Below are 114,156 nucleotides of genomic sequence, written 5' to 3' on the forward strand. Positions count from 1 at the left end.
CTCACTTGCACTTTGCAGACGGAGGATCACAGTGAGGGAAGAGGTGCTAATGATTTCCATTCAGTTTGGCCCCGGGGCTCGGGGATATACGTCCTGGATAAACCCTCAGATTTATGACATTAACATTTTATCTTCCTCTACGTGCGGGACGACAAAGAAAGAGGGCAGCTTGTGCCAACTTTGGCACCCCCAGCAGCTCAAATTACAGATGGAAATCACCGGCCGACTATAACAGCGATTTAAAGATGCAGCTCAGCTTCGGCAGCCTCACCTCTCTCTACCTCCCCTCATTTCTCTCCCTTACCACGCTTACACCCCCCTCTCTAAAGTGAGTGCTTTAAAAGGAGTGATCACACATCCAGTGTCAGCATGGAGACAATTAGCAGGCAGGTGCAGAAAATTGCTCTTTTCATAATGAGGGTTATTTATACATGACCCCTCACAGAGCTGGACATGCTGCCTCATTGTCACCTAGCAAACACTGACGGCTCCTTTTCTCCTCCGGTCTCTCACTTTCTTTCTTTGTGTTGTCACACGCACGCACACACGCACACACACACACACACACACACACACACAATGTGCACGCGCAGACACCCGTACTTAAAAGCCACAAATATAAAGTTGGAGCCTGTGGCTGTAAAAAGAAATCTGACATCAGCTCAGATGTCAGTTCAGACTGAGACATCAGTGATTCTCAATCCAATTACATTAATCAACCATAGTAAATCCATACTCAGGGTTGATGAACAATCTTTCCTGGCAAATTACAGGGATGGCATCATAATTGAAGCTGGTTGTGGCTGTCACCATTCGCCTGATGAATGATTTTGTTGAACTACCCCTCTGACCGTGCTCATGACGGACACGATTATCTGATATATTAATAAAATATTGTGCTTTATTCCCTGGATAATCCCACTCGTCGCCAGCATGGTTATCATCGATTCAATGTGTGAAAATATTTTTGCGCATAATAGACGAGGGGAGAGATCGAGTCAAGGACGATGACAAGAGGAAGAAGTGAGATGTAGACGATGCTCACCATGATTCGCAAGGCGGTTCACTGACCCCACGAGCACTGAAGACATTGAAGGTCATGTGTTTTTCAGCAGAGGGAAACTCACAGGAAACAGCTTCAGAACATCCACACTTCACAGCAGCTCTCACTTTGTGCAGCACGTTTAATTCCGTCCGCAAGGTCGAAGAGGTCACTGTACAAAGTGTTGCTCATCTCATCTGACTAACGTGCCTCATGCTGCTCTACATGCAGCTCGCCTCCAACACACAGAGCGCTACTGCTCTCTACTGACGGCCGCATGACACTGACCAGCAGAAAGGATGCTCTCTTATCAAGGTGTACCTCATCACCAACAATGAAAATGACAGGAAATGGGCGGCGAGGCCATGATTCCTTCCCGTGTTTCGCACTGGACGAAATATCTGGAGGATCTGATCTTTTATTTTCATGGTTTTGCAGAGTTGCAGCTGTTGCAATGAGGATACAATCACAACTTGTCACTGTCCATATCATGGGGGATGTAATCCCCAGTGAACTGTGCAGGGTCTTATCATTATAAGATACACATCATCCTCACAGTAAATGGGTTTCTGAATGTTCGACCGTCACGAAGCCTCCAGACATGTCCCCCTCTCAGACAACCGTGTACATCCTGCAGAACCTGCGTCTGGTAGATGTTTGATGAATAAGTTGTTAAAGGATCATTCAGCTTGTGAAGTGTGTTACATTATTATGTTTCGGTTCTCTGGTTGATGAATAAAACAGCCCTTAATGTTTTAAGTAACACCATGACTGGCAAGTACATGTATGTTGTGTTGTCACCATCTGGTGGTACCTGGTGGCATTACATGATTTTATCTTATGTATTTGGCTTTTTTATCTAATGTATTTGGCTTTTTTTTTGTCAATTTGGTCAAGTACAACTCTTCATATTCATATCTTTACATTTCATATTTGCTACTACTTACTTGGTTCCCCAAGGTGTACAGGGTTATAATTGTCTGGCTGTGTAAAAGCTGAACTTTAATCACAAGTTTAAGTCACGCACGAAAGTTGTATTTGATATAATACGGTCTAACTGCATTGCACATTCATTATCTATATGTTTCTATTTGTATATGATGATTTTACCTTATTATTATTTTTAATGTGTTGCGAGGAGACCACGGAAATATAAGTAGTCCTTTATTGTAAAAATGAATTGTGATGGTCAATCCAATGGGATTTTCTGTGCATCATGTTAAGATGTTCACAGTTGCTTGAGCATCCATTACAGACTGTAAGTGATTATCCAGTGCTGACGGCTCTAGAGGCCCTGGTGGAAGTCTTTTCTCTTCCTCTAATGGACTGGGTCCATACAGCCTACTTCACCATCTGCCATATGGTGTGCTGGTACAAGAAAAGAGCACACGTGTAACTGCATTTTTAGCCTGTCGTACATGAAGAAGGATGGCCCATTAGAAGAAGAAAAAAACACTTCTTTTTCAAGATGGATCAAGGACTCTAAAGGATTGATAGAAGATGAGCAATATGCTCGTTTTACAAAACTAAAAAAATCCATTTCTATCTATTCCACAGCTCGAGTTTCCTCTGTTAGTGATGAGTTCTCAGCATATTTTACATTAGCTTTCAGAAGTAAGGGAGCAGAATGCTCCCCATTCACATTGTTATAGGCCATTACATTATACATGACATTGTATAAAACCAATGTGTTGATTTCCACCACTGGTCTTACAATAACTACAAAAATAAAACATAAAATGTAAGAAGTATTGCTCTTGTGTTGTTTTGACATTGTGTAATTAGGACAAGGTTAGATACACTTGAAGTATTGTGCAAGTGGAAAAGGCCCAAATTTAAAAACAAAATCAAATTTGAATCAACTTTTGTTTGAGTGTTAAAGGTGCACAAGTACATTTCGACCAAGGTAAAAATCGCTTTTGGTATTGATTTAAGTTCCTAATTACTGATTATTGCAGATGTTTTGTAAGACTTGGTCCCGAAGATGTTCAGTTTACAGTGGGTGTCTGGTAACTCCTGTGACCAGTGGAGCAGATTTGACTTTAAGATCTGCTTCACTGTCCCCCTGAAGCTGTTTAACCCTTGAGGGGCCCCACCTCTTCCCCTTTGCGTCACGTGTTTAAAATCGGCCCCCTGCCGAGGCTTGACCTCAAGCATCGCGACGTCTCCCTCCACTTCAGTGGGGCGCTGTGCAGCTAGTTCTGAAGTAAGAAGCATTGTAAATGAACACGTTCTCTTCATTTTAGGTCTGCGAACGCAGCACAGGGTCCAGCTCAGTGCTGGCCCTTCTGTAAGAGAGAAGAGCCTCCCCTTCATCAATTAGCCTGTTCGCACAGATAACGTTCACTTAATGAACCATTACTTCAACCACAATATTACTTCCCTTTTCCCAAATTAATGAGGCCGCTAATTGTTCTAATTTGCGTCTGAAACCCCGGCTTTTAAGATGTCTCTCTTTGCTCTCCAGAACCACCTCCATTGCTTGGGGTGTGTGGGGATAATTACAGAGTAGACTGCTCCCGACATCAAGAGGTTCACTGTTCCTGGTGCACGATTGTGTGACAAAGAAAGAAAAGAAAAGGAAACGCTCTATTGTTAGCAAATGAAAGAGCCTTTAATTACAACACAAGAGAAACAGTGGATCACTAGATAGTCCACTCAGGCCTACTCGGTAGGTGGGGAGGGAAATCCTCCTCCGAGTGTCATGGAAGGGTTAAAATCGTGTGGAGCCGGATTTTTTTTATTGTACAGCCTATTTTATTTACTTTGGTCAAAACCATCTAAAAGGGTGGGAATGATAAGCTACAGGGGGTGGACACCCAGGGAATACATGTGAATATATTTGAAATTAAAATGCACCATAAGACACACAAGAATATGTGTGTTATTCTTGATTTATCACTAGCCATACTGTCTTTGTGAAGCTCACATGTGGCCTGTAATATCCTAATAATTCCCTGAAAAGAAACAATGATACGCTAATTACACAAATACAGTCAAAAATATAGACAAGTATATAAATACAGACACTGATCAGTTTCCAAGTAATAAATTCCAATAACCAAAGTTATTTATAGTCAATGCACTGTCAGCGTGCCGATGTCAGATTTGTCTAGAGGCAAACATACAAATCAACATCTAAATGGAGCCTTTCTTTTGACAAAAAAAGAAATTCATATTTTCCTAATAATGACTCCCAACTTACCATTGTCTTTTCAAGGGAACCTCCTCCATGGAAATTAGAAAACAGAGAGTGTTGCTGTACTTTTGCAGCCATATGTGGCATGTGTTGATGTATTATAGTTGTAGTAGAGTGTTACAACAGGTGGACAATGAAACAGAGACACAGCACTTCAAAGCAAGGCTTTCGAAAATGGCGTTGAATTAATTATAGATTGCTTGAGGCCACGGTTCCACAACTGTGGTTCCCCAGGGACAAGTGAGGAGGTTTTAAGGCGTCCCCAGTGAAAAGGGGACTGGTTTAATTTTACTATTAGGTCTGCTTCATTTACTAGAAATTAGAACAATGACACAATATATTAATATTGGAACAACTCCCTCTCTCTCTCACACACACACTCTCCCTCTCTGTATAATCAGCCCATGAGTAATGAGGAAAATTGAGCAGAAAAACCTGGAAAGATTATTTTTGCAACGTTTTAATTTGCAAAAAAACAGTAAGACTGGTTGAGAGGCATTTTCTGCTTAACAGTTGGAACCACGGACAGTGTGTAGTGTGCAAGATGGTTATTAAATATCTGCGTATGCCACAGAAGTTATGTCGACACAAGTAGTTGCTGCTGTGGTTGTCGGGATGCGTTCAAGGTTTGAATGGTCGTAGGTCAAGATAAGTAGAGAAGGAGTCGGAACAGTCTTCCGTCATGTGACAGCTGTAGTTGACTGTATTACTCAAGATGCCGAGTTGGTGACATGTTGTAAAACTATTATTGGTTATAAGGTCAGTTGAGAGATTGTTGTGGTGTTTTGTGCAAACCACAGTAACGATAAAATATTGTGTTGTAACGTGTCATAATATTATTTGTTATGTATCCAAATGTGAAGTGTCACCAGTGCATTAATTTGACACTAAACAGAACATACAAGGCACCATAATGTTTTTATGATTATGTTTTTACAGTTACTGAGTTGTATACATTCATAGTCTCTCTGTGAATTATCTGGAGCTTATAGTTGCTGTGCATATTTTCCACATGGAAAAGTTCACTACTGATTAACACTAATCCTAAATTATTTTACCAGCATATTAAGTGCTACTGTCTTCAGATAGCGTTTAAAAAATACCCTGAAATGAATCAGAATCTTCACAGACTTATACCAGCACAGATTCCTCAGATGCTGTGTTGTCTGTTGTCTGCTGCCTCTTTTTATTATCACTTATCTGTGGTGATGGAAAGTAACTATAGGTACATTTAGCCAAGTACCTCACTTAGGTATGATTTATGGTACTCGTACTTTATTTGGGTATTTCCAGTTTATTCAAAATATAGGACTTGTACTTCTACTTCACTCCATTTGTAATGTAAATACTGCACTTTGCATTGTGAATCAGTTGCATTGCAGATTTAATATATGGCTACAAATAGAATGAGGCAGCTTGTAAAACTTTGGGACTCAACAATATTTTTAAATAAATAGCACCACTTTCACCAACCAATACATTAAAATGTTATATACACATCAATGCATCAGTATCAATGCATTTGTATGAGATGTCTTTACGCTCAAAGGGAAAATGTGTGCTTTTGATTTTCATCCGATGGAACATTTTGCATATGATATTCTCACTCGAGTCAAAAAGTGTGTGAAAGGTTATTTATTTAATTTATTCTGCATACATGGCCTCCAACAAGACTCGGACCAGCCCTGAGAGTTACCATAACTTGGCAGTTGACTGTGTGTGTGTGTGTGTGTGTGTGTGTGTGTGTGTGTGTGTGTGTGTGTGTGTGTGTGTCTGTGCGCCTCTCCTTGCCTGCTGGGTGGGAGACATCAGTGCAATACATCCGTGGACACATCAGCCTCTCTCTGGCTGGCAGGTCAGTGGAAGTTGACCTCCAATGTTCCTCGCACCTCCTCGGCCACTGCTGCCACTCCCCCGCCCCCGCCCCGCACCAGATGGGAAGTGTGGCTGCATGTTTAGAGCCTCGCGCGCAGGGTTGCAGGCTGTTGCGCCGGCAGTGGGGCTGAAGGAATGAAATATTCATGCAGCCCCCCCCTAGACAAAAAATGAATGGACACCCCATGGACGGAGAGCGTGCCGATTTATTCAACTAGACCAGGCCTCATTAAACTGCTGGCGGCGAGGCAGGTCACGGTGATTTTCTTTACCAGCGCTCAAACCCCGACTGTCACACACACACAAAAACACTGGGACGGGACGGGACGGGACGGGGGGGGGGGGGGGGGTGTTGCTGGTGCTGAATGCAAAACGTGTCCATGTCACCATCACTACAAACACCTCAGATCTCCCAGCGGAGAGGTCGTCAGTGATGCTGAAGAGCCCCCCCTCCTCCTCCCCTCGTAATGGACGGCCTAATGAGTGATTAGCTCTTGTGTCGGAGCAGTGCGCGTCAGTGGGAGTGGAAGCTGAGTTGTCGCCGTGCGCAGCATATGGGAGACGTGGGTGACACTGGCTGTGACAGAGGTGTGCGGTGCGCGGGGGGTGCCAGGGGACACCAGCTGATGGGCACAGGGCAGGGGCCGCGCGGGGCTCCAAATAGCTGCAGTCCAACTCATCCTTTCTCGGTTTGGCACTTAACCTTAATACTATAACCAATAATACCAAGGTTGTGAATAGTGCTACGACCAATAATAATGCATGCAATGTTTTTTTTCTATCATGGCTCGTGTACGTGTGGATCGGTGCTCCTTCCTAAATGATTCATGAATTGCCTCCAGACTTTATCAGTTGTCATATGGCTCCGCGGTAGACAGGTGTGTCCCAAGCCGTGTCTCCCACCTGTTCGTTTTATTGTTCTTCTGCAAATAGTCCGCGAGAGATCGTCCACGTTTTACTGTTTGTTTGAGAGCAAACCTCAGATCCTTGAAGGGTGAGACCAAACACCAGGAGTCAGTTCCCCTTGCCCATGAGAAACATGTCCATGTTCGTTTTCCCTGGACTGATGAATTTGATGATGATTATGATTATGATGAAGATCCAGCCTTTAATTATGTGTAAAAAAAATGATGTGGGGGGGGTAGATCAGAACAATCGTCAAGCCTAATCTAAAAAGTTGCTCACTGATAGATGCAAGAGCATTGTTGGCATGAGCACTTATTACTTTATCCATATAGGCTATTTCTGGAAGATTTAAAGGGTCAAGCCAATAGACGTGCAGCTCAGAAGTGCATAAATTAATCAGACCATATTTTATATAGGCTCAAGAAACGTTTAGGCCACGCTCTTAAATGATGAATACTCTCGGTCCCCCTCGGTGTGAGGATAATAACGAGGTCGTGATTGAGTTACAAAGCACAATAGAAGAAGAAAAGTCGAGCATTGTCTAATTGTTCTTCGACGGGGTCGAGGGGGACTGTGCGATTGGCTGCCGCCTCCTGAGGCTGCGGGGCTGTCAGGGCCGTCGGAGGGCAGGGAGTGACACCAAGGTGACTGAGGGGAGGCTGTATAAAATGCTGGCGCCGCGCAGCCCACTCCAAAGACGAGGACAGCAGCCGGAGTCGTCCGTGTGCCCATCCCCTGCCGCGCACGACCACAGGCCGGCGCAGTGATGACTGCGAGAGCAGAGATTGCGAGCTGGCCAGAGTACCCCGAGGACTTCGGCCTGCAGCAGCAGCAGCAGCAGCAGCAGCCGCAGCGCAGCCTGGCCCACATCCACTCCAAAAGTTGGATTTCTTCGAACTCGGTCCGCGCGTTCTCGAGGAGGGACGCGCACGGAGCTGCGGACGCGGGCATCTCGCTGGAGCGACTCGTGCCAACGCGCACACTGCCCGAGTGCCTGTCGTCTGCAGGCGCCACAGAGGCCGACTGCGAGCAGGCAGCCGCGGGGGGCCAGGTGGGCCACTTCGGCCCCCACAAGCACCGGCGCGTCGCCGCCAACGCCCGGGAGAGGAGGAGGATGCACGGCCTGAACAAGGCGTTCGACGAGCTGCGGAGCGTCATCCCTTCAATGGAGAACGAGAAGAAGTTGTCCAAGTACGACACCCTCCAAATGGCGCAGATTTACATCACCGAGCTGTCGGAGCTCCTGGACGACGTGGTTGAGTCGGAGTGCTCGGCGGACAAGACCTCCAGGAGGAGTCTGGTCCACTCCGGAGAGCCGCGGGACCCCAACGCCTCCCTGGGCCACCTCATCATATACGGACCCACGTCTGACCTGGGGTCAAACACTTCCACGGCCTCTTACTCACTCAACAGCAGTGATGGGGAATCGTCACATCTCAGTGACGTGGAGGAGAGTCAGAACGGGAGACAGTGACACAGAAGAGAACCAAATGTCTCAGCTCATATGATAGTCCTGCATATATTCTCCTGTCTTGATTGATTAGATGTTGCACTGCCAAATGAAAAAAAAAAAGCCCGACCTTTATTTTTTTACTTCCTAAAGCCCTTTATGCACTTTATATGTCTTGAACATCACCAATGGAGTTTTCAGTGTCATTGGTGATATTTGTCTAAATTAATTAACAGTTATTTTGATATTTATGTTTAGCTATGGGGTATTTTGTGTCTGCATTGTTTTGCTACAATAAAGATATTGTTAAGAAATGAGTCTGCATTTTCAATTGTTTTTCTTATATTTTAGTCAGCGGAACATTGTTGTATACAGACTACATTGCATTTCAATATTTCTACCGCGTGAAACAGACTGAAGCATTTATGTATACAAAAAGCAATATTCAAAGCAATATTCTGTCCCCATTGCTGCAAAACTCTTGATTAATAAGCACCCCCCCCCCCCCATTCTCTTGGAGAAAGAGAAAATACAAGAACAACCATAATCTAGAGGAAGAGAGTAACATAATTTTTTTTACACAGCCGTTTCCATAATTAAACAGTCCAATAACCAGGCATTCTTTCAGCTTACTGATGGACCCGGAGCGTCTCTAACATTCCAGCAGTGAAGAACAACACTAATTAAATCCTGTTATTTCAAAAACAATCCACAGAATTAAACGGCAGACTCCACAGATAAACATATGAACATCTGCGAGGAAAAAAAAAAATGTTGCCTCCATCCCAATGGATGGAGATTTTAAAGAAACTTAAAGATACATATGCCTCGTGACAATCCATCATGGTTCAAATTGCTCCTCCTCGTCTGTCTGTTAACTTGTAGCCTACTGAGAAAATGTGGGGCCGTCGCCCACCTTGGGGGGAAGACGAGGCTGGAACTTTGCCAGCTCCTTAGAAAGGATTCCTGCCAGCTTCTGTTTAAAACTGCTGGGGGCCTCTGTGGGGGTGACATGGGTGGAGGAGCTGATGGCCTCCTCCTCCTCCATCTCCTTCATGCCATCCACAGCATGTGCCAGAGTACTGAACCCCGGCTGGCGCTGGTACCTGGGCTTTGGGTCGAGGGGAGAGCGGGGAAGGGTGCAGGGGGAAAGCTGGGGAACGCGTTGATGGAATGGTGAGGAGACAGGCTGAAACTGGGAGTGTGAGGGAGATTCGGCGTTTTTCACATTGGCACAGGTGCACTCTGACTGGTCGATCTCGGGTTTAAGCTGATCTCTTCTGGTCAGAGGAGGAGTGGACTTCCTCAAGTTGTAATAAATACAGTTGCCCACGTCACCATCCAGGCTTAGAGACTCCAGAGAATGACACTGCTCATCTTCATGCTCACCTTCATCTCCCACGGCCTCCTTGCTACTAGAGAGGTAAAGTTCGCCAAAAGACAGCTGCTTAAGATTGAGCGCAGAGGCGTCACTGATGGTAGAGTAGTCGTCCTCAGGAGCGCCGGCGGGTTGGTTGGCCGAAGTTGGGAGGATGACGGGAGACACGTGTTCGCATGGTGAACTTCCTTCGATGCCGAGCGGCTGAACAGAGGTGCTCCTCTCCACGGAGCACTGCTCTGATATGGCCCGGAAGATCTCAGTGCCGTAAGTGGACAGGAAGATGAACACTCCTTTTCCTGACTGACAGCGACGACCGGCTTCAATGCTGAATCCCCCCTGGAATCACAGCCACGAATGAATACGCATTCTGAACGAAGGAGTTTAAGAAACAGGAGAAAGAAGGCCAGAAAACATGTTGTCTGTTGTGTCCTTTCCAGTTTTGTGGGAAATCAGTGAGTTTACCTCAACATGTCCGAATTTGCGCAAGAGTCTGTACGGCCAGCAGTAGACGATGTGGCCAGTATTGCAGGCCAGCAGTATCACAGCTTCCTTTTCTGGGGAGACCAGATACTTCCCAGCCAGTTTGCACCTCCTGGATGCTTCTGTGCTCTGGACAGACACTTGGTACTGGTTTGGAGGTAGTGTCGGATCTAAACATGGCAAGATAAGAAAATACGAATTCAAAATCACAACATCACAGACCAGTGCAGCATGACTGCACATTAAAGCCCCCAGATGATGCATATGAGGTATACGCAGAAATACATTGAATAAATGTACGGCAAGTACATAGAGAAAGCGGCTGATATAAAGTTGCTTGCATTCTTCTAATCGCTCCATGCAACAGCCTTGAATTATAAGCAGACGTGTAATCCATTAGGGAAAATTATAGAAATACATTTGTGGAAGTCAAAGCTTGCCGACGCTAATACATTCTGGTGTTCAAATTGTATTACATTAACGTTGAATCAGGAAGCGGATTGTTAAGCCATGGTGATGTTTACATTGGCTTGTCTGAATCAAGTCCGATTATCCGACTGCTTGTGTTTTCTTGCCCCACGTGACGTCTTTTTTTTAGGGATTGCTCAAAAACTAATGAGGTGGTGAGGGAAGCAAAACTTTATATTTCACTACATGTCAAAATTATATAATAATATAATATAAATTGGTACAAGATGTTCAATCATATACAAAAAAAAAATCACTTCAGCAGCATTTTTTTCTGAACTGTTATTTTCGAGTGCTCGTTGAATCGATCAGCTGTCCGCCCTTGTTACCAGTTTTCCAAGATGAGTAAAGGTCGTTGTTCTCCATGGTCAGGCCGCTTCCTCTCTCCAAACAGCCTTTGTCTGATTCTTCAGGATCCTTCTGTGAACACAGTGGCATGGTAAATATTGCACACAGTAAATATCACCCTCTTATCACTGTTTTATGACTTCACAGTGGTAAGATGCAAGAGGGAGCATTGCTTGTACAAGCACAAGAATTGGAGAAGTGAAGGGAGAGAAGTTGCAGATACTGTATCGACTTCCTCATTGTGCGCCTTCTCTCTCCTCTCTCTCTCTCTCTCTGAATGTGGATATGGTTTATTTATTGCCACCTTTTTACAAATCCTAACACAAATCCTGATGAGGGGAAAAGTTGTACTGGTGAAGAGGAGACGTGTGTGTGTGTGTGTGTGTCTGTGTGATACCTGGAAGGCGATAAGACAGAGGGCACTCAGCCAGTCCTGGCTTGTTGTAGAGGCCAGGGTGTAGGTGCACTGTGTGGTGTTTAAGTAGAAGGCTGTGCACCCTTGGGGGCAGGACTCCTCTGGAGCGAGGGTGACACTGAAGCAGTCACTGAGGCGAACGACCTTTCTGTCCGGAGCTTTCTGCCGACCGGCCTTCTTCTGGCTCCTGATGGTATTGTTGTCAAGTACAGTGTAGAGCTCCAACCGGCCAACCCCTGTGGAACTGGGTTTGATGAGCATCAGCCATATTTTCCGCCACGTTCTCTGTTGTAAATGGAAAGGGGGGTAAAAAGAAATGGGTTCTCTGGCACAGTCGTCAAATGGTTTAGGTGTTTATTTCTCTCTACATGCTGTTGTGCCATGAGGTCATAATCATTTCTGCTACCAAGGGGCCAACTCTGAGGCTGAGAAATGAAGCCCATGCGGAAGTGCTGTAAACTGCAGTTCACTAGATGCCAGCTGCAGAAAGGAGCAAATCCCCATAGAGCCCCATGTTAAAATGCCCAAATTTACAGCATAATTAAACATGTTTACAGCCTTGTTCAAAAAACGGTTTTGATCCCAATGGCTAATCCCCCCCTTTGTGACAACTTTGGGGGGGGACGAATTTTTTTTAGAACTCGCCCCTTTTATATTATATTACTGTTTGAAATTCTGCATAATTAGGGGCGTGGTCTATTTGATTGACAGTCGGTGCTGGCTGCTCAGCGTTCACCAAAAAAAACCAACAAGACTATAAATTCACTAATACTAACCACACATAACTCCTCGTAAATTATATTTGCATTAACTTATTAGAGTTAAAATATAGTGGTGCAAACTACAACCATTATACATTATAAGAAATTGGAGGCATTTTTAAGATAGTGTAGTTCAATTTTAGTAACATAAATCGTATGTTCATGTCTTTTCTACCACTTGTAACGTTGGCTGGGACGACCGACTGTTACCACTCCCAAACCGTGTGCAGCATCAGGGCCACGGTCCTCCACCTGGTGGGTGTGTTTCAGCGACCGGCCTGCATTGGGCTCACCCACTCTCCACCTCTTTGTCCATATTTGGATTAGCCGGGTAAGGGAGGAGTCGTGGCCTGCCAACATGGCGACGGCTGAGCCGCTGCGGAAGCGCCCACTTTGGGCTTCAAAACCGGCCTGCAGAAACCAATGGGTGACGTCACGGACGCCACGTCCATGTTTGCGTACAGTCCATGTCTGCTACGCATGATGTTCTGAGCCTAGGTGACCACTCTGTTCTTTTCTTAGCCTTAGTACACTGGAGGTTATTTTAGCTGGGGACTTCAACTTTCCACATTAACATTCAGAGCAACACCACATCCTCTACCACTCAAAGAGCATGCAAGGTTACAGGACATTTGAGAAAAACATGTTTTTGATTAAATTTATACATGTCTTGATTACTGCAATGTATTACTACTGTATTTTTAATTAACCTACTGTTACTAAGATCTCTTAATTAGATGCCTGCAAGGTGAGAATTGTTTCAAGATGCTTCTTGGTATAAATCTTAAATCTATTTTGCCTTTGCCTGTGGAATATTTAATGTGTGACTCATTGGCTAAATTTTTTGTTATTTATGCATTATTATACCATTTCTGTTTCCTTTTTTTTTCTTTTTGCTGTAGTTGTTCATCTTCATCTAGACATCCTTGTGAAGCCCATGATGTATCTTTTTGTTTGACATGTGCCATATGCAAAGTTATTCCTCTTGATTATTATTGTTACATCTTTTGAACAAAAATACATTATTGTTAGTGGTGCATTTTGTAAAAGGTATACTGAAGAAAGATCATTTTTGCACAATTAATGTCATTGTTGCTTAAAAAAATGTCTGTGTGGGGGCAGTAATAAGAAACTGGATTGTTTTCTATCTAACGCAAGTCATAGTGATCCATTATAACCACAACCACCATGTATAGATATTTAAAGAACTGTATCATCATCTGACCGTATAACACTTTGTTCGTAAAGTGTTGTGTGTTTGTAAAAGGGCATAGAGATGGAAGGTGGAAATTAAATATTTGTGGCTTATTCCAGATTTGGCCCTAAATAAGAGTTCCACTCCCACAGACGTGTGCTGTAGCTCTGGACTCAAATTCATGTGCAGGATTCCTTTTCACACAGGTTAGTAACCCCTAAATGCACACTGATAGGAATTACGATGATTGTTGACTTGATTCTCCATCAACCAAAATGAACATCTTACTGAATATTTTAAAGGGAGAGGGTACAGAGTAAATACTGTCATTTCTTAAAATCAGCTAAACTTTTTCATTGTTGTTCAACCTGACATAGTTTCATTTTCAATTAAAAAAGTGCTTTTGAACTTGCATTTTAAAAAATCTTACATGTAACAGTTTGTTATCACTGGACAAAACCATTTGCATAGTTTTTACTAGATGCTATCCAAACCGTTTTAGTGTTGCACTCTTGACGATACTGTATTGTTGACTCGTGTGATATTCTGAGCTGGCAGTTTCTCATACACAACATTCTTTTTCACAAACAAGATGAATATGAAATTCTTGACAACTTACTTTTCCAAACTTTACTCCTTGAAGATACAACAGTCCCTCCTTGAAGATAACATCCATGCTTGCAAGCTTCAGATGTTTCACTGCAGTATACAGCACTCGATGCTCTGTGGTTGACAAGCTTAAATCAGGTTTCCTACGCAGCAGTCATTTCCTTTACATCACCAGTGGCTTTCAATCTCGCATCTATTAGTGTGCGTCCACTGGGGCGACATGTCGACATGTCTCTGATCTGCAATTTAGTCGTTGCAAAAGAGAGGCTACACAAGTTTGTGTGCGTTGCTTTTTTTAAGACAAACTTCCCTTTGCATTGTGCTGCTTTTGTTTTAGCAACTTCCTCACCGTACAAAACCAGCACCACACCTTTCTATTTTTTCCCAGATAAGAACAGAAATATCATCAACAGATACATTACACTGTGATTTTATTTACAATTATCAGTATCAAAATGTATGTTACAAAGGCTACACATACACAACAAGAAAGAACTGTGGGGTTAAAGGAACCAATCATTATACCTGATGATAAATAAACAAAGGAATCCCCACAGAAAATAAATTTCTGCATTATGTTCAGTGACATTATGCCTTTCAGTTCCGTTTAGCTTTAGAGAATCCTCCACCTGATGAAACTCTCTTAGAAGTCCATTGAGCTATGAGCCAGGTAGTCTTTCCGCCCGATGTTGGTGACCTGCTTGGTCTGCATGGCCTCCAACTTTGGACAGTCTGTGATACGATGGCCAAGACCTCCGCAGAAAGTACAGCCCCTTTCTCCTGTGAAAACACAAAAGTCAGGTCCGTCAGAAAGGGTTTGCAAACACTCCACCCTTACGTCTGTGGATTTTAAGATGAGATGATCACAACAGATGAAACCAATCGGTAAGAGCACTGTGGACCCTGAGAAAAACAATGAGACCTAGATGTGGAATGAAAGACTCACCTCCGATGTCCAGCATGGTCTCGTCTCCCGTCTGGAGAACCTGGAGGACTGGCGGAACCTTCTGCTTGGCTTCAACTAGCAGGGCTTTCAGGTCCATCAATACAGACTCATCTATGAGGAAAGAAAAGACATATACTTACTGTTATCGTTAGTCAACGTCATCAACTAAATTCACTATAATACACCACAAATATTCTCACAATTACTACTCCTATACGGAAATAAATGTGATTATTGTCTTGATTGATATTTTTCCTCACCGCAGCCTTTGTTGATGAATGTGGTGGCAATACCGGTCTTGCCCGATCGCCCAGTTCTTCCAATTCTGTGGACTGAAATGGGAAAAGTTCATCGAAATAGCTCGGAACAATTCTAGGAAAACCGAGGCTTATATATTCTACTGATTTTGAGGAGACCAGGCCACAGACTTATCCTCTTACCATAATTTTCAATCTCCTCAGGCATGTCGTAGTTCACCACATGCTGTATGGCAGGGAAATCCAGACCTTTGGAGGCAACGTCTGTGGCAACTAAGACATCTTTCTTTCCTTCTTTGAATGCCTCTATGGCTTTTGTTCTTTCCTCTTGATCTGAAAAACAATCAAGACATATCTCATTAGCGAAATAGCATTTGAAAAGACAAAGAGGGAAACGTCTGCAATGTTTTAAACTATAAGGGAGAATTGGGAAATTTGGAAGCAATCAGGGTGGCATCTAGTGGGCATGATGAGCAACTACATCTTGGCTGAAAATGAAGCCTGGACTGTACTTAATACTGGGCTGGACCGGTTTCCAGATACAGTAATCCTCCGCAGGCACTATTACAATGTAGTGAATGCTGTGTACGTTAATGATTAGAACATAGTACATACCTTTGCCTCCATGGATGGCCACCGCCTCCACTCCTTTAAGCAGCAGATACTCATGGATGGCATCTACATCGGCCTTCTTCTCAGCAAATATGAGCACCTGTCATACGAAGAAAAACTTTTGTAACTTCTGACATGTTTGTGCTGTGTATTAAAGGTAAAAGTCGTAATTCTACGTGTACTGACAGGAGGTGGTGTTTTCTGCAGGCACTCTAGCAGGTACACCATCTTGGCTTCTTCTTTGACATATTCTACTTCCTGCACACACACGCACACAAAAGCATTTAAGTCCGGTTCATGCATCAGTTGCTTTTTAAATTGAATCCAACGAAAGCCCGAGTCAGACAGCATGTGTTACAGAGACAGATGAACACACCTGGATGACATCCAAGCTGGCAGCGCCAGCCCGACCCACGTTAATAGTGATGGGTTTCACTAGCGCACTCTTTGCAAAGTTCTGGATCTTCTTGGGCATCGTGGCACTGAAAAGCAGGGTTTGCCTTTGTCCCTTGAAAACGAAAAAAAATAACACATCTTAGGACTAATTTTGCCTCATTAATTTAGTTATTCAGTTATTTAGAAATGCAAACCCAATGTTTGATTTTGATAATCAGAACAGGCCAATTACAGCCGTGACAGGAATACATTTATAACCAGTTAAAGAAGGAATTCATGTTCATGTCTGAATTTAGCAGACTTTTCAATCATCTAGTGTACACTCTCCGTACAATGATCTCTATGACAAATATTACTGCGTTGTTGAAAACAGTTGCTGTCTTTGGGAGTTGACCTCACCTTGAAATAGGAGAAGATGGTCCTGATGTCTTCCTCGAAGCCCATGTCAATCATCCTGTCAGCCTCATCCAGAGCCAAGTAGCGGCAGATGTCCAGACTCACCATCTTCTTCTGCAGCAGGTCCATTAGTCTGCCAGGGGTGGCAACCATCATGTGGACACCACTGTAATCAAGACGATACACAGATTCAGACACAAGGCACTACCGTACTGAATGCTGGAATGTGTTTTTTATGGTTTGAAACTGCAAATTCGGAATAAAACACAGCCATGAAATATTTCACACTAACTTTCCCTCTTACTTACTGTTTGACCACCTCCATCTGATCCTTGACAGACATTCCTCCGATGCAGAGCGCAGTGCGCAGCTGAGGCGCTCCCTCCTCTTCCAGCAGTTTGCAGTAATACTCGATGATGCTGTGCGTCTGCCTCGCCAACTCTCGCTGGAGTAACGAAATATGTGTTAAAATCAGATATGCTTTGTTGCAAAAAGAAATATCAAGCTTAATATTTATTTTGGCCTTTGATGGTCACTCAGTTTTTGTAAATCTAATTAAATGTACATGCACTATGAAGCTATCAAATAAAAAACACTGATGTACACAACTGAACATTCTAATTTAAGACAATATTCAATTCACCTATTAAGTATCCCATCACTGATTTTTTTTAAAACATATAAAAAGGCAACATAATACATTTCTAGCTTTTTTATCAATGAAATAGGTTTTGTCTTACTGAAGGACAGATGATAAGTCCATAAGGCCCCTCTCTCTTAAAGAAAGGCAGCCTTTTCTCCTGTTCCAGGGAAAACATGATGATGGGCAGGGTGAAGACCAAAGTCTTTCCTGATCCAGTGAAAGCAATGCCAATCATGTCCCGACCTGACAGACTACAGACAAGGAAACTCAGTTATTGAAGAGTTTACATTTACATTTACGTATCACGTAAATAAAAATAGCGCTTGTATTCTACTGTGCCATATACTGAACTCACACTGTGGGGATTCCTTGGATTTGAATCGGTGTGGGGTGCACAATACCCTTCTTTTTCAAACCCTTTAGAATAGCTGCAAACAAAATAAACATTTGTTGTTGCCAGTGTCACTACTAAAGGCCTTGTACATAAATACATAGAGGGATTTTCGTGTGATAGAGAGAAAGTGGGTTGGAACCTGGTGGAAGCTTCATCTCCCTGAAGCTTTTGATTGGAGGAGGGATACCATCTCCGTCGACCAGGATGTGAAACTTCTTCCTGACGCGCTCGTTTCGGGTGGCTGGCATATTCAGGATGTAGCGTGGTGCTTTCCAGCTGAAAAGAATACCCAGGTTACATGAAAAGTAACAAGAAAATAAACATGCAAACAATTTTGCTTTATACAATTCAATGATTAAAAGGAACTCACCTAGTTTTTATCGGATCATCATATATGATACCTTTAGCCATTTCCTTCACAGACATCAGAGCTGAAATAGGAGAGTTGAGAGTCCCCCAAATTAGTTAAGCAAATTATAATAATTTTGAAGCAACTGTTTTATCAAAGTAAATTTGATTAACAATTCAACATAGCTGATTTTACCTCTGCCCTCTGCAACACTCTCAAGAATCTTCTCCTCCTCTTTCAGCTGCTTCTCCTTGGCTGACTCCTTTCGGGCTGCAGATACAAAAGCACATCATGAAACCAATACGGTCATGGTGAGCAATGAAAAGAAAAAGACAGACAACAACAACAGACGATTCTTAAATCCAGATTGGGCGTTGTTTGAAATGGATACCTTCGGCTTTTTCTTTGAGGTGCTGATGCTGATCGAGCAGACTGACGTTGGAGCGCGGACCGAGACCTTCGTCCTCGTCCCTCTGCTCCTCCCCATTGTCCTTCAAGTCCTCGTCCACCGCCTTTCCTCGCAGACGTAACATTTTCTGCAGCTGTGAGGTAGACATGCAATTCACTATGGTAACTTTTTACATTGATGTACAGGGCATATAGTTAATTAAGTGCATTTTTTTATATGTCACTTTCACAGTGCTGTGGCTTAATGAATGTGTCCAATTTTGAAAAAAAACTATTTAATATAGATTGCTCAATCCATGAATCAGCTAGTAAAGTCAAACACAACGGTTCACAATAACTTACCATTTGGTGTTTTCTTATTTTGACTGGAACGTATGGAACATAATCGTCATCCTCTGATCCTTCTGAGCCAGACCGTTCATCCTCCCCATGGTCTCTCTGCACAAACAAAGGAAGTTTTTGCTTTCTCCAGTACAACATGTCCATACAGTACACCATGAAGACACAACAACTGCTATACACAAAATGCACTGACATTATTGAAATGTGATCGATCTTTATAACCCAGCTGAAAAGCAATAGTTACTGGTTGGAGAGAGGGCCTACTCTCACTTACTGCTCGTCAACAACGGTTTACCACTGAAAACCCTGTTGTCATATGTTAACCAAGTAAAAAAGTGATCTTCATCTTCAGTCATGAAAGTTAACATAACGTCATCAGGTGATCCAACAACATCCTCGACACTGATCAACACTTTCATTATGCCGTTTTCAGCTGCTCGGCCTTCATCTTATGAATTCAAGTTATGGATAAGTAACGGATAATTCAAGTCCTCTAAAAACAAATCCACTTCGTTTCATTTTGAGGCGTTTTACTTTCAAAACAAACGTCGCATGTACGCATGGACCGTGGATGTTGACGTAGTATTGTGACTAGTTCATCGTGGGGCTTTACACAACCATATTAACTCCTAATGAAACTCCCATATCATTCGGACAAGTTACTGTAGCGTTAGCCGGTGGCCTGTTCCAACATTTTAACCACACAATGGATAATAAAAGCCTAACATATCTAGAAGATGAAGTGCTATAACGCTCGGCAAGCTAGCTCACGTTAGCTAGCGTTAGCTAGTGTAGCCTGTTCATTATGTGAACGGTAACTCTCGTTTGACTTACCTTTTTGGGTCGACTTTCCGTCTCCATTTTATTTACGAATACAGCTAAGTCCTCCAGTAACCTAAGACAAGGGGTTATTGGCTGAATAGACTCCAGACAGTTCAGTAAATGCAGCTAGTCCACATGTTTACACAACAAGAGACGTTTAGCATAGAGACTGTACGGAACGCTGCAAGGGTCAAACCTCATCGCGAAAGTCAGTCTGCGAGCGTGCGGATAAGAGACCCGGAAACCAATCTTTAAAAAAAAGAGATTAACTTAGAAAACAAACACCACACTTAATTTTTTTTCAAAACTGTATTGTTTTTAATCTTTCTGAACGAAAGATTTTTCACAGTATCAAAAGTGAATTAAAAAAAGAAAGAAGAAACAAGCCAACATACACTTGGCTATTATTGGTATAGTATAAATCTACATTCGAAACATTAAGATAATCTTCTCTAATTGAATATAACCTGAAAAGCGTCAGAGATGTCATGTGAAAACAAAATCTCAGCACAGATTCAGGAAAGAAATCATCCATCTCAATGAAAGCCATCAGCTAAAAACATGATTACTGGTGTAAATCCCAAGGCCCTTGTCCCAAAGGTTTCAAGTCTTCTGGATACTTCTCATCAAAAGATAATCAAGACTTGGACTTCAGATAAGCTAGCTGAGGTGGAGGGTGCCAACAAGGTCACAGTACAGGGGAGAGAAAAACATAGTATGGTTGAAAACATATCGCAGAGACAACCTTCAGAAATGAATGGCAAAGGCTCAAAAGGGCCCAAAATAATCACTCGGTATGTACAAGCATCATAATCCACTGCATAAAACAAGGGGTGATGGTTCCAACATTAAAATGGACATTGCACACTGTTGTACCTGTAACTGCTTGGATATAGGAGTTGACAACAGTTTAAGGGTGCGGAAACCGTGTAAAGGGCTTCTTCTTTTTTCTTTTTACAGAGGGCAGAGTGTATATTGGTTATCACTAAAAAAATATTTGTTCGAAGGACTTTCCGGACAGTATTTATATTTTTCTGTTCTACACGTTATGCATGGATACCCAATTGGAGTTCTAACTTCTTTTCTTTTTTTAAAGATCCATCCAGTGAGCCAAGTGTTATACACAGTAAATTGATATTTTGTTGTTGGTGTACTGAAAACTGTCAAACATTTCATGTTTCTGTTTCATTCAGTTCATACAAATAGGTAAGACTGTGGAAGGGAGGTCACCAAGTGCTCGCCAGTTCATTTTTCCAATCACTGATTCCAATTGTGAAGTACGAACAACCACCAAATGCACTGCAGTCTGCCCGCCAGTAAAACCAATGTAATCGTTGCCTGTGTCGCTCTCTGCAGAAGTGTTTTTACCTAAAATTAGGTCCAAATCTGGTCTTGTGCTGCTTCTCGTCAGTCGTACAGTATCAGACAAAAGGTCTGTAGTTTCCTACAGAGACTTGTGTAGAAGGTCGTATTGTCATGGAAGTTGGGCACCGAATCAAACAGATTGGAATTCAGAAGTTTACAACGTTAAAATGTCTCAGATTTCTGATAAAAACATTTATTTCATGTAAGGTAATAGTTTACATACTACATACGTAAGCACATGGATGCAGTGGATTCAGACTTTTTTCCATTTTTGCATCTCTCATTTAGGGAACATTGCAATAAGAGCAAAAGGTAGAGTGGGCCTTGAGAATGATTCCCGGCTTGTTAGCCACAAGTTCTGCTTCAGTCTTCTGAATGGAGAATGATTTTGAACCAGGGTCCCTTGGCTTGGTAAGGAAGAGAAGAAAACAGGGAATGAGAGAAGGCCTCAGGCCAAATAGGGCTCTATTCAAAGACAGTGTGGTGTGAAGTCGTTTTTCTCCTTGTTCTGGCACGCATCCAAGTTATTGAGCTGCATTGGAAGGAACCTTTTTGAGGCTGAAGTTTGACCAATTCACTGCTACCTTCTGGCGAGTTTGTTTTGCAGAATCAAGGCAAAACCTGCAGGGAACAGAGACAGACAAAAATAAACGGAGGAAGAGAGGAAGAAATAATACTTAGTTTTTTTGTGAGGCATTTAATGTTTAGCTCTTTTTCCCCTTAGAAACACCTGATCCACTGCTGTAATGCTGCATTACCTTTTGAAGTATTCCACTTCCCGATCAGTCTCGTCCAATTCTGTTGGATCCACGTCTTTAGGGAGAAAAACATCGTCTAAAGGAAAAAAATAATGATTCAAAATCAGATGGAAAGAGAAACAATCACAACAATCACAATTACGCACGCCGTATTGTAAATACAGATATATTTACGTACCGATACCGCTGCCTGATTTTTCACCCTTGTTCTTGTTCTTCTTATTTTTCCCCTTGGATTGTTGCTGCTGCTGTTGTCCATTTGCTGGAATGGTGGGATGAGCTCTGCTCTCCGCGTCCTGCTCAGATCGACCTCCCCGAGTCTCTGTGTCACCTTTCCCCCTTTGTGCATTCAATAGGCCACCATTTGCTCCATTTGTTGCCTGTTTGGAGGATCTGCCCTCCTCAGCTTTCTTAAGCCCATTTCTCTGGTCTGAGTGCTGCGGTGGTTTGCCCCCAACTTTTGAGCCATTAGAAGCCATTTCTTTAGACTCGCTGGGTTTTTGCGTTTCATTCCCAATGGCAGCTTTGAATGGTTTGCTGGAATTTTGCTCCGGCACAAATTGCTCCAGTTTTTGCTGCTGCTTTTTGTTTTTCTTTGCCTTTGCACCGCTGTTTCCAGCTGCTGTGTTCTTGGGATCAGGCATGTCCTCCTTTGATTTAGCTGTTGCCAGGGCTGGCACCTGTGGCAAATTGTCAGATCCAGCAGACGTGCACCTTTCTGGGGAGCGAACCCTTATGAGTTTGGAGAGACTGGGGGTTGTGTGCAACCGCTGAATGTCCTTTGATCCAACAGTGACTCCTGATGCTGTGGTGGTGGTATTAGGAGACGAGACAGCAGTTGTGTCCTCCCATCCATTAACCAGGTCAAGGTGGCTCTTAAAGGAACCCAGTGAAAGAGGGGCGAGGTCGAGGTCTATCTGCTGCAGGTCAGAGGACCCGTTGAGATGGGACAGTAAGTGGTTGCCCTCCAACGTGGCTGCCTTCTTTGGGAAGTCATTGACATCCAGATTGAGGTCATACATGCTAAACGAGGCCCGGATTGAGTCTTTGATGGTGTTCTTAATCTCTTCCAGCCGACTGGTGAGAAAACTGTTCACACGCTCGAGCTCCAGCTGAGGCCAGTCCAGCAACCGGCTTGCTTCAGAACCGTCAGGGATGGGCTCGTCGACAGGCTCAGATGGATCGGAGTGGGGGTCACTGCCTGCAGCACCCATGATGCCCTGCTGAGCTTTTTCCTGAAACACACACGGTACAGGCACGAGACCATGAACAAGCACATACACATGAAATATAATGTTAAAGTTATTTCCTTTTGCTGCTGATGCTGCTAGGATAAAACATTTTTTAGGGATAATAGCTTTAAATGTATCCAATTTTAGCCTGTTGAGGCAAGGTTCATGTAGATGTGCTTGTGTTAACCATTACAGAATGTTGGCATCATTTTTTGAAAAGAAAATATTATACAGGGTAGTGTAGTTTCATAAGTATTAAAATCTTTATCATAACCAGACCTATGCATTATTCTAAACGTATCGTACCTTCTTCTTCTGTTTGTGTCGAGCCCGTTTGGCAGCCTTGGCACTGTTAACAGGTTTGGGCTCAGAACTGTTTATGAAGTCTAGCAACTCGTCCACATCTCGGTTGTCAATGACACCAGCCACCGTCAGTTCTGAATCTGGACGCTGAGGCAGCTCCTCCTTGCGTCGGGTCAGACGTGAGCGGAGTTTCTCTCGGATCTCCGCATAGTTTCGGCTCGTCGGTGCAGCTGGAGGCTGTGGTGAAATGATAAATTACAATATTGATATGTTGTCACGTTTGTCAGGTTTACCCGACAGAGGGCCCGTCATGTCTGAAAACCCTTTTGGAAAATTTGGTCCGGACATTTTCTGGAGTTTGCCGTTCAAATATGAAGAATGCAGCAGGAAATAGTCCGACTCAGACGTGTTCACACCAACAGGAAAATTTCCAGAAAACTCTGTGGTGTCTGGGTAGAGCATGCAGGCAGAGCATGCTTTACAGTCATTGAAACTCTAAATTTTCTGGAGATTTTCCTGCTGTTTTCTCACATCATCTCTTTCAGACATTTTCCTGAAATTTTACACGGATAAAGTTCCGGACAACATTTGGGGACATTTGTGTTCTCAATCACAGCCCCTCCGGAAACTTTCAGGAAAATGTCCACACTTCAGTGCATGTCTGAAAGCAGACATAGGAACTACTTCAAACGAGGAGACAACAAAAAGTTTCAAAGTACCGCATTGTGTCCAAAGAACTCGCAGTAGCAGCAGTCGCAGTATTTCCCATCCTTCTGGTTGGTGGACGAAGAGGCGCAGGAGCTCCTCTCAGAGCTGCTGTCTTCATCTTCCCCCTCCTCCAGCTCAGATGGAGGATGACACAACGTCCCGTTTGTCATTTTGTGCCCCTTACATGCCTGGTCCCTACAAACAACAATGAATTGAAATGATGATATTTATGTCCAAATGGCATCTGTACACTGAATCAACACAGATACAAAGCCATGTCAGTTTTATAAGCACTCACCTGCAGGCCCCAGCTGTCAGATGACCTACATTGGAAGTAGCCACTGTTCCCTGACTGTGTCCATTACAGGGGTGGTTACAGCCTATTAGAGATGGGCCCAGTTTGCTGTGTTGCGTGTTCACAGCAGGAATGTGGGAGTTTTTGCACGGGCTGGGCTTATGGACAGATGTTGGGCTATCCGGACTGGGAGAATTAAGTTTGGCTGTGGGGCCGTGGAGATTTGGTACCAGCGGGGAAAAGGGAGTGTGGGCTGCATGGGGGGCATGGGGTACGACACCAGTGCCGGACGAGGAGGTTACATGACCGTGCTGCCCTGAGTTCGGCTTTGGGGGCAGGAGGGAGGAATGCTGGGATGACAGGCCGGTGGGGCTGTTGGGGGGTACCGACAAGTCTGTGTGTTGATGGTGGTCACTGGGGTGGAAGGCTTCACCTGGACAATGAAAAACATGAGTACCATTACTTATAGATCAAAGGTAATGAATTCTATGAAACTTTGTAAATTGTTCTGTACTACTGTTCTACTGGGCTCCGATTTAATAAAATGCCATTGTAATCTAAGGGTCAAAGGAATATTACCTGGTGGTGTTGGTCGACGGCACATGGTCTTGAAGTGCTTGGGAGTGGTTTTACAAAGGTCTGCTGAGGTAGACAGCGGGTTCCCAGAGGAAGATCCACCGGAATTCTGGGATGACGGATGACTGTAGGGACAGACTTTGGCCCCTGTTGTTTTAGCAGATTTCCCAGGCGCTTCATGAAGTCCTCTTTTCTCATGACAGGCTGAGCCTGGCGTTACACCTGGAGATGGAGGGGATTCAACCGATGTATAAGGACACTGATGAATCATTTTAGGCAATATGATTATTGTTACAAGAAAGGGAAACACAAATTTTCACAGACCTTGCTGGCACTAAAACTTTGTTCAGGACATCGTAATAACCATTTTTTAAATGTTGTGTTATAAAACTGTGTGAAGATTTTTGACGAGCAACTCATCAAATCTTTACTGGCCATGTCACAAAAATCCCAGAAGCACCAGAACAATTTAGCTTCTTTGGTTCTTCTATGGTTTAGATAAAATTCAGCAGAATGGGAGCATTTAATAATAATAATAATAATGAATTTCATTTTATGAGCACTTTTCATCGCTAAAAGCACATATCAAAGTGCTTGAGCAGTTGCTAAACTGGAAATACAACCACACGTGTGCACCAGCCAACATACAAAGTAGTTTGATAGGATCTAACAAGAAAAAAACTAAAGATAGCTGTCAAATTTTTTAAACAACTGTATTTCCTGCTCACTCAGATGTGTCTCACTTTCAGAATCAATTCTCCTCTCATGATACATCTGTCAGGAATTCTCCATGTAATGGCTGGACACATTTTCTAGGTAGTGCACCTGGTGTATTTTGCATTGAAAGAACATAGAAATAAATTATTTAATAGAAATACTATCAAATATTCTTTATATGTGTTAACTGTAATGTATTACAGAGTGCTGAGAAAATCGGGGTAATAATTCATGATCAAATTTGAATCTAACATGCTATGATCTGATTGCAAATGAACTCTTGGTGAAGCTTGATGTATGTCAATTTGTGTCTTCCAGAGTTTTGCTTTCTGTATGACAACAGTCATAACTGAATAATCCTTTACACATAGACATTGGTCTCTTTCTCATTTCTTAACTAGAGCAGCATGGGGATTGCTCTTTTTAAATGGGCAGTAAGCTATTCTGCAGCCCAGGCCCCGTAAATGAAAAACCCCAAAATGGTGTGGACCGCACCACACAAAACTGCGAACGCAGTTTGTAAACATCACTGTTCGACACGTAAAGAGCGTCAGACTCCCATAACGGAGGTCGAGGGAGCAGTAAATTCACAACAACAACAAACTTTATCCATTCCAAAGTGTTAAGAAGCGCCGACGTTTGAAATGTGCAATTCAATTTCCAATATTAGCTATATTTTCTAACAAATATAAAAATAATAATAATCTTTAACTGACACAAATTTGCATGACTTTCATTCAGCTCCCTCTTCCAATCTTCTTATCACTTAACTGTAGTGATACTGTATCCATACTGTAGTCTTCAAATTAAAGAGAGCAACAGAACTTATTGTTCGTGTTTTCGTGAAATTGTCTTATATGAAGGAATCTAATTAGCTGAACAAGTCCATTGAATCGGTCCAGGATATTTCATAAATGCTGACCCAAGCCATATTCTTTGATTTGATTCATCCATCTTCATTTTAAGTTTTTTATCTTATTCTTCACAATCCGAGTCAGTGCACTACAAAGTTGTGACAGCAAGCTTAAAATATCATTCCACCTTTCATAATGCTAAGCTCTTTGCACCTCAGAAAATAGAGCATTGGAAGCTTTCACAAGATGCCTCTTTGTTCTTCTAAGGCATAGTAGACCAGCACATGAACAAAGAAAACCAAAAATGAATCACACATTTATTGCTAAGCAAGTATGCTAACAAACCAGCCAGAGGGTTCAGATTCTTCTTCCAAATTCCTCTCCATTTCACAAAACTGAAACTCAGCTTAAGCGACTACTGTCGCTGTCATTAAATGTTGCCTGGAGCCACCTTCTGCCCTGTGATCACAGACCTTGTTGTGAGTGTGAAGAAGTGTTATGGTTGCAGTGTTCCCCTCCATTGGTCTGGGCAGAGTTCCAGAGACCTGACAGTTTGTGGGCTGACAGGAAGGAACTCGGGTCCCAGTCCACAGTACTTTGCTCCGGGTGACCGTTCCCACAGCTCTGGGACTTACAGGAGGAAGAGTGTGACAATGGTACCTAAAGGACGAAACAAAACCAAACAAAACACCAACACTCAATTAGTTAATCATCTGCTATATACATAGGCTTACATTTTGACGCTATAGTAGTGTCCAACAGCAAGGCTGTAGCACAGTAGTGGATTGTTACAACAAGTTTTAGCAAAATATCCAACATTTATATTTTGTGTAAAGTATTTATGTAAATACAGAAAGCAAACGTTGGTGCCCTATACATGCAACAGAGACAGAAACACAAATATAGTTGCTTTGGAAGAGCTAACGAATTGAACACATGTTCCAACTTAATTAATTCAAAGGGACATTCAGGCTGACAGATTTGTTTGGAGAGTAAGTGCATGCAGATGCTTTGCTCTGTATGGTGAATGAAGGTGATCTTATGTTGGTCGACAGAAAAAGAGATTAACTAGATTATATTAGGAAGTGGTGAACTGGACCCAGACATACGACCCCAATCAGTCCCCTTTTATATACCGGCGTCGGCTGCTCCTGGGTACTCCGTCTCTCCTCCTCTTCCACACTCTTGCAGCAGCTCTGACAGATCCACAGGGGCACCTCTCCCAACAGGGACTGAGACAGCGAGGGCACCGCATCGGCAAGCTTGCGCCCCGGCGCCTCCCGCAATAAGGCCTGGGAGAGCGCAGGCACGGCATCAGCCAACTTGGTTCCGTGGCCCCCAGGGAGTCCGTTCACAGAGCCTGCTCCCCAGTCCTTAAATTCACGGTGGCACAGGAGGCAGCAGGTGCGCATGGGCTAGGTGCAGAAACAGGAGAATGGGGAGGTTAAATATAGTGATTACAAGTCAAATGGTGATTATGTGAGACGTAAGGTTATAGGTCAATTAACACTAGAAGAAAAGCATAGGGTCTGCGGGGGCTGACGTCTCTTGGAATAATTTCTAAAATATTTGACAACGCCAATAGAATATAGTAGGCAAACAAACGGAGCATTTGTATGCATCATCGTTGCGTGTATGTGCATAGACAGTCAGTTGCCAATACAATAGGTGAACTAGCTGTAAGAATGCAAAAAGTGATGCAAAACATCTTGCACTTTTAAAAGGTTTGTCAGCTCTGTTTAGCAGATTAAACAAAACGAAAAAATCGCACCTCAATGCACCAAATAGATTTAGAGCAATGGATACATTTGACACGAAGATAAGCAGATTATAAATTAACTATGACAATTTTCTCGCAGAAATGCTCAACTATGACAACTGTTGTTATGAATCGCGTGGTATAAAGTGTAGTAACTCGAGTGCAACCAGGTCGTCAGCTGGTGCTCAGAGGTCAGACGTCAGGCTGGCTCTGCCCCTGCCCGCAGCGGACCATCATCACAACTTCTCATATGTCACTGACTCCGGTGTGTAGCCAGCGATGATTGGCTGCTCATAACTGCATGCCACGCATAAAAAAAACAAAAACTTTTGACATTAGCTGCTGCCACCCTCCCGACAGTGGGCTGGGGGTACAGAGAGGAGCAGACCCCCCCCCCCCCCCATTGTGAGCCCGTTTTTTCTCCAAGCTGATTAGCCATTAGCCGGTTAGCGCACCTCTGTTCTGAGTGGTCCGTGCGGGCGGGCGGGTTCGAGTGTAGCTCGGCAGCAAGCACGCCTGCAGCACGCTAGCTGTAGCCCGGCTAGCCGTCCCGGCTAACGCTAGCTGGGCGGATGAAGAGTTGTGATCGCGACCTGGCACAATGTCACCTGTCCGGGCACAGGGGGTGGCGTGCAGCGCTAGGCGGACGGGGGCGACCCCTGCTCGCCAAGTTGAGCTTATTATATATTTATTTCATATCCAACGACGCACAGCTTCCCATCAAAGACTACTACGTTGGGACTAACATAGCTTGCCACCCAGCAGCGCGCGTGTGTGTATGTGTACCTTCACCTCTGAAGGATCCAGCGACATCAAATAAAAGCACAATGGAGGATGCTTGGATTAGCAGACTGTTGCTAGCACCGAGGCTAGCTAGCCCGTTTAAAAAGCAGCGATTGAGTTGCAGCTAGCTACCTGGTTCGCCCTGGTAGTGGCCAGTCTATCCAGCACAGCATCTCCTCCGCCACCGCCAGCTGCATCGCCGGGAGAGACTGGGCTCTTCGGTGCGGTCTGCTGTCCGGGCACCAGCTCCTTCTGGGCGACTCCTTGCTGCTTGCTTTTCTTCCTCGCCATCGCGACAGTGTTCGTGAAGCGCTTTGGCCAAGTTTGCACCAGTTTCGGTGATTTCAGGAGCACACTTTCCCTTCTTCTCGGACCTCAAAATGTTCTCTATCTCCTCCAGTCAAGACAACAGTCAATATGGCGGAGGACTGGCACACTCGCGAGTTCAAAGGTTAAAGATAGTGCTGGCACAGAGGCTTCACTACCACGCGCAGGATACAACTGGAGCCTCGTTCAGGAAGTGAAGCCTGGCGCCGCCATTTTCAGTGGGGTCAAGCCTCTCCTCCCACTTTCTTCTGTGCGAAGCACAATGCATCTATAGTCTGCAGACAGTTAAATAGCTAAACGACTGTTTCAGCATGTTACGTATTTATTGAGCCTGCCATTATGCAAGATTAATCTGTGATAATACTGTATGTATTTTGTAATGTAAAAAAAAAGAAATTCGAGAGAAAAATGACAGGGATGTAGATTGGAGTTTTTAGACGTATAATAAGATAATCCTTTTTAATTCCCTCTATGGGGACATTTACCATGTTACAGCAGCAAAGGGCATAATAAAAAATATAAAATATCTGTCAAAAATAGTAATAAACAAGTAAAGATGCTATAAACAATTTTCTTTTTTTTTTAAACGTAGAGACGGGCGAGATTTGAGTTCCAGCAAATCCAGCAAATCTCAGTCAGGTCAATAAGACCCATCATCAATGGAGCCCAGGTAAAACCAGTCAACATACGGCAGCAGATCATTTACGAGCAGAACCATTGAAATCCAGATGAATTTGTGGCAGTGAACATTTATCTTTAAAAAGCAGCAATCAAAGAGTCATAGATGGAGAGAAAACAGTCAATAAACTAACATAGTTACATTTCATTGTACGTGGTCGACTAAATCGCATCATTGAGCAGACTTTTATTTTACCTTAATGGATCCTAGAGTGCTGAAATATCACTGTTTATTAGATAATGACCTTATATGTGTCAGTTGGGGACAAAGTTCTGCTGGCAGCAGCAGAGGGAAATGTAGATCAAACTGAAATGTAGTCCAAGTAATGGCCAATGATTATTTTTGGTGATTTGCGATGGGTTAAAACTGAGTGAATGTTCTAAAACACATTTGCATTTAATGACAATATATTTCAACATGCAGTAAGTTTAAATATAGTTATAAAATTGTTTAAACAAACTAAGACAATATGCAGCCAACTTCACCTTCAAACTACACTTGGTTTAATTTTTTAATTTTTAAATGCTATAATCTACAATATGACTAAATTAGAATAAGATAAGATAATCCTTTATTCCAGTTAGAACCCCTATGGGGACATTTGCCGTGTTATGGCAGCAAAGGGGATAGAAAAAATAAGAAATACCTATAAAAATAGTATAAACATGCAACATAAAAAAAATGAAATGAAACAATAGGAGCAACATAAACTTAAGGAAATGTTTATATTCTCAGTATATTTTTTGGATTAATAAAAATGGAAACAGCACATAGAATATATTGAAATTGGACCGACAGTAACGTCACATCATGACAAATACTTTCAAATCGATCAGTGTCTGTGACTTTCAAGCCGTTTTTTTCGTTGGGGATTTATAGGGAACTGATAACCTGACAATTGTCTTAATGTCTTCAGAGTCTCTTGTGTTTCAAAGACAGACTGTATATTTGTTTAATGGATTCTATTCTGAGGCTAAGTCGTTGGTAGGTCAGATGAATACACGTTGAGGTTTAATATATATATTTTTTTCCATATTGAATAGAGACATACTATGCTCATGTAAATATCAGTGCATTTTCGAAAAATAAAGGTGCCGCGGACGGGCTGGGGGCTTGACAACGACGTCTTACGTCGTCTCCTGATGCCTTCAATTGCTTTCGGAAAAGGTGGACATTGAAACACACTTTAATAGTGCAGTGACATTATGCATGTTAAAAACTGGTAATTTATGACTTTATTATTATATAATGGGTTTTTTTTTACACTGTCTAAACTGCATGGGTTGTTTTTTAAACCACATTTGGTGAGACACATACACCCATGTAAGTCCAATATCCGGACTGTCCAATGTCCGAGCGCACGCGGAGTACGCGAAGGCAGCGTCGGCGTTGGGCTGCTGCGGACTGAGGACGTAGCACAGACAACTTCATCTGCCCCGGGCTGCTGACGCGCGAGCCACAGTCGGTTGTTTACCCGCGTTCGCTTGTAATTTGAACAATCAACAACAACAACAACAACAACAACAACAACAATGGAAGGAACCGTGTGCAACATTCAGGTGCTTCTCCGGGCTGCCGAGTTTCTGGAGAGAAGGGAGCGAGGTATGTTTCTTTCTTTCTCTTTTGCATAGAGAACTGTCAGTCTACAGGGGGAGGAAGTTGCTCATTGTCAAACAACGAAGTGGCCAGTGAAAGCGAATCAAACACCCCCGGGGGGGAGACAACACGCCGCGATCGTTCGAGGTTTCATCGAGATTTCTTTTCCCCCTCGGAGATTATTCCAGGCGATCTTCTCCCGGCCCGACTCAGTGACCTACATGTCGGAGGCATCATTGTACTCGAAGGCGCCAATCTGGTCCACTTTCAAAATGAGTCCGAGCGCCGCCGAGCGCTCCCTGCGCTGAATGAAAGTGATTGCGGGGAGAAAACACAATCGTGCAAGTTCCTCTGAGTCCTCGCACCGTGCGGACACTCTGTCGTCTGTTTGGGACGCGTGAGGCTGCACAAAACGTTTTTTACACAATAGCGAATAGTCGGTGTGTGATGGCGCCAAAACCAGCAGATGATGCCGGTGACAGAAGCAGAATGTCTTTGTCCTGCTCATTTCACACTCCACCCCGATGGTCACTACCGAAGCAACGGGGGCCCTCACTGATCATGCATAAGAAAAATCTTTATGTTTAATGTTGTAGAATTTCAAAGCTGCACACATTGGTTTGATCCCGTGGCTATCTTCTAACACAGCTGTGATGGTGCATTTGTGTATTTCCCCCCCTGCACAGAGGCAGAACATGGGTACGCTTCAGTCCTGCCTCTCAGCCCGGGCCACTCCGATACGAGGAGCAAACAGAAGAGCAAGAAGATATCTGCTGGTGGCAATAGGTGAATACTTTACATAACCGGGCACGACTGACTGACGGGGAGGGTGTGGTTGTAGAGCCTGACTTTCAGTTTTGATAAGGCGCCCAGTGGAACACAAACGCACCACAGACTGTCACAGCTGAGCGGCAGCAACTGTTCTTATCACCCAAATGTATTTCACAAACTCATCAGTCCCGTCTCTCCCCGTCCGCTGCAGGTCGGTTCACAACGAGCTGGAAAAAAACAGGTAATTGATGTTTGTTTTTTTGTGGTAGAAATAAATAAGAAGCACATCAAGGTCAGTGTCAAAAGCTCCTGCTGACACATGCGTGGACTAACCTTGTCTTGTTGTTGTTGTTGTTGTTGTTGTTGTTGTTGTTGTTGTGCTCTGCAGACGAGCTCAGCTGAGGCACTGCCTGGAGCAGCTCAAGGAACAAGTCCCGCTCTCATCCGACTCGATGAGGAACACCACGCTCAACTTGCTGAGACGAGCCCAGCTCCACATAAAGGTAGACACAACAGCCCCGCACTGTGCTGGTGAGCAGTTGCACGTGAAGCTCACAGCGTCGGGACGGTGAAATGAACCCCCGTCGTGTTGTTGTCCATGTTCGCCCCGTGCTGCTCTACTTCAGTGACCCTGCTATTGTGCACATCCCGACTTCGCTGTGTCCTGGAGGTGTCGGTCCACGGCTCACCCGTGTCTCTCGCTGGCCTTCATTTCTCTTCTCCGCCTCCTCATTTTCAGAAGCTGCAGGAGCAGGACGAGCGCGCGGAGCAGCTGAAGGGCCGCCTGCGCTGGGAGCAGAGGGAGCTGCGGGTTCGGCTCGAGCAGCTGCAGAGAGGCTCGGAGAGGATGAGGAACAACAGCCAGGGGTCGACCATGTCCTCGGAGAGGTCGGACTCCGACAGAGGTTGGTCTCTCAGGCGCAAGGAGCCTCTCACCTCGGCCCTTTGGTCATTGCGACGCCCTGTCGTATAGCAACGATTGGAAAAAATAAATTGTCAGGTCGCCATAAGACAGCTTTTGTTGACTGTAATCACTCTTTCTTCCTTCTTAGTATGATTCAAAAGGCAGAATTAAATGGTGCACAAGAATACATTTTTTAAGGAAATGTTTTAAGAAATGATTAAAAAGATGGAGAGTCGAGGAGCCGTGGTCTGAGGATCTGAGCCCCAGTTTAACCCAAACCACACAGCAGGTGAATGTCCTCCGTATTTCCCCTCTGCTCATGGATTTGATCTTTGGTTGCCTTACAGAGGACGTGGAGGTTGACGTGGAGGGCATCCTGTTCGACTGTGTGGACTCTGACGGACTGAGCATTGCACACACTGACGCAGACCACTGTTACTCAAACATGGACAAGGCCTGGCTATGACGGCATGTGATCCTGCACTAACTCACGTGCCGTCGACGGATGGAAAAGGAAGAGGAGAAAACATTCCAAAAAAAAACAAGCAAATGGAGGACGAGGGACAATTGGGTGGGGGGGGGGGGGGGGGGGGGTTGACTCTATAGCTGAACACTTTCTTTTTTTTAACAGAGGGAGTAACTTTTGATGTTCTCCTTTCAAATGATGTCAGACTACAAGCTAAACAATAATGTTGGGTATGAATGAGCTGTGTCCATTTGCACTGAAACGCAGTTAAAATCACTGGGCTGAGATGGATGTAACCTTGCGCATATATATCTCTTTGGCATCAACCACTGATGGGTGATCTTTTTTTCTTTCTTTTTTTCAAAGCCACGAGGTCTTTGTAACAATGATTCAAACAGTTTCTTCACCTTTTTAAGGGCTCTTCTAAATCCAAATAAGGGCTTTTTATTCAAAACTCGTAACTTATTCTTTACTACAGTATGTCTGTACTGAATTCTGCCTTAAATCAGATCCGGTCTAGTATTCTATACAGCTTGTCTTTAGCACTAAGTTTATTTTTCTGTAATGTCACGTGTAGCACGCACTTAAACATTAATCTGTGCTTTGTTTTGTACTATTGTCCGAATATGTAAGCTCAGTCATGTATTTTGTTCTTTTTTTCCTCTGTTGCACAAAACGATCAGAAGTTCCACTTGTTTTAACTTGGAAAGATTGTGGGTTTATCAACATGAAAAAACAGTGAAGAGAAATTAACCGGTCATGTTTGCACATTGATATCTGGCTATTACGTACCTGTTCCAAATTTGGTGTATTTTTTTCCCAGTCTGTCATGACGTGTGAGCATTTCTGTGCCTGAGAAAGAGACATTGTTGAGCATTGAGGCGCCTCCTTGCACATAGATCTAATGACAGTTACAGGTTAATCCACTGCTAATATTAACTGATGTTCCTTAGTGTCCATTTTCACAACTGTACACTTCGCTGCTTGTGCATATGTCAATTAAAATGTTAATTTTGCATGCAACAAACTTACCACTCAGGCAGGTAGTTTCCACTTGTAATGAAAACGCAATTAACGCTGCGTTACAAGTGTCTATCCTATTCATTGCTATATATTTAATGACAGAAGGTGCTTTTTCCTTCACTTTTGTATATGCAAGATGCCTTATTAGCTTTTAATAGTATGTATACATTCATCTGTCTCTCCGCCCAGTAATATTATGTAGCATTTTGTACTGGTGTAATCTTTTTTTTTTATATATAAATAAATATTTTCTATATTTATATTTTGTTTATGGTTATTTTGCAAGATTTTAATCTCCATAGCTCCTTTCTTACCAATCCTTTAAGTCCTCCGATTTGTCCTGGGTGTCCCATTCCTCAGTTTGGGTAGCACCGATCTAATTTGTGGAGATATCACTTATTGTACATAGTCATCACAACACCGCGGTTAGAAATTAACTCAATTTATTGACAAGTTGATATTTAATTGGTACAATGAGAAAAAACTGTTGCATGGGTTGTATCATCAGATCTAAGCTGAATGTACAAATAAAAGCATAATTTTTGTCTTTGTACACATGTTGAATTGAAGATGCAGGTAACCACTGCAACCAGATCTTACCACAATATCACTAGTGCCAAGTGTTTCTTATCGAGCGATGACTGCCAACAATATGAACTCTTCTTCAGTCAATGAACTTCAACCCGAAGCCGTAAGCCTTGGTATTATGGTTGAGGTGGGTGGTTGAACTAAACTAAAACATAACATGATTGCAACTGAACAACTTAGGTAAATCACAAATTTGCATTAATCAGACATTCGGTGACATGTCAATCTTCGCTTCTTGGACAGGAAGCTGATAATAATGTGACACCTCATTACAAAACAATATGAGACTCTTAAAAGAACAGAGTAAAACTTTAACGGCGACGGGCACAGAGGTTGAGCCAAGGTCTAAGGAACAGTATCGGGGTTGGCAAAGTGCTATCCTCATTGTTACGGCAACCAGAGCCATATTCCACCATTCCTTTCTAAGATCTCCATCTCTGGTAAATAGTGAGATGATCTGGTATGGAAAAGGTACAACATGGCACGGCCGGGGAAGCGGGAACAGGCTCTTGAACCCAGCTCAGTCCTTTTATGGTCCACCCACCATTTAATTTGGATGCTTCCTCACAGAGGTGTCTACCCATGACCGGGATCAGTCTGTCTTACCCTGATGCTTGACCTGAACAATGAGAGGGGGGGTAAAGATAAATCTGTCCCAGTGTCGGTGGCTGCACAACCAGGGATTCAAGTAGCTCGTCACACATATTGTTTCTTCTGGGCGTGTGAGGCGAAGTCTTTGGCTTTCTCCTTAGCTGCCAGCGCCGTCTCTCTAGCTCGCTCTGTAGCCGTTTCTGCCAAGGTTCTTGATGGAGTTTCACCTGCAGAAGAAATGAAATGTTGACCTGAATTTGGCTGATCTATACCGGTGCTATTCCATAACAGTTAAGTCACACACATAAGTCAGTCATCAGGGTTTCAACAGGTTACAGGTGGTGGTGGATACAGACGCATTTGCAACAGCAGGAATATTTCCAGAACATTCAGGCGAGAGGTGTGTGCCTGGGTAGAGCGCCTACTTGCTCGCTGAGAATCCTTTTTCCTGCTGTATTCTTCCCTCATGGGACATTTGGACATTTACCAGAAATTTCACAAGGGGGCTGGCGGGAAAAGTTGCGGAAAACTTCCAGAGCAACATTGGCCGACATTTGCGTTCTCACATACAGCCCCTCGGGCAGAGTTGAGGAAAGTCCGGACTGCAGTGCATGTCTCATAGCAGCTTATGTATTATGTGCCTTTTCATTTGTTTTGACAGAATCACCACAAGTGACGGTAAAGTTGCGAAAGATTTCAAATGTTTTTTACGTTTCAGATTTGACCAATTTTACCACAGTAAGTTGTCTCATATGGTTTATCTGTTCTTCAGCTACTGATTTCAGCTGCAGATTTTTTCTGAGAATGACTTAAAAAAATATAAAAACCACCATCTGCTCACATGAATGTGAAATTAGTGCAATGCAATGCACTAATTATTGCTGTCATTATTAACACCCAGCCCCCATTTGGAAACTAATTGCAGACATGTTTTAACTTCATCAGATATAAAAGTTAATGTAAATATAGACGAATAAGGAATTAGTAATTTAATCAGAATTTACCTTGCATTTTGGCCAGCACATATTCAAACCCCTTCATGGTCTTTGTAACACTAGTCTTAAACCTTGCGAGGCCAAATTCCTGTAAAGAGAAGACAGACAGTCAATCAGCAATTTATTGTATAACCCATATCGTCACGTCTACTAACATGCACTCTCGGAGCTTGATAACAAAAAATAAATAAATCGCACCGGTGTCATAAATCATTCAGCAACCCAAGTCTTGTCAGATAACTCAGCTGTTGTATCTTAACAATGATTATGATGTTATCGATTACAGATGTCAGATCGCTGGGCGAGTCTCCATTTCAGATGCTCCACACCACTGTCCTGGTCTGTTATGTAGTGTGGTGCTCCACTTCACTCTACTGACCTGAATAGCTCTTGAGAGCCCATAGACATTAGAAGAGATCCAAGCTTCTCTTTTCATCTCTGTCCAGCTGCTGTTCTCAGGGTTAATTTGGTACTCGCACCGCTCCTCCACAGACTGGGGCAGAGAGCGAAAAACAAACAAAAAAGATCAACATGAGGCCATGTTACCACTCCGCACAATGCCGAGTGCAAATACATCCCAGCACCAAGTTACCAAGAGGCGAGCATGGCTGATGTTCCATGTGAGTGTGGTCATGGTCCTTTTCTGGGGGTCCACAATGGAGTCCTCGATGATGTACGCCGAGCTGGCCATGTGCTTCGGAAGGTACCGTTCCATCCAGCGAGGCGCTCGGCTAACTTTGGTCAACAGACGCCTAGAAATCAGGCAGTTGGTTGGTGTAACCTCTCGGAATATTATGTCCTCAGTCAAAACATGGTTACTGTGGGAAAGAGGGAAAAGCTATGGATTAAGACATTTAACAAATTATTATTTTCATTCAATAGAATTGCAACTAGCAGTTACGTACATTTTTGTGATTTTGTGAAAATTATGAAATTACAACTTCCCAAAACCCATGTTAACTCGCTTGTTTTGTCTAATGAGCCTTTCTAAACCCAAAGATCACGGTTCGATCAACTATTGAATCACTAAGAAAAGCCACTATTCACACTGAGAACATGGGACCATTTTCAGCACTTATCAAAAAAAAAAAAAGACTTAAAAGTCAATCAGTTAAGCAATAAACTGATGTAAATTTATCAATGGACTATAATGTCAACCACACGGCTGCAGTATGGAGAAATACCGTGCTTTACCTCAGTGGTGGAATCTGTTGTGAGAACTTTGACTGAGTAAAAGTAGTAACACCCTAATACAAAATGCTCTGTTACAGGTAAAGTCCTGCAATCAATTAATTGCGAAAGACGTATAAAATATATATGATATATAATATAATATAAAAGCATAAAAATGTGGTTAAATAATAAAAAGTAAAAGTACCCACCGGGTGACAGAGTGGACTGTCAGAATCGTTGTGTTATTGCATAATCATTGCTCATGCAATAAGGCAGCTTTTTGAGGTTTTAGCTGAATAAGGTGAAACTAATTTTAACAACCGTACTGATGGACCATTGTGTCACTCAATCATATCAGTCCATTGGTTTTACAATCATAAACTCCAAAGTAAGTCGCAGATAAATACATGTAAGTGATGTAAGAAAAAGCACAATAATCGCATCTTGGAAACAGTGGTATTTGCAAAGGTGTGTCAGAAAATGGAAAGGGGTAAAGTGCCCTGCTTGAGTACACGGAGAGGTGTATTACAATATAGCTATTATTCATTCTCAGTACACATTTTAAGTAAAAATCCCAACGCTTCACACAGTGCAGATTGAATAAACACATCAACTGCTCTCTCTCTCTCTCACACACACACACACACACACACACCCACACACACACACACACCTGAAGGGGTTGGGATACCGTTGCCAGAAAGCAATGCACACTTGGTCCCAGGTGCTTTTGAGTAAACCTGCGCAGCAGAAATATTTCACCATTGTTCCCTCGGTTGACTCAGGCAGCACCCTGCGCAGATAAAGGGCGAAAGAAATAAAAGGTTAGTTTTTCACTTTTTTTTCAGCCAGCTTTTCTAGTCAAACTGTGTCAACGAGCAACACATGTGACTTACAGAAAGACTGTCACATGAGAATGATTTAGGTTTGTTTAGATTTGCCACACACCTAACAAGTCAATAGTCGTTCACGCTACATGACAGCTGTCAGTAAAATACGTGGAAAACACCACGTAAATGTCATAATCACTCCACTGCTGTGACTGTGTTTCCAACATTACAACCACAAGCTGATGAATAGATATGTTATAAATACGCTGACATCAAGTATAACGATGCTGTGACGTCTGTCACGTCCGCACGGCTTAGCTTCCTCGTTAGCACGAGCTAGCCTAGCATGAGGCGAACCGCACGAATGAATGGCTACGCCGGGACCCGGAAATGTCTTTGACCCACAGCATTCCACCGAGCGAAAACTCAAGTCGGAGGCGAAGACGGTTACCTGTGCGGCGACGACATTCAATAGATAACTATTAGCAGTTGACGTTGCTGTCGGGATGGAGCTCGCCGTGCGCCGCGCTGGCCCCCGACACAGATCATGTCAACCGGGGCTGGAACTACAGGGAAGGTCAAACGTCACGTCACATCCGGTAGTTGGTGCCGCTGTAAGGCTCATTTCTGAACACTAGGTGGCACCAGGTGACCGTAGAAATGCCCAGAGGACAAGAACAGCTATTACCTGAATATAGAATTTCCATAAGAGTTTTTTTGTTCATATGTCTCCTCATTTTGTTAAAACAAATAAAAAGCTCCATAAAAGCGCACCACCTAACTATTAATATAGTTAATATGCCCTTGTCTAGCTATTTCTGGAGATAAATCCCCCCAAGCACACTTAATGGTGCAGGACAGATGGATAATTTATCTAAAATCGACCCTGAAAACATCTATGATCAGTGGCAAACTCTTCACACATTAGCTGTAATGCCTAATGGGCCGAGGCCAAATGACTAGCTGGCAGTCCCGGTAAATGTTTAGAGCTTCTATAATAATCTGCAGCACATGGAGGAATATAGACTAAGGCATGAAATCAATAATGTGGGTGTCAAACAGAACCAGTAATACAAACAATATATGTTTATTTTTCTCTGCTGTAAAATGAATCACACAGTGCATGCCACATTTGTCTGCTCCATTAAATGCTTTATTAGATGTTACTTGGACCCTCCGGTGTTTCTCCAAAATCACGCCTGAAGTTTTATCTGCAGGAATTTGTTTAAACACGCCTTTGTGTAAAAAAAAATAAAAAAATAAAAATGCTCTGATTTCTTTTACTTTCCCTCTTTTAAGATGGTCTCCCCATCTACAGAAGGATTTTTTCAGCTTTTAGGTTCAGGGAGTTGAAGTTCATTCTTCCTATATTACACTAAGTATGCAGACTACATTCATGACAGTACATGTACTAAGTAGCCTACGACACCCATACATTTTAAGTAGTCTAAGTAGGCTGTCAGTGGTTATTATTTTTTAATATGCCATGATTTTGAGTTTTATTATTCACCCAGATAATCTGATAGATATTTACATGACTTCAGTCTACTTATTCAAATCTATGTATGTTTAATTCACATGGAGGCGTGGAGCAGAACTTCTCCTGAATATCAAATTAAAGGTCACGTTGTCCTTATTAAAAGACCACCGACAAAGGACACTTCATCACCTTAGTGGAATAAATCTAAAACTGGAAGTTTTGACTTCTTCCCAATCCCTTTTTAATTTTTTTACATTTCCTAAAAGCAGTTGCCCCCATTCTCAAACAAAGACATCAAGACCTTGTCGCTCTCACTTCACACAGTTCAATGGTTTCCAATCCTATTCCTTTAGTGTCCCACTGGTCCGTCTAACAGGGAACAGCTGTTTGCCAGGTTGACACAATTAACATCCTGGTTGGACAGAAAGATCTGCGGTAGCCGGCTCTGGATTCCTTGGATGAGGGTTGAATGTTACTCTGCAAGTCACCGTCATTAATCCGAAATGCAGCATTTGGATTAATTGATGTAAAAAAATTGTTTTAACTTTTTCCCACTGTCGCATATTATAACCATCTTACCTTTAGTAAGTGTGAACACGTCAACAGGCAATGTATGCAGCATAATCAATTGGACATTACCGACCAACAGAACACATTTTACATCATGTTACTTAACACCTTAAACATCTTCAACATATACTTGAATAGGTTTGGCAAATGTATTTTCACTAGTACCATTCACAAAGTAAACAGGAGCCTTACACGCGATTTACATGCGAAGCTTTGAGCCCTCTCCAGTGACATAGATACTCAAGATCAGATAGTTCAAGTCAAAAGGCTACTTTTGAACCACAGGCTCCACAAACCAGAGGTGCGTTCAATCACTTTCTACACGTTTTTCAAAATGATGTTAATCTCATACAGCGGTGGGAGGGTGTCCACCATTCCGACCATTCAGAGTCAGCCTTCTTAAGGAGCGGGTTCTGAATGAGCCCTCAGGGTGGAAAGAATCTGGCTTATCCTCGCAACGGAAGACCATGAGGAAGCCATTGCGGTAGTTTTTATTCATCCACCCATACAGGAGAGGGTTGGTAAAAGTCGAACACATAGCCACGATGTGGAACACTGTGTATATCAGTTTGTATTCTTTAAACCTGAGCACCAGGTCCAGGTCACTGGCCAGCTGAAAGACATGGAACGGCAGCCAGCAGATGACAAACACCACCACCACGAGCGCCAACATCTTGGTGGTCTTTTTACGGCGGTTGACGCTGTCATTGCGGCTGGACGGGCTGATGTGATTCTTCAGTTTGACCCAGATGCAGATGTAGGCGTAGCTAATGATGGCTAAAGGAATAATGTACTGTAGGAGCAGCATTGAGAGGCTGTAAATGACTCCGTCCCTGCCAGTCCCATGGGGCCACTTCTCAGAACAAACGGCGATACGGAGGTTGATGGAAGGTATCTCTTCATTGCGGTACTCCCTGAAGATGGCCAAGGGTGCTGCCAAGACAGCAGACGTGGTCCAGGTGAACGCCATGATGAGAAAGCTGGAGTGCCACGTGAGGCGGCGACCAAGGTGAAAGACGATGCAGCGGTACCGCTCCAGAGCGATGACAGTCATGGTAAGGATGGACACGTGCACGCTCAGGGCCTGGGCAAAGGGCACCATGTGGCACAGCACAGCCCCAAACTTCCAGTCGTCTAACAGAGTGTAGACCAAGGTGAACGGCAAGCACAGTGTGTTCACCAAGAGGTCTGCCAGGGCCAGGTTGGCTATGAAGAAGTTGGTCACAGTTCGCATGGTTCTGTAGCGGATGATCATGTATATGACCAGCGTGTTCCCCAGCAGCCCAAGCAGAATGATCAGGGAGTACGCCGTTATCAGGGTGATCTGGACTCCAAGGTGCTTGGTGATGTCGGTGTGGAAACCAGGCGGGTGTAAACCCATACTGTTGTTAAACAAAAACAAGGGATCTGTGACAGCTTCCCCGTCGTCCTCTGTGCTGTTGGATGGGGGGATCATTTTACTGGAAGATGCCAGATTGAGGCTGTGCTGGTTCCTAGGAAGAGAAGAAAAAAAAATCAGAACATAAACTCACTGTTTGGGAGAGGCCAGGCAGTATATTTTTCATACGCACTATGAAAAGAAAATGACAAGGTTAGTCATTGTGAGAAAAAAAAAGATGTTTTAAGGTGTTTATTTTTCAAATTTCCACTGCCAACTCCACACAAATTTCCACTGCCAACTCCACATGGTGTCACCAGTCCCTTGTCTTCACCAGAAGGGTAAAACATTTGCTTGCCTTTCAACACAGAGTCAGTTATAAGTGCAGATCATTTCACGATCCCTCACCTTCTTCCCATTGCCAAAGATTACAAGGATTACAAAATTTAGACCTTCTCTTTTATACTGTACAATATTCTCCACCATTCAAAAACCCTAATGATTCACCACTGTTTCCTTTTTCTCCTCATTGCATCTGGAAATAGCGATTTGCATTATAAAGGGCATTCCGTGGTTAAAGTCGTTCAGTAATTAACTTGGGAGCAATGAGACAGTGCAGTTTGGAAGATAACAGTTCTAATGCATGCAGCCTAATTATTACAACAATTGCACAAGGTTGTATCATGGAAGGGGATGTTCTTAGGAAAATGAAATCTGCATTTCAGTAAGATGACAATCAATAGAAAATCAGCTTTCTTTGTATACACTTGTGTCAAACCCTCCCAAAAATATACAAACCATATTTCTACCCTTGAGCTATTCATATTGAAAATTGCATTGCCCATAGCTGAGGTACAAGTATGCATTGGGTTACAGCCAGCAGTGTTTCCAAGGAAAATGAACACCTGTGCCATTATAAAGGCTCAAAAGAAATGATGGAGGAAGCGATGTAATCAGGAGTCAACCCGCTCAAAGCTGCATCATTAGAGCTGCAGACATACGCAGCCTGCATATCGTGAATGGATATATTGTTTGGCGAGCAGCATTTCTGCCACAGAGAGATGGGTGTTGTCCCGTGTTACAGAACAGTATGTCCGTGAAACATGCCTTTCTTTTTAGTAGAGTTTCTGTTGTTCATTCTGGTGTCACTTCTCTCAGTAATACCTGCGAGGGACTAAGAGCTCCTGCTGAAGGCAGAGAGAGAGAGAGCACTCTCTTGCATGTATAAAAAAACTAATGTCAAAGTTGACTCTTAAATAATTGTTAAGTCTCAGACTTCTAATGAAGCAGGTGAATGCTTATTACGTCAAGTGACATAAGACTCAGCAAATCTCTATTAACAAATTCAGAATCCACTCAGAAAGTGTTGGAGGAAGTGTTAATAAATGGACACTTTTGTATTTTCTGCGTGTGCCTATGGGTCTGAATCAACTTTGATGGGGCTAATACTCAATTCCTAATGTTTCCTTTATGAATCTGTAGTGACTCAACCTGAAGACCTTTTAGTGAGAGGTCATCACTTTGGTTGCCCTGGGTCTGATCCTGTAGACTGTTTCTTGACAGATCAAAGAACAGACCATATAGTTCACTGACATCATTGTTTTTTGTCATTATTTACTTCATCATTATTTACTTTGTCATTATTACACAACATGAAAACATACTAAATGTTATTTTTGTGGGAATGTTGTGTTGCGTTGTTGTAATATCTATCTGCGTTCATCATAAATGGTAAGACTGCAAGTGTGTATGCATAAGCTTCTGTGCATTTACCAGAAATGAAAAACATTAATTCAGGCTTTGGATTCCTTAGGACATTCGACAATATAAAATGTTTCTGGTGTGAGGCCTAAAGCAGAGGAAGGAAACAAGGATACACAACACACACACAAACACACAAACACCATGGAGCAGAATCGCAGAATAAGTCAGGACCCCTGAAAACGAAGCCATGCAAACTACAGCGTTGCAGTGCCTATAAACCACAAGGCATGTATGGACTGCCTGTACCCATAGTTATCAGAGCACTCAGGGACTGGCAGCGTGAACATATCAGGCAGGCTGCAGGCGCCATGAGCACTTTACAAAGCATCAGTAATTTGTCAAAGCACCCAGCGATGGCAATCTTTGACTTTAGGCGAGGAAATCTGTTCCCACACACCTGCTGGAGCAGAAAGCACTGTACAACCCGATTCTAATGGGCTCTATGCACTGCCAAAAAAACGATGCTGAGATACCACACTCCCAATCAAATGTGCATTGATGCCGCGTTCGTGCGCAATTTGTCGCCATATCTTTAACTTAGTGAATAGGGCGCATTCAAACATCTCCACGTGAGCGCCCAAAGCTCAGTCAACCGACCAGACAGGTGCACGAATAACGCAAATAATCTCCCGTGGAACATCGTTTGTTCACGCTCCTTTTCCAATGTTTGCCTCCTATCCAAATTACGCACACACCGCGTACTTTCGGTAACTACAGGTTACGCTGTCCCAAAAGAGAAATTAGTACCTTGCACCTCAGATGTATCATTTGTTTGTCACTAACCCAGCCTCGCAATAACCACTTGAAGTAGGCAAGAACGCAGTATACGCATTCATGGACTCACCTTTCCCCCTATATCTCCTTTTGCAAACGAGTCCTCACTGGAGACTGGCGTGAAACATTAAGGGGGAAAATCCCGAAGCTCCTCCCAAGCTGTAGCACTAGTGGCGCATCTTGTGGCTCGATCGTGCGTTCCTGAGGCAGTTCTGCAGGATTCACAGTGAGCGTCCACATCAGGGGCAGGGACCGTCGCTGGGAGACCTGCGCAGGGGCTAGACCACATCTTAAAAACAGGCATCTGCGTTATTTCACTTCCACCGCATGCAATCCAACACTGAAGGTCATTGAAGGTGTTTATTATATGTTGTTATGTGTGTATGATTTACTTCATTGAAGGGTTTATTACTTAAACCCTGCTATTTCTCCCTTTTCTTTATGAGAACAATTTGGAATGAACTTTGGAACAATAACGGCTTGTAAAAACACATCCTCATATATTGCTCTATTTGAGGCTCCATGTCACAGTCACAACTGATCTAATTTCTGCAATCAGATCATAAGTATAGGCTGTTAAAACTGTGCTGCACATGACACAATTTCATATTGTTGTGCAACAAGCCATTGTTGGTTAACTGCACAAAAACGACTGTCAGATTTAGCTGATACACGCCTGAAGACAATGAACACAAATCCCTCACAAGCTCATTAATGTGAGCTCCCATGACTTCCTAAAAGCGATTGAAGTTCTTGCTGAATGCATAGTTATTTTTGGTTTCGGCAAGAGACACACATGCCAGGGCAGTTTTGGGTGCCAGATGATAAGCAGAATTTTTTTTTACTGAATCCCAGCTTTTTCTGTGAAATTCAATCAACATTTCAGTATTCAGAGTGTGTCATTCACTTGGACGGTTTTCATTCTTATTCTTTCAATATATGAGATTATATTGTAATGTGCCTTGAGCCAATTTTCTTAATATAATGTAGCAAAGCTTGGAGCAGTGTGTGAAAGGACGGTTGGATAGTTTTATAGATAATGCTGTATAGCTCTGCAGCCTATTACAGCACATTTTCAATGGTGGAAAGTAAAAATAAAATAAGGTTCAAAGCAACACTCCTTGAAAATGTTGAAGCAATACCTTGAAATACATGGGATTTAGAGTGTTGAAACCATAATAATTTACATGTGCTTGCAGCTCCCATGGCTCTGTTTGAAATTAGAGTACCATATCAGACCTGTTGCACAGAGATGTAGTGGGGATGTCATTAGATAATTTAGGGAAAGGGCCTGTAACATGATGTCACTTAAAATCAGATATAAGTATAGAGGAGCTTCAACTAGACAGAAACCATTTCCACCTTCTACGAGAATGTTTTGTGGATTGAACTGGAGCTGTTAAGAGTTGCCTGTCGACATCACAGCTGAAATTTATCATTCCAGGAGCAACACTGTATGATATCCCTGAATGCTATTGCTGGCATTCTGGATTATAATGCAATGATAGGTGCAATGATTGACACAGCAACAGAGCTTAACCTTATTGATTAGGGCAGGCTGCCTCTCCGCCTCAATTTATTCTTTCAATTATGAGGGCTGTTCCCCATCCCACTGCACTGAGTCACTCGGCCATCAAGGTTGACAGTTCTCTAAGACTTGCATGCATCACTGCTAATGTATGTCTGTCATTGCCACAAACTTTATCATCTGCAACAGGTTCTGAAAATTGTTGAGGTGGTTTTATGAAGTAGAAAGGGAGATAATTCTCGTTCTGCTCATTGTTAGTTTAACCACTTGTTTCTTTGCAGCATTATCGATTTGCCTGCGGGCTAATATCAATTGGCATAGTGAGCTCTGTAGGACAGGACCCGTCCATATGACCGGGGGTCCTGTCCTATGCTCTCAATCTGGTCAATCAGCCTACACTTGGCCTATTGTGCCAGTCAATCGTGGGCTGGGTGAACTATTGAATGTAGGAGTGGAGGACACACAAACTTGAAACATCCCATTCTCTCCTCCATTTTCCTTTTAATCTTGGAGTCTTTCAGACACACTGTAGGGCCAAACTTGACAGGTGGGGACTGTAGTCCATCTTTAATGTCATCTTCAATTTGAAATTATTCCGTGATTAAAAACACCCCCTGGTGTGATTTTTCTCTTATTCTTTGACCAGGTTAATGTATCTGGGAGAGTAAAATATGATATGGGACTGATCCTCTGTCTCTGATTAAGTTGTAAGTCCATAATCGTATGTGTGTGTGTATGTGTGTGTGTGTGTGTGTGTGTTTGTGTGTGAGACAGTCAAATTAAGTGTACGTACTAATTAATTTTCCAGGGTGCCCCATAGTGTCTCTGGTAACATTGGGGCTTGACATTATAGATAGTGGACATATATATATATATGTATAATCAGTTTCAGTTGCTGACATGTCAGACAGAAAAGCATGAAACCTGTGGCAGTTTAAAACGTGTATTTATATATTCTCTCTCTCTCTCTCTCTCTCTCTCTCTCTCTCTCTCTCCCTCTCTCTCCATCTCTCAGAAAGCTTGTGTGTGTATTATGTGAATCCAATAGTTTGAGGCCTAACTGGAGAGTAAAGGTCATGGAAATCTCTGTCTCCCCTGCTTTGATTTTGACCTTTCTTTTAAATCATATTTATATAGTTTATTGAAGTGGCGTAGGTTTACTACATTGCTGGAGTGGGCCTTCTTTAAATGAAAGGATTCATTATGTATATGCTATTTTTGAAAGCATATAATTGTGGCACTGGTTTTGATAAGATTTACAGAAAAGATTGATAGTTTGAGGATAATTGGGACTTAATTTTTCTTTCATCCTGGGTGCTACTGCACTGAACGTCTACAGAGATAGCGGGGAAAGTGGAGGGTGGGCTAAAAATGTTGCCATTATGGCCGTTCTGCAAAATTAGAAATAACTTTTGTTTTTCAGCAACTTCCCTGAACGAAACAGGGCATGAGAGAAGAGTGAAGTGGACGCCCGCATCAAAACACTTCCTGTTGTCCGTGTGCCAGACGGACTGACCAATCACACGAGGGGGCTGGCAGTTGGCACATGCGCAGTACGCGTGTACGTGCTATTCCCGCACAGCAGCCCAGGGGAGCGGAGAACAGCCGAGGACGTCCTGTACTTCTCCGAGCAACTGGCGAAACGTGAGTTGAGCAGTGTTAACTAAACTCTGAATGCCGCCACCACCGTGTCACACCTTTAAGTCGGCTCGTCTTGAGGCCGTGAGAGAGGCTGCTTGCAGGCTTGTTGTACGTAGCTGGGCGCTGCCGGTGTGACACCAAACTAACGTCGCGTTCACAACACAAATGTCGGAGCTAGCTTACCGAGTCCCGTGATGCACCAGAGGGTTTCACTAGCGCGTTCACTGCCACCGGCTGTCGCACGTGACCGAGCTGGGGAGAGGGGCTAGTGGCTCCGGCGGGTTTTGTTTGTGCGCTGGTCTTCAGAGGAGGGGCTACAGACACACAGTGATCGACGTGATGTGAGGGACCACGAGGAAACTGTTGATGTGGAGGGTGAACTTTGTTATTGATTTGATTTCATGCAGCTGTTTTGAACCTGTAAACTGTCTTCTGAAAGGGGAATCTTCACCCCTCCTCCCTCTCCTCCTCCAGGCTTTTGCTTTCATTTCCTCAGTGTGGACAGTCTCCAGAAGAAAGGAGTCCTCATCATGGCTGCTGCTGCTGCTGCTGCTGCTCCTCCGTCCACCAAAGGCAGCCTGAGAGAGGATCTGACTTGCGCCATATGCTGCGACCTGTTCCGCGAGCCCGTCATGTTGGCCTGCATGCACCACTTCTGCAAACCCTGCATCTCCAGGTACTGGAGGGGGGCGCAGGGGCCCGTGACCTGCCCCCAGTGCCGCAAGGAGTTCAGCGGCAAGCAGTTCCACACCAACTACCTGGTCGCTGCCATGGTGGAGAAGGTCCGGGCCACCACCTCGCACACGTACATCCAGAACCTGGAGGTGAGTTCACCACTCTCAGTCTGACGCCCTCTGCCCGTTTGACAAAGATCCTGTTGGCTTCCTTCCAGGACTCTATTCTTGGTCATCTGGAGATCATTTCCAACTCTTAGGCAATCATAAAACAAAAAACTTTATGCTCCAAAGTAAACCCATCTATTCGCAGGAAGCGTCTTATAACCTTTGAGTAATACAAGTTGATTACAATCGTATTCTATGTTCTAATATGCTATTCAAGTCCACAAATATGTTTATTTCCCTTATCTTCTAACGTATTGCTTGAATTGCTCAGGACAATTTTCACTCTGCGCGCCCTTTTTATATGGTCAAACTGAATACACAGCCTGAATCATGAAACCATTTGCATTTGTATGAATTTCTGCAATAAATCTTACATTGGTCCTTCTTGCTATGTGTAATTATTGATGTTTACCTCCTGTATCAGAGAACTTTTTTTGAATTAGTTTGACATTTTGTGACATATGCTCCATCACTGTCTTGCCAGTCCAAATAGTCAACAACCCAAAACAGAGGCAAAAGCAGAAGTGTAAAAATGCTTACGGGGCCTTATGATAATGAATTCAAACTTAGAGAAGATTTGAAGCAAAATGTATGAATATATTGATCAGCAGTTAAGAAATGAATCTATTCATTTAGGGACAAGAGGAGAGGCTTGAGACACAGACGCTCAGACAATGGGACACTTGTTGTGTTCATGGTCACGAATGTTCTGCAGTTTCAATTATATTATTTTCAATGACAAGTTGTTTCTGTTTTTGTCTTTGGCATACTGTCTACACACAGAACAACTCATCACCATAGCTTCCGCAGTACTGCACACAACCTTGTTCAACTCTGTTATCTCCAAACTTCCATATGAATAGAACATTCTTTTGGTGGGTGCTTCATCCTCCTTTTTTATTTATTTTAAAGGTTTGCTTTCTCCATGTAAATATTGTCACACTGCTTTTAATTAGCCTGATGGTGGCGAGCGGCCAACTGGCTGCAAGTGACAGATTTCACGCCTTCCTTGAAGAGCCGTCCCTACTCTGCCTATGATTGGCTATTTTTTGTTGTTTGGTAATGGTTATGGACAGATATTTGGATAGATAGGCTTAGACAAACAAAACTGAGTCAAACCTACAATATAACTTGAACATATAGTACAGTATATCTTGTGAAACTGCACTAATTTACATATTAATGACGGCATGCATCGTATTTGCATTCTGTCAAGTGTCAGTCGGTTTCAGCCCCTTTTCTGTTTGCACTTTACACAGACTCTGTACTCGGGAGGGGGCGGGTTAAAGTCCATTTAGTGTGCACTTCGACATTTTTCCTTCACACATTCAGCTCCTATTATGAATATTTGGAAAAGTTCGGGGTTGCTGTTCCTCCAACTCTCTGACACTCAGTGAGCTCAGTAGACACAGAGAAAGGTGAGCCTCTCACTTGCAGGAGCGTTCTGATGACTCTCCTCAATGGAAATTAAACTAAGTTTTGTCCAAAATGTTTTTTAAGGGGGGGGAAGTTGCCATAGCCGTTTGATCATGGAAACATTTTGTGCCAAGGTTTCCTTCCTGTTTTTTGTGAAACTCCGACGTGTGTGTATATAATATTTTCATTACATTTAAAACATTTATCTCAGTATTGCCGAAGCATCCAGGATAATGCAATTCAATTGTAAGATTACAAAAAAGAAATGAAATGAAATGGAAACAATTTATTTTGTCAAATAACCTAAGTACACAAATAAGAAACAGGAAAATGATCCCCTCTCTCTCTCTCTCTCCCTCTGCATTTTCAAATACATTCACCTAAAGCTTTGGAACTGAAGCTATGTTTAACATGGGCATCATGAAATTACAATAATATATACAAAAAGCATGGCTCTGTTAAGGTAGTAGTATTTTTTACTAGACAGTCAGTATTGCATAGTTGTGTAGTTGGTTCCTCTGATTTGTTTTGCATATTGCTGTACAGAAACAACTGAGAGAGACTTTGGAGAGCCATCGCCTGAAGAGGGAGAACTACGTGGACAGTATTCGCAGAGAGAAAGACAAGATGGAGACAATAAAGGTAGGCTCCTCCGGGGAACTCGGGGGACGGCAGCACTTAACAGATAAGAACGCACATGTCCCCTCTCTAATGGCTGTTTGCAATAAGTCGTTACATATTTAGTTGTGTTTACAGATGTGGAAAGTGACAGGTTGAGCTTCGATATGTAAAGCATAATGGTCTTGTGCTTGGATACACAAATACCTAACCTTTGACTTAGTTCTGTGTGAAATTCCTTATTGCCATACAGTCTGATTCTTACATGATAACCCATTAGGAGACGGACCTGTTGCACTAAACCAAGTATTTTGCCATAAGTTGCTTCAACAATTGACATGACTTGCATACATGATAAACTGCACAAGCAAGAGGGATTTGTCTGAGACAGATGGAAGATAAAGAGCTTGAGTTTATTTGCGCATGCTGTGACGGGTTGATGAACAGGAAGTCCTTCCTCGCTTTAACAGTCTGTCGTTGTTTGACACGTCGATGTCTTTGATGATAAGTGGAGCTTCATTGCCCCTTGTTTGTTTCTCTGTAGAAAAGTGTACTTGAGTGGGAGTAATTGGGCGCCCACTCAGTCATGGGGTATAACCCCTTGTTTGTAGTCACAGCGGAACGAGGCAGCCTGCTTTAAGGTGGCAAGCTTCGGGACCTTTGGTAAACCTGGTTAGTCCCAGATAAGATTAATAGATATTTTTAATATTTCAATATTATAAATACATTTGTACTCCCAAGCTTCTTTGGTGGCTTTTCTAGTTCTTAACTCTGATGTTTATAAGCTGCTTGGTTTTTGCAACAGTTCATGTAAATATTCAACATTTGACACAAAAGCCTGACCGATATACTGTATCTGTTGTCACCGCTCATGTCTACCGATATGAAATCCTTTATTGTACAGAATAAACAAAAAACACAAAAGTGCATTCATGTTAACATTATACGTAGAATAAATTATGTATATCTTCTTATTTTAAGTTCTGTATATTTGGTTGTATTTTTGTTTTCTTCTTATTTATAGTTATTTATGATTTACATTCTGCTGACAATTTAGTTCAATGCAGTCTATAACCATCGAGGCAGGTAGCATTCAGGGACTTGCCTAAGGGCCCACACTTGGATGACCTGGAATCGAACCCCGACCTTCTGTGCAAAAGTCAGCGGTGTAACCCACTATTTCAGCTGTATATGGTTAAACTAAAATATCAAGCCTTGATTACATTTCTTTGTAATAAAGGTTTAATAACAACATCTTACGAATCATTGACTGATGTCAAAATGTAATATATATATATATCGGAAATTTTGTTCTCCCTAATATGGACATTGACCCCCAAAAATCCATATTGGTCGGGCTCTACTTGAACAAATGAGCCATAATAACCCCTTAAATTTTTAACATTTTTATGACGACATTAATTCGGGCAGTTTATGAGTTAAGAGTGTGTACAAGTGGTCGGCACGTTACTAACATTTGTACTGAGCGTGTTCGATGACTACCACATTACAACACGACACAGTCATTGCAAACAAAGTGGAGGTGGGAAGGGAGAAGGTGTGCGTGGAGTTAAGAAATCCAGCCACTTGGATTCTCGGCTAACTCCTTGCAGTTGTGGGTCTTCCTTGAGAAAGCAAACGATGTCCTCTTTGCCGTAACATTGATGAACCCTCTCTTCAGAGATTGGGAGCAGATCTGCAGGCCCGTGTCAAAGGGGAATTCAGAGCTCTGCATCAGATTCTGCATGATGAGGAGACATGTATGCTGGAGCAGTTGAGGAGAGAGCAGGAGGAGGAACTGGACAAAGTCCAGCGCCACCTGGAGGCCACCAAGCGTGCTGTGAGGGAGCTGGAGGAGAATATGGGAGTCCTTCAGCAGGCTAGTGCTGCCACTGACAACATCGTGCTGACCGAGGTGAACCCTTAGCTTGAACATGTAAAAAATGCAATTCACATCTAAACTTTAAATAGCGTGTCATCTAATTTGAGCTTTGCGTCAGTTTGAAACAAAAGTTTTTAATGTAATTTTCCTCTCATTTCCTGCTGTAGCTCCCACAGATAAGGTAAGTGCTCACTTTGGTGTTATGACCAATGCTTTTGGAATTTTGCAGCTGTCATATGCTTATTTGATGTCAACATCCAATTGGGTAGAGAATAATTGATCCTAGTTAAAAGTACATTTGTCTTTTTTTTTCCTCCCACAGACCATGTGCACGGGTGGATGCGGCCACGGCTTTTGATATAAATGCTTTCAGCAGCAAATACATGGCCCCATTACAGTACATCACATGGAGAAAGATGTTCAAGTCTCTGAAGCCAGGTAATTTCCCCTCTGATGTGCTTCACACCCAAACGATTTCAGTCGAGAGCTGGTTCTGCCTCTTGAATGGGAGTAATCATGTATTGATGTTGAAGTGACAGCAATCACGCCCTTGTTCCACTGATAGTGGAATCACTGATTGTCAGTCACTTTGGACTAAAGCATCAGCTAAGAGAATGTAAGTCAATGATAGGACACATCTTTTATTTTAAACGGGACTCTCAGTTAAATTAATTTACTGAAAAAATCAATCCAATTCAATTTCATTTTTTAAAAGCCAAATCACAACATACAGGATAGTACATTGTGAGGTCAAGACCTCACAATATTCCAGAAAAAACCCAACAGTTTCCACAATGAGCAAGCACTTGACAGCGGAGAGAAAACAGGAAGAAACCTCGAGCAGAACCCTACTCGGTGTGGGCGGAACATCTGCCGCGGCCCGTTGGGGAGAGAGGAGAGATGGGGAGTAACAGTTGTGTAACCGATATAGTTGAGCACTGTCAGACTGGTGGTATTTATTGACAAATATAATATTGATACTTATAGGTGTGAAGTTGTTTGCTAATGAAAACGATGATATCACCAGTTAATAACCAGTTAATATAATAATAATCATCCTTCTTAGTTTTTAATGAACTGTTTCATCTCTAAGGTCCGTCCCCATTAACGTTTGATGTTGACACAGCGCACCCGAGCGTTAGAGTGTCCCGGGATAAAACCGTGGCCGTTGAATGTGACAGCATGACGTGGTACACGGAAAACAACAAGCGCTTCATCCAGTGCGTCAACATTCTGGCGGCCCAGGGCTTCCACTCAGGCCGGCACTACTGGGAGGTAGAAGTGGGCTCCAAACCCAAGTGGGACCTGGGCGTGGCCTCAGAGGCCGTGGATAGACACTCAAGGATCAAGCTGGGTCCCGAAAGTGGCTACTGGACTCTGCGGCTGCGCAACAGCAGCCAGTACTCAGCCGGCACCCAGCCCTGGACCAGGCTGCAGCTCGGCTCCTCCCCTCAGAGGCTCGGCGTATTCTTAGATTGCGAGGAGAGGAGGGTGTCATTTTACAATGCCGACGATATGAGTCTGCTCTACTCGTTCAATAACGGGCCGAGGGGCAAGGTGTTCCCCTTCTTCAGCCCGTGCATCAGTGCCAGCAGTCAGGAGCCGCAGCCTATCAAACTCCTCCACTACCCACCTGTCGCGCTGTCTGGCTAACATTGCCACGATCAACGAAAGTTCTTCACTATGTAAGAGCGCTCCATTCACTTGCTGACCAAAGACTGTCATCACTCGGCTGTTAAAGGACAGCGTTGCCATATTGCATGATATTTCATTTAGTCTCTTATTTTCCATGCTTTGATGATATGGGATTTCCACATGCTCTGAAATTAAACTCAAAAACCTTGAAATGGTGTGAAAATTGCCATGCTCTGCCAAAAGTAAATTCCATTTTACTATAATCATTCTGAAGAGGCTCATTCAGTTTGCTGGAGCAATCATTAGAAATACATTCAGAGGCACTATCATTTTGGGTTGAATATAGAGAAGCTCAGAAGCATCAGAAGCAAATGGCTCTACCCTTTACAAATATCAGTTTTAGATGTAGATAGTCTGACCTTTTCTAAAGATAATCAGAAGAATAATTATCTCTCACGTCAGACTGCAGGCTCACTTGTAAAGTGGTTTCTTTTTAACCACCCTTGAGTTTAAACATTATGAAAGAATCATATGGATACAATATTCTTTATAAACAAGTCTGAAATGAAACTTCTGTATGTTTTAATTTGAGATGTTGCCTGATTACACAGCTGTAACTTCACAGCACTTTATATGTTCTTTAGCAGCTGCTGTTGATTTGTCATTGCACATTCTTAATATATACATTATATGTGCCTAGATCACGTGGTATAATGCACTAAGTTGTTAATTTTTTGTAGCTTGTTACGGTTGAAGTAACTACTTCAATGTGGCTCTGCATGGACTGGTTCTATTCAGTCCATGCAGTGTATTTTACTGTGTTGTCACATCAATTACATGCTCCATTATTTCCAGATCAAACAGTCAGAACAGTTATTGTAAAGAAGTGCTGATGCAAATAATAAACCAGATCACAATTTTTCTTTCTCAAATAAACACTGTCTTTGATTCTGTACCGCAGCTGTGACACTGCACACTTCCATAACCTCACTTGAAATAATCAATCAATTACGCACCATCAAAGCGGAGCACACCACCATGAACGCTGCGCTTGATGGGAATCCAGGGCCGTTCAGCCTGAGCGACGGCCGAGGGCCGATGACTCTGCTGCACCTGGACAGAAGCCTTTGACGAGCGTTCTCAGACACTTTCAGCAGCAAGAATAGGCGGGCTCTGGGTTATCTCCACAAACACACCAGAGCACTGACGTCCTGTTTCCTGCTGTCAGGTGAAAGGTCAGATAAACAGAGTGACAGTGGTGATGCCTCTGGGCCACGGGACGGGCCTCGGGGGGCACGATGCAGCCGGACGTCGTTGCCTCCTCTGCTGAATGGAAAAATGGCACAATGAGCTGCACCCGAGGGGGACCCGTGCCTTTCCTGCACAGCAGCTACATGGGTATGGGTGCACTTACGACTCAACTAGCACACATTAGTGACTTCATTTGAATTAGAGATGCTGATTGAAATCAACAGAAGCTCCTGCATTGAATAGAGGATTGTATCCAAATACATAATACACTTTTCTTAACCTCCCAATAGTGTATTCAAAAACATTTAGTGTTGGTATGAATTCATTAAGAAGCACTAAGTCACATTATCTGTAAAGTAACATAATTCAACTATAACCTGTACTTTGATATGTTGTGAAACACAGACCACATTTGTTTAACAATGTACAAATTGCTGACATAATTAAAAGTTAAAACTGCTGATAAATATTTTTTATATTGGCCATTTAAAAAATGACTCTCAATACTTAAGGGGTTGTTTGTCATGGCAAACCCACTAAATAATTATCACCCAACTATGCAGTTCCCCTCAGCTCTGCCGAGTGCTTTAGCATCTTTCAGCCAATTGTTTTGCATTTCTGTCCCACGACTTGAATGCTTTAGTTCACTCTTGAAACTCTCGTAAGCTTAGTTTTCAGTCCAGTGGAAAAAAGCTTCAGTAAACCCCCCTGTCCTGTACCACACCGCAGAGAGTAAGCGACTAGCTAGAGAAAAAAGTGTAGCATTTACCAGACATTTTTAATCGGAAATTGGTTGAGAGCAAAACTGACTGAATAGGGCAAGAAAAATCAATTTCAAATAAATGCCAGCATTTCTCCATATCCGATCAATGTGTAAATAGGCAACTGATCAACATTATAAAGTGATAATATGTCAAATGTGCAATTGAAGCCGATTTAAGTAAATATTTGATTGAAAGTTCAACTTAAATTCTAGGACTTAAAGTCCAGGTACCATACGCTTTGAGCTGCAAAGGCTCACCGTCCCGTCATCGACCAGCCCCGTAGCTTCGTGGGTAATTAGTTGGTAAATAATTTACATGCAGACATGCTGCTGTACTGCTCCTCCCTCCAGCCAGGGAGACCGCCCTGACCGTTGACTGAAAGCGAACACGACCTACAATTGATGAGAAATTTGGGCCGCCGCAGTCAAAACATAACCAAAAAAGAAAGCCCTCTTGAATAGTGACAGCGACTTCAAAGTAGCTAGGCAGAGTGCATCGTAGTGCGAGGGCCAGTGGGTGTGAACTCGGCAGGAGAGTGAGCAGCAGGCTGCATGCGTGCTCCACATCCTTCCTACAATAGGATCCATGGAACTCTAATGTGTTTCCTGACATGAGGATGTGCCGGATAGAGTGCTGGCACTTCAAGGACGGGTCCTTGAGTCCTCAGCTGTCTCTCAGGAGACGGCAGCATTCTAAACTCAAACCTTTTCATCTGACACAGCGGCGGCAATCATGCTGTCCTGGATGAGGGTTATTGTTTGTCATCGCGGTTGTCTGAATGCTTATGTTCGCAGTTTATTATTATATTGTACACTCAAGTGTTTTCATGCATTTACGACCTTATCTGTTTTATATTTGTAATGACATTTGGCGACTCTCCGGACAAAGCTTTGTAAGACTATCAGCACAATTTAGTGTGTTTATTTTCCTCTGAAGCCCAGGGCGCTGCAGGTCTCAAACCAGGGGAACATTTTAATTACAACCATTCAATCACCACATTGTGTTTTGAGGTCACAGAGGTGGATTGCCGCAAGGGATCCGAAGGGAAACATATTCCCACAATAACACAAAATGATCCTTTGACTCCCTGTTATTCCACACACTGCTGATGTTCTTCTTCATAGCCCAGAAATCACTGAGAATAACAACATAATCATATTTTTTGGTTCATGCGTCCCATCGACAGCTGCTGTTTGAAGGGTGGACTGGTTTTCAGCACTGTGAAGGCACAGTTGGAGGAGAGAGTCTGGAGTCAGCCCGTGCTGTAATTGTTGTAATGGATTTCCAAGTGGAGATACGGCGTTGCTACAGTATTGATTTTTCTGCACACTCCTGCTGCTGGAAAGCAGGGCTGTCTGGGATTGATCAGACTGGCTTGAGGCGGCATACTGGTTCTTCTGTGGCTCAACCACTGGTCTGGTCCAGTCGTGGAGGTCAAAGTTGTGAATACTAAATTAAATCAGAATCACAAACCCATCCCCCACTCTGTGTGTGTGTGTGTGTGTGTGTGTGTGTGTGAGAGAGTGTGTGTGTGAGAGAGAGAGAGAGTGTGATCACCCAAGTGCCCACACCTTTGACTTTTCATTTCCCAGTGAATATGTGTTACATGAGTTCAATTTTAAAAATCCCTCTTTGTAATAAAACAATGCGAACAGCAGCTCACCGTTGGCCTGCTTTGCTCCTAGTACATGATTTTTCATTCACACTGGGAAGACCCCCTGAGGAGGATGGATGTGGGCACACAGGGGGAGAACAGGGCTTAGACACGGAACACTCTGCACAGTTTAGTTTGGAGTCATCACTTGACCCTTTGCGAGAATGAATGCAGACTCTTATAGAGCTGCTCCCAAGGCAGCTCTGCTCAGCTTGTTGAACGTGAGGAAGAATTTGTCTTCATTATAACAGAGGAACCTATCTGCCTGAAATTCATAACAAGTATTGGCAAGATCTAATTAAATTACATTGGCATTAATGATGTCAGAGGAGTGTGAGACTAGATATATTATTTTGTATATCAGAGACTAAAGGTAATATTTTTCTTATTTCCCTCCAGAGGCCATGTCTTTGGTGAATTTATGAACTATTAGATTCACCTGTCGAGCTATTTGGGTGTCAGGGGACATTTTGAACACTTTAAAATAATATTAAATGAAAATCGGTGTCAAACTGTTCTGTGCCAAAGCAAGTAATTGAAATTCTGCAGCTCTTTTTGCGCATCATAAATTTTTACATCATTAGGCCCCACTGTGTACCATCCTTATTATAACTATCCTTATCTTTCACATTTTATAATACGCTTATTCAGGTCGTTAACACAGAGGATGTAACGAAAAAGACCTTGCAGGAAGGAAATGTGACACCACAGTAGCCCGAGTAAAGGTTTATACCGAGCCTGGTCTCATGCCTTGTAAATTAGGGTGCAGAGAAATGTGTGATTTATATTGGTTACTTTATAATCATCTCATGCGTATTACTGCCAGCCAAGGCCTAACAAAGTGCCCCTCTGGTGCACGAGAGAGATGCACGTGTGTGTGTGTGTGTGTGTGTGTGTGTGTGTGTGTGTGTGTGTGTGTGTGTGTGTGAGTGAGTGACTGTAATCATGAAATGTATTAGTCGACCCGCACATCTCTGCTGATTCTAAGAATCACATCATGGTTCTGAAACAATGTCACTCGGCTGGCACTTTAGTGATTTTATCAGCAAGAGCTAAGTAAATGGAATCATGATTACAAAATGTAGTAAGCTTTTTAAAAAAGGCATACAAATGATATTAAAAGGTTTGGGAAAACTTTAAAGCAACTAACTGCTCTATATCTTTATTTTTATTTTTTTTATTTTGATGCCAATTCAATCTCCTGAGTTTATTAATTATCTACAGTTATGCCAACTAAATATATTTGTTCTGATCATTTATCCTTCATAATTATGAAAACATTTGGATTTCCAGTATCCCTTTTCACCTGGGTACGGGGGATTTAACCTGCATATTCCACATGTCAATGTGAAATGTGTCACTCACCATTATCAATTACATCAACAAATCACATTTTAATGGACTGTATTTATACAACGCTTTATCGTTTTATCGACCACCCGATAGACTTTACAGTACATACTAACACACTGTCAGCACATTCGTCAGGGGCAATATGGGGCGTCAGTGTCAGTACCAGAGGAGCCTGGGAATCGATCTGCCGACATTCTGGGGACTATCTCCTGAACCACAGTCACCCCAATGTGTAATAACGGTAGCAGAGACAGAGTTTGTAACTTCTCCTCAACCTTTAGGACTTCACATTTCCCTTGAAGAGGGATGAGAGGTGGCTGAGCATGTGGACACAAACCCCTGCAAAAATGATCAGTAGACCCCGTTCGTACCTTTGGTCCAATCTCACAATTTAATTATATTGTAATTGGGCTATACTTTACAAATGAGACTTAATTAAGTTATGCATGGTTTAAGCAAATGCTCTGCTTACTTTACCAATCCTTTGGATATTAATTGATTTCACTCTATCAAACAATCATAGTAGGAAGCTGAGCAATTTCAAGTTTTAGCATGTGTGTCTCTGTCTCACCAACTTTCTTTGCAGTTTTTCCAGCAGCGTTTTATTCGGTGGCATGATTGAGAATCAAGCCGGAAATTTGCGTTTTAAAATAATAAAAATGAAATCGATAGAATTCAAAATTCTCCCAGCATGATGTTCCAGGCGCCGCCTGCACAGCGGCAACGCGTGCACACGCACGCGCGCACGCGCGCACACACACCTCCAACTCAGCTTGTTTGATGAACTGGATGGAGGGGTGTGCATGCGCTCCGGTCACGAGCAGAGGAAAGGGAAATCATTGTAAATCCCATTCAGTGCCTTATGCATCCTTTTCACAAAACGGGGGGGTTCCTCCGCATTTCGACTCCGTCCTCCCCGTGCGCAGACAACAGACAGGCACCGACCGACCGACCGACCGACTGACATCCACCTGAGTTTGTTCCCCATCCGCGGACATTCATTCAAGCCACTTCTCCACCGGAGTTATAAATACAATTTAAAAAAGAATATTTTTTTTTCTTGATGTTTTTTTAATTTTAATTTTCTTTTTTTGGGGGAGGGGGGGGGGATTTGGGAATATCGCTGAAGATTTCTGCACTTCTGGAACGGAGACCTGGAGATGAAGACAGATCCCACGTTTTTCTGTCGGACTTGGATTGGAATAGCGTATGTCTCAGGTGAGGAGACTTTTAAAGTGACTCAGAAAGTTTCGAGCGCACAAGTTTTTTTTCTTTTTTTTTGACGAAGGCAGAGGTCGAGCTGACTGTTTACACTGAGTTGAAGTAAATAATTGATCCTGCGCAGGTCTTATTAGGTGTTAGAGGGATCAGAATGTTTTATGCATGTTAAGCCGAGGGCTTACACTTGAAGCTGGGTGGATCCTGAACTTACACTTTTCTGAATTTGAATAACTTGTTTTCAAATATTTTTTAAATTAGCTGTCACTTCGAGGTTATTTCAAACCCCGAATGCACATTCAATCAAAAAACATGACATCCTTTAACAAAAACAAAAAAACTCTATCAAAAAAATTAATAGAGCCTCATCCACCGTTTATCACTGAATTAATGAGCCTCTGTGGAAGTCCCCCTAGTACAGATAGGCACTAGGGGGAGGCATGCTGATACTGTGGCTGATAAAGATGCAGCTGTTAATTGGTGATGCTTACCTCAGGAGGAGTAAGCGGTGGACTCTGTCACGCCGAGGTTGACTGACTTTACTTTAAATTACAGTGAGTGTAAACCTAAGTAGGTCAGAATTTATAGTGGCAGAGTGGGAGAAGAGCTGACTCATCTGGACATGTGGAGGATAGAGAGAGGAGGAAAGCAGGGGGGGGGGGGGATTCCTTCTTTCCATGTAATCGTATTTTTGTAAAGCATGTGAAAGGTGGGAACATGCCACTCTGCATCCAAATCAACTTGTTTGATTCCTCCACATAAGCTTTTTAGTCACTCGTGTGTCCAGAAAACTCAGGAAAACAAGCCACAACTTCTGTGATACTACAGACTAATCTTTAAAGGCACACTTTTCAGTGCACCATCCAGGGCCCTCTGATCGACCATATTATCTGGGAGTATGTGGCTGAGGTCGTTTGCAGTTTTGCCCCGTGACCCAATGTGTACGTTTGAGTCGTTCATCTCTGATTTTTTGTTGAGCAGCTGTTTGTAAAGCCCAGGGAATCCATCTGAGTGGAGCAGTCACCATATGGCTACTCAAATCATAACTTCGGGCTGGAGGGATGGCGCTCATTCCTTTAATAAATATCACTGAGCTGAACTGGGCCTGGGTGGGTCAAACACTGTACATTCAGGGGAACAGATACATCACGAAATCCATTTTAGGGAAATCCGTGCGCTCAGAAACAGTAAATGTCATCAAGCCTCTACGATGACAGATTTTATAATGTGTGACAAATGGGGTTTAGTGAAAACCGTGTCTGAGGTCTCTCTTCTCTTTTCACCCTGCCCTTTGTTCATTTAAGACTCTATCCAAACCTTTGAACCCAAAGCGAGGTGAAAACTCAGAAGAAATACACACAAGAGTTTCTTATTTCTCCACAGTGTGTATCTTGTAAAGCTCTGTCCGACAGACCTGTCATCACACACACACCTGACCTATTTAGGCCACTTATAGTTTTATTTGTTGAAAGACTTATTTGCAACAATTTTAATTCCGCCACACAGGTCCCCCCACAACGGATGCTGAAAGTAGAAGAACAATACTCATTTTCTTCGATTACGGCCTCACAGTATGTACCTGTGAGACTGAGTGGCACATAGGGAGACAGAGGCCATATTCGGCCTGTGTTTGCTGCAGTGTGTGTGTTTGTGTGTGTGTGTGTGTGTGTGTCTGTGTTTCTGGCTTTAAAAAGGAACAACTTTGACATTGTTAAAAGTCTTGTAATAGATGAATAAATACCTGAGAATCTAAAATTCCCAGATACATCTTCAGTTTGAAGAGTTCCTAACCCTGCCAATTTATTTCAACAAAATATATGACATAAAAAAATAAATAACAAATAACACACTTCTGAGTGGTTTCCCATTGTTATGATCGGAAGGGAAAGATCGAAGGAGAGTGGACCGTACACTGGCCGGCCCAAAAGTCACTGTCCTTGTTGGGGGGGGGGTTTGGAGCTTCAACATTTCACCCGGAGCCATTTTCTGCCATCCTCCTGTCACGCTCCGTCTCTGGTTTGAATTAGGGTGGTTTCAAAACATTTATTACACAGCTATAGAACCTCTGCCTCATTTAAGAAAAAAAACATCCCGGTGCAGCTTCTATGGGAGAGGATACAACTGAGAGGAACCATGGGTTGATTCATCTCCTCTTGTTTTTGTTGCATTATAATTAGCTGTTAAAAACATTCCCAGTCAAAGGGCCACATGTGAAAGCGGTGAATCTTTATTTATTTTATAATTTTTTTCAAAAGCTGAGCTCTAGAGCTGAATGATCTTCAGCTTACTGTGGCTTTCGGGTACATAATGTTGATATTGCTTTTAGCAGAGTGTTTTCTGTACGCATACCTCGGCTTGATCAGATCATCCGAGAAATCTGACCCTCAACTGTGGGTATTATTCTTGTCGTCCACTTATAGTGGTTGAGTTGTTTTAGTTAACAATAGCCCCCTATTCACATGACTGATCTCAGGATTCAACCTCAGGACTCCGAGGAGCGGACCCTCTGTGTCCGTCCTTGAGTATCTTGTTCTATCAGCTGGAGAGCAGCTCGGATGAGAGAGGAATGCTGCTTCTGCTGCTCCGTGTGGGAAGTTCTCTGCAGTAAAGTCCAAATAAATAGAGAGTCCGGTGCCTCACTCATCACTGGCATGGAGTAGTTGGGCCCTTTGGGCATTTGGATGTCTGGTCACTCACTTTCTCATCATGCCAAAGAACCAACACCCCAAATATGGCTCGAGCTGAGAGATAAGCTCTTTCAACACTAGCAATCTGCAGCAGCAGCCAAATATGTCTAAGCTGGTGTGAGTAAGTTGATGAAAACCATCTGTGGTGTTTCTGACCCCTCCATGTTTTCTGCGTCCAGTATTTTAGCCATGCTGGCAGCATGGCTCTTTGGATGGCACTGCCAGTCGTTTGGTCCAAGACCAAAAAATATCCATAAGTATTGCCATTAAATACATTATATCTGTATTTTTCCAAATTGATATGCATATAAAAAAAAGTTGTGAAATAATTGCCTGATAATATCTCTACTTTGGTGCTGCAAAGACATCGTAAAATACCAGCATAGCCAACTTTCTCATTTGGGCGTCATTGGTTGTGTGTGGGTGGGTGGACTGAAGGATCTTCTTTCATTATTCTTTCATTATGTCAACAATCTAGACAGGCAGCTGGATCCAGCCAAGTGTGATATAGGTAACAATAATATTTTACTAGGAGACAGTTTAAGGAAGACAAGGAAGTCACAGGAAGTGGAATCTGGTAATTGGATGGTGGGCGATTGACGATTGTGTTGGTGCGACCAGGGGGGCAAATTCACAGTGCACAACCCAGCGAATGTCTGGGAAAATGACGAGTACGCTTGTCTGCTCTTGGGGACTACGTGCTCTGCCATCATGTAGAGACTGATGTTTGGTCTCTGGGTGAACTCTCGTCACAGCATGAAGTTTGGGTCAACGATTGTCGCAGTCTTCAACGCAATACTGAACGACACCTGCTCCATGCGCTTTGTCGTGCCGTGCTCCGTTCATTCGCAACAGCGACAGTCTTGAAACCTTTTGATCGCACCTCGTACATCAGTCTTCCCCGTCTTTACTTTTTCCACTGACACAGACAAAGATTAATTATGTCCCTGTGATGTTCAACACAAACCCAACTAACTAACCTGATCAGATTGATACAATGTGAGTAATCCACACACACAGATATACACATAAGAAATCGTCCTATTGCTCCCACATTTGGTTATGATTGGATGCCTCCTGTGTGGATCATGCAGCTAGCGTCATTCACTTGCTATTGTTATCCAATGTTGTTTGTATGTTCCCCCCAACATCTTGAAATGCACATACTGTGTATGTAAACTAGGTAAACAACAAAGTCAGACTTGCCCTTTTGAGTAATGAGTTGCATAAGGAAAGTGCCATTTTAAAGGTGTTCATTCAGAATCATCCATTCATGGTAATTTTCAGCGTCCTGACCGTACAAATGAAATGTTAACCGCAGCAGGCTCCCGTTTTCTCCAACATTTTCTCAAACCACTCTTCCACACTTGGAATAATTACCATGGTCTAACCTATTGATTTTATTTTTCTCCTTCTCACTCCTTTCCATCAAGTTTCATATTGCAGTCATCAGAGAGCACAGAATTCTTGAACTTTACTTTTACCGGTAAGATGAAATAAATGACATATCGCTTGTTGTTAATTGAGACAAAAGATTGAGGCTGGCAAAGGACTGTTCGGCTCAGCTTGATTCTTGGCAAGCGGCTACAATTTGGATTTCGTTTGGGATATAACCTTATCACCAAATTAGAGAACATCCAGAATAATTAGGGGTTTGAGTTCACAGCCACAGATAACTTCTGTCTTCTGACGTGCTGATGCAGGACTCATTTAATGAGATTCAGCAGCTGTGACGGCCATTGAAAATACATGGATTGTTAGCTGTGTTCCGCAGGTGGGAAATTGCATTGTGGCATCTATTGCCTTTATTATCTGATCACTCCACACTGAAGGCGGAAACTGGATCCTGGGAAAACATAGACTCTTACGAGGATATTTCAAGACACAGAATACCTTGTGTTGCTTAGAAACAAGCATCACTCCGAGCACCTATCAGATTAATCGTCAGAGAGCCACAATCGTTATTACGTTCAAACTGCTGCTCAAGACTCAGGCAGCTGTCTGTTGGAAGTCCGTGCAGCATTCTATTTGTCACACACACCTCTCGCCTTGACGTGGGAGGTCGCTTGAGGTTCATGGGAGAGAGACCAATGGCCAAGCCTGAGGAAATTGCCAGCTTCCTTCCTTTAGGCATTCGGCACCATAATTGTTGACCTGGCACTCCATACTTTGACCTTGTTTTCTAAAGCCTCAGTGATTTCACTCACTGGGACATCTGACATAGCAGCAGACACTTGTTTATTACCCTTATCAACAGGAATTAGGTAACAAGCACATGAATGGGGATCCTGAAAGTTTGGCCTCTGAACAGTCACAGCATGAGTTTTAGGAGCGTGCAAGCCTTCACAGCAGGCCGGAATAAAAAATAAAAAAAACAACAAAGAAAAATTAACAGCAGTGTCATCACCAGGAGCTCGACAAAGCCGTTACCAGAATATGCTTGGTTCCTTTCTCAGCAGGGGAAACAATTTTTCAGAGTTAAAAATTGATGACATGCAAAAAAAGAAAAAAGGTTTTAACCACAGAGGAAGAGTTTGGGTTGTCCGGTGTGCCTGTGAGGCAGGTACAGGAAGATTTAGTCAGGGACAGCGGTTTCAAACATAGGAAGTTTGCCCAGATGGCTTGTTGTCGCATCCTTAATTTTGGACCCCTCCTCTGGCAGGATGTTGGAAAGGCCTAACTCCTCCGCTAGTGGAGAGGACAGGGATGTCATCCTCCGCAGCAGTAACAATGAAATCAAAGCCGGGCTGCCAGTCAGTCTGTCGCCTGGCTTTGGCCTGGCCTTGTGTCCAGATGACAGAGGAAGCGAACTTAATCCCTTTCAGAGAGAGAGAGAGAGAGGTGGAGTATTTTATGGCCTCAGGCAGGCTGACTCTACATCCAGAGAGCAGGTCTGCTCCATGGCCTGCCTGGCCTCCGGTCCCTTGCCGGACACGCAGGGTGTTTCTATTTCAGAGTGTTTCAGCCTTGGCCCTTTGCCACATACTTTGTCACTAAAATAACTGTTTGGCGCTATTGTCGCCTACTCTTTGCCCCCTAGAAATGTTATTACATTCACTCTCTCATTCAAGTCAGAGCTGCACATGTGGACAAATTCAAACAGCCTTCCAGGCATTTCACTCATGTACCAGCATAGTACCACACAACAACAGCACGGGCACGTCATTACAATTACTATATCTGCGAAAATCTTTATATATTTTCAAACGACTCCCACGTCGCATCCTTTCCGCCAAACCGAGACGCTGAAAAAGGCTTTATTTGTTTACACAAGGCTCCTCTTTTCCCGTTCCTGTCACATGACTGATCAGAGACAAAACTACAGAGGAGCGAGGAAACACTAATGGCAACATCTCGTTCACTGTCCATGAAAAGGGGAAGTGGGAGAAGCGAAAAACGTGATAAAGAAAACAGGAAATTTGCTCGCAATGAAAAACATTGCGCTGCCTTTCACGCGGGCTCCAACATAGCCCCGTGTCAAACCCACGGAGAGAGGAGCGCACGTCTTCATCTGCACCTTTGATGCCTTGTATTTGTCTGCTTGTCAGAGAAGCTTTGCATTTTTAATTGGCTCAGACTGCCGTATGGAAGCAAGGCTTCTTCCAGGTGTGTGTGTGTGTGTATATGATTTATCTTTAGACGGCAGGTGTCCTCCATAGGCTGGAAAGTCCAGGCTCAGTTCTCCCTTACTGCGACAAAGCCACCGATATGAGCCTTGACGAGAGCTCAGCCAAGTAAAGACGAACATGCATATAAAGAGGCAGTGAAATGGGTAAAATATCTTCTGTGCATACCACGGCAAACCTATACTTACTTGAGCAATTAACAACATTTTAACACCCTAACAAAATGCATTTGAATAGAACCATGGCTTCTTTAAATCTTTAGCCCTACATTTAGTTTTATCTGGATTTATTTATTTCTTGTCTACAGCAAGATACGGCCACACTGGATTGACGTTTCAAAAATGAAGTGATTTGTGAGAAGCACGTTTGTCTGATATATGTATTTCTAGTGCAACTTTAAGTCTTTGTCTGAGGTTTGCCTCATTTTGATACGTATACAACAGAGAACCAGACAGGAAAGGTGAGGCCAGAGAGAGACTGGATGGTGTGGGGATGATGTTCCTGCAGGTGGAGTTGAACAGTGGACGTGCGTTTCCTGTGTGCACGTTTTTTTAGATTCATGTCACCTTCGCTGTGAATCTGCATATGTTTTGCACGATCTTGGCGATTACACTTTTCAAGTGTTATCAGTATCACATTTTCGGCATATTTTGCTTAATTGTTGCAAAACTCTTAGGTGCGGCTGTCCTCTCTGCTGCTCTTGGTATCCTGGTCCTTCACGCCTAAGTAGTGCTGAAGATGTTCCTCTGGCATGCTGTTTACACATTTCAACTGACAGGTAGGCAGTCACACATCTTTCCTCTGTGTCAATGAGGTATGTGGAGCTGACACATCAAAGAGCAGCGTGATGAACATGCTGAGTGAACAGGCACAATTGTCCTTGAAAAATTCCGACTCCTGACACTTGGCTCACATATATACGTACATCTGGCACTTCCATCATGACAGAGGCATGCAGCACAGAAAAGGCAGAACGGCCCAGCTGTGTAAAGCCATATGTCTAATGCATGCAGTCATCTCTATATGATTACTTAGTTCGCATGTCTGCTAACAGCATAAACCCAACAGTTTTGTCTCCTGAATTACATTTGACCTACCAGAGCGTTTATCATTTCCTCTCTTTTGAGACGAAAACAGCCTGAAAAGTTGTTTTAGGCCACTCGACCCTTCATGTTTGCTTGGCACATCCAGTTGGAGGTGGTGCAGGATACACACACACACACACACACACACACACACACACGACTCCCACAGTGAGAATGGATTTTCACATCAGCAAAGAAAAAACATTTCTCAAGAGCGAGAGCAAATCGCGTCTTAAGGACGTGTCCAGTGAGCTGTTTCTCTGACTCAAAACCGTACCAAATGACTGCCAATGAAGAGTTCCTTTCTTAATCTTTAGTAATTGTTGCAGTCAGAGTTTAATTACTTTGGACAATCCCCAATGATCACAGCGTCAGATATTATGAAAGCAACGAGCTGAGTCGCAAGGTTTATAAAGTCATCGGAGTCGTTGTCATTTCAATTGCCTGAAACGTAGAGAATTGGCAACAGGATTGACGCTTTATTGTTAGAGACTGTGAGAGCAGCATTTATATTTCTGTAGGATTTCACACATCTAAACGTGTGTTTATGCCTGTGTAATCATGTGATGACAGAAAAAGTGAATAAACTTTGGAAATACAAGAAAAATTCTTGTAGGTTAAAATGCAATGTTGCCCTTTTTTTGTTGGTAGAGGCTAATCACCCAAAGCTGCTGCTTATCTCTGCACCACCAGCTGGAATGCATATTTTTTTGGCTCACTGCCCCGTGTTCACATGTGTAAGGTGGTTGTCAGTGAGCCAATGGCTGTCCGTTTGCGTTTTTACGCCTGGCAGTCATTCTGAGCAGATACACGTTGATCTCAGAGGATCTCAGATGTAGCTGGCTACGGAAAAGGTGATTTCAATAATGGTCCGTAGCAGTAATTTTGCATGATTTTATCAAATCTTCAACAAATTGCACATAACCCACAGTCCTCCCAGCCAATCTGAATACAGCTCTGCCGTGTTTCAGGCTTTTAAATGTATTCTTCTGACCATCCAGGCAGCTACTGCATGGCCTCCAGTAATCCCTGCTAAGTTTGAAAATCGATTTGCCGGCTCTTTGGCACCAATGTATAATACATAAACATCAACTCTGCATCTATTTGTTACAGTTACACTGCCATTATGAGTTAATGCAGTGTGCACATTCCATATCAATCTCATTCCTGTCATCACCTCTGACAGGAATAAATGCGGACAAGCTGTTTGCTGCGATAAATAATAATCAACAAAAAACCTCAAGGACGTCTCAAGAGTTTACTAATGGAAATAAAATGAAATAAATAGAAGCCAGTGGTAGCGTGGTAAATCGGAGAGAGAATTAAAAAAGTGAAAGAGAATGAAACATGTTGTTTAAACAACAGTGCACTCTGATCTTTGTTCAACCGACCCTTTTCTTGTGGAAGCTGCAGCCTTGTGTACGGAGGGCTCTGCTTACTCACTGTCCACCTACATAACTGGTTGTGCTGACTGGCCTCCAGCTCAAACTGCTGTTCACAAACTAAGCTTGTAACAATTTACTGAGAGAGACTGTGAACATTCTTTTTTTTTTTTTGCACTTAACTATTCAGTGAGTAATAAGATAAATGAGCTAGCTGCGTGATAACAGTCGTAACAATCTGTCATGAAAGGCAGCACGAAAGGTCAAGGCGGGAAAATGTGTTTGTTATCATGACAAGATACGTTATCAGCCGTGAACTTGTATGAATGGACGTGTTTGGATTTTCTTTGGCGTCAGCTTCATAGCTGTACATCAGAGCAACGTGTGCTTCTAATTATATTTGACAGAATGCAAACAGTTACTAATGGGATTATACTTTCTCAGACCATGTATGTGGCTGACAGGCAGACGGGCCTCCGTATCTGGTGTCTCACGGTTCTGAAACATGGTGCATACATTATGCTGTATAGCACATCCATATGGAAGTTATTGACATTTGGCACCGAGCATTTTCATCATTGGGAAACACGGGGGAAAGAACCAGCAGCTCCCCGAGCATCAAGGCTGAGAGTTCGCCTACAGAATGTGAGGCGTACACATGCCCTCTTACCACCTCTCATCAATCTGCAGTGTCCAAACAGGAGATCGGTCGTGGCTGCTTTGGCCCAGAGCCGCGCGTCGCACCAGCACACATTGAGTCATGACTTTGTGCCACCTCCGTCAGCAGTTATGAGGGAGCCACTTACGATGACAAATGATGTATGAGAAACCCCCATAGTCTCGACAAGCAATGTGCTGCACATTAGCCTCAAACTCACCCTGCAAATAGACCATGTCAGGAGTGCCGAGCTCAGAGCACACATGTATTGATCATGAACTGTATCAGTTTGAATGATCTATGAAATGTTTCGCTGGACTTCAAACAGCTCTCAGCTTGACTCTGTGTGGGTGCGCTGCCTTCTATGCCCTCGGGAGTTTGACACTCCTGCTGCACTGTGATAGACCTATCAGTCAAATCTTATTGTGCGTTGGAGTATTCCAAATAGCCAAAGCTAACATCTTCCCTGGTATGGTAAATACTTCTCTTCCAGGCTTCCCCCTCCCAAATACAAACATCCTGATGTCTTGTCTCTCAGGGCATGCCAGTCATTCGTGACATTTCAAAAAGATTTACAATTTGCTGTCTGTCCGTCAATGTGCAATCTCTCAACAGATTGTGAGGGATGCATCCATCATTGAGCCTTAGCTGCAGTAGGGATTCATCACTCTCAGTCTGTAGACTGGATTCTTTTTTAATTTTCCCCCTGGTTCGCCCAGTTAGTCCTCAGAGATGTTTACTCATAATATAGTGCAGAAGAACCAGTGTCCTTGGAGTATATGTTAAATTTACACTGTCTTTTTAAATAATTCTAATGGCATAGGTTTTTTTGTTTGTAAAAAAATACAGAAAATCATATCCGTATGGGTGTTGGTATTCTATTAGGATTTTGGCAAATTCTATATAACAAAACAGGCCATTTTTCATTGCATTTAAAACAATTTTTAGAAGCATCGTCTAATACTGTTCCCATATATCAACAGGGTGACATCATTTTTAAATCATTCCAAAAAGATTTATTTAAAGGCTTTTTGATCTGCAGAAAGGTGGGAAGGCGTTGGAGGTCCAGCGCTCATCTGTATGCCTTCTTGAAGATCAAACCAGGACCCAGGAGACGGAGATGACCAGGATGTGAACTCATACGTTCTCCGCCTTTATGTGTTGAGGAAAACCGTTAAGTAGTGAACATGGGAGCTGTCCTGATACGATAAAACAGATCGCTCTCGGTGTGGGTGGACAGGCTGTGTTGGCCCCTGTGTGTGTAACTCAGACACATCCCACTGTTTGGCTCAGCAGCATTTCAGGTGCGAGGAAGAGCGGACAAAGCTCAGTTGTGCTGCAGCGGGTCGGTGATGGGACTGAGGCTGGTGGCAGGTTCACATCTGAGCTGAGACAATATGTCGGGGAAAACTTTGCTTCTCCTCTGGGGAAGAGCTGTAGAGCTCTGAAAGTTTAGGGAAGGAATACCCTGCTGTGAGCCAAGCCCGGTAGATGATTCATAGACTGCCACCGCTTCCCACGCCACAACTGCTCAATATGTTTGTTCTGTGTCAATGCGGCAATATTAGCTGTCCTACTGCGTGTTATTTTGAAGGCCCTGTTTGGTTTTAAACTTTGGCATGAAATTACTTTAAATATCTGCTCAATTAAAGAAACAGATGGCAATTAATGGTTCTGTTATGATTGGACAAAAATTCGGTCGCAGAAAAAAAAGTTGTACCGAATTCACAGGGATTGGTTCAATCTCTCAACAATTCAATCTAATTGTTGTGATTTCTACATCACCACGCCCTCGACGCACTAAACTGTAAAAGAATTAGAAATATGCTTATCTGCTTTCAGGCCAAAAGTTGAATGAAATATTGATGCCACTGTTTGTTTGTTTTTTACTGTGCAATAAATACGAAGCTACAGTCAGGAGTATGTTAGTTTAGCTTAGCAAAAAGATTGGAAACAGGAAACAGGCCAGCTGGTTCTGTCCACAGGTGACAAAAACCACTTATCGCCATGTCTAAAGTTTTTGTCATATTTTATCTAAATATTTATTAAATAAATTAAATAGAAGCTTTACGATCTTGCAACGTACAATGTTATTATAATGATGATAACTGGGTATATTTCCACTTCACTGTATTCAAGACAGAGCGAAGGGTATCTTTGACTTTCTGTGTGTTTGCAGTATTGAAGAAAACCCGGGCTTTCTCCTTCCACACTGGGACCGGCCCTTACTGTAAACACGATTGACAAAATATTTACATAAAAATAACCGTGCTCTATTGTGCTCCCTGGGCAGCAGGATGTGTTGGAGGAATGAGGTTTGTGTACAAGAATCCCAGCTGTCCAGAACTGTGAGTTTTGATTGGCGTCAGGTCACGACTGACTGTGGTGAACTGGTTCGTGCTTCTTTCTGCCGCTGGTGCTGAAGTTTGTTATCGAGCATGTGTTACACATGCTCGAAGATGTATGAGTGAATCTGATGCTCTTTTGCACATGCCAGCCCTGAGCACTACTTTCCTTTGTATGTGGAAGAAAGAAAGTATGAAAAGTATTGACTGTAGGCTTTCAGATTGTAAGGTTGCTGTTCTGTTTAACAATAATCACCCCACCGGAAGAATACAGTGCATCGAATACTGCACACATATCACAATCACTTTCAAAACAAACACTGCTCAAGTCCGTGAGGGTGAAAAATGGTTATTTTTTGCTTTCATACATGCAAAGAAATTCATTTTGCCTTCATACATCCCCTCAGTCTGTGCTGCAGTCCTGTTTGTGTTTCCATCTCTAATGATATCCAGGCGGGGTGTAGGTCATGGTGACACTTTTACATATGATAGACTGAAGGTGTGTAGTATGACTAAGCTCTAATAGCACCCTTAGGAGACTCTGGGACGGTAATGACATTCTAGACCATCCATGTTAACGGAGCAGAAGTCAGTGAAGTGAATGCATTTGGAATGAATAAGAGCAAATGGTCCTTGTGGCTATTCCAGAGGAGGAGACAAGGAGCTCAGAGCAACATCGCCTCATGAGTGGGCCATGACTGCTCCGTCTGGGTGTTCTCATCATTAGAGACCGGGTGCTTTACCTCACAGCTTGTAAATGTAATGAACAACGTGCTATCTAAGCTGCTGCCGTGTCAGATTTCAGATCCCTGATGTGTTGCAGAGATTTGACAGCCTAACCAGCAGCTCTGTCAAAACCACTAGGCCCAAACCGACCTGTGTAACATGAATCTAATGCAGTTGCCGTGTTTGCGCCCTCAGGTCTGGTGATTGGCTTTTCTATGACTCCACCCATCCTTGACAGCGGCAGAGGCGACCTAGTGATTCCAGTCTACGAAACACTCACTATTACATGCAGGTACTGTCCCTGTGTGTGTGTGTGTGTGTGTGTGTGTGTGTGTGTGGGGGGGGGGGGGGGGGGGGGGGGGGGGGGGGGGGGGTAATAACCAAGTCGACGCGAGATATGAATTCACTCATAATAATCCTTTATCCTTATGAAATCTCTGCTACACCGTCTGTGCCAAGCTGTCATTCCATTAACCTTTTTCTTTCTGCGATCACAAAAACAAATGCTGTCTTTGGAAAGCTGGTGATACCTTTGGACTTGACCCAACACAGGTCTTAAATAATTGTTTGCATTTAAACCTCACATTTTCATCAAGCCTGAGGATCTTTTGGGAGAGGAAGTCAGTTTCATTTTAGTCAATTTAGTCTCGCCAATGTACAATTTTCTGGAATCTAGATAGATGGACACTATTCCCAAGGGCTAGAAAATAGCCCAGAGACTACTTTCATTGCCCTGAGTGATTTTGAAGCTATTTCCAGTCATCACATTTTGGCTCTTTCTGCAAAATGTGGACATTTGTAGTTGGCGGAGGCAGGTGGTGAGAGCACAGCTATCAGTTTTCAGGCAGCCATTACTCAACTTCGCTCATACTGCCTCCAGGTTAACAGATCCACCCATAACTGAATTATGTGGCAAAGCACACAATGCGCGCACACACACACACACACACACACACACACACACACACACACACACGTACGTACGTACACACACACACACACACACACCATGATGCTTATCTGTATTGGTATCTGTATTACTCACAGTAACACAGATACCTAACTGCTTTTGATAGGCTAAAAATATAAGAGATATTTCTTAAAACAATAATAACAGGTGGCCCTAAAAACAGTGAAAGGTTTTTTTGCTTGATGTAATTTTGGTGTAAGACTTGATTTATTACTCATTCTTATTTCAAATATATTCAATGTGTATCTTCTCAGGGGACAGCGCACTCTGGCCTGGGCCTGGCCTGATCAGACTCTGGTGGGACAGGAGTTCACTGACCGTCAGGCCCAGCTGTCGACACCCAGGGCCCCCGGGCAGCGGGTCGCCTTGGTCAGCGAGTGTCCAGGGCAGCCTGGGTGGCCGTACTGCAAGCAGCTGGTTCTGAACAGGGCCCAGGGCAAAGACACGGGCTACTATCGCTGCTATTACAAGGATGTCAAGGCCATCATTGACGGCACAACTGCCGTCAGCGTTTATGTATTCATCAGGGGTGAGCAAAAATTACTCTTACTCTTATGCCATCAACATCTTATTTCCAACCAGGAGTTCTCTTTTCTACTCAGAAGTCATTGTAGGTTGTACTGAGTCGCAGTTTGTGAGGCACAGATTATTTTTTTCTGTTTTTAAAGAGAATATGTTTCATCTCCTGCTCTGCAGCTCTTTGGCTCGGCTATGTGGACCGTTTAGTCTTTTGTTTCTCTTTGCCTTGGGAGCCTGAAACAGATCTCCTGTTTGAATATGACTTCAATATCAAAGTGATCCTTGAGTTATTAGAACTGGAAGTTATTGACTTTGCCTCAGTAACACCCTGGAAGTTGGCAGGATCAATGTTTTCGGAATTAGAGATGCAAAGTCTCTGATAAAGGTAGGAATCAGCAGTTCATTCACTTTGTTAATTAGAGAAAGGATATGATATTCATACACGGATATAGAAACATAGCAGCATGTCTCACCAGACCTTTCGTGTGATTTGTGGGATCGTCAAATCTGATCAGAGCTGCACAATAATATGACGCCCCATGGTTTCAGTGGGTGTCATATATTAGGATTCAAAACCATCATTGCTACTTTCTCTATTTTAGGCTGCCTTTAGGCCTCTGATCTTGACTTCAAGGGACGCCTCTTTACTTGTCGTCCTTTTGCTACATGTGCTGTTGAATAGAAGTAGAAGCAGAGAGACAGATGGTTGTCATGTAGGGGAATCCTGCTGACCAATCCACTCATGTGAAATGGCTGTTTATCCCTGCTGACAAGGTGCCAAAACAGTTTCCACAGATCTAACCAGGGGACTGATCAGAAGCAGATGGAATGGCAGCCATAAATTAGGCCCAGCGTGTGGGGAGATGAGAAGGGACACATGTGGACTCAGTTAGACAGGCAGACGTCGACCGTTTGCCCCGGCTGAGCTTTAAACACTCAAACACACACATGAATTTACAGTATGATCCAAATGCACGAATGTTCTGTAAGCGTATTGGCTTACACACACACACACACACACACACACACACACACAGGCACATGCAAAATACATAAACACTTTCTCTGGCACATTTTCACCTATTCTCACACACACACACACACAAACACACAGTTAAGCTAATATCCCTCATACTCTGCAAACTCCAGGTCTCCTCCTCTGAAATCGACTGCAGTTTAATCCTTACAGGGATTTAGTGTGACAAACTCAAACTGTGAGGGGTTGTGTATATTTCTATAACCTGTTTGTATTGGACCGATTGTACGCCCCCCTTACAGCAGGTTGAAGTAATACACGTAATAATACGACGATTAACACAACAAAAAAAGGAATAAGAAAAGAGGTGGGCAGGTTGAAGTCATACAGCCTCTTTGGGTGCTGCACAAAAGTTGCTGCTGTCGACAGGAAGGCCTGAGAGATAAGCAGTGTCCGCCCATGATGTGGGATTATGTAATGATGATGACAAATTTTAAACTGGTGACAGTTTTTGTGATGTTTATCAAAGCCCTGTGCAACAGTAGCTGTGAGTCACTGACTAAATGGGACACACCAAGGTGTTAAAGGATGAAACACAGGAGAAATATTCCCACTACCAGACATCTTGGAGTGAAATTGTAACACTGTTTAGAGGAGGATTAAAGCCCCCGGCTGTCTGTCTCTCGGCTGACATGTAATAGCAGCTCTTAATGCTATTTATTGTGTGGGGACAGAGTGAGCTGCTGCATTACTGAAGCGTGGGGGGGTGTGTGGCTGTGATACTGCGATACCTCGGTAATAGCTGCCATTTTCCCGGCTGCTGCCAGGGTCACCCTTTAACAGCTCCCTGTTTCCATCTGCCTCCAGACCCAGAGAACCCCTTCCTCAGGAGAGGCAGCGAGGGCCACGGAAATGACCTGGAGACCATCTTTATCACGCACTTTTCCATGCACATCACAGTGCCTTGTCTGGTCACAGTGCCGGACCTGAACGTCACTCTCTATGCGGTTTGTCTCCACCACAGATTTCTTTCTGTTCCCAATTGCTGAATCTGTCCAGTGATGCTTTGATTCATGATTTAAGCTCAAATTAATATTTTCCTTTTTTAATGTGTCTCATTCCAGTATCCCACGCCTCTGGAGAGGAGCGGGATGACATGGGACAACAAGCGCGGCTGGTCCATTCCCAGACAAATCATAGACAGTGTGCCGATGCTCATTGGATTTGCGTGTGTCGCGACCCTGGGCGGCAAAGAGTACCAATCTGCCAACTACCTGATCCACACTACTGGTAAAAACAAGACATCATATCTGCGTTAAATTCAAGAGTTGATAGGGATTCTGTCTTCTCTGGTGTTTGAGTCAAATATTGAGGATCATGAAAACCTTAACATCAACAGAAACACATGCGACCCGGTTTCAATCAGATGTGAAGCGGTGCTCTAAAGAGAAATTAGCCAGAAAATCAATGTTCACACTGTCTTTATAATTCTGCGCTGCGTTGAGCAAATTACACCTTAATGTTGTCAATTTTAAAGAATTTTATCTCATAATATCAATTCCTCAAAAACAACTCTTTATTCGGAGATGTAAAAAGAAATAAAAGGAAGAGGAGACTTGACCTAATTTAATTTTAGGAAACTATAGAACGAAGAGACGCAAGGTTCCCTTTGGTTGGGAGCGAACTCTTTGCTGTGCTGGCTGAGATCAGTCACCCCGCACTTCAAAGGGCCAAAGGAAACTCGTACCCGCTGCCGCTGACCAAAAGGAACAGCCACTCGAGGCAGAGGAGAAACTGAGACTGAGTATTTACTCTGAAAGCTAATGGAGCATTTAAACAATTAGCCAATCACAGTCTGCTGCACACTGTGTGTTTTCTTTACACCCCATTTTCCAGCCACCGCAGAGAGAGGGGCCCTGAATATCACAGGCCGTGGCTCTGCTTTCCTGCCTTTTCTCTCTCATCTTGCTTTAAGGCTTCGCTGTATTCCACTTTAATATCCCTCACTGATATATAGCTTGGCACATGGATGAAAATGGTGTGAGCTTGTGACTAACGACTTTTTTTTTTTTATAGTGGATGCCTCCTCTGGTCCAAAGGAAAGTCATTTCCTCTGGTCCGGCGAGGAAGGAAAAACTGCTGACGATGTCACCGTGACCTCTCTTACTGTCCCCCTCCCTCTGTCGCTCTGTTTCTTCCTCACCCCCCCTTTTTTTCCCCCCCGGACAGGAAGTCAGGTTTACGATGTCAAGCTGTTTCCTGAGGACCCAGTAGAGCTGATAGTCGGGGAGGCCCTCACCCTGAACTGCACAGCGTTGGTGGAGTTCAACGCGGGGGTGGACATTCAGTGGTCGTACCCTGGCAAGCAGGTACCTAACAGCAGCAGTTGGCTGCCTAGAGTTGAAAACCTGAATTTCTGAGGAGGTTTTACGATACTCAGAGTCTGTTTCTTTTCACCAGACCAACAGTTTGGTGGAAACTAAGACCTATCGCGAAGCTCTGTATCACGCCACAGAGGCCGTTAGCATCCTGACCATCCACAGTGTCAATGTCTCAGACACCGGCCCGTACATCTGCAACGTGACCAGCATGGACACAACTGAAACCCAACAAACCCAGGTCATAGTTCACGGTAAGCTTCCTCACTTTCATATCAGCCAGTTTGATATTGAAATAGACATTTAGGCAATAAATCCTTCATACAAACAAGTGAATGTATCCTCTTCCAGAAAGGCCATTTATTAGCCTCAACTACAGGACTGGGCCGGTGGTGGAGGTAACTGCTGGCCAGAAGACCTTCAAATTACAAGTGAATGTGTCTGCCTTCCCCACACCTGAAGCACAATGGTGAGATGAGACAGTTTGCCGTATCTATTAATTGTAATGGGCCGATTCCAAAAGCATAATTAGGTCTCCCACAGCCGAGATCTACATTTTAACTTAGGGGAAGGGCACTGCAGCAAGAATGTATTCCGTACTGTACTGTTGCAGCTCTGTGTATGTGCGTGTGTTTGTGTGTGTTTGTATGTGTGTGTGTGTGTGTGTGTGTGTGTGTGTGTGTGTGTGTGTGTGTGTGTGTCATGTCCAGGTATAAAGAGGGTAAGCTGATAAACCAGCGCCCAGAGTTCAAGATAAAAAGGATGAGGATTCACCTGAACCATGCTTTGGAGATTAAGGATGTTTGTCAGGAGGATTCTGGGCTCTACACAGTGGTGCTGAGAAATGCTGCTGCTGCGCTGGAGAGGAGGCTCAACCTCACGCTTGTTGTCAACGGTAACTGTTGGTCCGACTCACACCAGATGTTTTGTGGGGGAAAGGGTAAATGTGCAACAGTTAACATTCCTGTTAACTGCTAAACTGTAGAGGTGAAGGCACATACAATTGAGGTGTTTTGGTAGAAGCTTAGCTTTAAACATAAAGGCATCATTGGGGTCTATCCTGGTGTTCTATTGTGTGGTTTGAATATCTCATGTCAGGAAGAATTGAAATTGACAGGCCCTTGCTATGGGCCCCTTTACCAGTTCTTCATCTTGTTGAATTTTCTAGAAATGCAGATGCACCGTCATCTTATTGCCAAACCAATCGTTGCAAATTACAGAGGGAGTACAAAGAAGGTATCATGAATGATATATCATTAATTATTTACATAATTGGGTTAGTTAGTTAGTTCTTCCCTCTTAGTAGTAGTGAGTTTGCACACTTAATTGTTATCTGTTTAAAATTCGCAGAGCATGTCGGTTGTCAAACCGCTATTCTTGTTCACTACTCATATTCCAGTTTCAGGCATCCAGGCTTCAGCCACAGTGATCCTTTTTAGTTTTTAAAACACATCACATGTGCTACGTTTATGCAAGGAGTCCACATGATTCTGGGATTCAAGCCTCTAACACGGAGACTTTTGGAAACACTGCTGGCCCCATCTTAGTACGAAAGCTCCGGTGCTGCGTTTTAGTCCGGACGGGCTGATTGGGTCTTATCAGTCATGACTCTACTACCAGATGTGAATGCAAATAGTTGCCAATACTTACAATAGATAACATTTTTGCCTTGTCGTCGTACAAAGGCAATAAATCCCTGGTCTTACTTTTCATTATTGCTGTTCCTCGTTTGTAGCATTTTCTGCAACAAAGAAATCAGCTCCGTGCTTTGTTAAAACACATGCATGACCAGTGTACATGAATGGTCATGTGATTTGTGTTTTCACTAGTATGTCAGATTGCTTGCGATACAGAGCTTCAACGCATGTTTGGACGGAGATTAAGATTTTTAATGTCCCATAACTATGAGTAGGACTAAGAGGCTGATCTTGAGTCAGCCCTGTAACAGACAGACTAGTGGAGGGTGTTGCCTTGTTCTGCCTTGTGAACCCCCACTGGGACAGGTCTGTGACCCCATGGAGGGATTTATTCCATCTCATCTCCCCAGTTCCCCCACAGATTCATGAGAAGGAAGTGGCAGAGCCCTCCAGTCCTTACCCCAGTGGCAGCAGCCAGACTCTAACATGCACCGCCTATGGTCTCCCGGCGCCCAACATCAGCTGGCAGTGGAGGGCCTGGGGCCCGTGTGTTCTCGACAGCACCCGAAGCAGACTGTAAGAAAAACTTCCCTCACATATACACACACACACACACACACACACACACAGGACTCTGTATCTCTGAACGCTGTGTGGGAGCAGGTGAATCACGATCGATAGGTGAATCACAGGGTGCAGTAGGTGAAGCGTTATGTGAGAACCAAATACAGAGAGGAGGTCAGCGTGAAATTAGTGGCTCAGAGTGAAGAAGAGAGGGATGAGGAAGAAAGAGGTGGTGAAGAAAGAGAAGTGGAGGTGGGTGAAAAGAGTAAAGATAAAGAGGAAGGTGGAGAAGTAAATAGAGGAAAGTCTGTTGGATGTTGAACGTGCTTCCTCCCCCACACGGTAATCATGTGCCCGTTTGATCTGCCATGGTTCAGTTCTCACACTGCAGTCTCACTTTCTGACATATGCACACGCGCACACACGCACACACACAGAAACACACACACACACACACACACAAGTATTGTCAGGTATAGCCCCGGGGCTTTTGCCTCCCCTTTTCCATCTCTGCTGAATCCCACAAGATGATATAGTGGATGATCTGGATGGCAATAGAAAGTACATTTCTGTTATTTCCCCCAGTGTTGTGGCCACTACCACTGCATATCCCTCTAATATTCACCTGCCTCATCCATCTTCCTCCGAGGCTTCATTGTGACTGCTTTCTCTTGACCTTTTCCATGTGGGCATGCATCTTGAGTACAGACCCTCGGCGCCCACACTGTCCTTGTGGACGGTACACAGGAGACACACACAAGTGGCAGGGGAGGCTCAACTTCAGCTCCAGTCCCGTCCGTGCTCTGTCTACATGTAATTTGACATTTTATGGGCGCCGACTGACGCATGGCTGTGTTGACCTTTTCTGGTGTATCAGAGTTGAATTACTTTTTTCTTTCATTGCATGGTCAAACACAAAGTGTAGGACTTTCAAATGTATCTGTCTTGAATCAGAGAAGCATGTGTAGTGCACCAATCTACTCACACACTCCAACAAGACACTGAATTCAACAGTTTTGAGCAATATTCTTTGCAAAGTTTAAGAGATTACTCCGTCACACAATGAGGACAGAGTCTATATTGAAAGGGGCCCTTCCCCCTGGGACAAAAAGGAGGATTTGGTTTTAGTTTATCATTTTTAGGCAAATGCACTTTATTGCTGATAGCTCCACACTCATCATTGAAGCTACAGCAGGGAGACAATAAGCTTAACTTTGCATTAAGAGTTGAAACAGAGGTGGGAAGCTTCCCTGGCTCCATCCAAAGGGAGAAAAAAAAAGTTTTGTTTTTAAACATTTTGATTTTCCAACAGCTGGTTCCTGGATTTCACCCTACCATCCATACATTAATATATTGGACTATTTCTTGAGAGCAGCTGCCATTCAGCAGCTGGGGATCCCAAATAATAGTCTGGCATAGAACCCCACACGAAACCAAAAGTTGTTTTTACACTTGTTTTTTATTTGGATTAAAGGTCACACAATTTTAATCATGAATATAGAAGCCCAAAACATGTAAACATTTGATGGGTTAGGGTTAGGGTTAGTGAACACACATTTATCGACCGAAGCGTCACACGTGAAGGCTCAGAAACTCTGATATTGGCTAAAGCATCATCTGGTCATGACCCGATGTTTGTTGACAATAGAGTATTCGGTGGAATTGAAAACTTGTTATTTCACCAACTCAGTTCCTTTTAATTAATTTTCCTATGTACATTTCTAATACATATGAATTATATGGATTATGCATGCTCTTTATAAACTAGAGAGTCAAATGAAACTGACCTTGATCAATGCAGCTGAGCTGTGCCTTTAGAAGAAAATGCACAACAACATTTCATTTCATGTTTCATTAGTTTTGCTGTGATGCTCACACTGTGGATCTTCATAATAGCAGTTGATACTGTCGTTTTTTCCATTAGTTGCCAGGACACAACATAATTGCCTTGGCTTTGGGGTGTGGGCTGATGCACGTATGTGAAATGCAATCCAGATTGTGGAAGAAAGAAAAAAAAAACATATAACCTCAGGATGTCTGGTTCAATGTGCTTCTGAATTCTCCCCCACTGCTCGCTCTTCGCTGTAAATGTCGAGGAGGGGAGATGTCATGATTGTGTCTCTGTCTGTCTCCAGGGTCCGACGAGACGGGAAGGGCCGGAGTGACAGGATCACGGACTGTCAGAACTGGCAGGACATTAACTCGGAAGACGCAATGAATGAAATCGAGGCTATTGAAACATCCCCAGAGTTGGTGGATGGGAGACACAAGGTTCATCTCGACCCTTTGTCAGTTATTGTCACTGTCAGAGGGTCCTTTTTCACATTCCAAGATCAATGATATGCTAATACGAATATGCGATTGTAGGATTTCTGTAAAAGGAAAAATGACAGAATATGAAGACATTTTACGGACTCATCCATGAACTGTGATGAACTGTTTTTATATGTAAGCGTCCCAAATTCTGAGCTCCATAACAAAATGTGTCAATCAAGAACCATTTCCACAGTAGAAATATTTAGAACACACCCAGGCACACGTGTGCATACACATGCCTGTGAATTCATAAATGGCAACTATAAGAGACACACACACACACACACACACACACACAAAAAGAGTCCTAAGGTTTATTCAGTCACACCTGAGTATGTTTGCCTCTTGTTGGCCCGTCAGCACAAAATCTGTTCGGTGTCAGCTCCCACAGAATTACATGACAGTAGACCGCACTTCCTTTTTAAAATACGCGTGTCTCTTACAGATGAATTAAGGTTTCATCCGCCCTGTCTCACCCCACAGATAGTGAGCAGGCTCCAGATTCGCAACGCCAGTGTCTCCGTCATGTACAAGTGTTCTGCTGAAAACAAAGTCGGCACAGATGAGCGGCTGATCTACTTCTATGTAACCAGTGAGTGTGTCGGCTCCCTCAAAGCCCCCTCTGATGGAATTATTTGTCTAGGTGTGAGATTTCTGCCTACACCCCGATTACAATGGAGGTGAAGAGAATTTGATTTGTGGTGCTCACAGCATTGGAAAAATTTGATTTAAAAAAAACCCAGAAAAAATCCAGTGACAACATTACTTTCTACGTAAGAATATGGATTGATTATTGAATGTAACCTCCTGGGCACAAGTCCAGGGGCTGCAGCCCAAAGCAAGAGTAACTTATTAACATTTCTCCTGGGTTAAGTCACAAGGCTCAATCAGAATTAAGGGAGTTGTTCGTTGTTCGTTGTCTTCATCCTTTAATTCCCCTTAATGAAGAACAGTTAGCCTATATGTAAAAATTAATAAAGCAAATTATGTTTGACAGCAGACAAAGCACTACTCAGGGAAAAACTAGAACCTACGTTGTTGGGATTTTTTCCTCTGAGGGATTTTAATAATATCTTAAAGATTTGGAGAGGATTTCGTCAGACTCTCGTCATGAACTCAATCATTTCAACCAACAGCAGAATTTTAAAAAACTATTCACAGTGAGGTTGGTCCGTGTCAGGGACTCTCTTTCTGCAAAGCGATTTTGCTGTTGAAGTTTTTAAATGTCATTTTCCAATGTTCTGAGCACCACAAACATACATGTGACTGCTATTTATTTTATTGGGATGCAGGTAGAGATCCCAAGCTGATCTTAGGAAACTTAAACTACCTGCATGTCTAGCTACTGCTTGGGGAGTGGGGGGATTAGGAATATTTTTCTTCAACGTCCAGCGCTCTTTCTTGCAAGTGTACCTGACCGTTTCACCTGCCCTGTTCTTCAAAGCCATCCCCGAGGGCTTCAGCGTGGATGTCCAGCCCCCAGAGAATCCCCAGGAGCAGGAGAAAGTGTCCCTGTGCTGCAGCGCCGACAATTACACCTACGAGCAGCTGCAGTGGTACCGCCTCGACCCCCAGGCCCTGCAGGTAGAGCAGGGCAAGCCCCGGGACTGCAGGAGCGTGCATCTATATGCCGACACGCTTGACGGCCAGCTCTCCTTCCAGGAGCCCTCCAACAGCTGGGTCCTGGACTTCACCATCCCCGCCGTCCAGCTGCAGGATGAGGGTCATTATGTGTGCGAGGCTCAGAGCAGGCGCAGCGGGGAGAAACAGTGCCTGTTCAGATACATCTCTGTCAAAGGTGAGAGAAAGAATATGTGAACGCCCAAGACAGAGACATACACACATCGCCCAGCGTGGAGAGCAGTCACTCTAACTACAGCCAGTTATAGAGAGAAGCTCAACCTTTGGCTGAGGAAACACATACGGGCCTCTGTGGTACTGAGGATGAGATGTTGTAGGCTCAAAAATACACACACTTACAATGGAGGGCCCACGCAGCCCATCACCCACATCCACACATAATGCAAAGAGTGCCTGGTGTGTGCACAGCCTCAATATGGAATGACAGAAAACAGCTGAGACGCTGCAGGGTCAAAATACACAAATCCATTTTCCATTCATGTTGTGTTTTGCAACTTTGCATCAGTGCCTGGATGATAAATGTACATTTTTACAGTAATGAGATTTAAAAAAAATTCTTTCTTACTTTCTTCTGTACTGCGAGAAGCTTCAGTAAATATCACATCCACGTAAGTGCAGACACGTTGGAGAGTTGATTTCCCCTTTTTGGCCTCTTTCTCCCGCCATAGCCCTGGAGGCGCCTCGCTACAAGCGCAGCCTCACCAACCAGACAGTGAACGTGACCGAGTCCCTGCGGATGGAGTGCGACGTGGAGGGCAGACCCGTGCCGCGCCTCTCCTGGTTCAAAGACAACCAGCCTCTCCACCAAATGTCAGGTGCATGAATACACACCTACACAGTGATACACATGTTTACACAACAGTGCCGCCGCCCACCTGCGAACCCAGCAGCCACACAGATGGTAGATACACACACACACACACACACACACACACACACACACACTCAACAGCCACTCATGCAGTCTGGCCCTCTGGATTCCTGATTTAGCAAGAGGACTCGTATCCGCCCATCGGGTTTAGCTGTTCAGGTCGGTTCCCAGAAAAATCTGCTGCATTCTGGCTTCATATCAGTAGAAGAAGAAGATGTTTAGTAAAAGAAATAAGCTTTGTTAACATTTACTCAGATACTGACAACTTCTGGCAGACGTTGCCACATTTCTTTTTTTTGTTGTTGTTGCAATTTCCACCATAATAAATGATAATCCTACTATCACAGGCACACACACACACACATACACACACACACACACACACACACACACACACCCACACACACTTGTCTCTCTGTAGTTGTGAGGACACTCATTGACATAATGCATTCCCTAGCCCCTAACCCTAACCTAAACCCATTTCTAACTCTAACCTTAAAACCAAGTCTTAACCCCCAAACAGCCATTTGAAATTGTAACGGACCGGCCAAAATGTCCTCACAAGGTCAAAATGTCCTCACGTTAAAATTGGTTCTCACAAATATAGAAAACACACACACACACAGACACACACACAACCACCCACGCACTCGGACTGTTGAACAAACATGTCAGGCAGAACCAGAGACATTAATACTTGTGTGTGCGTGTTTGCTGCACATGTGCACAACCGCAAACACATAAATACACACATATACATATACACACACACACAAAGCCTGTAGGGGGATAGATGCGACTCATTAGTTTTCTCAGTGTGCGTCCTCTCTTAACATCAGAAGGAGATGAGGGGGTTGTGAAGGGGAGTGTGTGTGTGTGTGTGTGTGTGGGGGGTCAGTATGGGTCTGAGTGTCAGCTTTTACTCTGGGAAATGTTGCTTGACACGCTTGGAGGACGGGATTATAAATGAGTTACTGCAGTGACGTCCAGAGGTGCGACAAGAAATTGAAGAGATGTCATTGAAAATATTGCTGAAAATATCGCCTCACAGTGCATTGTTTCACAGCCACTGAAGTATGCTTATGGCTCTGTTTGTTTGTGTGTGTGTGTGTGTGTGTGTGTGTGTCTATCTAATCATCACGTGCCTCCTCACAGGGATCCAGCTGCAGGATTCAAACCGCACTCTGAGTATCCAGCGGGTGCGAGAGGAGGACGCCGGGCTTTACACCTGCACGGCCTGCAACCAGCGTGGCTGTGTCAACTCCTCAGCTGCCGTCAAGGTCATTGGTGAGACAGCACACATGCACACACACACACATCATAATAATAATGATAAATTTCATTTATACACAGACACATACAGACAAGCTTGTCATTCTATCATTGTTAGGACCCTCGTTGACATTGCATCCTCCAGCCTTTTACCCCAACCTCATACATCACGGCTGAATGCCTAACACAAGCCCTCTGAGCCCTCAAGCAGCCCTTTGAAAGATGCCAAAGGAAGTGGGAACCGGACTAAATGTCCTCGCTAAGGTCTAACGGTCAAACTGTTCGTCACAAAGACAGAAGCACAAGCACCGTCAGACACTAAATCATACAGAAAGCGACTGTTAAATACTGTACAATAACCGAAACACCTGAATCTACTCAGACTGTCGCCGCTCACATGTTTTTCAAGGACACTCAGGCTTGAAATCACAGTTGCCCTCGAGCTCACATCCTCTCAAACAAGATTTGCAGGTCTGTACTTTCACCTCTCGCTCCTCTCACAGCAGCGCCAACCTTTGTGCTTTGGCGCCTTTGTCATGGACAGCTCATCGACTGCTGGCCGATTTCACATGCAGAATGAATAATTCAGCAGGTTTGCTGGAATTGGTTTCATAAAGAATTGCCGAATGGAATAAGTGTCTTTTTATCACATTGGTGTAACCTAAAGATTGAATGTAAAGAGCCTGTGAGAGAGCCTGCATTAATAGTTTGTAATACAGCACCCCCAACAGTTGGTAAAGAGTATTGTCATATAATAGAGATTAATTGAGACGTATGAAGGTATAGCAGGGTTTCTGATTTCTCACTTTTCAAAACATTTGTCTCCAAAAAAACAACTTCTTCCTTTGTCTTTTCTGTTTTTTTTTTCTGTCAAGGGTCAAGTGACAAGGCCAATGTGGAGATTGTGATCCTCATCGGGACCGGGGTCATCGCCGTCTTCTTCTGGGCCCTGCTCATCGTCATTTTCTGCAACGTGAAGCGGGTGAGGAGAGGCCACGGCTCCCCCGTGCCTGTGTCTGTCTTTGTGTTTGTGAGCGACACTGTCCCACGGCGATGGCGACGCGTTAACCTCCGCATCGCAACGCGTCTGTCGGCGTTTGAGCACAACCCGCTTGATTTCAGAGAGAGTCTGTCATCTACTGCAGAGGGGGGCTCCTGATATCTCCTGAGAGGGAGTCCAATTAGTCGCTGTCACCGCCATTGGCTCCAACAACAAGCCCGGCCATAATGAGGCTTTTTTTTTTCACTAGTTATGCCAGCCATTCATTAGGGCAACACAATTGCTCTATTGCAAAATTCACAGGGTGGCAGTTATTATATAAATTCATAGAGATTTTCCTCTTGCTCACAGTGACTCGCTTTACCTCTACACTTCTCATGGTTGCATTATTTCTATCCTTTTCTTCTCTCCATGCTCACATTAGTGTTTTATTTTTGGGCTGTGCATCATCCACCGCCTCATTTGCTATTTCCAGCCCACTTCAGCCCAACCTGGTCCTCACCTTACACCTGCTTCCATTTTCTCTTCTCTCACTGTGCACCTCAGGTTAACCCAGCAGACATAAAGACGGGCTATCTGTCGATCATTATGGACCCGGGTGAGGTGCCGCTGGATGAGCAGTGTGAATACCTGCCCTACGACTCCTCGCAGTGGGAGATCTCCAGGGATAGACTCCGACTGGGTGAGCGACAGGGACGGGATGGGAGAAAAGAGAGGATGGACTGATGGACGGCGGGATAAAGGAGCGTACGGAAGTTGGGATTGGGGCGTGTGAAGAAATACAGAGGGCGGGGGAGGAGAGGGAATGGATGGATGAAAGTGAATTACTTTTCCATATCCAGAATCCATAATGGCATGAGTTTGGATCGCAGCCAGCTGGGCAAAGTGCTGCCAAGTAAAGTGCTACTATTAAATATGTGCTCATTCCCAGTACCGGTTCTTATTTTTTGTCAAACGCCCCAAGGAAAAGCATCTGTTCCATAATGGCAACTTATATGGGAACATGTTGTTTTCCAAATGCTGCAGTTCAGGTCATAATTCCTCTGCCTTGTCCGTATGGATTACAGATGCATTTACATTTTGCAACCGTTTGCAGCTGTTTGTGTGTTCCAGTGAGACAGCTTGCATAGATCAGCATTTTTTAATGTTCTTTCTCCTCACGTAGGAAAAGTTTTAGGCCACGGTGCCTTTGGGAAAGTAATCGAGGCGTCAATCTACGGCATCAGCACGAGCAGCAGTTTGGACACGGTGGCTGTCAAGATGCTGAAGGGTGAGATTTGTCTTTGCGTTGTTTAATCGGTGTACGGTTCCAGAGGTCTCGCTAAAACAGCTCTGATACATGCACATCATTTGGAACATAGGACTCGGTGGATGTGCATGAATGATAAAAACACACGCATGCATTTCACACATAAAGTTCGACTTTGTGTGCGTGTGTTGTAGATGGAGCCACAGCCAGTGAGCACAAGGCGTTGATGTCGGAGTTGAAGATACTGATTCACATCGGAAATCATCTGAATGTAGTGAATCTGTTAGGAGCCTGCACCAAACCAAATGGTGAGTGCACACACTCACATGGATTACATTTTATGCGTGTCATATTTTCATCATGTGATCGCAATAATTAGTGTCTGCTGAGGTTGATTTACTCAAACATCCTCCTCTTTTTCTTCACGTCTTCTGATATATAGCTGCAGAATTGCAGTTTACCAGGTGTAGACAAACACTTCATGACAAATAATTTATTGTTTATGTTCAACTTATTCATCTCATTCGTCTTTGCAGTTTGCTTGTTTTATAAGACATACTGTCATGATTTTGGAGTTTCTTCAGGCATTTCTTTTTCTCTTTTTTGAAACATACACCTGCAGTTTGACCTCCTTCGAGCGGTGCTGTTGGCTCCGTCGTTACTTCGGAGGGAATTCCTTTTTAATGAAGTGTTAACATCATTTTGTCAACCCCCTGCAGCTTCCACAGAACTTCTTTGTTTAACAGCCAACCACATGAGAAAGTACAAAAGCTGCCTCTTTTCGTCCGTATATCAATTTGACCTTCAGAGCACATTTTTGAGGGGTGTACATCTGAAAATGTTTATCCTGTTTACTTTAAACAGAACCAGCCAGGCAGATAATCTCAGGGAGGAAACGCCTGAAGAATGCAGCCCCCCATGATTTAGATTATGGCATGAGAGAAAAAGGAGCTTCTCAACAAGAGGCAGAAATCATTTGAATGTTTCTATCAAGTCAGACCATAATGTTCGGTGTTGATTTGTAGCCTTTTTATATAGGCTACAGCACTGTGATGATTAAAAAAAAGAAAACAGTTGATATTCACTCTCTGTATCACCAGGTCCGCTGATGGTGATAGTGGAATACTGCAAGTACGGGAACCTGTCCAACTTCCTACGAGCCAAGAGAGAGTTCTTCCTCCCGTACAGGGTATCCAAACACCGCAGAAACTGAAGCCGTTTGTTCTGCTGCGATAATGTGGCTGCAGCTTAATCTTTAGAGATTATCTTTTTTTTTCATTGTTGTTGCTTCAGTTTGCCAATATTTCTGTCACGTCTTTGTTTTTCCTTTATTCCCACAAACTCAGTTCAACTATGACGACCTTGTTCTCTCGTTCCCCCACTTAGGATCGTTCTCCAAAGACCCAGAGTCAGGTGAGACGGATGATCGAAGCGGGTCAAATGGACCAGAGGGCTCGTCAGCCACCTTCCCCGTCCTCCTCCTCCTCCTCCCCGCCTGCCTGTCCTCAGACTCCGTCATCCAACACGCCCAATCCGACGCCTGCTGTGGAGAAACGTCAGTCTGTTTTAACACACGAGTGAATTACAGGACTCGTTAAGTTACAAAACGTGGCTTCATTTCTCCTCTGTTTTCTGTCCCGCTCTCCTCTTCTCTCTCCAGTGGAGGACCTGTGGAAGACGCCTCTGACGATAGAAGATCTCATTTGCTACAGTTTCCAGGTGGCTCGTGGGATGGACTTCCTGGCCTCCAGAAAGGTTAATTGTCACCATTGCAGAGGCAATTTGTTTATGAGCTGTGGTGAACCGCAGCAGAGGTGTTAACCCAGATCATTCAGCTCCTCAGTCCTTTGTGCTTCTTAATGAACCATGTGACATTTAGAACTAGAGCTGTGCAACAGTTCTACATTGCACATCTGAGCAGGTTTTGAGTGTAAGTCATTGTGCACTTCCATTTTCTACGTGTGCCGTTGATGGTAATTGATTAAGGAAAGGAGCTACTCAGAGCGCCAATACTGTACATTAGAACAACACGCATAAAAACTGATGAATAATGAAATTGAAATAGGGAGAACAAAAGCAGTTATAAGTGAGAGCGGATATCAACAAGCGGACGGGACGCTAAGCTGACTGTCTGGCACCGGAGGCACATTTACGTGACAGCTTTGGGAACGATGCAGGATCTCCTGCGGAGACTCTACAGAGCTCTGCCCAGCTGAAAGACACAGTCCAGTCCCAGTCACAGACTGGCACACACACACACACACATACACACACACACACACACACACACACACACACACACACACAGGTTTTAAGGCAAAAGATTATTAAAATGGCCAACTTGTTATTTATTTGCTGTATCTGTAATTCACCCATCAGAGAAAACGAGGTGGAAACAATGCATTGAAGTTCTCCTGCAAACACACACACACACACACACACACACACACACACACACACACACACACACACACACTACTGTCTGCAGGGTTATGACTCATGTGTGGTTGTGTGTGTGTGCGTGTGTGTGTATCTGCAGTGTATCCACAGAGACCTGGCCGCCCGGAACATTCTCCTGTCAGAGAACAACATCGTGAAGATCTGTGACTTTGGCCTGGCCAGAGACATATACAAAGACCCTGACTACGTCAGGAAAGGCAATGTACGGCGTCCTCACACTCACCAAACCTCCGGGTTTATCATCCATCTCCGAAACAACAGACTCCTTTTTTGTTGTTGCTCTTTCAAACTGCACACACATAATGATTACATTTACAGCCCAGGTGTCATTTCTGCTTATGTAACCATCTTGTAATGCTCGCCTGGTGTTTTAATGTCCTCGCAGGCTCGGCTGCCTTTAAAGTGGATGGCTCCAGAGAGCATCTTCGACAAAGTGTACACCAGCCAGAGTGACGTGTGGTCCTTTGGAGTTCTCCTCTGGGAAATCTTTTCACTGGGTAATGACAAAAATCCAAGCGTGTCATCTTTTATGGAAAACACTAATCTCCTCTTTTAAGAAAATGAAAGGAGAAGGAAAGGAGCAGGGTTTCAGGGCGGTCACATCTGGAGCTGCGGAGTCTCCGTTCCTGCCTCAGAATGTATCCTTTGTTAACGTCAAAAAGCAGAGTGAATCCTCATCACCGTTATGCAAAAAAAACCGTTAACATGCTGTCCCCATCACTCACACGTCACTTAAAGCCTCATCTTCCTACCGGTCCACCCTCAGGTGCGTCTCCGTACCCCGGGGTACAGATTGACGAGGACTTCTGCAATCGACTAAAGGACGGCGTCCGGATGAGATCACCAGAGACAGCCTCCCCCGAAATGTAAGCGTATAAGCTCCAATTCATTACATCACATCTGCACATATGAATAGCATACGTTTTCACCAACTTCAGGGGGAAGATGCCGGTTGATCAAATATAGAGGTATTTTTTTACAAAGTCAGGGAAGTTGAACACGTCAGTGTTGTCCATGATGTGACGGTGCTGCCCTCTGCTGGCAGATATGGCATCATGCTGGGCTGCTGGCAGGGTGAACCCAAAGAGAGGCCCAACTTCCCTGCGCTGATGCAGATCCTGGGAGACCTGCTGCAGGACAACAGCCTGCCTGTAAGCTCGCTGCTGGAGAGACATTCAGTCTAGCAAGTTTTTCTTTTATTTCCTTTTTTTTTCAGTCTGTTTTTTATTGTCTTCATCTAAATCTTCTCTTTTAACTCAGGATGGGAAGGACTACATCCCCCTGAATCACTCACAGAGCTCAGAGGATGACGGTTTCTCACAGGCGTCATCGCGGCCTGCGTCGGAAGAGGAGCTGCGACTGGCCTGCAACACTCTACCCGCCAGGTACTAATACATGAACCTATGTTCCTTAGAGGCCCCTAAAAAAAAACTACGATTTTTTTTTTATCTGCTTCCTACTTTAAGAAACCGGGACTTGTATGAAGTCCGTTTTTTTCTCTTCCTATTGGTTTAATGCAGGTCAGAGGAGAAAAAAAGGGGATTATTTTAGTTCCCAATATTAAGGTGATGACAGTTGGTGAAAAAATACTCTCCCCTACTATCAGGACAGACAGCTACTAAACGTACTTTGTGGTGTGGTGATCGTTATACTTTGCAAAGCTTGGTTTGGTTTGTTTTCTAACAAACCCTACTATCAAGCCTTACGCCTTCCATCTCCTTTCCCATTGGTTTACAGCTCCAAAGGTCCCCCCCTGTGCCACTGGAATAACCTTATGTTGATAACTAACTTTATAAAGCCAGTAAAGATATTAAAGTCTTTACAAGGCCCCATGTTCCATAAATATCAACTCGGAAGATCAGTGTCTTACAGAATTTGTACTGTAGGTTTCATGTTAAAATTGTGATTTTCAATGTAAATTTTTTAATATTTGTCAAGATATTATGTCCATGGAAAATGAGCAGCTGTTTACATGAAATCCAGTGACTGTGAGAAACAGTGGTCATTAATCCGCAAGAGCATTTTGAAGGGTCATGAGATGTTTTATGTGGTGGGGGGAAAAAATAAATGACATATTCAGTGTAATGATTGTTGATGTTGCTCTGACGTCTGCTTTATCTTGTGCACTGAACAGTTTGAGCCTCTGGCAAAGATGATTAATCTGTGAGGAAGAGAACTTCACTCACACAGGAGTCAGTTTAGAAATCTTGACGAAGAAAGTCACAGTCATCTGTAAAATCTGAAATTAGTCTTTATTCATATTTCACATTGAATGCAACACCTTCTTCAAAGTTGTATTCAGGGTTGTCCAGTATTTGTTTTTTCTTCTTATCTTTCTCCTGGCATTTGGATGTCATCAGGATGCTCTGTTGTGTATTGATCTGATAATAATAACGATGTTAATCTTTTCTATACTTCCTGACCAGGTATTATAACTGTGTGCCATTTGCCGGCTGCGTGTTTGTGGGCCCCTCCAAAGCATGCCAGCCCAGAGTGAAGACGTTTGAAGAGTTGCCTCTGGAGATGCACCGACAGAAAGCTCCTCAGGTAAGCTCCGTCTGTATCTTCTCATCGATTGTTGAAAATGTGAACCGGCCGGGTGACATTATCTGAATGGGACTGGACCCTCAGACAATTAACTAAAATAGCAGCCGGGTCAACTAAATGTCATTCAATTCACGTGATGTCCAACTGCGTCTCTTCCCAGGACAACCAGACAGACAGTGGCATGGTTCTGGCCTCCGAAGAATTTGAGAGAATTGAGCACAAGCACAGGGGCGCCGTCGCAAAAAGGTTTTTCTTTTCTTTCTTTTAAAGCAACGGTCAAGAGATATGCAGCCTGTCTTTAGTGACAGTGTGTGACATCTGTCCTTGTAAATGCTTATTACTCACTGTCAGGTTCAAGTCAGTCTTCTCACTTATACCAGGCTACTTTTATAGATGCTCCACATGTTTCAGAGTCAATATGAGAAATCCTTCTCTCTTCCTTGGAAACACGTTTGATCAACACGTTTGATCAACACGCATCAGAAAACTGTACCTCAAGTGTGTCAGGATTAGGGCTGCAACGAACGATTATCTTGTGTCATAAAAGGGTGTAAAATGTTGATTGTATTTTCCCCAACCACAGGATGATGTTTTGTTTCATCCTCACACCCAAGATATTTAGTTTACTGTCATTGAGGAGCAAAGAAACCAGAACATATTCACATTTAAGAAGCTGAAATCAGAGAATTTTGACTTTTTCTTTCATAAAAACTACTTGAAATGATTAATCAATTATCAAAATAGTTGGCGATTAATTTAGTAATCGATTAATCGATTAACTGTTGCAGCTCTAGTCAGGATATCACATTCCTCACAAATCAGCAGCTACAACTGGCAAATTCGAACCCATCCAATCTTGAATTATACACATTAATTTAGAGTTTTGTTTTTTGACCAATGATATCCTGTATCAGTGAGCTTTTTTCTTTCTTTCTTTCTCCGCCCCAGTCGTGTGGGCAGCAGCAGCAGCACGGAGCCTCTGACAGCCTCCCACGGGTCCCTGGGCCGAAGCAACTCCATCAGGCACCGTCCCAACTTCTTCAGCCAGCTGTCGGGACAGACCTTCTACAACAACGAGTACGGACACCTGTCCGAGGAGGGCTTCTGCGACTTCTTCTCCTCGCCAGACGCCCCCTGCCTGGCCTCCTCCAATGTGTAACCTGACCTGAAGATGCAGCCTGAAGGAGTAAAAAAAAAAAGGAAAAAAAAGGCTTCGGTAGTGGGAGGTTTGTGTAACTAGTTGTTTATTAATGTAGATCAGTTGGTGGATGCTTATGACCAGAGCTGACCTCTTCTCATCTCAAAGTTCTTCCTTCCTCCTCTCGGGCTGCTGCTGCCTCAACAGACGGACTGAAGTTCCTCTAACCAGCCACTGGGTGGCAGCATTAGGACACAAAAAACTCCCATACCCCAAGTATTTTACATCAACACATTTATATTTTTTATCTTTTATATACAGAGTATCTTCCTATATTTGTAAAAATGATGGCTCGTATGGGAAGCAATAAAGGAAATCCTCTCCTTCCTAGCTCCTCTTCTCTCTGTGAATAATATGAAGTTGGAGCTGGATCCGTCAGCTTTTTCGGTGAAACAGGTTTTTAATGCAAATGTGCTGTGATGAATGACAGGTCCACGTAGAGCTCTGTGACGACCTATGAAATGGACCAATCGACGGAGGAAGGCAGCAGATTATTATGTGTGTGTATGTGTGTCACTTAGTGGAGGTGGAGACGCGCGACAGCTCGAACAAGGAATAAGTGACGGAGGTAAACAGAGGGATGTAGGGCGAATAAAGGAGCGAGTCACACTAAGCACCGCTTATCAGAGGCCGACGTAAGCACGACAGCTGTGACAGCTTAACACCCTTTTACATGCTCACATCACAGATGACAGGCTGCAGGTTGTGGAAATGAGCGGCGTCTTGGGCGCAAAGTCCACTTCATACAAACACAATCACAGCTTCATTCATGTTATGAAATCAGAGGGTCAATGTTCCATTTTCCGTTTCTATGAATAATTATTGTTAAAAGGCACCTGGCTAACGTTTGTAAACCATCAGATGAACAAAAGTAAGGGAAAGAGAAAATAGTTCAAATCTGTTTCAGATGCCTAAACTGATCCAACCGTCAGAAGAGATGGAACATTTGGTGAAGAAGGCAGAATAAAAAAAAGAGGACGTACAACGGTGAGTGTCTTCTATGGAACCTTTACTTAAGGAACACATAGCGTTACAGAGGAATTTGAAATGGAGGACCTTAACAGTATTAGGACAAGTTCTGAGGGCTTGTAATTATCACTGTCCTTGATCAGAAAAGCTGATGAGTATAAAAGAAAAAGAAAAAAACCCAAAGAGGAACAAATAAATATCGGGCCTCCAAGTTCTGTTCTAACAAAACCCAAACTTTCTTTTTTTTTTTACAATTTACAACTTTACAGAGTAACTCAGTAAACAGATTCGGGTACCATGTAAAAAAAAATATTCAAAATGAATTTTTCTTTGCAAAAGCAAGACATGATCTACTACACTTTTAGAAACCACTGAAATGGAATGGACAAAAAGTCAAAACTAGGAGCTTTTACAGTGTTGATGAAATATCTGGTATGAATGGAATCAACTCTGGTTTTAGTGGCAGCCACTGACAAACTAATAAGAGATGATCATAGTCCTTTAAGATGGAACAGTCAACCAAAAGGCACCAAGTTTGAATACTGGAGATAAAATGGCAGGTTGGATGAAAACAACTCTAACATGAAACGTGATGCAGAAAAACAAATACACTTCATTCAAATAATCAGTCCCTTGTAGTACAGTTAAAGGGATTTTCTGATTGGCCAATAAATTGGGCTGAAAATAGTAATCAATGGTTTCACCCTCTTTTTTTAAACCTGTAAATCATTCAGCCGTGGATTGACAAACTTCCCTATGACTAACAACCTGTTGAGTGCACAGATTTGAGTCAAATGGTGCTTGATCATATTTATAACATTGAATGTCAGCACAAAATCTTTACTTCATTCTAAAAAAAAAAAAAATCTCCCTTCAAAATCTCCCACACTGCTTGAGCCCTGACACGCGATACTTTAAAGACTTTGTCTCCACAGTAACAAGTAACAGAAGAGCTCCCCCCTCCTCTCAGACGTGTGTCGTCAGGTGGAGCAGATGGAGCCTGAGAGGAGCTCCAGTAACGGAGGTGCGGTGGTGGCGTGTAGCCTGGTAGTTACATCCGACTGCCGGAGCCACTTCTGCTTCCGGTGGGACTGGATTTAGCTAACAGGCTAGCGACTTTGCACTTATAAATAAGATGTGTAGGGGGAGGGGGGAGGGGGGAGTGGTCCTCATGACATTTTTCCAATCTGGATCTTCTTCCAGGCCTCTGACGCGGTGAATATGCAGGAGTCGATGATGCCTGCCACAGTGAACGTCCCTCCGACGATGGCACAGATCTACAGAAAACAAGTCGTTGCGTCAGCCTCGAGGTTTCTGATGTTTTTACTTCTGGGGTTCTAAACGGCTCAATATCAGCTGTTAATCATAACAATACGTTGCAATGACACCTCAGTGTGCGCCGGAATTCAGCCGAGCTCTGCTGCTGCCTGACTCACAATCTTACACCATGACTCATGATCACACTGAGCACAGTCATCTCCTCACCCATCGCCTCGAGTCACGATAAACTTAAACAACGCTAAAAAGACAAATAAAGGTTTAGGTCATCAGCCAAGCAGCCAATTTACTCCTGACCGCATTATCAGTCAGCAGGAATGTTTCATGATGAGGTGGTGCAGGGGCAACATTCCTCAACAGACGGCGTCAGGTGGGAGTGGAGGAAGATTAAAGGGATTCAGGAGGTAAAAGGAACATCTTGGGACAAAATAAATAGAAACAAACAGACACAATGACGTTTTCATTTGTTTTGTCAGTGCTGGTTGTCAGATTTTGAGAGAAACGTCAGACAGAACCAGGCTAGCTGTTTGTTACTCTGCTTTACAATCTTTATTTTACCATACAGGTATGGATAAATTGTAATCATTTCTTTCTTGAGTTCACTCACCGTTGTGATGAAGCGGTAGAAGGGCTGCCTCCTCTCTGTGTACTTGACTGTGATTGGACTGAGGTCGTATCTGAACCAGATGGCCGGGATGATCCTGCCCGTGTGGCTGTAGGCGACATATTCCTGTGGTGGATGGAAAAACAGAGCATATTATAGAACTTATAATACACACTCTGGAGCTGCACCTGCCGACAGGAGATCCACTTAATCGACGGTGTGACAGTTGATCCCGTTCCGTTTAGAGATCTGTTGATATCAATCTATGATGTCATTCTTATCTCGAACGGCGGCGGTGGAGCTGTAATGAGTCATTACAGCGTTGGTTTCAAGTAGTCACCCCCAAAAAATCATAAATGACTAAGAACAAATGACTGTTCAACTAAAAAAGAAAAAAACTTAAATAAACCTGGGATGAAAGAAAGAAGGGGGGAGGCTACAATGTGTTGTGAGTTACTGTTGTGTGATGCGATGACTCTGGCTGCTCGGTTTCTGTAAATCACATATCTCCTTAGTTCTTTCCCTACAATAAATTTGACATTAAAAAAATAATGATAGATCCAGCATGGAGAAGAAGTCCAAGCACTGAGACGGACCTTTATTTATGCTCTGGCAGTGAGATTTTGAAATATTTTGCTCAGGCCCTCGTCCTCCCGGCTTCACAGCTGACCTGCACTGTTATTACTCCAAACCCAGCTTCAAGGAATTTTGTTTATGGTTTGTTGACATCGAGGGAACTTTTCCAGGCACTAGGGGCGAGCTTTTACTTCCGGGTGAGTGCACACGTTAACGCAGCAGCACAGGCTCGGGGGCCATATGTTGTGATGGTCACGCTGTCTCCACGACGAGTGATAGAAGAAAAACACGGGACCAAGACAGAGAAAACACTCAGGACACGGGTACAGCACCTTGTTGGCCACCGTGTACTGGTAGGAGAACCTCTGTCTGCCAGACAGGTCTTCATACACTGTTGGAACAATCTTCAGGATGTAGTCGTGTGAGGCCAAGGCTGCAGTGGAAACAGAAGTTATTTCAATAACAAAATGCGGCTTCAGTGTCCATAAGTGGATTTAGTCCTGATGATGACGCAACCTTTCTACCGGAGCTGCAGTGTCAGCTGCGTGAATCAAGTTTCCACTCGCTTTGGCTTCAGTTGCCGTCCACTAGGCATCTCATTACGTGCACCGTGCGAGCAGCCTTATATAAATGTCCCACAGTGGTTATGATGAGGACGTGAGCAGTGTGTGTGTGTGTGTGTGTCTGTGTGTGTGTGTGTACGTACGATTAGACGAGAGCTTGTCAGCTCCTCCCAGTGCATTGAAGGCTCCTTGCACTTTTTGTACCTGCGTGACAAAGAGAGGTGTTTGAACTTGTTAATGCAGATCTTATCAAACTTTCCACAAGGTTTTGTGTGTGTGTGTGTGTGAGTGTGTGCGTGTGCGGATGTGTGTGTGTGTGTGTGTGTGTGTGTGTGTGTGTGTGTGCGTGTGCGGATGTGTGTGTGTGTGTGTGTGTGCGTGTGTGTGTGTGTGTGTGTGTGTGTGTGTGTGTGTGTGTGTGTGTGTGTGACCTAACCTGAAGCTTTTCCCCAAACGCGAGCTTGTGGATGTTGTGGGTCATGTCGGGGCTTTGGGGCTGCGCTGTAGCGCTGTGTGTCGACACGTGGAAGTTTCCCGGTACCTGGTGACAGACAGTAAAGATTGTGGGTAACAGCACCAGCACCTGCAACACATTTAGTTAAATAATGACCATGCCTGAACACACACACGCATACACACACACTGTCTTGGTTGGAAACTAAATGGTCCGTGCCTCCGGAAGACAAATCCACCCACTTTAACACGTTTCACGTATTTGCGATTATTCCACGAGCGAGTGTTAAAGGTACAACTGCCGGGTTAATCATTTTAGATGCACTGGAAAGACTGACGCAGGTGGGACATGCAGCGCTTCACTCTAGTGTTGCCGTCAGATGTAATTGAATCCCCCAAGCTCTTCCATTTAGCAGAACTCAATTTAGACGAGAGGAGGAAGTGGACTCGGCCTCATTCGTCTCAGACGGGGGATCAGCCCCCGGATTCAACTCAACTCCAAGACAAATACACAACACAGTCTCAGAGTGGAGGTCCCTACATCTGATCAATCCATCCAGCACTTTACCCGTTCTTAAATCATTGCTGAAAACCTATTTTATAGGAAAGCCTATTGATGCCTGATCTGAACTGTTTGTTTTTATTGTTTTCTTTCTTATTTTTGTTTTGTCTTGTTTTATTCTGTGCCATTTTATTCCCATGTCTGTTGTAAAGCATTTTGTAAACCTGTTTAGATAAGTGCTATAGAAATATCATTATTATCAAAAGCAGTTTTACGACATGAACTCTGTAAAAAATTGGATCCGGACATTTTCCAGGGTTTGCCGGACGAAATCAGCAGGAGATTGTCCGAGTCAGAGGCGTTCACAGCAGGAGGAAGATTTTCGGAACATTCAGGTGAGGGTTTGGCGCCTGGGTAAGAGCGCCTGCTGCACGCTCCCTCGCTGGGAATCTTCTAGTTATATTCTCAATCAGACATTTTCGGAAAATTTGACATTTTGGCTGGCAAGAAAAGTTCAGAGAAAACATCTGGAGCAACGTTTGCAGATATTTGCATTCACACATACAGCCCCTCCGGAGAAATTCAGGAAAATGTCCAGACTTCAGTGCTTGTTTGTAAGCAGCAATAATGAAATTACTGGACACAAACAAAACTCCAAGGGATTCACGGTGTGTGTGCCAGTCAGTCTTCTTCTCCTCCGCTTACTTTGTTGATGGTGAACTCTCCCTCGAAGCGACAACCCCCTCCCTGGTTGAGAGGGACCTTCATGGAGTTGTCTATGTGACCGACCTCATGGCGGCCCATCTCATCCTGGATGTCCAAACCCACCACTGGAAGAACGAGACGAGGGAGAGAATTAAAATATGACAGGAACAACAAATAATATGAAACTAAAATATTGTGAATACTCTGACAGATTCAAACTTTTGCTTTTTTTTGTGGTGATAAGAAAATGTGTTGATTATTCAACTATTCAAACAACAGAAATGACTCCAAAACAATTTAGATAATAGATCAGCCTCTTAAATCATTTATTAATCAAACAATACCAAACTACAACTAACTCCTTATTCATGAGAGATTAATCTGTCCTTTATTTTCAATACAATGATTAGTTTTAGTGATTATTTTAGTCTAAAAATGTCAGAAAATAATGAATGTTGTCAACAGTTGAAAATCCAAACATACTAAATTTAGAATGACATACACAGAAAAGGAGAAAATGCTTCACATTTGAGACGCAGAAGGGAGAACATTTTTGAGTTTTTGTTGATTAATCAATTTATTGTTACAGCTCAACATCAAACAGTTGCCTCGCTCCTCCGTTATAGAATCATTAGTTTAACCAAACTGTCACAACAAACAAGACTGTTGGTCAGACAAAACAAGTTATTTGAAGACGTCATCATCTTGCGACTCTATTATCAGATTTACTGATAATGAGAAAAATCATTATCATCATTTTTTTATTAAAAGAGAAAGAGAAAAATGATGAGAAATTCTCAATATCCCTGCAGAGTGTGGCCCACAGAGTAAACACACAGAGTCCAAACAGACCACCTCTGCCTGTCTGTGTTTTTCCATCTAGACTTCACGGACCCCCCCCCCCCCCCCCCCCCCCCCCCCCCCATCCCCCCTCTGCAAGCCGCGGTGCACTGGCACACTGGCAGCAGCCTATTTTCAGAGGCTGTGTGTTGGCCGGCAGTGCAGAGAGAGAGCGATGTCTGCTGGAGCTGTGCTAAAACCGCCACATGGCGTCCGTCTGACCTTTGACATTCAAGACAAATTCAACCCCCCATCCCGTCTATCCACAGCTCAAAATTTAGTGCACAGATGTAAGAGAAGTCGGCCGGAGTGAGTGTGAGAGCTGGTCATTCCTCCTTTTTAAGACATTTAGACCTGAAAGTGTCTTCATGTGAAGTGAGTGGCAGGCGGAATTATTATAAGCGTATTACACGCAGGTTCTGCTTTTCCATGAAGTCACAAATCAAGACCTGGCAGCCAGTAAAGGTCAGCGAAGGGAGACGGTGTTTAACTTTGGAACTACGGAGCAGAGCGGAGAGGATAAATAGTAAAAAAAGAAGAGATGGAAACGCCAGCTTTTCCATGATGAAAATGATTTCTGTCTGTAAATTTGTAATGGATGACAACCTGCTTGGAGGTCTGGAAAATAAACTGATTATTAACTCGCAGGGAGGGCTGAGGAACAGTTCTGCTCATTACATGCAGCTGCACTTTAGCTACACCAACATGTCAGTGCAGGTATTTCAACAGGCCCCCACATTTCTGCAAAAAAAATAAAAATAAAAAGGGGTTGAAATTCTGCAAATAAACAAAAAACACCATACAACAATCATTGAGGGCTTTAATTGGAAACGGCAGGGGACGGCCTTTGTTTAGGCATGCCACGAGCTAGCTTGTCTAAACACATGGCCAACAGCTGTGCGTCTGCATGCCGAAGCCTCTCTTGCGCAAATCTGGACTTAATTTTTCACACAAGCATTTTATTGGCTTTGCCATTTTTGGATATCACTCGAACTGGAAGAGCGTGTGCATTTTTCCGAACCGCCCGTGCCTCGCCGATGTGTGTGTGTGTGTGTGTGTGTGTGTTTGTTTGTCATTGGGCATAGTTTCTAGAGGGAGTCATGAGGAGCAAATAACCAGTGACTGCTCTCCGTCCTCAACCAGCCGGCCTTCTTCTCTGACATCAAAGTGCAGCGGACGAGCCGACGGAGGAAGCATCATGTCAAACTCAAATCACGGCTGTGAGGCAGCATGACATCAAACAGAGGCTACGCAGAGAGGAGGATTGAGGAAGTCGAGCGTCATTGAGGAGAATGCCAAAACACTGAAACAAACCATTTTGAGTCTATTATTTAGGGCATCGTTTCACTTTTGCCAATAAGCCGTGTTAAATGACAGGGCAGTGCAAGCATAACATTGTCTGATAAGGGGAAAGGACATAAACAGTGTGAGAAAGATAACGCACAAAGAAGAAGTGTATTGCAGAGAAACAGAGATATATGTGTATATATATATATGTATATACTCACAATCACAGTGTAAGTTTGGCAAACTGACGTTTAAACTCACATCTATCTTCCCACCACTGTCTTTATCAGGATCGTCCACATACAGTTCATTTACACTGGAACGTGAAGAGAAGAGAAATGGTTAGAAACACTGGGACAAACTTTTATTGGGGCTGGAACTATTTTCTGCTCAGGTTACAACATTTCGTTTACACTCTAGTCTACATTAACCGTCGAGGATTCATCCTCTGACAAATTTGCGAGGACAGAGCATTATTGCATCTCTGTCTGTGCAATTTCCTTCCTTTGACACCCTCCCAAAGTCATCACTTATTACACATCGCCGGGAGGCTGACGCATGCACAATACCAATTTCCTATGAGAGGATTGACCCTGTTCGTTGGTTACAACACGGGCCGAGCAGAATGCACCGTAACATGGGCAATAATATTCACGATGGATTTCTCTGGTCTATTTCAGATGGCAGGTCCATAGCCTGTGTGACAACAGAGTGGAACTGTGCGACTGTGAGTGTGTGTGTGTTTGATTGTGTGATACCTACATTTCAGTGGCTATGAATCCTGTCAACTCAGACAGGAACAGGAAAAGTATGAAGAAACAGCAGAGAATGGAAACTGTGGGCAAAGAGGAAGAGGGTTAGATCGAACATCTTGTTATAACTCAAGTCACGGCTGAGCTTACGTACGGCACATAATCAGAGAATGAGGCTGGCTCCTCCGGCCTTTGGGAATGGCTGACCTAAGTTACTGACATTAATGGAATCACAGCAGCCATGACATTTTTTCCTAAATAGCTGTTTTTCTGGCGGTGTTAAATCTGCCATTACGCAGGTTTATAAGTATCCTCCTACACAAATGACACATTAAATAGCAGCAAAACAGGCAGCCATTACACCATATCTGCTCTGAGAGGTGAGCTCATCCGACATTACAAACAGCTCCTTTTGACTTTCATTAGACTCACTTGCCACACAACCACCAAAAATGGCTCCTGCAGAGCAGCTTCACGGTGAAGTGGTTTTAATGAAAAGATAAGACAGGAACCCGATTAGGAATATTAAAAATTAAAGAGGAGGTATTTTTGTTTCGGTCTGAGCCAAGATAAAGTCTGAGCTTAAAAAGGGAAGACGGAGCCACGGTGTCGGCTTCACTTCAAATTAATCAACCAAGCGGGTCGTATAAAACACCGTCATGTGTCTCCAAAGATAAATATGGAAGGGGCTTATTTGTGTCTGAGCAACTGTGGTCTATCTGGTACGGCGAGCGTGTCAGTCAGAAAGCTCCAACTCAGCAGGGGAAGCATGTTTACATGACAACTGTCTCCTAGGATGGCGCGGTCACGTGACCTTGTGGTTGTCAGGGCGTCACGGCCAAAAGCTGCGGTTGGCAGAGGCTACGCAGAAAGTAATGTTTAACCAACAAACAAAACAACAGGGAGTGTCACTATGACATGCGGGTCACCAATTCAGGTTCATCAAAATCCCCTTGAGTTTGACAGGGTGCAATAAAGGAAGAGGATTACTAAATAGGATTGTGATTGGCTGGTACTGATTTAATATTTGATAGCTCTGTTACGGAAAATACTAATAAGGCAAATGGTTTCAAAAATCTCTCATTAAGCTCCAGTTTGAACCTTCCCAGTCCTCACACATGAAATGAAACGGGCTACAATGTTGCTTCATTCTTACGAAAGCTTTCTTTTTTCCTCCAGTGACACAAAGAGTAGGATAAAGAGTAACAGCATGAATCAGTTGCTGACATGTGTAACTAGCACATTATCCATTTATTTTTGTTCTGCCCAAAACTTGTTTTACCCTCACAGCAGGGATTAAATTAGATTATTATTTTCTGTACCGGAGGCAGGACAAAAAAAATATCAAAAATATTGCAAAGAAGTAGTTAGTGCCATCAAACAACAGATTGAAATACTACCATAGCAAACAAAAAACTAGAGGTATTGTTCAAAGTAAATACCATAAAAACTGAACCCGAAGGAATGTGACCCGTAAACCTAAATAACAAAAGCAGACAGGGTCAAATATTTGACCTTTTGTGAAGAAGCGGGAGAACCTGTTTCTGGTTGCCTCTGAACCACGTAAATTAAAAAAACATTTAAAAAGTAAGTTAGGCTGCTGTGGCTGAAGAAATAACACTTGACCAAATGCCCTCACTCCTAGACAGAGGATGGAGACAGGAAGGGAGGCAACTGCATACAGGAAGAGCTTTCATCCACTTCCTCATGGGTGGAAACCGGGTGTGTATGTTTAGCAACTTCATTCTCCTCCCTGTCATCCACCAAGGTGTTTAGAGTCGGTTCAACACTGTTCCCCATTGTTTATCCATTGTGTCATCAGCTTGGGAGCTGACAGTTTGTTCCACTCAAACATCAGCTGACCAATGAGTAACCAAGACTAGAAAATGACTGAGGAGCCAAAAATGTGTCATCAGGTGTATTATTTCCTATTAAGCGGTGAATAATCAATACAATCCGCGATTACACAATGGCCTGTTAGTGACAGGCAGCGAACACATGACCTGTCAGGAGAAGCCGTTCAGATTTCCACTGAGGACTAGTCAGTTGCCTGAGGCGATGACCGAGCATGATCGTTATCATTCCTGCCATACTCAGGTATCCTGCTTGAGCACCGAGCGACTCTGTCAGGACGGACCTCTGCGCCATGACAGGCAGGTACTCCCTTTCACAAACTGATCCTTGAAAGATCCACGTCACTGTATGTGGGTGCTTGTACCTCTATTCTATCTAGATCTAATGCAAACCTCACTGCAAAAATTTGCAAAAAGCAAAACATGATAAAAATGATTATCAGTTGAAAAAAAAATACAAACAAAGCTTTGCTGGGAATTGAATGAGTTATTATTTTCATGAAAATCAGGTTTTGTTACTTTTCTTTGGGCTGTTTTAGAACCCGAATACAGAGCCTCGTATTTTTTGGGCCAGACGAGTGTGACGAAGTACTCACTGAAAGCTCCTGTGTATGTGGGCTGGGTGAGATCTTTTGGCACTTTCCTGTAGATATCGAATCTGAGGAGAGTAAGGAAGAGAGAGAAAAAAAAGAAGGAAAGGAGGAGTGAGAAAATAAATAGCAAATGTAAACACTGCGTGCTGAGAAAAGAAGCACATTCTGTACCCGTCAGGCTTTGCGATATTACAGAAGAGTGGTGGAATGTTAGCTGTGGACCACCGCCATCACACACACACACGGTATAAACACAAACGTACTTCAGATTAGATGGTTTGATTTTCTTGGCAATACTGCAAGTGGAACCTGCAGTTCAGTGAAGCAGTAAAGGATTCAGCCTGACACCAGACTGTAGATTTATTCCCATTTAAATATTCATTTTAATATTTCCGAGAGCGAGAAAAAAAAATTGGATTGTGCGGAAATGGGGTGAATCAGGAGCGGAGGAGGATCATTACCACCTGACACAACCAACTCTGCTCTTGTGAAATGCTGCTGTTGCCTATTTGGGGAGCTGAGTAGGGGGGAAAACTACTCAACACCAAAACTATTTAGGTTCACGAGTTCTTGCGCATGTCCTTTTTGGGCAGTGAAACATTTTCGACCCCAAACTCCATCGCTGACTGCATAAACTCCACCCACTTTCTCCTCTCATCTCCTCCTACACACACGTACACGCTCTTGTTCCAAAACACTCACATCTCTTCACATTTCTTCCACCAAGACCTGCCAGAGAAATGATCACAGCTGATGCGGTTTGGGGGGCGGGTGCTTGTTTTGCTGCTCTTGCTCCCTTTGTTTTTATCTACTGCAAAAGAAATTCCTGGATCCTAAACACCTTGGACAGCTTCCCTCTCCCTGTCTCTCTGGTCCATATTCATATCTGTAACTTCCTGCACCCATGTCCTATTAGAATTAGATCCCTGTGCACTAAAAGCCTGGCAGGATATGTAGAGCAGACGGCACAGAGGAGGCGGTTGGTTCGGGGGCTCAGGGAGGGGTCGCCGACTGTATCACAATCAGAATTACTTCTACAGTAACACACTTCCTGAATGTCATGCGTTCATGTGCAGAGGTTGAGTCTCCCTCCTCACGTACTCTCCTGGGACAACAAGGAAGGTGGAGCGACGGTGATGTCGCATCGCTGTCACGTGAAAACCTTAAAACTCTGTTTTTGTTGATTTACATCTGACTTCAGTTGAAGGGTTGTGCCCTGGCCAGTCGACTGCGGGTTCCCCTGTGAAGAAAATACATTACCCTCATTGTTTACTGTCGCCTCCCCTTGTGTAAACTCCAAACTGAGTGAGATGTGTTAAAATAAAATAGAAAGTTGACCCAGACCGATATGGATTTTTGGGGGGCAGATGCCGATATTGAATATTTGGCTGATATATACAAAAACAAATTGGCAATGTTAATCCCAAGATGTTGTTATCAAACCCTTATGACAAAGAAATGTAATTTAGGCTCGATATTTTACACTTTAAACATAAACTATATTCGAAATAACTACAAATAAAAAGAAAACCAAATATATAGAACTTGAATTAGGAAAATAAACTTTTTTATGTAAAATGTAAACATAAATGCACAACTTTTCTCCAATGTTGTTTCTGTAAAATAAAAGTCTTCATATCCGTGTATATCACTTGTGTGGGAAATGTTCACATCAGCCAATTTTTATCTGCCAACCAATACAACCAATATATCTGTCAGGCTCACTAACACTGCTGTCCGTCTGTAACTGAAACACTGGCTCAGTGTATTTACACCAGGTTATAAATGTTTATGACAATCGTCATCTGAAGTTGTACGAGCACATACACATACAGTATGTGGTTGAGGAAATAAATCTTGCTGGAGAGGTCACTCGAGACTTGTGATGGAACCAGATGATATATCCGTCCATTATCTAGACCTCCAATCCACCCGAACCCAACCTGCAGCATGTCTTTGGACAGCGGGAGGAGGCCGGAGAACCCGGAGAGAACCCGGAGAGAACCCGGGGGGAACCCAGGCTGACACGGGGAGAACATGCAACCCCACACAGAAAGGACCTAGTTGGTCTGAACCGTCACTACATCACCGTGCAGCCCTACATACTCATGTGTTGCTATAATATAATATGGTAAATGCATTATTAAAAATATTACATATAGTATCATTTAAAATGAATGAATTGAAATAAACAAGAAGTTTAGAAGGATCACATTATATATGAATACGTACTTTGACAACAGCTCACAGCAATATACTTGAATATTCCAAGCACAAACACTTATTTTCAGGCTGGATGACAACTTTGTTTCACTTCATTTCCTCCGCTCAGAACACTTTGTATTCATGATTATTGATGTTGACTCTCAAGAGTTCACCTCTAACGTTGTCTTTTGTAATTTCCTGAATTACAGTCAACACCTCTCCCTCCATCACTTCCCACTCCTCGGTCTGCTATAAACGTGGGTAGCAGCAGATGTTTTGTGATCGGTGAGGACACGGTGTACCAGTATCTCAGTCAAGTGAAACCCGTTTTCAAAGAAAGAGGGCCTTGCTAAACAAACTGCATCTCGCAAATGAGTCATACTGTGTCAGCGTTTCATACAGTTTGGATTTCACCCTCTCACGTGACCATCTCTCGTCACAAGCTAAAAGGCAGCACACGTGCCGCTCTGCGAGTAGGTTTCAACAAACATCAGCACTGTCAAGATGAAGAAATATGACATCTATTGACAAAGTTCTGTCAACATCTTTAACACCCTCTAATAAACAGGAGCTCTGTGTGTGTGTGTGTGTGTGTGTGTGTGTGTGTGTGAGTGTGTGTGTGTGTGTGTGTGTGAATAAATGATGTCATCTGATGGTAATTTAAACTTGAGGATAAAAGCCTTATTCACTCGTTCATTCAGTCATTATGAGTGAGGTTATGCTCATGGTTAGGTCTGTTATAACACAGTGTTAGTGCCATTTTAGGTTAAAAGACCAAGAAAAGAAACCTTTCACACCAAAATGCTGAATGGTGAAAAAAACCCAAAAAACACTAAGTCTAACAGCCTTCTGGGAATACATGCTACCCTAGTGTATGCTGTAATCTACGATAATCTATTATGGTAACACAGTCTCATTCTACTGACTGACGCCGGGGTATTTCTGAGTGAGCTGAGTTGGTCAATCGAGTCGTTTCCAGGTGTTGCAATGCGAATTTCGTGGGATCAGGGCATAGATTCAGTAAGCGAGGCAACTGAACAGGAAACGAGCTTTGCTCTCAGGCCGCCCTCAACACAGATCCTCTCCTGTCGCAGGGCAAACAAGAGACGCACCAAATTATGTACGTCTGTAATTTAATTCACTCATCGCAATGTGAGCCAAGTCTGCAACTGACGATAGTTTCATTATCAGTTACCATGGTTACAGCTACGAACCCCTGAGGTATTAACTATATAATTATATAAAACAGAAACAAATTAGGAGGAAGCAAATGTTTGGCATTTTTGATTCACTTTCTAACTTACAGATGGATCTATTATCAACCTTATAACTGAACAATTGATCGACCGATTGCTTTCCAATCACGAATAACAAATTCAACATTTTTGACCACATTTTTTTTTTCAAGTCACCAACCAATAATTATTACCAAAGATGTAAACCCTGGGTTTTTCATGATGAAAACATCTTTAACATTTCCATCCCATAGTCTCAGTTCTTACCTTCCTCTTCATTTTGTTTAGTAGATATTTACTCATAGACACACAGGTCGGGATGTACTTTTGACTTAAATAATCTATTGCTTCAGCCCATACTATTCATTCACTGTTGCTTCATTGGTTTTGTATCAAATTCCTTGGGGAATTACATAACAAATCAATCAACAAAATCAATCGTCATGGACATAAAAACAATACAAAATAGGAATAAAACGTGATAGAGGAACAAAACAAGACATTTGTTGACTCCCCCTAAACTTTTACCATGAAAGAAAACCTGACAGATCAGTAATACCAGTCATAATAATCTTTAATTCATATTCTAGTTTGACTTTGACAATGTTAATGCTTTGCACTGTAATTTAAGGTATTTGTGAGTGTTGTAACATTATGACACTATGCCAGTCAGTATGTGTCACTGCCCAGCGGCGTGAAGTGGCCACAAAGTAAACATCCTGTTCTTTATTTTGATCAGGGTGTGCTCTATTGACAGTTTCAACAGCCCCACACAGTGGGTGTGACTGTGTCGATTATTTGACTGGACCTGCGTTGTCTGCACTCACAGTTATCTCGGACTTCTGACTGCTCACTGCCTGTTTTTAACTGTTTATTTGAGGCTAATCATTCTGAACGAATGAATATTGATTTGTAAATCAGACTAAACCAGGAAGTGACTTTTGGCTGTTACTAAACCCTGGGGTTACTTGTGATGATAAGTCTCACGTCTTGTAAATATTAGACCGGATGATGACGTTTGCACATGCGCAGGAGGGAGCCCAGCCAAAAACTCAAGAGAGCATACCTGAGCATCATTACACACACACACACACACACACACACACACACACACTCACTCACTCACTCTACAATGTGGCCCATTCATTCCGAACGTAGAGCAGCGCTGCTCCGACTCTGACCGAGGGTCTACCAGCCGTAAATTCATCCCACAGCTCACCGCCTCTGCACGAGCGCCTGCCCGCCACCGCCGCCTTCCCTCCATACCTGAACCCCGGTGAGCGGAAGTGGCCGTACTCACCTCCTCACATCGAACGGCATGGTGTTAACACGTTTCTCTGACGGGGGATTAGCAGACTAAGCTACAAAACCGCGGGCTCCAGTGCCGCTCTCTCCAACGCTACCGGTTGTTCATCGGTACCGGGCTGACGTCAGCTTAGGACGCTTTGCAAAAGCCGATTGGCTGAGAGCGACTTCCTGTTCACTGATTGTACTTCCGCCGAGAACCGCGCCGTCGCTTTATGGCTTTTTGTTTTGACACTTATTGTGTGAAGAAAGTGATACGTTTTCAGTAATATTATTATTTGAAGTAAAAAATATGATTATACTTACAAAAGCGAGTTTTTAATAGTTCTGTGTAGTCCAATCTTTTTTAAAGACTACACATTATTTTGTGTGGGCTCTCTGTAGCTAATTTTTTTTTTACAAACAGGATGTTATTTTTTCGAACAAAACTAAGCAATACTTTGTTTGTTTATTTTTCGTTGTGTTACTTATAACAAAAAAGGCATTAATGTCATGCTAACACACTCTTCCTGTAAAAACAGCATACAACATTTAATGTGTGTTTAATTATAACACACAATAATAGATAGATAGATAGATAGATGTCTTTATCAATCCAAGGGAGAAGTTAATTTGTCATAGCAGATCATACAATGTCAAAAAGTACACAAATGATGAAAGTACAAATTTACAAAATACACGGTTAAACACCCTAACACACTCTCTCTCTCTCACACACACACACACACACACACACACACACAGTTAACAGCCCATAAGCAGTTACGTACTTCATAATGTTGTTATGAATAGGGACTTTTTACATTTTTATTTATACTACACCTGTCTACAATCATATTTTTTAACAATATCGTCATTCATAATATGCTTATGCAGCTTAATTTGTTTATTCATAGCCACAGTTGGAGTTATTGGGTTGATAAATTCAATAATAACGTTATCTACTCACAATTACATTGTATAGTAAACAATATATTAAGTGTTTATATGCCGCTTACTAATGCAACATAAGTAAAACATATACCACTGACATTTTAGAAATATTCTGAGACAGATTTTACTGAGTTACATTCTTTACATACATTCTTTACATTTCATACATGGCTTCCATGAAGATTTATTAGTTTATTTATTTGAAAAAAATGTGAATGAACCACAATCAATCCAACATTCAATAAAATTAAATGAAAGCACATGTATTTTTTTTAACTGTTGGAAATTTTCACATATTGAGTATTGGTTGTTCTATATCAGATATAGGTGTCTAGGTATTTTGGAGTGAATTACAGTCCCAACCCAGAGAGAGGGAGAGGGCTACATGTTCAGTAATGCCGTGATGTAGCAGATGAAAATCCAAAAATTCCATCACTTAAGGTTTTTTCCCATGGAAACAAGAGATTTTGGTTTCCCCTCCACTTATATACATATATGAAACAAAGTATTTTTAAAATGTGTCTGTCGTTGAGAGATTAGAGGACTGGATAGGCCCCGTGTTTTCCCACTGATGGCTCAGCTGTTGCCCATAGTGACAATGACAGTAAATAGTCAGGGGTGACAGCAAGTGACATTGAGGCCAGACCACAGGAAATGCCTCTTTGTCATCCTCTGTTCCACTTCCCTTTCTGGATGAGAGCTACAGTTGCTTGTGGGCCATAATTATGGGAAAATAAAAACGGAGCCACAACTCAGGCTCTATTTTCAGACCTTAATTTCAATAATCTGTCAGTCACAGCCCGTAACAGAAACAGTCACACATTTGTCGGCTTTTTTCTATCTTCTGGAGTTTCTGTGTTATTGAAGTTAACCTCTTCATTTCAGTAACATCTCTTCTTTTACTTTCCTTTTTGCTAGTTCTCATGACTACCATAAAAAATGGGTAATCTAAGGGGAAAAGTGAAAATTTTATGCTTCATTGTGTTCAGTCAACAGTTGTTTCTTCAGGCTACTATTATACAGCATAGCTGCCTCTGCCTACCCCTTCATCAGGTGTCTTATTTCTTTCCCACACAAGTTCAGAACTTCAGAACGTGACTCAGGGGGGAGACGCATTTACAGTGAGGACAAACTGTTTTGAGTACAGGCTGTGTTCAGAGCCCGTTTGACCCTCCTTCTCTGTGTTGTAGTGTGTAACATTCCTGCTTTGCCTCACAGTTGACTCATCTCACCCGAGTGTGAGGTTAAACAGGCTGGAGAGTTTTGGCACTCTGTTGTGATAGGTTGTGTTTCTTTCGTTTGAGCTTCCCTTCCCCTCCCCCTCTCCCTTTCTCACATAACACGTCCATCTTCCCTTTTGCTTGAACTCAATCACAGGCCCAAAACAGTATGGATGTGGATTCACCCTGACTGAAAGTCCTCACCTGTTACAGTAAAGTGAGAATGACATCATGGCCTACATAGTGTTTGTCATCCTCATCGTTTGGGGGCAATAGACAGCCTGAAAGTCGTACATACACTGTGATAGTCATTAATACACATTTTGATGTTCAAGACAGTGGGAAAACATAAACTCTTCCTAAATTGAACCAATGAAACACTGCTGAGCAGAAACTCAAATGGGATTTTGAATGCAGGGCATTGTTGCAACACTACCTGTTTTTCATAAGTTTACTTAGTAAACATTTGTTTCACAACAAAACAACCCTGGCATGTCTCTGCTGTGTAATTTCAAGACACACCCTCCTTTCCTGTCAGCAGGCGCCTGTTGTCTGTTAATAATGATCCTCCCGCCGGTGCAGCATCGTCCACTCTGAGTCAGAAAACCACAGCAACAAACCAAAAGGGTTTCCCAGAGTCATTGCGAACATGTTTGCTTTTTTTTGTGCTTTTTTTGTTCTTGTACTACACACTGATTTTGGGAAAACCACCATCATCCATCTGTTTCAATTAGGTCACAAATGAAACATGACTTACAGGTCAGGAGATCTCCATCTGCTGTTGTCTTCCTGGTACATCAGTGTTTTGCTTCTCAGCATGTGGAAATTTACTGGACTTCAGATTTCTATACAGTGATTAACTTTTATGGTCAGCCTTTGCTCTCGGGGCATTGAACACTATGTACTCTGTCTAATAAAAACAAAGAATAAACTTTTATTGCACCTGTGGCAGATATTTACTTATTATCTTGTTATTTGTCAACTCTCAGATGAAGAGGCAAAATTGAACTCCAATTAAACACTAACATCATGGAAAATTTGGCAAATTCCTTATTTTCTGACACACAGATATGTTACTAAAACACTGAATATTGGAAAATAAGACTCATTATGACAAAGCACATTCATTATCTAGATTGTAAACCTTTATTGGACCAGGATCTGGAAAATAAATCCAATACATAAATAATTAGTTCAAATAAGTAATTTGACTAATGTAAGTTAGCTAGAATGAAACTACACCAGGTCATTAAAATTCAAGTTTTTGTAACTTCAACCAGTTAAAAAAACATATATATTCATGGTTATTTGTCATTTGTTTACGTACATGGGTAATATGACATTGTGAGATCGTCAATGTTATGACTACATCTATATGTTCAGTGATCTGGGCTCTACCCATCATGCTCCAATATCTGGAT

The 114,156-nt window shown here is 43.2% G+C and overlaps 10 protein-coding genes across 16 annotated transcripts; 4 read left to right on the forward strand and 6 right to left on the reverse strand.

Moving 5' to 3' along the window:
• The first annotated feature begins 7,621 nt into the window (after window positions 1-7,621).
• atoh1b (atonal bHLH transcription factor 1b) lies at window positions 7,622-8,790 on the forward strand. The gene has a single exon (XM_035649215.2). It carries the CDS (start codon window positions 7,789-7,791, stop codon window positions 8,494-8,496), a length of 708 nt encoding a protein of 235 aa, XP_035505108.2. The 5' UTR covers window positions 7,622-7,788; the 3' UTR covers window positions 8,497-8,790.
• Window positions 8,791-8,803: 13 nt separating this feature from the next.
• Window positions 8,804-14,398, reverse strand: dok3 (docking protein 3). Of its 2 annotated transcripts, none has more exons than XM_035649212.2 (5): window positions 14,140-14,398; window positions 11,547-11,849; window positions 11,131-11,218; window positions 10,316-10,503; window positions 8,804-10,189 (listed from the first exon to the last, which is right to left on the reverse strand). In XM_035649212.2, exons 1-5 carry the CDS (start codon window positions 14,194-14,196, stop codon window positions 9,359-9,361), a joined length of 1,467 nt encoding a protein of 488 aa, XP_035505105.2. In that variant the 5' UTR covers window positions 14,197-14,398; the 3' UTR covers window positions 8,804-9,358. The 2 variants fall into 2 exon arrangements, with proteins under 2 accessions (XP_035505105.2, XP_035505104.2); XM_035649211.2 differs by having other exon boundaries at window positions 11,131-11,221.
• Window positions 14,399-14,543: 145 nt separating this feature from the next.
• Window positions 14,544-19,892, reverse strand: LOC118319107 (probable ATP-dependent RNA helicase DDX41). Its single transcript, XM_035649210.2, has 17 exons — window positions 19,707-19,892; window positions 18,873-18,968; window positions 18,514-18,664; window positions 18,318-18,392; window positions 18,144-18,204; window positions 17,913-18,049; window positions 17,735-17,807; window positions 17,477-17,630; window positions 17,045-17,181; window positions 16,740-16,902; window positions 16,321-16,452; window positions 16,131-16,202; window positions 15,948-16,044; window positions 15,516-15,665; window positions 15,336-15,407; window positions 15,076-15,186; window positions 14,544-14,909 (listed from the first exon to the last, which is right to left on the reverse strand). Exons 1-17 carry the CDS (start codon window positions 19,731-19,733, stop codon window positions 14,773-14,775), a joined length of 1,845 nt encoding a protein of 614 aa, XP_035505103.1. The 5' UTR covers window positions 19,734-19,892; the 3' UTR covers window positions 14,544-14,772.
• A 1,344-nt stretch (window positions 19,893-21,236) lies between these two features.
• On the reverse strand, window positions 21,237-29,482 carry fam193b (family with sequence similarity 193 member B). The gene is made up of 10 exons (XM_035649209.2): window positions 29,177-29,482; window positions 27,639-27,917; window positions 26,976-27,162; window positions 24,935-25,153; window positions 24,359-24,788; window positions 24,072-24,255; window positions 23,356-23,589; window positions 21,996-23,052; window positions 21,818-21,893; window positions 21,237-21,680 (listed from the first exon to the last, which is right to left on the reverse strand). The coding sequence occupies exons 1-10, from the start codon at window positions 29,333-29,335 to the stop codon at window positions 21,584-21,586; spliced, it is 2,922 nt and encodes a 973-aa protein (XP_035505102.1). The 5' UTR covers window positions 29,336-29,482; the 3' UTR covers window positions 21,237-21,583.
• Window positions 29,483-31,456: 1,974 nt separating this feature from the next.
• On the forward strand, window positions 31,457-35,070 carry mxd3 (MAX dimerization protein 3). Its single transcript, XM_035649214.2, has 6 exons — window positions 31,457-31,652; window positions 32,333-32,432; window positions 32,629-32,658; window positions 32,806-32,920; window positions 33,157-33,322; window positions 33,669-35,070. Exons 1-6 carry the CDS (start codon window positions 31,583-31,585, stop codon window positions 33,785-33,787), a joined length of 600 nt encoding a protein of 199 aa, XP_035505107.1. The 5' UTR covers window positions 31,457-31,582; the 3' UTR covers window positions 33,788-35,070.
• Window positions 35,071-35,236: 166 nt separating this feature from the next.
• prelid1a (PRELI domain containing 1a) lies at window positions 35,237-39,590 on the reverse strand. Its single transcript, XM_035649213.2, has 6 exons — window positions 39,439-39,590; window positions 38,831-38,950; window positions 37,577-37,802; window positions 37,364-37,477; window positions 36,994-37,072; window positions 35,237-36,216 (listed from the first exon to the last, which is right to left on the reverse strand). Exons 1-6 carry the CDS (start codon window positions 39,453-39,455, stop codon window positions 36,095-36,097), a joined length of 678 nt encoding a protein of 225 aa, XP_035505106.1. The 5' UTR covers window positions 39,456-39,590; the 3' UTR covers window positions 35,237-36,094.
• A 528-nt stretch (window positions 39,591-40,118) lies between these two features.
• npy7r (neuropeptide Y receptor Y7) lies at window positions 40,119-49,112 on the reverse strand. The gene is made up of 3 exons (XM_035649067.2): window positions 48,306-49,112; window positions 45,024-45,242; window positions 40,119-42,530 (listed from the first exon to the last, which is right to left on the reverse strand). The coding sequence occupies exon 3, from the start codon at window positions 42,491-42,493 to the stop codon at window positions 41,384-41,386; it is 1,110 nt and encodes a 369-aa protein (XP_035504960.1). The 5' UTR covers window positions 42,494-42,530; window positions 45,024-45,242; window positions 48,306-49,112; the 3' UTR covers window positions 40,119-41,383.
• On the forward strand, window positions 48,653-54,533 carry trim105 (tripartite motif containing 105). Its single transcript, XM_035650790.2, has 6 exons — window positions 48,653-48,946; window positions 50,927-51,022; window positions 52,680-52,913; window positions 53,048-53,061; window positions 53,203-53,318; window positions 54,007-54,533. The coding sequence occupies exons 1-6, from the start codon at window positions 48,653-48,655 to the stop codon at window positions 54,531-54,533; spliced, it is 1,281 nt and encodes a 426-aa protein (XP_035506683.2).
• On the forward strand, window positions 53,205-95,192 carry flt4 (fms related receptor tyrosine kinase 4). Of its 6 annotated transcripts, none has more exons than XR_007031400.1 (32): window positions 53,205-53,318; window positions 55,744-55,913; window positions 73,460-73,556; window positions 74,489-74,763; window positions 76,597-76,736; window positions 76,854-77,019; window positions 77,959-78,098; window positions 78,190-78,361; window positions 78,459-78,576; window positions 78,818-79,002; window positions 80,155-80,320; window positions 82,444-82,579; window positions 83,108-83,216; window positions 84,069-84,422; window positions 84,934-85,080; window positions 86,292-86,423; window positions 87,284-87,390; window positions 87,955-88,090; window positions 88,574-88,678; window positions 88,852-88,965; window positions 89,758-89,846; window positions 90,044-90,212; window positions 90,318-90,412; window positions 91,197-91,319; window positions 91,503-91,614; window positions 91,884-91,983; window positions 92,163-92,268; window positions 92,378-92,502; window positions 93,544-93,664; window positions 93,825-93,910; window positions 94,613-94,890; window positions 95,010-95,192. XR_007031400.1 is itself a non-coding variant. In XM_047334179.1 (32 exons), exons 2-32 carry the CDS (start codon window positions 55,814-55,816, stop codon window positions 94,821-94,823), a joined length of 4,158 nt encoding a protein of 1,385 aa, XP_047190135.1. In that variant the 5' UTR covers window positions 53,205-53,318; window positions 55,744-55,813; the 3' UTR covers window positions 94,824-95,192. The 6 variants fall into 6 exon arrangements, 5 of the variants coding, with proteins under 5 accessions (XP_047190135.1, XP_047190132.1, XP_047190136.1 ...); XM_047334179.1 differs by having other exon boundaries at window positions 84,069-84,208; window positions 84,287-84,422; window positions 94,613-95,192; XM_047334176.1 differs by having other exon boundaries at window positions 94,613-95,192.
• A 662-nt stretch (window positions 95,193-95,854) lies between these two features.
• On the reverse strand, window positions 95,855-110,735 carry ergic1 (endoplasmic reticulum-golgi intermediate compartment 1). Its single transcript, XM_035649068.2, has 10 exons — window positions 110,578-110,735; window positions 105,841-105,902; window positions 103,402-103,474; window positions 102,861-102,955; window positions 100,513-100,637; window positions 99,289-99,393; window positions 98,996-99,056; window positions 98,622-98,722; window positions 97,717-97,839; window positions 95,855-97,108 (listed from the first exon to the last, which is right to left on the reverse strand). Exons 1-10 carry the CDS (start codon window positions 110,595-110,597, stop codon window positions 97,001-97,003), a joined length of 873 nt encoding a protein of 290 aa, XP_035504961.1. The 5' UTR covers window positions 110,598-110,735; the 3' UTR covers window positions 95,855-97,000.
• Window positions 110,736-114,156: the final 3,421 nt, after the last annotated feature.

Source organism: Scophthalmus maximus, chromosome 9, assembly GCF_022379125.1.
Source record: "Scophthalmus maximus strain ysfricsl-2021 chromosome 9, ASM2237912v1, whole genome shotgun sequence".
In the NCBI taxonomy this organism is placed as follows: Eukaryota; Metazoa; Chordata; class Actinopteri; order Pleuronectiformes; family Scophthalmidae; genus Scophthalmus; species Scophthalmus maximus.

What these genes read in the sequence shown, in the direction of transcription:
- atoh1b (XM_035649215.2), top strand. Translation starts at nt 7,789, where the DNA reads ATGACTGCGAGAGCAGAGATTGCGAGCTGGCCAGAGTACCCCGAGGAC.
- dok3 (XM_035649211.2), bottom strand. Translation starts at nt 14,196, where the DNA reads ATGGATGTTATCTTCAAGGAGGGACTGTTGTATCTTCAAGGAGTAAAG. An exon ending in TCTGTCTTATCGCCTTCCAG is followed by an intron (nt 11,222 to 11,546) that starts GTATCACACAGA and finishes CTGTGTTCACAG; the next exon opens with AAGGATCCTGAAGAATCAGA. An exon ending in TTACTCATCTTGGAAAACTG is followed by an intron (nt 10,504 to 11,130) that starts GTAACAAGGGCG and finishes TGCCATGTTTAG; the next exon opens with ATCCGACACTACCTCCAAAC.
- LOC118319107 (XM_035649210.2), bottom strand. Translation starts at nt 19,733, where the DNA reads ATGGAGACGGAAAGTCGACCCAAAAAG. An exon ending in CCATCTTCTCCTATTTCAAG is followed by an intron (nt 16,453 to 16,739) that starts GTGAGGTCAACT and finishes TTCGTTTTCAAG; the next exon opens with GGACAAAGGCAAACCCTGCT. An exon ending in CCAGCTTGGATGTCATCCAG is followed by an intron (nt 16,203 to 16,320) that starts GTGTGTTCATCT and finishes GTGTGTGTGCAG; the next exon opens with GAAGTAGAATATGTCAAAGA.
- fam193b (XM_035649209.2), bottom strand. Translation starts at nt 29,335, where the DNA reads ATGGCGAGGAAGAAAAGCAAGCAGCAAGGAGTCGCCCAGAAGGAGCTG. An exon ending in TTCTTCACACTCACAACAAG is followed by an intron (nt 25,154 to 26,975) that starts GTCTGTGATCAC and finishes CTCCATCTCCAG; the next exon opens with GTGTAACGCCAGGCTCAGCC. An exon ending in AGTTCTTTGGACACAATGCG is followed by an intron (nt 23,590 to 24,071) that starts GTACTTTGAAAC and finishes ATTTCACCACAG; the next exon opens with CCTCCAGCTGCACCGACGAG.
- mxd3 (XM_035649214.2), top strand. Translation starts at nt 31,583, where the DNA reads ATGGAAGGAACCGTGTGCAACATTCAGGTGCTTCTCCGGGCTGCCGAG. An exon ending in ATATCTGCTGGTGGCAATAG is followed by an intron (nt 32,433 to 32,628) that starts GTGAATACTTTA and finishes CGTCCGCTGCAG; the next exon opens with GTCGGTTCACAACGAGCTGG. An exon ending in GAGGTCGGACTCCGACAGAG is followed by an intron (nt 33,323 to 33,668) that starts GTTGGTCTCTCA and finishes GTTGCCTTACAG; the next exon opens with AGGACGTGGAGGTTGACGTG.
- prelid1a (XM_035649213.2), bottom strand. An exon ending in TCAGCCATGCTCGCCTCTTG is followed by an intron (nt 37,478 to 37,576) that starts GTAACTTGGTGC and finishes TCTCTGCCCCAG; the next exon opens with TCTGTGGAGGAGCGGTGCGA. An exon ending in TGTGCTGGCCAAAATGCAAG is followed by an intron (nt 36,217 to 36,993) that starts GTAAATTCTGAT and finishes TTTCTTCTGCAG; the next exon opens with GTGAAACTCCATCAAGAACC.
- npy7r (XM_035649067.2), bottom strand. Translation starts at nt 42,493, where the DNA reads ATGATCCCCCCATCCAACAGCACAGAGGACGACGGGGAAGCTGTCACA.
- trim105 (XM_035650790.2), top strand. Translation starts at nt 48,653, where the DNA reads ATGGCTGCTGCTGCTGCTGCTGCTGCTCCTCCGTCCACCAAAGGCAGC. An exon ending in CGTACATCCAGAACCTGGAG is followed by an intron (nt 48,947 to 50,926) that starts GTGAGTTCACCA and finishes ATTGCTGTACAG; the next exon opens with AAACAACTGAGAGAGACTTT. An exon ending in ACAAGATGGAGACAATAAAG is followed by an intron (nt 51,023 to 52,679) that starts GTAGGCTCCTCC and finishes CCCTCTCTTCAG; the next exon opens with AGATTGGGAGCAGATCTGCA.
- flt4 (XM_047334176.1), top strand. Translation starts at nt 55,814, where the DNA reads ATGCAGCCGGACGTCGTTGCCTCCTCTGCTGAATGGAAAAATGGCACA. An exon ending in CGTTTATGTATTCATCAGGG is followed by an intron (nt 74,764 to 76,596) that starts GTGAGCAAAAAT and finishes ATCTGCCTCCAG; the next exon opens with ACCCAGAGAACCCCTTCCTC. An exon ending in TGAACGTCACTCTCTATGCG is followed by an intron (nt 76,737 to 76,853) that starts GTTTGTCTCCAC and finishes GTCTCATTCCAG; the next exon opens with TATCCCACGCCTCTGGAGAG.
- ergic1 (XM_035649068.2), bottom strand. Translation starts at nt 110,597, where the DNA reads ATGCCGTTCGATGTGAGGAG. An exon ending in GGATTCATAGCCACTGAAAT is followed by an intron (nt 102,956 to 103,401) that starts GTAGGTATCACA and finishes TTCACGTTCCAG; the next exon opens with TGTAAATGAACTGTATGTGG. An exon ending in CGTTTGGGGAAAAGCTTCAG is followed by an intron (nt 99,057 to 99,288) that starts GTTAGGTCACAC and finishes TTTGTCACGCAG; the next exon opens with GTACAAAAAGTGCAAGGAGC.